General features: G+C 44.0%; 2 protein-coding genes across 4 annotated transcripts; one reads left to right on the plus strand and one right to left on the minus strand.

Moving 5' to 3' along the window:
• The first annotated feature begins 4,873 nt into the window (after positions 1–4,873).
• On the plus strand, positions 4,874–96,237 carry LOC147014919 (glutamate receptor-interacting protein 1-like). 3 transcript variants are annotated; one of them, XM_085853388.1, is made up of 24 exons: positions 4,874–5,682; positions 11,398–11,475; positions 24,422–24,557; positions 29,091–29,230; positions 30,996–31,082; positions 31,988–32,063; positions 32,462–32,607; positions 32,728–32,875; positions 40,947–41,107; positions 46,823–46,978; positions 49,073–49,262; positions 49,710–49,855; positions 54,380–54,460; positions 54,588–54,657; positions 61,092–61,237; positions 61,389–61,533; positions 67,380–67,519; positions 72,716–72,907; positions 75,935–76,100; positions 76,236–76,335; positions 76,503–76,547; positions 81,093–81,305; positions 83,790–83,936; positions 94,813–96,237. In XM_085853388.1, the coding sequence occupies exons 1-23, from the start codon at positions 5,478–5,480 to the stop codon at positions 83,901–83,903; spliced, it is 3,081 nt and encodes a 1,026-aa protein (XP_085709514.1). In that variant the 5' UTR covers positions 4,874–5,477; the 3' UTR covers positions 83,904–83,936; positions 94,813–96,237. The 3 variants fall into 3 exon arrangements, with proteins under 3 accessions (XP_085709514.1, XP_085709516.1, XP_085709515.1); XM_085853390.1 differs by having other exon boundaries at positions 94,923–96,237; XM_085853389.1 differs by having other exon boundaries at positions 4,875–5,682; positions 94,859–96,237.
• Positions 96,238–96,313: 76 nt separating this feature from the next.
• On the minus strand, positions 96,314–117,580 carry LOC147014920 (von Hippel-Lindau disease tumor suppressor-like). Its single transcript, XM_085853391.1, has 3 exons — positions 117,280–117,580; positions 102,371–102,508; positions 96,314–100,428 (listed from the first exon to the last, which is right to left on the minus strand). Exons 1-3 carry the CDS (start codon positions 117,536–117,538, stop codon positions 100,244–100,246), a joined length of 582 nt encoding a protein of 193 aa, XP_085709517.1. The 5' UTR covers positions 117,539–117,580; the 3' UTR covers positions 96,314–100,243.
• Between the last annotated feature and the right edge of the window lie 9,107 nt (positions 117,581–126,687).

A 126,687-nucleotide genomic window follows, 5' to 3' on the forward strand; every position in this document is an offset into this window, starting at 1 on the left:
ATTTCCGAATCTGTCATAGCTGTTGTCTCCAGATGGTATTTATTTCCGGACATGTCTGGGCGGTGTTTGTGCCCGGAAGATGTATATTTCCGGACGGTGTTTATCTCCGGACAGTATTTATAGTATGAACGGTAGAAAATGTATTTCAGATATTATTTTGTTTCCATCTTCACTATTATTCTATTATTTTGTTTCCAATTTTATGAAACAGTATGAATTGTAATTAATGCTCCCCCACACTTCTGCCTTCCCTTCCTCCCTTCCTCCTCGTTCTCCCACTCCTCCTCGTTCTCCCACTCCTCCTCGTTCTCCCACTCCTCCTCGTTCCCCCACTCCTCCTCGCTCCCCCACTCCTCCTCTCTTCTCCACCCCCTCTCTCCCCCACCCCTCGTTCCCTCTCTCCTCTTTTTCTCCCCCCCCCCTGGATATTTCCATCAGCGAAGTGAAGGGTGGTATTTTCAAGTACATAATAAATAGGTGACCCCCTTTTGTGAGCAAGGAATATTGTGGATTGTTTGCTGTTGACCTCCCAGCAAAATTCCTTCAAAGTGTGCAGAGATTTCCAATTGAGCTACAGCACGAGTGTGCAAAGCCTTACCTATCCTGTTCATTCCCCAGCACCCCACGGTGAGCTTGTTATCCTTCCATCAACCATCACCGGTTGCTTTCAACTGCTCCTCGGGACTAAAAAGCCCCATTTGTCAAATTATATTCACATCGGTTACACATATGGCAGCAGTAGCTCACAGATGATGAGAATTCTTCTTCAAGCTATCTTCTCGAGGTTTGATTCCCGACCAAAGTATAAACTGTCATCCTGGTGCCTCATGCGCATCAATAATGTCACCGTCTGTTGGATCGGATGTTCAGCTGCAGATGTTTGCTGGTGGACGTGAACATTCCCAAGTGTTCTTTGCAAAAGTAAACCATTGTGCGCGGCACACTGTCCGAATTTCAAAATACTGCGCCACCACCGAGTCGAACATCAGGCTTGGCCAGCTGGTTAATGAGACTTGGGCCATATTATCCCTCCATAAATGGTGGGAGTAACTGTGACTAGTCAGAGTAGTAGTAGTAATGACCCTGGTGAATTTCCAAATTCCTGCCCTAACCAGGAGCTGTGTGACCCATGCTGGTCGCATGTCACTGTGGACCCCGAAGCACTCTCAAACATCATGTCTGCTAAATGTTTCCTTCATTAGGATTATGTAATGTTGTAACTCGCCAGATGGCTACGGAGTAATTGACAATTATTATCCATTAAATTATACAGTTCTGTGTATTTGTCACTAAAAATATTTTGTTGCTTTTTGACATGTTCATACTGTTTTCATCTCAAATCTTCAAAACATGAAACAAAATATCAATTTAGTAATCCGCAAAAGCCATTTTTACAGCATCTTTCCTCACCTCATTATGGGATTTCCACAAAGGTTCCACATACAATTATGGGATTTCCACCAAGGTTCCACACATTATGGGATTTCAACCAAGGTTCCGCACATAATTATGGGATTTCCACCAAGGTTTCACACATAATTATGGGATTTCCACCAAGGTTCCACACATAATTATGGGATTTCCACCAAGGTTCCACACATAATTATTGGATTTCCACCAAGGTTCCACACACAATTATGGTATTTCCACCAAGGCGCCAAGGTTCCGCACATCATTATGGGATTTCCACCAAGGTTCCACACATTATGGGATTTCCACCAAGGTTCTGCACATAATTATGGGATTTCCACCAAGGTTCTGCACATCATTATGGGATTTCCACCAAGGTTCTGCACATAATTATGGGATTTCCACCAAGGTTCTGCACATAATTATTGGATTTTCACCAAGGTTCCGCACATCATTATGGGATTTCCACCAAGGTTCCACACACAATTATGGTATTTCCACCAAGGCGCCAAGGTTCCGCACATCATTATGGGATTTCCACCAAGGTTCCACACATTATGGGATTTCCACCAAGGTTCTGCACATAATTATGGGATTTCCACCAAGGTTCTGCACATCATTATGGGATTTCCTCCAAGGTTCCACACATGATTAAAAAATTTCCAGCAAGGTTCTGCACATCATTAAGGGATTTCCACCAAGGTTCCACACATCATTGTGGGATTTCCACCAAGGTTCCACACACAATTATGGGATTTCCACCAAGGTTCCACACATCATTATAGGATTTCCACCAAGGTTCCACATCAAAAAATGGGATTTCCACCAAGGTTGCACACACAATTATGGGATTTCCACCAAAGTTCCACACACAATTATGGGATTTCCACCAAGGTTCCACACACAATTATGGGATTTCCACCAAGGTTCCACACATCATTATGGGATTTCCACCAAGGTTCCGCACATCATTATGGGATTTCCACCAAGGTTCCACACACAATTGTGGGATTTCCACAAAGGCCCCAAGGTTCTGCACATCATTATGGGATTTCCACCAAGGTTCCACACATTATGGGATTTCCACCAACGTTCCACACATAATTATGGGATTTCCACCAAGGTTCCGCACATAATTATGGGATTTCCACCAAGGTTCCACACATCATTATCGGATTTCCACTGAGGTTCTGCACATCATTATGGGATTTCCACTGAGGTTCTGCACATCATTATGGGATTTCCACTGACGTTCTGCACATCATTATGGGATTTCCACCCAGGTTCCACACATCATTATGGGATTTCCACCAAGGTTCCACACACAATGATAGGATTTCCACCAAGGTTCCGCACATCATTATGGGATTTCCACCACGGTTCCACACGCAATTATGGGATTTCCACCAAGGTTCTGCACATCATAATGGAATTTCCACCAAGGTTCCGCACATCATTATGGGATTTCCACCCAGGTTCCACACATCATTATGGGATTTCCACCAAGGTTCCACACACAATGATAGGATTTCCACCAAGGTTCCGCACATCATTATGGGATTTCCACCAAGGTTCTGCACATCATTATGGGATTTCCACCAAGGTTCCGCACATCATTATGGGATTTCCACCCAGGTTCCACACATCATTATGGGATTTCCACCAAGGTTCTGCACATCATTATGGGATTTCCACCAAGGTTCTGCACATAATTATGGGATTTCCACCAAGGTTCTGCACATCATTATGGGATTTCCACCCAGGTTCCACACATCATTATGGGATTTCCACCAAGGTTCTGCACATCATTATGGGATTTCCACCAAGGTTCCGCACATCATTATGGGATTTCCACACATCATTATGGGATTTCCACCCAGGTTCCACACATCATTATGGGATTTCCACCAAGGTTCAACACACAATTATAGGATTTCCACTAAGGTTCCACACACAATTATGGGATTTCCACCAAGGTTCAACAAATCATTATAGGATTTCCACCAAGGCTCCACACACAATTATGGGATTTCCACCAAAGGTCCACACACAATTATGGGATTTCCACCAAGGTTTCACACATAATAATGTGATTTCCACCAAGGTTCCAGACATCATTATAGGATTTCCACCAAGGTTACACACACACAATTATGGGATTTCCACCAAGGTTCCACACAATTATGGGAACTCCACCAAGGTTCCACACACAATTATGGGAACTCCACCAAGGTTCCACACAATTATGGGAACTCCACCAAGGTTCCACACACAATTATGGGATTTCCACCTAGGTTCCACACACCATTATGGGATTTCCACCAAGGTTCCACACACCATTATAAGATTTCCACCAAGGTTCCACACACAATTATGGGATTTCCAGCAAGGTTCCACACATAATTATGGGATTTCCACCAAGGTTCCACACATAATTATGGGATTTCCACCAAGGTTCCACACATAATTATGGGATTTCCACCAAGGTTCCACACATAATTATGGGATTTCCACCAAGGTTCCACACATAATTATGGGATTTCCACCAAGGTTCCGCACATAATTATGGGACTTCCACCAAGGTTCCGCACATAATTATGGGATTTCCCCCAAGGTTCCACACAAATAAATGTCTTGATGACCACCTGAGATTTATTCAGTTAAAGTTGAGTCCTGTCTTATGAAGGACCATTTGTAAATACATTATTACAATACAATACAATGCAACAAAGCATCATTGAATTACGTTGGTAGACATTGATAATTGAACAGTAAATGGGATTTGGACCTGCGATCTCAGAACCATCATGAGATCATGATGTAAAGGTCATGATGATCAGCTTGGTAAATGCGAGTTTATACACCAATCTGTTTTAAACACCAATTTTATGTAGAATGTTGTGTGGGATTTGGTTTTCTGTCTGTCTGTCTGTCTGTCTGTCTGTCTCTTTCTCTTTCTCATTTTGTTGTTCATTCATCCCTTTCTTGTCCTTGTGTCCACCTGCTGCCCCACTGTTGATGCATCACCTGTAATCCCCCCTGTCACCTCACCTCAAACTTGTGTACAAATAAACATTTCATTGTCGTGTTATAATCTAACCATAATCTATCCACCACTCGAGTATATTGATGTTATTTTCATGTCACATGTATATTTTCAGCAGTGAGTGTGAAAACAGCCTTTTGGGATAAACGGTGACCTGCTCGCCCAACCATTGGATTATACCATTGACATTGGGGATGTGGAACGTGGCCTGAGTTTCCACCAGGAGTAAATAATGGTGTGTGTGTGTGTGTGTGTGTGTGTGTGTGTGTGTGTGTGTGTGTGTGTGTGTGTGTGTGTGTGTGTGTGTGTGTGTGTGTGTGTGTGTGTGTGTGTGTGTGTGTGTGTGAGATTGGTTCTTTCTACTGGCAGGGCTGTTTCGCAGGGTATCTGAAATGGCTTTGCCGTGCCATTTCCTTTTTAAATGCGATCCTAGAGATAGCCGGCACAGAATCGCACGTCCGGGAAGTGCCGGAGAAAACGAGTCCAAAAGATTCAGAGACGGCTTCGTGGATTTGTTCCCACATTTTCACATTTCATTTGTTGTTCTCCACGCCCTTCATCCCTGATGGAAATGATCTCCAGTTCGTGTTTCGGAGACTTCCAGATAAGAAGGAAACCTTTGTCGTCCATCTCCACAAAGGGTTCACCAAGGTGCTCATCAAAAGTGCAGCAGTGAAGGAACTGCGCATTGAAAACGGCGTCTCAGTGTTGGTGTCATCCTCCGTTGGTCCATAGTCGTGCTCACCGCTGCGGTATCTCTTGACTTGAAGTCTGTGCATGTTTTGTGCCTACCAGGGATTGCATCATCTTTCGCCCTGACACGCCAAGTCCCGGACTTGCATTGCCTTGTGGAATCTGCGGTTTGCCGGTAGTCACACCCTTTGGAGATCGGTGATATGTGGACCTTGACAGACCTGATTTGCATTTCGGATTGAATGCTCGGAAAGGGAACAAAAGCTTTCCGGACGAGCTCGGTGCTAGGGGGATGCCAGCCACGCAATGGAGTGACTCTCTTTGGTGAATGGAAACTGCCCCAGATGGAGCCAGCAGGAGCGCCAGAGGCACGTCGCTGGTGAAGGCGTTTGGGATAAGCAGCGAAAACATGGAGAGGTTCCTACAGCTGCTGAAGCACGTCAGGAGATCTGTGAAGAGGCAGCGAGCACTCAAGTACCACCAAAGAGAGGACTACCACGAGCATTGTGAGGATGCTGAGTGCGTCTACGCAGGTGAGCACCGCTAGTTCAGGGAAGTTTTGACCGTTCACCAGAATCAGGTAACTGATGGTTGATTTATCGCAGATTGAAAGACCATTCCGTCCGCAACTCAAATGCAAACATGTTGCTTGAAACATCATTCGTGATTGGTGAAATAATTATTAAACTCTTTCATCATTATATACTTATGATGTGATTTTTAAGAATATTGTGCATAATTTGACAAGAATATTGTATCTAGCAGCCGGCTTTCATGGAGACCAATCTTGGTCCGATTCCGCGAAGACTTGACGTTGTTTGGTGCAGTCCCGTGAGAGGGAGCCGTTGTCTTTTTGTATGGAGATGTAAAGCCGGCTATCCTCATCTGAACTTCGGTTTTGGACGATATGAGCACGATCTCAATGTGATGCGGTTCTGGGGCTCGGATAGGGCACAAGGTCAATGAACCGAACGAGCGATCTCTCCACCTGTGTCGAAGACTCCTTGCACCGCAATGCTTGTGTTGCATTGTCTAAGCTTATTCAACTGATCGTTACTCCAGAAAAGGAAATTCAAAGCGATGTTTGCTCAAGATGCTCATGATTGCCGGGAACACAATCACAACTCTGTGCTGCATTATGACGTCACAGGCAACCTGTCCTCATTGTCTCAGAGGCAACAGGATATTTTAACGAGGGCCATCAACACAGCACAGCACTTGTGCGAAGGTGCCAATAAACCAATTAACACGTTACGGTTCCAAGGTGTATTGGGAGTTGATGCGAGATAAAAATGGTGACGGATTTAAGGTTTTTTTTTCACACGCACCAAGCATGTGTCACATTGGTTTTACTTTTCATAAATGATGGTCCTTTGCCTTCTCTCAAGCTTGTGCAATCTCATGTAAAACGTCTAAATATTACGACATCTGCTCATTTCCAACTCGAAGTGTGCTCGGTGGAGCGCATACCTCCACCACGTAGTACCTGATCCACGAGAACATATCGGGCCCAATACATGATTCAAATATCATGCTGTACGTTTTTGGCCCAATCTCTCAATTGTGAAGAATCACTTAGAAAATTATATAACTCTCGTATCCAGATCCAGATTCGGATCTTCACCAAAATTGATCAATTCGTCCTTGTCACACATCCAACGTGTCCACCAAGATTTATCTGAATCCGTCCACAACGTTTTGAGATATCCTGTACACAAACAGACAGAAAGGGGTGAGGACATAACCTCCTTCACCTTCGGTGGTGGAGGTAACAACATCCCATCGACGCCTCAAACCTTTTTGGCTGGTTACCTGAATTGAGTTGCATGCATACAGGTGCTCTTTTTACACCTTCCCTGATATTCTGCCCCCCTCCCCCTTTCCACAGAAATCCTGGAACTCCCTCTGAACTTTTAATTGATTGTAATAATCGTTTTTAATTCGACTATGGCGGCCATTTTGCTAACACAACGAAGCTTCTCACTTGATCGCTTGCTCTGCTTGCCGATCAGCTAAGCGAGTGGTTTGCAAAGCGGTTGATACGGAACGACTGGCTTGGAAAGCGAGAACAAGCCGCTTGCTAATGGAACGCACCCCAGGATCGTGACCAAGAAGAACCAATCTTAACCTTCGTATGTAGTGACGGGTCCAGCCGTTTGGAGACGGTTGATGCTGGTAACATCAGCCCGTTTGATCCACCGGTAAAACTTGCATGCAAACTGCATCAGGTGAGATCAGTCTGCCCAGGTATGGGAAATGGTGAACGTGCAAGTTGGCTGACATCACCCTGCCAGGTGAACATGCAGTTGGCTGACATCACCCCGCCAGGTGAACATGCAGTTGGCTGACATCAACCTGCCAGGTGAACATGCAGTTGGCTGACATCACCCCGCCAGGTGAACATGCAGTTGGCTGACATCACCCCGCCGGGTGAACATGCAGTTGGCTGACATCACCCCGCCAGGTGAACATGCAGTTGGCTGACATCACCCCGCCGGGTGAACATGCAGTTGGCTGACATCACCCCGCCAGGTGAACATGCAGTTGGCTGACATCACCCCGCCAGGTGAACATGCAGTTGGCTGACATCACCCCGCCAGGTGAACATGCAGTTGACTGACATCAACCTGCCAGTTGAACATGCAGTTGGCTGACATCACCCCGCCGGGTGAAAATGCAGTTGGCTGACATCACCCGACCAGGTGAACATGCAGTTGGCTGACATCAACCTGCCAGGTGAACATGCAGTTGGCTGACATCACCCCGCTGGGTGAACATGCAGTTGACTGACATCACCCCGCCAGGTGAACATGCAGTTGGCTGACATCACCCCGCCAGGTGAACATGCAGTTGGCTGACATCACCCCGCCAGGTGAACATGCAGTTGGCTGACATCACCCCGCCAGGTGAACGTGCAGTTCGCTGACATCACCCCGCCAGGTGAACATGCAGTTGGCTGACATCACCCCACCAGGTGAACATGCAGTTGGCTGACATCACCCCGCCGGGTGAACATGCAGTTGGCTGACATCACCCCGCCAGGTGAACGTGCAGTTCGCTGACATCACCCTGCCAGGTGAACGTGCAAGATGGCTGACATCACCCCGCCGGGTGAACATGCAGTTGGCTGACATCACCCTGCCCAAGTCAGGTATGGGAATCTGAATATTCACGCAGAGTGATTTCAGGACCCCCCGGCTCAGCTGACCTTGCCCGTTGGAGGTTCCTTGCCCGTTGAAGGTTCCTTGCCCGTTGGAGGTTCCCTGCCCGTTGGAGGTTCCCTGCCCGTTGGAGGTTTATCAGGTGTTTGAGACGTGCGTGTGGACCGCATTTCTGGCTGCATGAGTGACAAAGAAACGCCCTCGGGGAGCAGATTCGTTCCTCGCCGTCTCCGCTCGGTTCAACCTGCCGCCGAGCCTGAGACGTCCTTTCGTATTTACCAGCGGAGTCTCGGGCAGACCTGGGACGATGCTGTGTCGGTTCGTGTGGGATCATGTAAACGCTGATGCAGGTAAGATAGTAATCCTTGTACCTGCTCTTCATGAAACGTATGCGAGGCACTCGTTGAGCTCAACAACGGTGTGTGTGTGTGTGTGTGTGTGTGTGTGTGTGTGTGTGTGTGTGTGTGTGTGTGTGTGTGTAGTGTCTCAATGTAATGATTAATGTTTGAATGCACCTGAAACTGAGCAAAACATCTATTAAACTCAGAAAAGGTATTACTAAATAAATATGAAGTAGACTTGACGTACTTATTCAGAGGTATCCACATTTACCTTGGATACCGATTAAGCGACACACCAACACCCTGACACCAACACACCTTCACTGATTTATTTATCTGCGCATCAATGTTGTGCGCCACGGTAAGCATTTTGTTTTCATCGGCTTCTCAGGAAATGTATAAAGTGATCCACTGCAAAGAGAAGCTGACGAACGTGACCCCCGCCCCTACCCCTTACCCCTCTCCCCACGTCCACCACCAACCAAATGGCTTTTTTTTCCATTCAGCTCACCCAGGGAGAACCTGCATGGGTTTGTCGTCCTTGTCGGCCATATTCCCAGAGGGTGTAGCATACTACTCGGGGTGAAGCCATTTAGCCTGCAGCGTGCAGATGGCAATGTTGATTGTTGACGCCTTTGTATGCCCTGGAGAGCAATGGCAATCACTTTGCCAATGAAACTCCACGGGGTTTTTGGCCTGTGAAAGCAACAGCAGAAGAGATCACATTTCCCATATTCTCAAATATGGACCATGCATGATGGACGTGTAAGATGATCTTAAAAGAGTTCCTGAGACCTAAATGTTCAAATCAAGCTGCCTCTTGCAATGTGAAGAAACCACGGTTTGAAAGTTATCTCTCAGTCCTGTTAATGGTCAACACCCCTCCTCGAGGTTATGCTTGTAAATGGTTCTGATTGTTGACCAAAGCTGGAAATAGAGATTTTTTTTTGTTTTTTTGCCGACATAGTCTAGGCTCGTGCTAGAGCACCCGTTCTATTACGAGAACGCTGAACGGATCAGGACGTGACAGGAGAAAAGGAACAGCGGAGAGGGGTTGGAGACGCCAACAATGGAGCTGAAGGCCAAGACAAGGGAAGGTGGACAAACAATGAGTATAGGGCGGAATGCGCAGGATTACATTACGGGAATTTCGAGAAAAAAAAAAAGAGAAAAAATATGACAAAATAACAAAAAGTACAAGTGGGTGTGGTGCCGCCCACAATGGGCGTGGGATGCCCATCGCGAGGAAGACAACACTAGGCATTGATATCAACATCATATTCAAGTTTCATCCAAATCGGATCACATCCCACGAAGGTGTGCTCTGGACAGACAGACAGACAGACATGCATACACACAGACACACAGACATAACGAATATAGTGGTCACTCTGGCTGGCGCTCGTGAACCAACAGACATACCATTATAACCCTGAAAGTGTAGGTCTTTCCTTTAGAGAAATTGTAAGGAAGCCAAAGTGTTAGTGAGTACAGTTTCCTACACCATCTAAAGGCATTTGGAAACTGGAGGAAACTCTGACACGAAGAGGTCTGGCAGAACCAAAGCTGCAACACAATCAGAAGACAAGTTTCTGAGAGTCAACAGCTTGCGTGATAGGCGGCTCACAGGACAGCAACTTCAAGCACAGTTTAACACTGGTCAAAGTAAGGAAGTCTCAGTTTCAACTGTGAAGAGAAGACTTCGAGCTGCAGGTTTGACAGGTCGAGTGCCAGGAAGAAAGCCATTGCTAAGATGGTAAAATAAGAAAAAGAGGCTTGTCTGGGCCATGAAGCACCACCAGTGGTCTCCTGAAAACTGGAAGAAGGTCTTATGGACCGATTAATCAAAATTTTAAATCTACGGTTCATCACGCAGGGTTTTTGTACATCATCGAGTAGGTGAAAGGATGGTTCCTCAGTGTGTGACACCAACTGTCAAACATGGAGGAGTAAACGTGATGATCTGGGGCTCTTTTGCTGGATCCAGAGTCGGCGACTTGCACAGAGTGACTGGCACCCTGAACCAAAAGCGCTCCCACAGCATTTTGCAGTGCCATGCAATACCCTCTGGTCTTCGCCGAGTTTGTCAGGGGTTCATCCTACAGAAAGATAATGACCCAAAACATACCTCCAGGCTATGTCAGAACTACCTTAGAAAAGAGCAAGACTGTAGGCTTCAAATCGTGGAATGGCCAGCACAGTCTCTAGACTTAAACCCCATCGAGCTGGTTTGGGATGAACTGGCCAGAAGGGTGGAAGCAAAGCAACCTACAAGTGCAACACATTTGTGGGAACTTCTGCAACAGTGTTGGGAAGACCTTTCCGAACAATATTTGATTTTCATTGCAGAAAGAATGTCACGAGTATGTTCGGCTGTGATATCTGCAAAAGCTGGATACTTTGACGAGTCAAAAATTTAGATTAAATTTTGTTCAACAAAACGATTCCATGATTTATTTTTTTATCTGCAATTGTTTATTTGTTCAATGCTTTAATTTCAGAGTACATTGAAACATTAAACTGCTTAAATTTCAGTAAAAACTGGAAAAATGGGGGTGTTCTAAAACTTTTGACCATTAGAGTACACTTGTACTAAAACCATTCTGTCCAACTCTAACCACCACATTCAGATATGCAGCAACTGTGCAATCATTACCATTCCTGTTTACAATCAGGTTATCTGGATAAATCTTGTGAAGCTGCCGATCAAAAAATTTTTTTTTTAAACTTACTTTGTCCCCAACAGATGATGGTCCATATGCTAAAGGAAGTCCCGCAGTGGCAGTGGAGCAGACCTTTTCCATAAAACATCAAAGTATTCCAGGTGAGTTGAACTTTGTGATAATTGATTGGATAAGAACTGTTTTGGGGATATACAGTGTCCTCCATAAGTGTTGGAACAGTGAAGTGAAATTTGTTATTATTACTATATTCTCAAGAAATTTGGATTTCAGATCAAAAGATGAATATGAGACAAGAGTACAGAAGGTCAGCTTTTATTTCTTGGTATTTCTATGCATACATTTTTACCATTGTAGAACAATAGCACTTTTTATGTCCAGTCCCCCCATTTTAGATAAACATAGGTATTGCAACAAATGACTGACTGGTGTTTTTTGTTGCTCAGTTGTTTATTATTGCATTGATTGTTCACCTAACACATAAAAGAGCTGTGAATGTCTCGTCTTGGTTTTGGCTTTTGCTTTTGCCTTGGGAGTCTGTCTTTGGAGTCAGGAGGCATAAATCAACATGAAGACAAGAGAACTGTCTATGAAAGAAAAGCAAACAATTTGGAAACTGAAAGAACAGAATAACTCAACTAAAACCATCACACAAAAATTGAGATTAGCAAATACAACAATTTGGGATTTCTTGAAAAAGAAAGAAACCTTTATTATACTTCGCAATCAATGGCCAGGTCGGCCAAGGAAAACTACATTTGATAACAGAAATATCAGAGCTGTGAAGAAAACCCAAAACAACCATCAGTGACATCACCAAGAACCTGCGGAGTGCAGGGGTGAAAGTGTCACAATACTGTTTGCAGAAGACTTCGACTGTGGAATTACAAAGGCTACACCACAAGATGCAAACTTCTCATCAGCCCCAAAAATAGAAAGGCCAGATTAAAATTTGTCAAGAAGTACCGAGGTGAGCCAGCAGAGTTCTGGAACAGTTTTATGGGCAGATGAGACCAAGATAAACCTTTACCAAACCAATGGAAAGCTGAAAGTGTAAACTACCTGTAAAGGAAGGTACTGCATATGATCTAAGGCATACTACCTCGTCTGAAGCATCGTGTCGGTAGTGTCGTGGCTTGGCTTGCATGGCTGCCTCTGGAACTGGCTCACTCATCTTTAACTAATGATGTAACTAATGATGGCAGCAGCAGAATTAATTTAGAAATGTACAGAAACATTTTGTCTGCCTCTGTACAAGAAAATGTCTCCAAGCTCATTGGGTACTCATTGGAAAAATGCTTCCAAACACTGGCCAAGTCGATCTCCTGATCCACTGAAACATGCATTTCACTTGCTGAAGAGGAGTCCAACGTCAGAACCCCCCCCCACCCTCCCCCCATCACAAAATAATAATTAAAAAATAATGGCTACAGTAAAGGTTTGGCAAAGCATCTCAAAGGAAGATACGAAGAATTTCGTGATGTCATTTGGTCACATGCTCGATGCAGTTCTTACATGCAAGGGATAAGCAATGAAATAATAACTATTATACTGCTGTACTTTAATTTACTTGAAGTTGATATGTTCCAATACTTTTGCTGAACTAAAATGGGGGCACTTAACATAAAGAGTGCTGTTATTCTACAAAGGTAAAACATATTGTTATGTTAGTGGGGTCGATGAAGGAATTTCATAAGAAAGATAGGATTGTATAGAGTTGTTTGGTCAATGGACGTGTAGGAGACATCTCGATGTAATTAAGTAGGGAGACTGCAACTGAGACCAGGTTTGCTCTCCTTTTTTGCTCAAATTAGTGGAGTCCATCTAGTTTTTTACTTTCGGTTGGAAGCGCCTTCTTCTTTAAATAAGTAAAAAAAGTATATATATATATATATATATATATATATATATATATATATATATATATATATATATATATATATATATTGTTAGGTTTGAGGGGGGGGGTATGCATTCAAAGGGTAATTAGGATGTTTAATTAGGTATGCCATGCTGTTCGAGTTTACCAGGATCTCGATGTAATAAGTAGCAATTCAGTGGTGATAAGTTGTCTAGTAAATGTTCATTTCTTCAAGGGGGAAATGATAATTGTCACGTAATTAGATAGGGACACGGGATAGGGTAAGGGTGTCTGCGTAAACCCCTTTTAGTAGTCCCTGGAGGCTGGCCGTGACGTCACAGGACAGTGCAGCGGATGGCTCCGCCCCGTGATCACGATTGGCGGAAGGCGACGGCGGTGGGCCAATAAAACGGCTCGATTGGAAGTGACGAGGTCAGGAGGATAAAAAGGTTCTGTTCGGGGTCGAAAAGGAAAAGGAAGAGGAAGATGATCGGGACAAAAAGATTGTGTTTTTTTTTGGTGTGGAAGCTGTTGCGCGGAGAGCGTCCTTGTTGTTGTGCTGATTCGATCGTGTTCTTCATCGTGTCTTGGAGCCTTGCTGAGCCTCGTGCCTCACCTTGGTTGGCTCTGGGGTTCTGCTGACTCGGAGTACGGGGTCGAACGGCGGGCGGACCTGCCTCCCTCTCCTGCTCGCAACTTGGCGCCAGAACTGGTTCCCTGGCGGCTGTGAGCGGACTTGGGCCAAGACCAGGAGGTCGACAGCACCACGGTTTCTCCTGCCCCCCTGACGAGAGCAAGGCCAGCTCGTCCGACGCCGATCCAGGGACAGTTGCGTCCACACCACGGTCCAGCCTGACCACCAGAAATAGCTACGGTGTGTGTGTGTGTGTGTGTGTGTGTGTGTGTGTGTGTGTGTGTGTGTGTGTGTGTGTGTGTGTGTGTGTGTGTGTGTGTGTGTGTGTGTGTGTGTGTGTGTGTGTGTGTGTGTGTGTGTGTGTGTGTGTGTGTGTGCGCTTGGCGCCTTAGAGGGTTTGAGATCTGTATATTCATTGGAATTGTCTGTGTTTTTCCCCACGCCCGATCCCACACCATCCCGTCGAATCGCCCTGGATCCCTTTTCTTGCCGAGTCTTGTTATTTCTGGTTAATAGTAAAAACAAATGAACATCATCAACTCATTGAAAAGTGACTCGTGCCACCTTCCTCGTCCCGTTTGCAGTAGAGCGATTAGAACCGCCATGTTTGGGTTATAAATAAATAAACTGCCTCCATCGTTTCGGCTCATTCTACGTTGGCGGGACTGTTCAAGTCCCGTGGACATCACAATATATATATATATATATATATATATATATATATATATATATATATATATATATATATATATATATATATATATATATATATCTATCTTCTTCTTCCTCTTTCGGCCTGCTCCCGTTAGGGGTCGCCACAGCGGATCAACCGTCTCCATTTCGCTCGATCCTCCACATCTTCCATTGACACTCCAACCACCCGCATGTCCGCCCTCACCGCATCCATGAACCTCTTCTTTGGCCTTCCTCTTCTCCTCCTGCCTGGTGGCTCCATCTTCAACATCCTTCTCCCGATATACTCCGCTTCCCTCCTGTGCACATGTCCAAACCATCTCAATCTCGCCTCTCTCACTTTGTCTCCAAACCGTCCTACCTGCGCTGTCCCTCTAATATACTCATTTCTTATCCTATCCATCCTCGTCACTCCCAATGAGAATCGCAGCATCTTTAACTCTGCCACCTCCAGCTCCGCTTCCTGTCTTTTTGTCAGCGCCACTGCCTCCAAACCATACAACATAGCTGGTCTCACTACCGTCTTACATACTTTCCCCTTCACTCTTGCAGCTACCCTTCTGTCACAAATCACTCCTGCAACTCTTCTCCACCCACTCCATCCTGCCTGAACTCTCTTTTTCACTTCTCTCCCACACTCTCCGTTACTTTGGACAGTTGATCCCAAGTTTTTAAACCAATCCACCTTCCCCACCACAACTCCTTGCAACCGCACCATACCACCACCCTCCCTCTCATTTACACACATGTACTCCGTCTTACTCCTACTGACTATCATTCCCCTTCTCTCCAGTGCGTACCTCCACCACTTGAGGCTCGCCTCAGCCTGCTCCCGACTCTTCCTGCAGATCATGATGTCATCCGCGAACATCATAGTCCATGGAGACTCCAGTCTGATCTCGTCCATCAACCTGTCCATCACCATTGCAAACAGGAAAGGGCTCAGAGTCGATCCTTGGTGCAATCCCACTTTTACCTTAAACCGGTCCGTCATTCCTACCGCACACCTCACCGCTGTCACACTGTCCTCATACATATCCTGCACGATCCTCACATACTTCTCCACCACTCCCGACTTCCTCATACAATGCCACAACTTCTCTCTTGGCACCTTATCATAAGCTTTCTCTAAATCCACAAACACACAATGTAACTCCTTCTGGCCTTCCCTATACTTCTCCATCAACATTCTCAAAGCAAACATCGCATCAGTGGTGCTCTTTCCTGGCATAAACCCCATATTGCTGCTCACAGATCGTCACCTCTCCTCTCAACCTAGCTTCCACTACTCTTTCCCACAACTTCATGGTGTGGCTTAACAACTTTATCCCTCTGTAATTTCCACAGCTCTGCACATCACTCTTATTCTTGAAAATCGGAACCAGTTCACTTAATCTCCACTCCTCCGGCATCCTCTCACTTTCCAAGACTTTATTAAACAATCTGGTTAACAACCCCACTGCCATCTCTCCTAAACACTTCCATGCCTCCACTGGTATACCATCTGGGCCAACCGCCTTTCCACTTTTCATCTTCTTCATAGCAGTCCTCACTTCATCCTTACTGATCCACCCCACTTCCAGATTCACTATCTCCACCTCTTCCAACCTTCTCTCTCTCATTTTCTTCATTCATCAGCTCCTCAAAGTACTCCATCCACCTTTTCAACACACTCTCCTCGCTCGTCAGCACATTCCCATTTGCGTCCTTTATCACCCGAACCTGCAGCACATCCTTCCCAGCTCGGTCCCTCTGTCTTGCCAATCGGTATAAATCCTTTTCCCCTTCTTTTGTATCCAACTTCTCATACAGCTCGTCATATGCCTTTTCCTTGGCCTTTGCCACCTCTCTTTTTTTCCTTTCGCCACCACTCCTTGTACTCCTGCCTACTTTCTTCATCTCTCTGACTATCCCTCTTCTTTTTCACCAACCCCTTCTTCCTTATACTTTCCTGTACTTCCTCATTCCACCACCAAGTCTCCTTATCTTCCTTCCTCTGTCCAGATGTCACACCAAGTACCTTCCTAGCTATCTCCCTCACAACTTCTGCTGTCATTGCCCAATCATCCCACCCATCTTTACCACCATCCAACGCCTGTCTCACCTCCTCCCTAAATTTCACGCAACAGTCTTCCTCCTTCAGCTTCCACCATCTGGTCCTTGGTTCAGACCTCACTCTCTTCCTCAACCTCACCTCTAAAGTCATCCAACAGACCACCAATCGATGCTGTCGAGCTACACTCTCCCCTGCCACAACCTTACAGTCACTAATCTCTTTCAGGTTGCATCTCCTGCTTAAGATGTAATCCACCTGTGTGCACTTTCCTCCACTCTTGTATGTCACCCTGTGTTCCTCCTTCTTCTTGAAATACGTATTTACCACTGCCATTTCCATTCTTTTTGCAAACTCTACCACCATTTGCCCTTCCAAATTTCTCTTGTTGAGACCGTACCTACCCATCACCTCCTCATCCTCTTTATTCCCTTCCCCAACATGCCCATTGAAATCTGCTCCAATCACAACTCTTTTATCCTTGGATACACTCTCCACCACTTCATCTAACTCACTCCAGAAATCTTCTTTATACTCCATCTCACACCCCATATATGGGGCATATGCACTGATGACATTCATCATCACCCCTTCAATTTCCAACTTCACACTCATCACTCGGTCAGACACTCTCCTTACCTCAAATACCCTCTTGACATAATCTTCCTTCAGGATTACCCTGACACCATTTCTCCTCCCATCCACACCATGGTAGAACAGTTTGAAACCACCTCCAATGCTCCTAGCCTTACTCCCCATCCACTTGGTTTCTTGTACACACAGTATGTCCACCTTTCTTCTCTCCATCATATCAGCCAACTCTCGCCCTTTGCCAGTTATCGTCCCAACATTCAGAGTTCCAACTCTCACCTCCACACTTCTACCCTTCCCCCTCTCCCACTGCCTCCGGACTCGCCTTCCCCGTCTCCTTCTCCTCCTTCGCCCAGCAGTAGCACAATTTCCACTGGTACCCTGCTGACCACCGGTACCGGTGGCAGTCGTTGGTAATCCGGGCCTCGACCGAACCGGTATGGAAATTCGTTTTGTTGTCCGCATAATGATTTGGCATAGGTTTTTACGCCGGATTCCCTTCCTGACGCAACCCTGGTCGCCTCTTACGACACACAGGGATATGGTACACCTATTCTCACCGGGGCATACACCTTTCGTGAAGTATATGTATATATATATATATATATATATATATATATATATATATATATATATATATATATATATATATATATATATATATATATATATGCCTGGTGTTGGCGTAGTGGTTAGGGTAGTGGCTTGGGATCCAAAAGGTCCTGAGTTCAAACCCCGTTGGCCGCTTGAATTAATACACACCAGGAGGTTGACTTAGCCTGTCATCCTTCCGTGGTTGGCGAAGTGAGTACCAGTGTACTGGGCCCGGTGTATGCCCCAGTTAAAATAGGTGTACCAGATCCCTGTGTCGTAAGAGCCGACCAGGGTTGCGTCAGGAAGGGCATCCGGCGTAAAACCTGTGCCAAATCATTATGCGGATCATACGGATGATCCGCTGTGGAGTCCCCTAACGGGAGCAGCTGAAAGAAGAAGAATATAATATATATATATATATATATATATATATATATATATATATATATATATATATATATATATATATATATATATATATATATATATATATATATATATATATATATTGTTGTGGTTGAGGAAATTCGCAAACCACCATTCAGGTCCCATAGGTGAGATATCTCTGTAAGTACATGTGTAGTTAGCCCAAACCCGTTGTTTAGAGGGAATAAATGTGATTCATTCGGGCTGCGACCCTTTAAGATAGCCGTTTTTCTGTTCTATCTTTATTTTGAACCAACCACGTCTCAACCGCCATCACACAACAACCACCAACCGCAACGCCGCTTCACAACAACCACCAACCGCAACGCCGCTTCACAACAACGCCAACAGCCACGACCTTTACCTTCACAACTTGCTCTCGCAAACATCACATCACCACCATTCCAAGCGTCGCCATGGCCGACACCGCCACAATAAACCCTCCACCACCTTCACCTCTCCTCCTTCTGCCGGCATTCCCGCACCGCTTGTGGGCACCGAGCGTCAGGCTGTCCTGGCCTCGTGCGGGACGCGCGCTGAGCCACGGGTGCAAAAAGCGGCCTTTCCGAGGAAAGGTCGGATCAGGAATGATAAACGCCCACTTCTGTTCCGTCCAATCATTAAGCACGGGGCGATTTGGCTCCGCCTCCAGGCGCATCGGAGGAGAATCGATATATGCAAATTCGAGGATCAGGGGAGGTTCACGCCCACTTTTCCTCCGTCCAATGGGCGAGCGTGGCTCCGCCCCCGAGTTCATCCTGATCCGGAAATTTGCATATGGTTTCTCCTGCCCTACTATAAAGCGCCGAGTGCTGGGCGAATTCAGTCAGTTTCTGTTTCGGGCTCGGGTGAGTTGGAGAGGTGTGGCGGCGGCGAAGTGTGGCAGCAGCAGTCAAGACGGGTCTGGAGGAGAGTCGGTCTGTCGGGGTTCGGAGTCTGTCGGGGAGCTGCAGAGAGGGGAAGCCGGGAACGCGGTCGAGGTCGCTCGTCGCGGGACCCAAGCAAGCCAGCTATCCTCTTTCCCCAGAGCATCAACAACCCCCCTGTTTCCCCCCCGCGCTGAGATAGTGCGAAAAGGGGGCCCCGTTCCCACCCCATTCCAAGCAGTGCCAACGAAACCCGCGGAGGAGCGCGGAGTCGGGGCACCGCCGCGGCATTTGCGGCTCATCACAAGACAGGTAGGCTCCACGCGGTCTCGCGCTACAGGTCTGCCCCCTTGTATTTGAGGGTGGCCCTTTTCTTTTGCTTTGGAGTATATGTGTTGTCGGCGCCGTCTGTAAAGTAAAACTGTGTAAGTGTTGCCGTGTGATCGCGTAGTCGGTAGTAGATCTGCATTGTGTTTCTTTTGTTGCAATTGCTTTTGGTGCATAATTGTTGTGTTTCGTTTACATTTGCTTTTGGTGCATAATTGTTGTAATTGTATATGTGTGCTTTCCGTTTGCCGTGGAATAAATGTGCCTTATGTTGAACTGTTTTTCCCATTTTGCTTCGTATTTTCTTTAATTGAATCTCCATCTTACTTCACGTAAAGGGTTGGTAGTGGGCTGAATACGCCCGATAATTAATCGGAACCGTCGAGGTCGACGATATAACACCGCTCGGTTATCCCGATAATACGGAACGGGTCGCTTAAAGTGGCCCGTGTCCGAAGTCGACCTGCGGCGAGGTGCGATCGCCCGGTCTACCCTCCGTGTGGGTTCTTAGGTAGGTCGAATTTGGCGAGCAACCCTATCCCACGCGGGGGGCCGATTGGCACGATCGTGGTGAGGCCGAAAGGCCCACCCGTGACTAGTTCCCGGCGTTAGTCCGAGAGGGTCACGACGGAATTGTCCGTCCGGTGGGCGACGTGCGCGATTCGAGTTACGTGGCCGCTCGCACGCCGGCGGGCGCGAATTCGCAACAATATATATATATATATATATATATATATATATATATATATATATATATATATATATATATATATATATATATATGTATATATGTATATATATATGTATATGTGTATATATATATATATATATATATATATATATATATATATATATATATATATATATATATATATATATATACATATTGTGACAAATTCCGCCGGTTCGGCACCACGCACGACTGCTTACGGCCCAACCGCAGTCGCGCATCCGCCGAAAACCGGAATTCAGTCGTAGCTTCCGGACAACTCCAGAAACCTGCTACGGATGCCTTAACGCATCATAAACTGCCAATATTCTGTCCACGCAGTACAGGGTTAATCGCCAGATGTAGATATACCTAATTATCTGCGCAGACAGAAGTACCGAGAATTTATACCTCGATGGAACTCGTACGGAAACGAGCCGCTTAGCGCGCTCATTCCGTGTGCGATGCCGAGCGGTTTTAATCGCCAAGTTCCATAGGACCAAATGACCACTTTTATTGGCTTTAACAGCCTGCTAATTTCCCGAACGCACCGTGGAAGTCAATGGGAGGAAATGACGCAACGATCAGATTGACATTCAAACAATGGGGACATTTATTTCAAATAAGCAATCAATGGGGGAAGGGGACATGACACAAGCAAAGCCTACAGCCGATATCTATTTATTATGTACAGGCACGCACTTTATCAACAATTCTACTTAAGAAGACAAGGTGCCACAGAAACAGACTTTCACACAAAAACCCAGGAAAGAAATGAGCCCATGAGCCTTTATTCGGATTCAGAGCCTGGATGACCGAAGGCTCGCAAGAGGCCAGGTAGGTTACCTGGCCGCCCCTAGTGACGACTCGAAGGCCTTCGGGTCTGCGACTCATGGTGTCTCGGCCTGGGTCTTGTGTCGCAACACGCCAGTCGCTTGAGCGGCCGGGCAGCTTAAGCAGCTATGCGAGCGGCTTGAGTGGCTGCTTGGTCCTCCTCGGTGGTCCGGCTCTCGTCGCGGCCTTTGGTCGGGCCTAGCCGGCGATGCTCTCAGAGGAATGAACGGGTACTTGCTCTTTGAGTTGATGCTCTTCGTGACCCGTCCACCACCTCAGCGACGTCGCTCGACCGTCTTCAGGGCTGTTTGCCCGGACCACCCAGCTCTGCCGCTCTCCCGGCGACCGTCGTCCCAAGCGCCTCCAACTGGCTCTCCTCGCCCGGACTCAGACGAGCTCGCTGCTTCAGCTTCGACATGCTCCCCTACTCTCCACGACTTCGTGCTCGCTTCTGCTGCCGACTCTTCTGCTGGCCGCCTCTCCACGGCTTCTCTCCACAGCTCTGACTGACTTCTCCACACTCCGGGCGAGCTCCGCCCTTTATAGCTGGGGGCGAGCTTCCCCTTGAACTCTCACCCGAGGCCGGGCTCCGCCCACTCTTCACCTCCGACCTCTCACCCCTTGAAAGCCTCGCTGGAAACCCCATGTCCGATGTCACGAGTTGGTTTCGGGGAAGCCGTCCTGTGATCCATATATGCAAATCAGCTCGCGTTGTTTGTTCACGTTTTAGGAGATGATGGTTGGCACGGAGATGGTGTTGTTCGTCGAGAAGATGGCAGTTGGTGTTGATTGTTCGCGTTTGTAGATGATGGTTGCGATGTTTATTCGCGTTGTAGGAGATGATGGTTGCGATGTTTTAAAATAAAAGATAGAGAAAGAATAATGACTACCTCAAAGATTCACAGCCTGGCACATGAACAATGCCCTTTACACATCGGTGGGGGGATCCTAACCTGAAACACATACTTATTATATCGAAATAACTGATCTTCGGGGAACCTGAATGATCTGTGAATTTCCACAACCGCAACGATTATGTGTGTATATATGTATATATGTATATATGTATATATGTATATATGTATATATGTATACATATATATATATATATATATATATATGTATATATATATGTATATATGTATATATGTATATATGTATATATGTATACATATATATATATATATATATATATATATATACATACACACACACACACACACACACTTTAATACTTCCACTTATTGTGGTGGCATGATTTTATGCTTTCAACTGGCTCTGAACAACTGTGCATCGCCACTGCTACTGAGTATGGGGACACTGCTGATCCAATTCCCCGATTACCAGTTCACTGGAACTCATTTCACTGACCTCAGAAGGATGACAAGCTGAGTTAACCCCACCTTCTGTTAATTCAGCAGCCAACAGGGCTCTAACTCTAAGCCTGCCACCCTAACCACTAAGCTCATACCAAGCTTATGATATATTTATCAAAACATGTGGAGTGTGACGAGCACTCCCCTGATCTCCACTGGACGTCGTGCTACACCAAAGTATCAGCTCCAACCCGGTGGCCTCGGCCTGGTGACTGTCAAACAGACAAAGATTACATGGTCAATATCAGTTAAACATTAAACCTTTCCAGATTTCAGGCTTGTTTACCCTCATCAGGATCGTATACTAACAAATATCTATCCAATGATGACCACATTCGTTGTTTAAACATCAGATGCACCGCCTGACTGTTATGGTGAGCATCGCACAGATTATGCCTCACACTGTAAAACCGCATAATCCGCAAAGAACAACCATCCCTCTGCCACCCAGCTGATTGTTCCCGCTAATGCAAACTGTTCAACCAGAAGGCATGTGATGTGATCGGTGGGTTCAACCATTCAAGGATCGACAAGGTTGATGGATGTCCCACTCCGACCTATCATGGCCCTCCGATGAGCACCCACGTACAATCTAGCTAAGTGTCTGTTCCGCCGACTTAAACACTTCACAACCAATTCACCACATAATGCAAATAACGCCAACGATTTATTGACCGGATCAGAAATGTTCACCTCGAGAGTGACGAAACTGTGGTCCCATTCGACGTCGTTTCATTATTCACATCAATACCCATCATTTTGGTGACGCAGATCTTCGAGCTGTACATCAACAATGCCCAAGAGCTAGCCAGCAACAGCTGCCTCAGCTCTAGTCGTCTCATGTCACTCATTCAACTTTACTCATATCAACGTACTTTGTATTTGACGGCAACATATACCATCAACATGAAGGAACCCCGATGGGCTCAACCATCTCGGGGCTCGTCGCTGAACTGGTGATGCGAAGAACTTGCACTACACGGTGAACCTTCTCCAAGGTTGTGGCTGCACTACGTTGATGATACATTCGTGATCATAAAGAATGCAGATGTCGACAATTTCCTTCCAAAGTTCAATTCAACATGGCGAGCAATGCAGTTCATGTGTGAGATAGAATAAGCTGGATCTCTGCCATTCCTGGAAGTACATCTCTCCAGGGACAGAAAGGGCAAGTTGCACTCACGGGTGTACTGTTAGTCCACCCACACGGACAAAGTTTTGAACTTCCGAAGTGGCCATCCCACTGTCAAAAAAGAAGTTGTGCTTGCAGTTCAGTTGACCGTGTAAAAACACACTGCAATGACCGTGAAGAACGCCGGATGGAGATACTGCACATCACTCAACGACTGCAAGAAAACCACTACCCTAATTCATTCATCAAATCCTGTTGCCAGAAACCCAACCACAACAGCAACGATCCGAAAAAAGCAACACAAATGGTAGCACTTCCTTACATACAACGTGCTTCTGAAACCACATACTGGTCGTCTTGTGAAAACTCCATCAACCGACGCATCGACTTACATCCCACATACAAAGCACTACACAATCGATGACAACGTCAACACAAACAGAAGTCATTAAATTGCAAGGAAGCTTTGTGATTGTCTAGGGCTTGGACCAATCCATGATGTGAGCTGTCCCCAACGGAACTTAACTGTGTGACCCACCACAGCACTCTCAACGCCTATTAGGAAGATAAGTAGTTTGTTCTTGAAACGTCAGGCTTTAAATCAAGATTTTAAATTTGAATTATTTTCTTGCTCAGTGTGCTATATCTTCCTTTTACAAATATGAATCATAATGCATGAAATCGCTCCAAGCTTCTAATTTGAAAACTATTTCACCTGCAAAAGCGACGTATTCAACGATTCGTAGGTATGAAGATCAGGCTTTTTTTAGCAAGTACTGTGATGGACCCCACTGTATCACAGGCTCGTGTTAACGAGTCAGCGCTGGCTTGTGAGAAACAGCTTTGGCTTGAACTCTCAGCTTTAGTGTGTGATGGTAACCAACTCAGGGTGTGATCGCTTTCCACATGACAAATGATAGATTAGTTGATTGACATATTTTTATGTTTCTTTAAGCTCATGATATATTCCATCTTATCTGTTCTCTGGCACAGAGGAACAGCGTGGGAACATCACTGTGGAACTCATCAGGAAGGAAGGTACCCAGCTCGGGCTGACTATCTCTGGTGGGATCGACAAAGAGACTCGGCCTTGTATGTCCAGTCTTCAGGCTGGCGGCATCGCTGCGAGGTTGGAGCAGCTGTCCCTGGCTCCTTTCCATTGCTCTGTTCACTGTTCTTCAGAGACCTGCCAGTGTTGTTAGTGCAGGTTTGACTTCAGTGGATGGCTATTTAATGATAGAAAAAGGTGTTATTTTTACCATGGCAATATCACAGAATTTCCAATGTATTTGAGATGGTTTGTTTATGGCAGATGAAGACAATTGAGCATCTTTACAGGATCTGCTCTGAAAATATATTATTTCCACGAACATTCTGCTCAAAGCAGATGCTTCCAAATGCAGTGTATGCTTGAAACAAGAACACACGTTAGGGAAATAAAAAAAAATTTGTACAGTCAAAGCACGTGGAGGAGCTAGAACATAGAACGGATCAGGACACAAGAGAACAAAACGAACACTTCAAGGAAAGGGGGAAATGCACAACAGGAGAATTGAGAGACAAAATAGCGAGACTTTGAAGATGAGGGATGTGAGGTTGAATGAGGACAATAGGAGGACTCAGACGGTGGACAAGGTGGATACAGAAGAAAACTCTGAGACAGGAAAACAGGAAAGTTGGAAAGTTCGCTGGGGCAGAGTTAGCGGGGATAGATATCGTGGTTTTTGGATGGGTGAGATGAGCTGAGATAGTGGTGAACAACTGTCCTGAAAACCTGGAGGGAAGAAAGAGATTGAAAAGAATGAAGAACTTCATTCCACAGGTGGAAGAAAAAGAGGAACGAACGAGAGGATGTGAGCAGTGGTTCTGGATTCTGGGAGTTCCACCAGAAGGGAGTTGTTGGCAGATCCCGTGCACCAAGTAGACACCTGTGGAGGGAGAGGGGGTTCGGGGATTGAGGAGAGGGGGTGGGTGGTGGTTTTCTTCTGTTTGTTTTTTTTTGTACCTTTTGCACTTTTTTTTAACCTTTTGTTTAAAAAAAAAAAAAACATTAAAAACAATTGTGCCTTGTTTATGTAATGCAGTGATGTTGGCTGATTTCCAAGGAGACCGAAGATGACTGAGGGCAAATGATACGGTGAACAGAGCAGAAAGAGGATATGCAAGAGCAGCAGAACAAGTTTTTAGGACATCGGATGCTGTCCTGTCCAGTTGCAGAATCAGAGTGGAGGGGTGCAAGAAACTTCTCTACCTGCTCAAGTGTAAAATGCATCATCCACGAGCAGCTGGGTTCAACAGGGTTGGGCGGATACAGAGAGTGAGGGGCTGGGGACACAATATTTGGAAGCAAACACATAGTTGAAGCATTCGGACTCTTCACGAGCAAAGTCGGGTGCCATTTCAAGTGAGGGAAGGGATCGGAGGGAAGCATACTCCAGACAGACTTAACAATGTGCCACCAGGTCTTAGAGGGGGGAGACAAGTTTGAAAGGTTAAACTTTAGTTTGGACAGATGTTGTTTTCCAGCTCTCCTTAGAGTGTCAGACGAGTCTCTGTTAAGTACACTTAGCAGTATCCTCGACCTCTAATGGCCCTCTCGGACTCCACTATGCCTGGTGTTGGGTTAATGGTTAGGATGGTGGGCTTGGGATCCTAGAATCCTGAGTTCACATCCTACTCAGTCGTTGAATTGATACCAGGTGGGGTTAACTCTGCCTATCATCCTCGCAATGTCGGCAAAATGAGTGCCAGCTTGCTGGTATCCTGTGTCGGAGTGGCGATCCGTCCAGGGTTGTACCCAATAGCCAAGGAGACTGCTTAGGCAGCACCAACGCTCTGCACAGAGTATCTACACGCTCTGCGCAGAGTACCCCACCATCCATCCAATGGATGGATGGATGGTGGGGTCATACCGGTATATCAATATTATTCAAAAAAATTAATTAAATTGGAATGAAAAATTGAATAAGGTACCAAAAATTCACAATGGTCCGATTGTCCATTACATTTTCAAATATGACATGCACATCATTGACACATTGTAATTTTTTCAAAGTATTCCCACACAGAGATTTCCCCCCCCCCCCTCCAATGATGAGAACGAGAACGGTTATTTTACTTCCAACTTCAACTTGTATGAAAAGTGATTTTGGTTCAAAGCGAGATCAGTATTGGTAACGGCACAATCTCAGAGTTTTACTGCTGCTCCCGAGCCTGACATTTTGATTTACTGTTGCTTGATGTTTGAAACAGTATTTTATACGTTGCATTATTCAGTGTTGAAGAAGTTGAGGCATCGCTTCCATTGGTGTTTCTTTCCATTCCTGTCGGATACTTGAGAATAAGTTTAATGTTGAAAACTTTTTGATGTACGCATGATGTGCTTTCACCCCATATTTGAAGTCGAGAAGGTCAGCATGGGTTTCTTCATCATTGTCGGCATGCGACTTCCTTCGGAATTGGATTTTCTACGAATCCATAAGATCATCTTCTTGAATTTATGAATATCTTGCAGTTGCACCGGGCACACCAACCTGTTGACCTTTACTGTATTGTTGTACTTCCTGTAATGGCTTACCCTTTTGGAATTCCACCTTGGTGTGTGGGCGTGTACAAAAATAAACCACAGGAAACATGTTATCTCGGTTCTGTACATTCACCACATAAAGCTTTTTGAGCTTTACATCTCTTGGCAAATCAATATAGAAAGAAGCTTTAATAAGGTCTGATTTCAAGATGTGTATTTCCAAGGAAATCCACTTCCTTCCCCGTTTTTGCCGATGCCCATTTCATACCTCTGAAGTTCATCAGTAATGAGACAATCTCAATTGTTACAAACCTCATTACAAACATTGCCTCATCAGTAATGAGGCAATGTACTTGAAGCTCTTATTATACAAACTGTTATTACAAACATCTTATTATTTGTCATAAGATTTTGTCATGTGTAATAATCAACAACAACAACAACAACAACTCTTATATATCATAAAAAAACAACAATAGCTCTTACACATCTTAAACAACAACAATAAATAGTTTTTTTTTTCATTTAAATGTATATATTATGATGTAGGGTACAACCAAATGTAAGTGGGAATTATTTGAGGTCACTGACCTCAATATTTAAATAAAGGTCAAACATCACATTTGAAAATAATCTGTGGATGTCTGCAGGACACAGACAAACATAAAGTCAAACATGGTGCTAAAACAACAATTTGGCCTTGTCCAAGGTCTCAAGGTCTTGAGAGGTCGAATCCAAGATTACTCACATCTGAAAAGAAATCTTCGAGTATTTTGAGACACTGTCAAGAATTTCATCCTTTAATCACAAAATGCACAATTTCATTGCTTATTAGTACTGATACAAGGATAGTAGGAGACATCAGGGTACTTCTACATGAACTCGAGAGTTCATAGAACAGGTTACCCCGTGCAGTGTTCCAGTATATACAGGAGTGCCTTGCCCTGACCCAATTGTTTAACCCCGCTGTTCGCTTTGCGTGCTTGGGGTAATTACAAACACAATGAGTAGACGATTGACAGATAAAATTTATCTTGCATTTGAACATGGGATTAGTATCATCATCCTTCGATGATCATAAGGATGATGATGGAGATGGCGCTGAATTTTGTTTGTTTATGCAGAAATCTAGGCTCATGGAGGAGCTAAAGGACAGGGTAGCAGGTTCGCAGACTAGAAGAGGAGCAAAGGGGAATTTGGCAACAAAGACATTGCACATGAGTAGATGAGTGGCAGAAAGGAAAGGGATGGGTTTTAGGAGGGTTGGTCAGTAAGAGCAGAAACCATTCGGTGAAAATCGCAGTTCTCTGGACAGGAGGAAACACAGAGTCAGTTCCACAGATGAGAGAATAGTGGGATGAAGGAATAGACGTTAGCATTCAGCTTATAATTGGGGAGGATGACCAGGTGTGGGATTCTAGAAGAACATGTGCAACCTGCATGGTCTGAGGGATGATGATGATCGATGATGGTCAGGATGTTGTTGTTGTAATTGTTGTTTAGCCCTGGACAGTTCCTTTCAAACAGGCCTGCAATATGGAGATAACTGATCGATCTTCTGGGAGTGACTCGGTGGTTTCTCATATCTAAGATGGTGTACTCTTGCTTTTGTAAAGTCATGAGAGTGGGTGAGAGAGAGAGAGTGGGAGAGTGAGCTGGTCCATGTGGACTGTAACCACACTGCCCTGACCAATTCGGGCAGCAGGGAAGAGGCAACCACCGCAAAGAGGATCCCGGATAGTTTCTGGTCCTGATGTTGTGGATGATGCTAATTTACTGGGATATGATGATCATAAGGATTGTGATGGAGATGGAAATGATTGTGATAATTTTGAAGATGCTGATGATGGAAAATGTGAGAGTAATGATGATGGAAATGGAAATGACCAGACTGATTGTGGGGATTTTTGTTTCTTTTGGAATGAAAATTCTTTGGTATTATCGATGGTGCTTAATTTTGATGGTGGGGATGATGGTGATGAGAACAGACATGACAGGGGAGTGGTGGTGATGATTGCGATAGTATTTTATGATACGATGGGAATGTTGATACGATGATTTGATATTTTATTTGATATTTTATGATACGATGGAGATGATGATTATGATCATTGCCTTTCATGCTGTGATTGTCAGGAGCGACCAGCTCAATGAGGGTGACTACATCAAGTCAGTGAATGGCATCAACCTGATCCGTCTACGACATGAAGATATCGTCACACTCCTGAAGAACGTGGGAGAGAGGATCACTCTGGACATCGAATATGAACTCCCAGGTCTGTTGAATGTGCTTTATTTTGTCCTTCACATAATCTTGTGAAATGCCAGGGTGCACTCGTTTGGAAATGCTTCATCAATTATTCACCTCATGTCCAACCAATATTACTGAAAAATTGTCCAGACTTATCCGTCACCCATTAATATCATGCTATTATTACTTAAAACCACTGTCTGGGGCCTCTGCCATATCGTGTTTCTGATGAATGTTTTCATGAGGGTTCTCAAGAGGTGTACCTATGGTGGCTTTTTCGGAGGTAACTCTTTGTTCCTGATAGCTCTCAGTGTTTAAAATGGCTGCATAATTTGAAACATTAACATAGTCGTGTTGTTTTTTTTTTCTCTTTCTTATCGTCATCATAAAATGTACTTGATGTGAAAATATGGCTGTATAGTTCACATGACTAAAATTATACTTTGTGATGGATTGTGGACCTGTGTTCGTGTTCGAAACGCTTCCCGTATCCTCATGTTGGTTAATTTGATGGAACTGTCTTCCCATGCTGGCTGAGGACAAACAATCAATAAACTTGCCGGTCTATTGCTTCAGCAAGGAAAAGTGATGCAAGTGTAATGCTAACAATCACTTAGTTAATTTGGTCTGAAGCGTATTTGAAATGACGTTGGATGGTAATGGGATGTACAAAGGTCGTGATGAGGATGCAAAGTCGCACTCGTATCTCAGCAGCCTCTTGGCGTTCCGGGGAATGTGAGGAGGGGTTCTATGTGGACGGAAGGTCCCACGTCATTGGATTCCAGGGAAAATGTGAATGGGAGGAATTGATGAACTCGACGAGGATTGTAAAGTTGTTCACGGCAGAAAAAAACTCAACAATTTACTCAATCGAAAACACCATCTTATTGTTAATGTCTCCAAAAGAATATACATACATGGGAAGACTGGTCCTTTTCAAGATGTGCTGTTGCTGACTTGCGGTTAACGAAGCAACACTTGTTCAGTGTTTCAATGCATTTGGATTCAAATATTGCACCGGTAAATGATCCGGTTCAGCAATGACTCGTAAGCAATCTTTATAAATACTCCCCAATGCTGAAATTGTCATGAGGTACACCAAGTCCACACAAACTGGTACAGAAGTCCTGGAAGTTGTTCTGTGTGCAAATTAACGACATCCGGCATTGCATGTTAAAATGGCTTGACCGAGTAAAACTTTGAAAAAGTACAACGGGATGGAATTTAATGGTCACTATGTTCAGGTATTTATAATCCTTAACGACAGTTTTATAACGACAGGAGAACAGCGAATATTTAAACTTATTTGCATCTGATGAAAACTGACGATGCACTTCTTTACTCGTTGCTCTTTTCATCCCAGTCTGCCAACATTCATCATCAGCTAAAACCAGGGTAGACGCAGCACACTTAGCTTTGAGCTCTTATTCTGTGTTCTTCTAATTACTCGACTTTCAACTGTGTCTGATCGTTGGTTCCTCGGCAGAGTGGTGGATCATAAAAATGAAACATTCCATTGCAAATCACATTGCAGATTCCTGGCCTAACCTACAGGGAGGCAACTCAGCAGCAGTACAGCCAAGCTCGGCGTTGATGCAAACAAACGGTCACGTGCTGCATCCTGTTAAATGTCTCAAACCCAGAGAACCATGCGGCTCAGAGGGGAACATGCTCGCAACTGATATGTTCGGTTGCTTCTACTATGATGACATGAATAAACGGTTAATTTGTCATTTGTAGATTAACACCACACTCGCACGACGTGAGTGTGCTTCTCCCTTGTCGTGCAGCTGTGCGCAACATCTCTGGGTTCATCAGGAAAAGCACCGAAATAACGCTGTACAAGGAAGGCAACACCTTTGGATTCGTTATTAGAGGTAAATCAATTGGTGGTTTTCTTTTGGGTGAGTGAGTGTTTTTTAATGATTCGTCGTCCCCTCGTGAGAGTGGTTAATTTGTCATGTTTCAGACACGAACATCACTTGTATATGATGCAAATTTTTAGCTCACCTGGAACGTAGTTCCGGGGAGCTTATGGGACGGCACGTCATCAGTCCGTCCGTCCACAAATACTTTCAACTTCTTCTTTGAAACTACACATACAATTTCGATGAAACTTTGCCACAACGTTCGTCACCCGTGATGTACCCAAGATTGTTCACACCATTAAAAAAATTGGGGTCGAAGTGGGTGTAAGGGGGTTGCCCCTCAAAAAGATGTATTTGCTTTTTTCTCAGAAACTACTCACAATTTTTGATGAAACTTGACCACAACCTTCATCACCCGAGATGTACCAAAGATTGTTCACGGTATTAAAAAATTGGGGTCAAAAGATGTCTTTGGGGGGTGAGGGGGGTTTCCCCCCAAAAGAGGTATTTGCTTTCTTCTCTGAAACCACTCACAATTTTTGATGAAACTCGACCACAACCTGCATCACCCGTGATGTACCAAAGTTTGTTCACGGTATTAAAAGCGACCAAGACAATTAAGAAGCACGGTTCATATGCTTATACCCTGATAGTGTATATACTCGTGGTGGGGGGAGGGACTCGGACCTGGAGTTGTAACAAATTCATATTTACTCTGACATATCCCTGGTACATGGTAATCTAATGTACTTGAAGCACACGGACCATTTTTGAGATTATATATATATATAACATATTTCACCCCCACCCCCCATTTCCATGTCACACAAAGTTGAATATCGATGAATGTAATTTTCTTACTTTTTATTTGTGACATGACGATCCATCCCTCATGCCACCACATTTGTTTGCAGGTGGAGCACATGAACAGAAACAGAAGTGTAGGCCCATCGTTGTGTCACGAATTCGAACCGGCGGGCCTGCTGACAGGTAAGCACCTACATTCCAGCCTCGATTCTTTGAAATAGTCATTCCATCAATTTATTACCTTTGATGCAGGCAGGTATTGTTCATGTATTTATGGAGCAAGGTGACGGTGCATAATGCAATGGAGAACTTCCCCGGATCCCTGGCAACTACATTTAGATGGGGAGGCTCGACTGCAAATTCAGGAGCTGGACTAGATGTTTGGAGTTCACACATTGGAGATCTCTTATTTTAACCCTTCACTGAAATATCCCAACATATTGCAATTTGTCCTTGCTAAAAGGTTAGCTGTCTGCACTATGCACCGTCATGCCAGAATAAAACCATGCAGAGCATAACACCAAAATGATAATGGGGCTAAGGACATGAATATCAAATATACTCAGTTAATGGGTGCACAGGGAAGGTAGCTTGCGGTCTGGAGACCGACTACTCAGTGTTGATGGTACGAGTCTCCATGGTGTTTCCCACGCGGATGCTCTCATCATTCTTCGGCAGTGCAGTCTCGAGGCAGGCCTGCAGATTGAGTACGACGTGTCCATCATGGGTGAGACAAAAACTGCACAATACACCCTTTGTAGTGGTTTTTTATTTTTTTGGAGATATGCATTTTACGTACTCTATGGTATATCTGAAACATGAAGGTTGGGTGCTTTACCTTATGCAGACACTGTGACCAATGCTTCTGGACCGTTGCTTGTTGAGATCGCTCAAACTGCAGGCACAAATCTGGGCATTACCCTGGCCTCCTCCACAGCTCGCAACAAAGCCATCATTGTGATCCACAAGATAAAGACAGCCAGCATTTCAGACAGGTATTACAGTCTTACGATTAAAGATATAAACATTTTGAGTAAGTTTGATCATGTGTTATGTCGAGCTCAAGACCAATATGGAGAATGCATTGTTTATACATGGAAGCAATTAAAATTATGCTTTAATATTCGGTCCTAAGAATATCTAGGGGTAGGGACCTGAAATTATTCCCAACACAATGGTATTGGATTTGTTGTTTTAGATCCCACTCCGTTTACCCACATTGTAGGGATCATTAAACCCCGTGGCTCACACACTCTCATTTAACCAACCTTCATACTTTTTCCCCTTATCTTCTTTTTTTCAATTTACATTCTCCCAATTTAGTCCCATCCCCTTTTCCCCATGCATAGGTAATAAATCGATGACTGAGTCCATGGAGTTTTAGGTGGCTTCATGTATGTAGCTGGTATATAAAATCTATCGACCTATAAACTGAACGTTTATGAACATTACTAAATCAACCAAGAATGAATCGGATGTTGTCGTCTCAGTTTAACCCTGACATTATCAGCTCACAAAGTCCGATTCAATTTGGACTATTTCGTTACATTTGATATGTCTTGGCCAAATTTTTTTTTCTTTGTATACTTTGTCGAGGCTCATATAAGAGCTCATGAAACGGAAGATCAAGAAGGAACCCAAATAAGTAAAGAGCAAAGACGGACTCATCAGGAGGAACCTGAATAGGATTCGAGTTTCAGCCGCTACTCCATCCATCTATCCATCCATCAGGACCATACTCTCTGCAGAGCGTTGGTGCTGCCTAATCGGTCTCCTTGGCTGTTGGGCACAATCCTGGACGTGTCACCACTCCAACACAGGATACCAGCATGCTGGCACTCATTTTGCCGACCTCAGAAGGACGACAAGCAGGGTCAACCCCACCTGGTATGAATTCAACAACTGAGTGGGATTTGCACTCAGGAACCGAGGATCACAAGCCCACCACCATAACCATTAAGCCAACGCCAGACATAATAGAGATGAAAGAGTAGAAAAAGCAAGAATTCAAATGAATAAATAGAATTATAAAAAATTATATTCATAAATATTAGAAAGAAATGTGAAAGGAACAAAGAACAAAGATGTCGGGAAGAACGCGGACAGATTTTCGCAGTTACTCCCCAGGCTCAAACGCAGCAACATGTACAATCTACCAGGGAGATACCAATGATCCTCAAAGCTTTGGTTTCCACAGCGTGTAGCTGAGCGAGGTGTGAGGCAGGAGCACCAGCCCAGAGGGGAGAGCAGTACTCCATCAGGCTGTGGATGAAAGCTTTGTATGTGGGAAGATGATTCCGGATCCAATGATATGGGATATCATCATCTAATGGGGGGGGGGGTCAAGCCATTCAGCTTGCTGCTGGGAATCATGTGATGGATGTGATTAGATGGCATCCAAATGTTTATATCCCTTACAATTTAAATTTATGACCGAACAAATATGTACAAACGTCTTCAACTTTTCAAGATAGGAACATTGCCAAAAATTGCACTCCAACATGTCAGTTCAGATTTTGTTCCAGATGGAACTGTTCACAGACCTAAATTTTTCTCCATCGTCTTGTTTCTGATGTAGGAAGGTTATATCTATCATTTAAAACAAGGAAAACGAGGGGAGGCCATCTTGTCAACAGAACCCAATTTTCAGGATTGGGAGCTCGTACTGTGACAGAGAAAAAAAAGAAAAATGCAAGATAACGATCATTGGATACTTTTTTTCTTCCCCAAGAAAAAGTGCAAGCACATCCTCAACCAGTCAACCCCATCACATCAGGAGACAGAGGAGGGGAAGGTGGTGGACGACCCACCATCTTCCTCCCCTACCTCCGTGTGACTCCACCTCACTCTACCGCCTCCAACCATCACCGGTGAGTACCTTGTACCCTGTTGTTTAAACCTATCTTCATTTAATACCCTGTAATTGTTATTACTTTGAAATATTTATAAAAACTTGTCGAAGAGGAGACCATATGTTTTCCAGGAACACATCCCCCACTTATAACACGTATTCTGATGTGATAATACGTTCCGATGTACTTTATTTCATTATACAACGCACTTTCCAGGAATGCATCTATACTACGAGGTATTGCGAGGACTTACTGTGTATATATTATGTATACGTATACATATTTAACTAAAGAATCATGCTATGACATGATGATGATGACCTCATGTACATAAATTACACCAACACATCACTTCCAAACTCGGAGGCAGCTGGATGATCCTCAAGCCTTTGCAGACTGAGATTAAAGCCTCTGTTCACAAATCGATGAAACCGGAGACGTCGAACAAGGTTTCGCTCTTGTTGTGGGCTCAGGAAGACAGCATTATGCGCTTTGTTTATTTGTGACCAGATTAGGCTCATTAATATAACTCAATCGAACCCCCTAACTTGATTAGGCAGCAGGACACAGATTGAGTTCCATCACAGTGATTGCTGCATGACCAATCAGCACCGAGTGTCGCCCATTGTCTATGCCCTGCTGATCACCAGTCAGGAGATTTGCAACCAGGAACATTAAATTAAACTAAAGAAGCACACTGACTCTATGACATGATGATACAGTGCCTATAGAAAAAAATTATGTATATATATATATATATATATATACATTGTCTATAGAAAGTCAACACCCACTTTCAAAATTTTCTCCTTTTGTTGCCTTATAGCCTGGAATTAATTTGCATTAAATCAGACATTTTAAACATCGTAACCCACAACTTCCAAGTGAAAAACAAATTATACAAATTTCACAAAAATTAATTAAAAATACAAAACTATAATATCTCGGTTGAATCATGTCAAGTGTCCACTCCCCTTGTAATAGCAATTGTAAATTAGCTTTGGTGTAACCAATCACCTTCAAAATCACACACAAAGTTAATTGGCCTCCACCTGTGTTAAATTGTAATGATTCTGATTATTTCAGAATGAAATCAGCTGTTCCTGTGGGTTCCCTGTGCTGGGTAGTGCATTTCACAGCAAAGACGCAACCATGAGCACGAAGGAGCTTTCAAAACACCTCTGGGATAAAGTTGTGGAAAGGCAGAGGGCAGGGGAGGGGTATAAAGTATTTAAATAGCCTTGAATATCCCTTGGAGCAGAGTCAAGACAATCATTAAGAAGTGGAAGGTGGATGGTACCACCAAGACCCTGGCTAGATCAGGCCGTCCCTCCAAACTAGATGACCAAGCAAGGAGGAGACTGATTAGAGGGGCCACCAAGAGGCCAATGACAACTTTGAAAGAACTACATGACATTATAGCAAAGACTGGTCACTGTGTGCATGTGACAACAACATCCTAAGTACTCCACAAGTCTGGCCTGTATCGTAGGGTGGCAAGAAGGAAGCCATTACTCAAAGCCCACCTTGAGTCCTATTTGAGGAGTGCAAATAAACCACTCCGGAAATTCTGAAGCCATGTGGCAAAACGTTTTGTGGTCTGACGAAACCAAGATGGAACTTTTTGGCCGAAATGCAAAACATTATGTTTGGTGCAAACCCAACACAGCACATCACCAAAGAACACCATCTCTACTGTGATGCGTGGTGGTGGCAGCACCATATTATGGAGATGTTTCTCATCAGCAGGGACTGTGGTACTTCTCAGGATAGAAAAATGGATGGAGAAAAATACAGAAGAATCCTTGAGAAAAACCTGCTGCCCTCCGCAAGAAAGCTGAAATTGGGACGGAAGTTCACCTTTCAGCATGACAACGACCAGGAGCACACAGCCAAAGCTACACTGGAGTGGCTAAGGAACAACAAGATAAATGTCCTTGAGTGGTCCGGTTAGAGCCCCGACCTAAATCCAATCGAAAATCTGTGTCGTGACTTGAAGATTGCTGTCAATCAGCACTCCCCATGCAACTTGACTGAGCTTGAACAGTTTTGTACAGAAGAATGGGTAAATATTGCACAATGAAGGTGTGAAAAGTTGGTAGAGATCTATCACAACAGACTCACAGCTGTAATTGCTGTCAAAGGTTCTTCCACAAAGTATTAACTCAGGGGGGTGCTCACTTACCCAACCAAGATATTCTAGTTTCATATTTTTAATAAAATTTCTGAAATTAGTAGAATTTGTTTTTTACATGGAAGTTATGGGTTACGATGTGTAAATAAAGGTAGAAAAAGTTTGATGGAATTTAATTTCAGGCTATAAGGCAACAAAAGGAGAAAAATTTGAAAGTGGGTGTTGACTTTCTAATCGGCAGTGTATGTGTATATGTGTGTGTACATATATATATATATATATATATATATATATATATATATATATATATATATATATATATATATATATATATATATATATATATATATATATATATATATACATATATTGTTGCGAATTCGCGCCCACCGGCGTGCGAGCAGCCACGTAACTCGAATCGCGGCACGTCGCCCACCGGACGGACAATTCAGTCGTGACCCTCTTGGAACAACGCTGGGAGCTAGTCACGGGTGGGTGTTTAAACTCACCACGATCGTGCCAATTGCCCACCCGCGCAGGATAGGGTTGCTCGCCAAATTCGATCGACCCAAGTACCTGTGCGAATGGTCGACCGGGCGATCGTACCACGCCACAGGCCGACTCCGGACACGAACCGCTTAAGCGGTCCGTTCCGTGCTACAGTGACAACCGAGCGGTGTTATCGTCGGCCTTGACGGTTCCGATTAATTACCGGGATGTTGAACCCACTACGAACCGCTTACGTGATGCAAGATGGAGATTCAATAGAGAAAAGACGAAGCGAAACGGGTACAGTTCAACAAGCAAGCATTTTATTCACACGCACACACAGTCAAGCACGGAAGACACGTATTTACAGCCATACAATTATGCACAAAAAGCAAATGTAATACAACCGACTAACGCGTACACACGGCAACACTTACACAGTTTTACTTCACAGACGGCGCCAACACACATTTACACAAAAGCAAAAGAAAGAAGCCACCCTCATAGACAAGAAGGCAGACAGGCCCATAGGCCAAATGTGCGCGGGACCTAGAGGAGCGGCTAGGTCCGCGAGATCGTGGAGGTCTTACCCGCGTCCTCGTGACGTGTTGGCGGGCAAGCCGCAAAGTGTCCGCACCTCTGTGCCCCGACTCCGGGCCCCTGGCGTGCTTGTTGGCATCAAGTTTGGGGTGGGGGAGGAATGGGGCCCCCTTTTGCACTATCTCAGCACATGTGAAGGGGAAATTGTTGATGCCCTGGGGGCGGGGAGTGGCTGGCTGAATTGGGTCCGCTGAACGACGAATGGCTGAACGACGAGACGAGCGATCCCCCACACCGCAGCCTCGTCGCCGACTGCCGTCCTCCTGGCCTCGGACCCGAGCTCCCCTGCCCCGACCAGCCGCCCACAGCTCCACCGCGCGCACTCGACTCAACTTCACCAACGCGGCGCTCCTTGTCTCCAAAAGCAACTCCTCGACGACACACTCTCCTTCCAGTTCCACACTCTCCTCCGACCTCAACTCAAGCCCCCGAATCGCCTTCCGCTCGCACCTTTATAGCTCTCAGGAGAAGCTGATATGCAAATATGCGGATCAAAACGCGATTGGAGGTGGGGCCACGCCACCCTCTGTTCAGCCATTGGTCGGGCAAAAAGGGGCGTGAACCTCCCTGGATCTGCATATTTGCAGAAACGGACTTCACCTTTGCGCGCTTGGAGGCGGGGCCACGCCCCCTCGCGTTCGCCAATTGGACGGAGGGGATGTGGGTGTGAAGCGTTTCCGATCTGAATTTTCCCCTCGGAATGGCCGCCACTCGCGCTCGCGGCCCGGTGCGCTCGGCACCAATCGCCGAACGGGCCCGAGACAGCCCGACGTTCAGCGTTCACAGGTGGTGCGGGAATGGCCGTAGAAGCGATGATGTGGGATGAAGTTGTGAAGGTAAAGGCGAAGGTGGTGGTGTGGCGTTGTTGTAGTGTGGTTGGCGCTGTGGTGGGGATGGTGTGGTTGTTGAGATGCTGTTTGAAATAAAAGATGGAGAAATAAAAACGACTAACTCAAAGCATTGCAGCCCGGATGGATCACATAAATTCCCTTTATACAACGGGTTTGGGCTAACCACACATGTACCTATGGAGATATCTCACCTGAGGGCCCTTTATGGTGTAATGCGAATTTCCACAGCTGTAACAATATATATATATATATTTTTTTTTATATATATATATATGGAGGGTTGCCAAAAGTTATGACTATTTGCTTTGTAAATTGTGCTGAAGGCAATGTACTGTTTGTTTTTCTGTTGCAGGTTAATGTTAAGGGTTCAATTCATCATGGATAAGTGGACCCTTCGGCAGGGGGCACTGTTTGTGGAGCTGTACTTCCAATACGGTTGCAGTGTTGTGTGCACAGCATGAATTCCGAAGAGCACGTGGTGTGAGAATAGCACCAACCGACAAAGCCATAAGAAGATGGGTGATAGCATTCCGACAGACCGGTTCAGTGGCAGATGCAAAAAGGTGATGTCGTCTGAGGTCATCGAGAACTGCAGCAAACATTGCGGCTGTCCAGGAAGACATTGTGCGCTCTCTGAATAAATTGTGTAAACGGCGATCCCATGAACTGCAGATTTCCAAGACTACTGTGTGTTGGATTATGAAAAACATCAAAAACCCAGGACTTTCTGGGAACTAAAGGACAACATTCATGGAGAAATCCTTAACATTCAGTTGGAAACCCTGGCATCAGTGATAGAGTTTGTTATGCAATGGGCACAGTTTTGTGTGGATGCCCGTGGGTGGTCACTTTTATAATCCCTAGTCAGTGGTACAGTCCCTTTTCAAAGAATGTGATTTTCATGAAATATATTGCTCACAAATCTCCAAAGTGCGTTCTTTCATTTCCATCTTTTATATTGATTACAACACACTTTGTATTTCAAACAGTAATGTAGGAAATAAGGTCACAACTTTTGGCGAGCCCTGAATTAAAAACGTAAATAAGCTGCGTGTGTATGAAGCATTCAAACCCATTGGTTAGAGAGCTGGTCTGACTCCAACCACAATTTGCAGCAGGAAAATCATACGTCCACCATTTTGGTGCTCTGGTAAGCCTACAACATCATTGGAAGTCTCATATTTACAATTTGAATTATACGATCTATATAACCACGATGTATTATATATGTACTTAAGCAGTAGGTATGTTTTTGCTTCACGTACATAACCCAGGTTACATTTATTTTTGGGTGTGATTGAGGCAGTGGGCTGGCCAATACACCACCAAAATAAACGGATGACAAATTTAGGTTAGAAATGAAGGTTTTTGGGGGTTTTTGTACGTAATTTTGGTTTTAGCCTGAGCTCTCGAGGCTGTATAGTGTGAAAATAGAGAAGGGTCGCCCGCCATCATCAATGAATGACCACTGCGGGCAACAATTGCAGGATCATACAAAACGGTGATGATTCCCAGCATCGCAGCACAGCTCACTGACGAGTCCTTCCTATTTGTTTAGTAATGACGTCAGTTCCCAGTCCAGCTCACATTTAGCATGAAAACAGCACCTGTGGGACCATTTATATATGCGCGCATGCACACGCACACGCACACGCACACACACGGCATTTTTACCTGTTGCTTTGCTATTGGATTTATTCAAAAGACAGCATGTTGTACTTCACAAACATTTTGCTCTCTTCACCCTATAGTTTGCATATTGTTTCCCTCTGTACGTTTTTGAGCTTTCCCCAGGTAAGATGATTTATAATACTGGCTAACACCAGGTGGCGCTAAACGTACACATTTACATATATAGAATTGGAGTGTTCCCCCACCCTGAACCCCCTCCTCCATATATGCTACCCAGACAGAAACCACACTTTGTGTATAAACCCTTAAGACAACATGCAAAATTTGGTTCGATTTAGTTTGGTATTTTGTTTTTGAAGCAAAACAAATATACAAATTAACTTTTATAGTGTAGATGTATCCCAAAACAAAAAAATGCATACAGCCGTCAATGGCTAACTTTAGGGTGTATGGGTTCCGAAATTTGCTTCAAGTCAGGAATTAATGTGGCCAACACTGCTGCATGCAGATGCGGCGCACTTCATTCAGGTGACCAGATTCTCTCCATTGATGGCACCAGCATGGACAACTGCAGCATTTTGGAAGCTGCACAACTTCTGGGCAACAGCTGTGGGACCATCAAGCTTGAGGTCCTCCCTGTCCAACATATTTGGCATGCCCCAGAGCACGGTGAGTAGTTTGTTATGTGTGACCGAAGAGCCATCCCTCTTAATAATGATTGTTTGAGCATACTATTGCACTGACTTATAAAACACTAACTTTGATTATATGTTCATATATTTATATATATTTTTTTTTTGTTTCATATATATATATATATATAGATATACATTATAGATAGATTTTCTAAAGAAGAGGAAGGCACTTCCAACCGAAACTGAAGAACTAGATAGTCTGTGCTAATTTGAGCAAAAAAGCAAGAGCAGACCCAGTCTCAATCATTCCAATCAAGATTGGAAAATGGCTTGTCAAAAGAGCAAACTAACACCTGAAGACATTGCAAGCTTGCCGGAGATGTGTCTGAACAGCACGCCCTTCATCTATGACGGTGCACACTACCGACAAATATTTAGCACAGCTATGGGTTCACCGGTCTCTGCTGTTGTAGCTAATTTGGTGATGGAGGAACTCGAATGAAGGATATTTGAAACTCATGAGAATTGGCTCCCATGTTACTGGAACAGATATGTAGATGACACCTTCGTCATTGTGCGTACGAACTTGGTAGACCACCTAGTGGGACAACTTGGCTGAGTATTCCTCTCCTCTAACTTCACAATCGAAATTGGAAAAAAAAAGCAAATTGACCTTTTTGGATGTGTAGGTTCACCGTAAACCTGACGGCTCCCTAAAGGCCTCGGTTTACAGGAAACCAACCCACACCAGCAGATTACTGGATTTTAACTCCTGCAACCCAATGTCCCACAAACAGTGTAGCACGGACCTTCTCAGCAGAGGGCATGAATGGTGTCATCTTCCAAAGCTGAGGCAATGAAAGAAATCAGATTAGTTAGAGGAGTTCTGCTCAAAAATGGGTACAACAAGGGGATACTCCCCACATTGAAAGAACCAAAACACAGAATGGAAGGAGCCAGACACACTTGGGCACTGTGTCCTGCCATACTACCCGGGCCTTTCAGAAAGGATTGGCAGGATAGTACGTGGTGCACGGATTGGCATAGCCTACAATCCTCGACGCACCACCGTCATGTCATCTCAAAACTAAAGGACCCAATATCAACTGGTGATAAATCTGGAGTAGTTCACCATTCATAATGCAAAGACTGTGACCAATTCTACATTGGTGAAACTGGAAGGATTTTAAAACGACGACTAGATGAACATGACAGAACAATTCGGCTTGAAAAATGACCGTCAGCTGGAGCACGTCATTGTCTGAAATGTGACCATAAATTTGACTTTGATGGGACCCGTGTCCTAGACACTGCGTCCAACAAATGGCACAGGTTGATTTTGGAAGTGTGGCATGTGAAGAGCCAGAAGCGTGGTCTAACTGGGGAGATGGTGGACATACCCACACAATACCCACCTCTGATGCAAATGGTGCAAACGGCTGGATAAGGTGAGCAACAAACACCTAATCCCAAACACCACATCCACATTTTCACAACATCCAATGAGAACCCCCAACACTCGCACAACCAACACCTCATCATGCCCAACCCGGACACGAAACCAGCCATGTTTGTGCCCCGGAGACACAAAAACAACAAGTGCACACACGTGCTCACCCACACATGTACAACACCAGATCACGTGAAAGTAAAAACAAAAATGAGCAGAGCACCCCTTCAATTATGTGATTTGATGTTTGTTTTTGCTTTTGCAAAATAATTTTTAAAACAAAATCACTCCTCCATTTGACCTCGAACACCATCACGTGACCAGAAATGAGCGGTCGTATCGAAATGAAAACCGGACTCGTGCCAAGGCTCGGGTTCTATCGTGCCTGGTGAAGCTGGCGAAACGTTGCCTGAGACCGGGTCTGCTCTCACTTTTTTGCTCAAATTAGCAGAGTTGATTTAGTTTTTACTTTTGGTTGGAAGCACCTTCTTCTTCTTAAAATGTGTAATCCCAACCTTCCCAATTTTATTCATATATATATATATATATATATATACATATTGTTGGGGACACACGGTCAGGGCTGAGTTGGGGACCGACAGAATATGTATATGTATATGTATATGTATATATATAAATATATATATATATATATATATAATATATATATATCATTTATTTTATGTAGATATGGTTTTGGAAAACTTCCACAGAGGGAGAGCATACTTGGAGACATAGGTGACCCGTGGATCAGTTATTTCATCCATCTTTGTTTCGATAGTCTTTAGTCCCTTGTCAAAGGGCTGCTCGTGATGGCATGCATTGGCCTTGCTGTATTTGTCCCATGTTATGTCCCCTCCCACTCCCCCTATTTTACTTTCCATCATTCCTCCTTCACACCATCGGTGCATTTCCCTACTCTGCTTTCTCAATCCATCAATTTACCTTCACATTCTCTTGCATATTTGTGTGAGGTGAGGGAGAGAAGGAAGGACTGCTTTCCTTTTCTCCATACATTACGTTATTTTATTTTCAAGCCATGGAAGCGATGGGCAACAAAATGGATGCGGGACAGGAGGACATCAAGGCAGTGGGCAATGATGTGGCATTGAAACTCCAGGCTGTGCAGGACGAGGTGAACGCATTTAGGAGGTATGTGGACGGTGTCCGGGAAGAGGCGAAAGCGGGTCAGGTCAAAATGACAGATAAAATAAATAAAATACAGATGGAGATAAAAGGACTTGAGCAAGGGAAGGAACAACTAAGAACAGGAGGTAATATGGAGGTGATAAAATAATTGAAAAAGGCCAAAAAAGAAACCAAGGGGGAACTGATCGCAATCAAGAAAAAATGTAAGGTGAGACGCAACAAGGTGACCCGGAAAATAGAGATGGGACAAACGATGGAAACAAAAGAACAACAGACAAAGGAACATATAGTAATGAGGGAACTGAAAATGAAAGCGAGTATAGAATAAACGAACGTGATTCTGGAAGAGGAACTTAAGGGAGCCAAGTGGGAGATCATAAAGATGAGAGACAAGATAGATAAAGTGAAGGAAGAACGAGAATAGACGATGGTGGGAGTAAAGCAAATTAAGGCAGACTTGATGGAATGTGTTGAAACGAGGCTTAAAGATCAAGATAACGCATTGCAGGTACAGGTGGAGAGGATACAAGGCCTCGAGGTGAACCAGGAGGAGGTGAGTCCTGGCTCGGTAAGACGGTATGAGCTGACACTGATGCATGGTGCGAATGGGTGTGTGTCGAGCTTGGGGGGGAATAAAGGACCTGGGGCTTCTTGGAGTGATGAGAGGCATGGATTGTGTGCTGAGTGTGCAGAGTGAGTTTGACAGAGTGTGCGCCAGGAACGAGTGGTGTGGTGTGAATGAGGGTGCAACAGCACGGGACATGCACCGACACAGACCGGGGTAGCCATTAGCTTGACTGACGGTCAACAGCAACAAATTTAAAATGTGGATGTGTTCTAGTCTCAAGCGTGGGAAAATTATCATGAATTTGGGATCCATGGGGGCCCCGCAAGGTTCGCTTGCACGCCACGTCCTGGAGTGTGCACGATCCGTGCCTGGCAAACCGCCCAAGCACGGACGATTGTGTGGTTTCATGACAAATGTGGAGGAGCCAGCGTGTAAACGCTCCATGACAGATAAATCACTGGAGCACGGATGGCGAAACAAAAGGAAACAATTGAAGATATTTAGGGATTTTGGGTTAAAATTTTTCCATGGGAACCAGGTGTGCAGTATGCACGGTACGCCCGGCACCAACAGTGGGTGTGGTGAGCACGGCTTAGTTCACCCTTGGAAGACCCTAATGCTCAGTGGCAAAAAAAAATCAAAAAAACAAATTGGTGGGTGAGGGACGCATTTATTATCAGGTCAGGTCAGGCCAGATTAGATCCGTGACTTACTACAGGTACCATGTAAACCTGTGCTAACCTGTTCCATGGTCGGGTTGTCGGCGACTAAACCGTCTCCCCCCCCAGGTTTCCTGGTGAGGAGGGTGTATGATATAGACACCCAGCAGGATTAAAAACAAAACCTGTCAAAGGGTGGAGGGACTCCTTGTGAGCCAACGGCCATCCATATCTTGTGCCCAACTGTTTCCGCGGACGTCCTCCTGCAGTTGGGTTACTTTTTTTTAAGAGGTTGGTGGCAGGATTTGCACTCTGGTCACCGTAACACCCTTCGCCCTGCAAAACACAAGAAAAACACAAAGAAACCTGAAAACTGTTAGTTACCATGTGAGCTGCCCAGCTCACTTTCATGTGAGGACATGATCGACAATACACCCCTTAGTGCTTCACTCCTCTGTCTATCATTCTTTCTTTTCTCATTATCCCAGAATGACCGAGGCACCTGTGTGTGTAGAATGTGTGACTAAGTTGACTGATTAAGGGGGCTTATGTGCCGGGATAAGAGATTTATTTTGTGACACTGTTTGCCTTTTATATGCGTGCCTTTTTGCTAATCTTTATAAACTGCGTTCCAAACTGCCCGATCGTCTCCTTCCATTGGTTAGACATAGTGTGTCATTGGTGACGGGGAGTTCAGCACCGTTGTAAGGTTACAAGCTTGGCCATTTTGATTGGTAGCAGTGGAGCATTAGGAAGCACAGTCCTTATCTGGGGTGATTAATTTGCTGCGAAGGTAAAGCAGGATTTGGACACCAGACCCTACCTAAATTATGCATCTCAGACGGTGTCTGTGGTGGCTTAGCAACCCGTCATGCCGTGGAGTTATCTGCGGTTTGTGGGCTTCAGGGTCGTCGCATGGGAAGTGGATCTGAGAACTCCCTTCGTAACCCCTGCCTGCCACGTAAAACGCGTAACAATATATATATATATATATATATATATATATATATATATATATATATATATATATATATATATATATATATATATATATATAATTATTTTTATACTAATGGGGTGACTGAGAGGTATGCGCATTCTCCTGTCAGCTGTCTCGCCTGGATTTGAATCCTAACCCCGATACAAACTCATGTCGGTGTTTCACAGGTAGGGTGATTCATCAATGTTTCACAGGTAGCGTGATCCCTCCGATGGACGTTTAACCGGTGTCACGTCTACCGACATTATTTGGTGGACATTAAAGTTCCCACGATGCCCTTTGCGAAGAGTGGGTGACCTATCACCGACCCTTGGTCAAATTCCAAAATCCTGCTCTTCGCTTCAGGGGGTATTGCATCATTGGCACAGCTGTACCCACAGTAAAATGATGCAACCAGCAGCTACGTGCTGCAGACGAAAGAAAAGGATTTATGGCTTGTAATGAGAATACAAGGTTCGTTCTTCGTAGGATACGTGTTAAAAGCACATTGTACGAGGACATATCCAATCCACAAAAGTAACAAGACACCTTTCATTGTGAGTCTCTTTACTGAATCATACAAATAATGTACAACAGAAGATAAAGGTATATGAGTATGTGTACACTGCTCACATCTTCTATTTTATTGCAGATTAATATTCAGCTCACCCTCTGTGTATTAAAAGTGGAAAACTATAAACGGGCCATTTTAATAACCATACATCTTCATGTGCAGTAATGGTATTGCTCGTTTGGGCTGGGAGTGAATTGAGGATATGAGATTCATTTGGAACTATCGGTGCAAACAGGACATCTTGCTCGAGTTTTTCACATTTTTATAAAACCTCAAACCATTTAACTTAATTCAAACTTTTGCAGTTACTCTTTGTTCTTCCCCTGATTTATTTATTTGTTTGTTTGTTTATTTATTTATTTTTTGGCAGCTTTGGTGTCCGCCACATTCTCACCGACCTCTTTGAGTGCTCACAGCCAGAGGCAGACTCAAGCCAACATCCCTGCCTACAACAGCCTTCCACTGAGTAGTCCATATAGAACTACGGCCCGTCGCAGGCACAAGGACCATGAATTCAGAAGCTCACGTAAGAACCCTTTCCAGTGTTGAATTTCTAATTACTTTATTAACCTCCGCCATCTTCGAAGATGGATGGAGGTTACTGTTTTCACCCCTTCCTGTTTGTTTGTTTGTTTGTTTGTGAACAGTATTACGGAAAAACTCCTCGACGGATTTCGACGAAACTTGGTGGGGGGGTTAGGTATGGTCCAAGGATCATGCCATTAAATTTTGGACTTAGTTCCCCCCCCCCCAAAAAAAAATTGTTAGAGAAAATTTTTTTTTTGCATTTCTGCATGTTTGAAGTGATTTCCAACCCCCCCCCAAAAAAAGTCACCCCCCCCAAAAAAAAATTTTTTTTTTTTTGCATTTCTACATGTTTTAAGTGATTTCCAACCCCTCCCCCCCAAAAAAAAATTTGTTAGAGAAATTATTTTTTTTGCATTTCTACATGTTTTTAGCGATTTCCAACCCCTCTAAAAAATTGTTACCCCCCCCCCAAAAAAAAATTATTAGAGAAAATTATTTTTTTTTTTTGCATTTCTTCATGTTTTAAGTGATTTCAAACCCCTCCCCCTCCCCAAAAATTTAGAGATAATTTTTTTTTTTTGCATTTCTACCTATAAGTGATTTCCAACCCCGCCCCCCCAAAAAAATTGTTATAGAAAAAAAAATTTGAAACTTTTTTTTCCAACAAAATTTCGATTTCTTTTTTTTTTTTTTGCATTTCTACGTTTGAAGTGATTTCCAACCCCCCCCAAAAAAAAAAATAAATTTGCATTTCTACATGTTTTAAGTGATTTCCAACCCCCCCCCCCAAAAAAATTGTAAGAGAAATTTTTTTGCATTTCTACATGTTTTTAGCGATTTCCAACCCCCCAAAAAATTGTTACCCACCCCCCCCCCAAAAAAAATTTAGAGAAAAAAATTTTTTCAATGCATTTCTGCATGTTTTCAGTCATTTCCAACCCCCACCCCCCAAAAAAAAATTTAGAGAAAATTTTTTTTTTTGCATTTCTGCATGTTTTCAATGATTTCCAACCCCCACCCCAAAAAAAATTGTTATAGAAAAAAAAAATTTTGAAACTTTTTTTTTTCAACAAAATTTCGATTTCTTTTTTTTGCATTTCTACATGTTTTAAGTGATTTCCAACCCCCCCCCCCCACCAAAAAAAATGTTGTAGAAAAGAACTATAACTCTGTCAGCACTGTTGACATCATATTTAATGAATAAGATATAAGGTTCACTTGAGTGACCCAGCAGTATTGGCGGCGGAGGTTTTGCACTCTCCCGAGTGCTCCCCCTCTCGTTTAATCTACACTATCATGTCAGCCAATATAACTTGACTCGACTGTTGCAGTTGCAAAGCACCCTGAAAACGACCCGGTCATGATGGCACAAACGAGTGATTATATTTTAGTGTACAATCCTTCCTAAAGACTTGCTCATCAATCCTCAAGTAGCAATGCATAGAAATGACTGCGTTCACGACAAGGTCGATCACCTTGATGATTTTCTTCATTGTACGGTTCCTAAATTGTTGCAATGGATGGATGTCAGCCTCCACTCTACACGGTGGCTTTCAAAGTCTCTTTACCCATATCAATTAAAGTATTCGTTCTTAAACTCTTTGAATATACAGGGTTATTGTGCAGTATTTGTAATAATCAGTCATTGTTTTCCTTCATTCTCCTTGCCCCGCTGAATTAATCGCCAAGCGGAGGGGAAATCCATCCACCCCAAGCCCACCTCTTTCAAATTCCCTGCTTTCCTTCCTGAAAGTCCCTGTAATGTCCATCTTGTATTCCCCATGTTCCCTGCCCCATCCCTCTCCCTTCCACAGATCTCCTAATGTCTCTGTTCCCCACTGTTTTGTCCTTCCCACTCCCGCTCCTCCTGTCTCATGCCCCCCTTGTTGTGCGTTATGCGTTAGCTCTCATACGAGCCTCGACAAGGTATACAAAAAGGAAGGACGGACGTGCGAGAAATTTAGCAGGGGTGAAGCAATTTCCAGGTCACCCAGTCCCTGCGTAGTGAAAGCACCTTCGGCCTCGGAGTCCTGTATGGCCAGCTAATCCCAGGTATGATTTTGTTGCATTTGTAATGTGTTTCCCCCACCAGTCTCTCTCTCCTCCAGCACCATTGGCCTGGGAGGGCAGGTGGTACACCCGGAGACTATCGAGCTTTCCTTACGGACCACGTCGTACCATCCTACCTTCGGTCTGAGTCTGCAGGGCAGTGACTTTCCCAGTGAGGTCTTGAGCTTCTCACCCGTCATTGCTTTCTTGGAGCCTGACAGCCCAGCCGAGCGGTGCGGTATAGTTCGATCATGCGCTGAAACGGTCAAGTCCGTGACCATGCACAGTTGTATTTTGTAACAATTTATTGTCCTATTCACATTATTTTGTATGTATAAAGTTATTATTATAAAGTTATTTTGCCAATAAGTTATTGGCAAAATGTAGCTCCACAATGGCGGCTTTGTGTTCCACGGTCCATTTGTCAATTTGTGGTTTTGATGATTGGGTTCGATTTTCGATCAAAGCTTAGTCCTTCACATCAACGGCCTGGAGAAGAAAAAAAAATCAAAACCAGATATTTATTATAAAGAGTTGTGGATTAATAAAAAAAATCTGTTCGTGAATTAATTGTCACTCTGTATTTGCACTCAATCATATTCCTACAAATATCAAAGACACCAAATGACTTTGTGAATTATTTATCTCGATCTTTTTCTTTACTCGATTCCCAATCGCAGATGTGGGTTCCTGCAATTGGGAGATAGAATTGTCTGTATTGACGGCATTTCGACGCATGACGGCACTCTGGATGAAGCTCACCAGCTGCTACGAGATGCTGCACTTGTTGGCTCTGTGCAATTGGAGGTCGAAGTAGATGTTGCAGGTGATGTCGCAACCTCCACGTGTGGATTCGTTGTTGACAGCTGTTTTAAGTCGAGTCGAAATGTCAACCTTTGTTTAGGGTGGATCAACCTTAATCCCACTGAATAATTTTTTTTTTTTTTTTTTTTTTTTTTTTTTTTTTTTTTTTTTTTTTTGTATACCTTGGTCGAGGCTCGTATGAGAGCTAACACACAACTCACAGCAAGGAGGCATGAGACAAGAGGGGCAGGAGTGGAAGGGACAAAACATTGGGGAACAGACACAGGTGAACTGTGGAAGGGAGAGGGATGGGGATGGGACGGGGAACATGGCGAGGGAAGATGGACATTAAAGGGACTTTCAGGAAGGAAAGCAGGAGAATTGAAGGAAGTGGGCTTGGGTGGATTATCGGGGGTAGAAAAGATCGAGGATTTGGATGGGGGAAGATAAGAGGTGGTGGTGAACAGCTGTTTTGAAAGCCTGGAGGGAAGAATGGGAAAGAATAGAGTGAGGAAGTTTATTCCAAAGGCGGGAAAAAGAGGAATGAAAGAGTGAAGATGAGCAGTGATTCGTGATTTTGGTAGTTTTACCAGAAGGGGGTTGTTGGCGGACCTTGAGCGCCCTGTGGAAATGTGGTTGGGACAAATCACAGAGAGAGCAGGGGGGCAAGGCTGGAGAGGAGTCGGTAGAAGACAGAAAGACCACCGACCAACCTGCGGTGATTGAGTGAGAGGCCCAAAGACTCAGCTTCATTGCGGGAGATGCCAATGATCTTAAAAGCCCTGGTTTCGACAGCGTGAAGTCGAGAAAGGTGGGAGGCAGGAGCACCAGCCCAGAGGGAGAGCAGTACTCCATCAGGCTACGGACAAAAGCTTTGTAAGTGGTCAGGAGCTCAAGAGGGCCAAGGAAGGACTTTGCACGACGGAGGATTCCCAGTCGGCGACTGGCTTTTGAGGCAAGGTTGGAAATGTGACTTTCCCAGGAAAGGTCATGGCAGATAGTGAGACCCAGAAGCTTGAAAGAAAAGACTTCTTCCAGAGGATTGTTGAGAAAGTGGATGGAGGGGTTTTGTAAACGGTCCTTTCGAAGAGACATAGTGAGAGTGTGAGATTTGTCTGGATTGAAAGACATGTTCCACGTGTTGGACCAGTTTGTGATTTTATCCAGATCTGCAGTGAGCGAAGAAGCTGCTGCTTGCCGGTCTGAGGGATGACAGATGGTACGGCAGAGGGTGGAGTCATCGGCAAAGAGAAATAGAGGATTTTCCAGAGAGTCCGAGAGATCATTGATGAAAACCAGAAAAAGAACAGGGCCCAGAACGCTACCTTGAGGAACTCCAGCCTGCACAGGAAGAGGGGATGAAAGAACTCCATTTAGGGCCACACGTTGACTGCGACAGGAGAGGAAGTCTGCGAGCCATGAGTGGAGATGGCCTTGAATACCATGGGAAGAGAGTTTGGTGAGTAGGGCAGGGTGCCAGACTGTGTCAAAAGCACGTGATATGTCCAGGGATACGGCTCGGATTTCCTGTCTGGCATTGAGGACCTCCATCCATTGATGGGAGAGCAGTAGCAGCATATCTAGGGTAGAGTGACCTGGTCTGAAACCAAATTGATGATTGGAAATCAAGCCATTGGAGAAGAGGAAGGATTTCATGTCTGAAGCGATGATGGATTCCATAACCTTGCTGATGATTGGGAGAAGGCTGATTGGTCTATAGTTACAGGGATCTGTTTTTGCACCTTTTTTATGCAGGGCAGTGATGTTAGCAGATTTCCAAGCAGATGGCAGATGACCTTGGGAAAATGAGAGGGTGAATAGAACAGAGAGGGTGAGCAAGAGCAGAAGAGCAGGCTTTGAGGACACGTGGGCTGATGCCGTCTGGACCGGTTGCAGAATCTGACTCGAGGTTTGAAAGCAAGCTCTCCACCTTGTCAGGAGAAAAGGATACAGAGTCCAGGGACAGTTGGGTGCGACTGGGTAAAGTGGGTAGAGATAGTGATGGGTTTGGGACACAAGATTTAGCTGCAAACACCGAGTTTAGACATTCAGCTTTATCACGTGTGGAATCAGCAGTGCGGCCATTTGAGGTAAGGGAGGGGATGGAGGGGGAACATACACCAGAAACAGATTTGATTAAACGCCACCAGGATTTTGAGGAGGGAGAGAGGTTTGAGAGTTCAGACTTGAGATGAGAAAGATGTTGTTTTCTGGCTCTCCTGAGGGCAGCTACACACTTGTTCCGAGCTTTGTGGAAAGAACTGAGATTGCCCTCAGTTGGGTTTGCTTTCCATGAGGCAAAGGCAAGTTGTTTCAGGACAACTGCCTCGCCACAAGCTTCAGTAAACCAAGGGCGGGAGGAAGGGTAAGACAACTGAACACGAGAGGGGATAAATCTGTGCATGAGGGAGAGCAAGTTTCTTTGAAAGAATTCCCAGGATGAGTTGATGTTTGAGAAAGTAGTGATAGGAGACCAGTCTGTAAGTTTGATGGCTGCTCGGAGACCCTGCCAGTCGGCTTGAGTGAAATGCCAGACTCGACGGCGGTGAGGTGGTTCTCTGATAACAGCCAGAGAGATGTCCACTTTAACAAGGACGTGGTCAGAAGAACCAATTGGAGCGAAGGAAGAGCAGCAGATATTGTCAGGGAAATTTGTCAAAATCAGATCCAGAAGAGATGGAGTACCATTGGTTGAGATCCGGGTCGGGAAGTTGACCGATTGAGTCAGTCCCAATGAGTCACAGAAAGCTTTTGCTGATGTCCCATGGCAGGTGAGAGAGGTACCCACACCTAGCCAACTGGCGTGATGACAATTGAAGTCGCCACATAAGAGGAAGAGAGAGTTTGGATGAGAAGATAGAAGATGGTCCATGTTTTCGGAGAGTGAGGTGTAGATGGAGTCATCACTGTTCGGTGGACGGTACAGTACACATATAAACATGAGGTGGGAGTGGAGGGGAAGCCGAAGCCAGAGGTATTCCTGGGGGTGTGGGGGAGTGAGAGCAGTGCAGGGAGAGTGAGGAATAGAGTCTTTGATGAAGAGAGCAACACCTCCACCAGGACGAGGCTCAGGTCTGTCATACCGTAAGAGGGAGTAACCAGGGAGAGATACTTGGGAGTCAGACACGTCTTGGGAGAGGAAAGTTTCTGTTAGGCAGATAATGTCTGGTTTGTCAGTGGCAACCTGCATGGAAAGATCTGAAAGGTTTGAGCGAAGGCCCCGGATATTTGAGGTCCACACTTTTAATGAAGAGGTAGGGGAGGAGGCTTTGGGTGCAGGAGGTGGAGGGGGCGGGGAGGGTAGGACGAGGGACGAGGGGGAGGTAAGGAGGGTTGCTGAAGGAGTGTGGGGAATTGCAGAATAGCGAGGGGAGGGGGCCGAATGAGGAGGAGAAAAGGCTCTGTGGTGCTGGGAGAGAGGGGGACAAGAGACAAGGAAGATGGCAGTTGAGTATTTGAGGAGGTGGAGTGAAGAGATGGAGGTGAGAGGGCAGTGGAGGGAGGCAGGTTGGTGGATGAGAGGGGGCAACTTACAGAAGGAAGAGTGAGGGGGATGAAAGGTGGGAGAAAGGTGAGGGGGGAATTTTTGAAAGAGGTGAGAGGGAGGCTTGGAGGGAGAAGAGTGGGATGGTTGCTTTGAGAGTGAGAGTGAGGGGTGAGGGGGGTGAGTTGGCACTGAAGTTGGAAAAAAAGAATGGTTGATGGAAAGCGAGCATTCATGGCAAACTGTGGTTTTTAAAAGTTTTAGGTCAGAGATGCGATTTAACACAATTCTTGATGGATGCAATGAAGGCGAATTCAGAGCATGGAGAGAAGAAGCGCTGTAATAGTTGGATTTTTTAGGCAAGGAATGAAGGAGAGGTCGAAATGAAAGCAGTCTGTTGAAATAGCAGAAGAGTAGTGCATTGTGAAACAGTAAAGAGTACCACATGTGTGAGAGAGGAAGATGAAGCATCATAAGATCGTTTTTGTTGTTAATATTAATGTATGAGAGAGTTCAACAGATTAGGTCATGGAAATGTAAAAAAAAAAAAAAAAGAAATCGAGGAAGACGAGGAGGAAGTTAAGAGGAAGAAGAAGTAGCAGAATCGGGAGAAGGTGAGCGTGTTGTTGTTGTTGTTGTTGTTGTTGTTGTTGTTGGGTATATTTTTTTTTATTTTTTTTTTTTTTTTTTTGAGATAAGAAAGAGATTAGTTGGGAGAATGGGGGATGTTTGGAAAGTGGGGAGGATGAAAATTGAAGGTAATGGGGAGGATAGAAATTGAAGGTAATGGGGAGAAAAAACAAACAAACAAAAAAAAAAAACGATCGAACACCAAGTGGAACCGGTAGGCCTCAAGCCTAGGACTAGGCCTCAAACACCAGGTAAGAACGTCGACATAAATACTCACAAAATAGCACGATTTTTGAAACAAAACCGAACTAGGAACACACATTTGAAATTTGAAAGGTAAACGCTGATGTATCATCGTAAGCTTGGTACTACAGTACGCATTTGGAGATGTATTATCAGCAAGTCTGACGACGTATTTACATCCTACTGCAGAATCGATCATCCCAAGCAGTGGAACGTTCCATGTAAAGTTGGCGAAGAGGAGAGGGATAGACCTTGGCATCGTGGTTTCTGGTAAGTTCGAAACATTCAGCCATTGAATATCATGTATTTGTGGCAAGGATTGGAAGTTGCCACAAAAGATGTGTTTTCAAAACAAAGCTTAATATAATTCCAGCACTGGTTTTTCTTTGTCTTGCAGCCCAGGTTTGGCGCAAGCTCGGTGAACCACTAATCATAGCGGATATCAGGAAAGGAAGCATTGCTCATCGGTATGTGCTTCTGAAGCAAATTTTTAAATGCAAACATTATAATCTTTGATGGACTTTTTCGCTTCTCTAACTTTTAAGATTGATATTATGGATAATGCCTGTCTGCCCCAGGCAAAAATAACATTCTTTTCCTGTAGTAATTCTCTGCAGATTACTGTAGTATGTGAGAGTACAACTCTCATATACTATAGTTCTAACTGCAGCATTTTTGCCTGGGGTGCAATACTTCCATAACTCAGTGTAAAGCACTACCCGTGCCGGATGTGCAGTCATCTCACAAATTTCTAAGTTGCAATTAGAATAGGGGTTTATGGAGACCATTTATAGCTGGGCTGGCAGGATAGGTATCTATGCACACTGCCCGGTGAGCTGTCAAACCTGAGTTTGAATCTTGACCCAGCTATAAACGGTCTCCCTTGGTTTGCAGACTGAATGAGGCAGCAATGTATCTGGCATGCATCAGGACATTATAATCCAGAGGAAGCCTCTGTCAATACGGTGGGGGGAGGTAGCGAGGGGGTAGAAAAGTTTGGGCATTGTTGAACGTTAAGGATCGCAATTGAGAGACTTCCGGTTCCGGTTTTGAGCGGCAAGAGGTCTCCTTCGGGGCTCCCTGCTGACTTTCTCAAAGTTAAGTTCCGGTTGTTATTTGTCCCGTTTTAACTGTTTAATTTTCTCACCTACATGTTAATGTGTGTTCCTAGTTCGGTTTTGTTTCAAAAATCGTGCTATTTTGTGAGTATTTATGTCGACGTTCTTACCTGGTGTTTGAGGCCTAGTCCTAGGCTTGAGGCCTACCGGTTCCACTCGGTGTTCGATCGTTTTTTTTTGTTTGTTTGTTTTTCTCCCCATTACCTTCAATTTCTATCCTCCCCATTACCTTCAATTTTCATCCTCCCCACTTTCCAAACATCCCCCATTCTCCCAACTAATCTCTTTCTTATCTCAAAAAAAAAATAAAATAAAATAAAAAAAATAAAAAATAAAAAAATATACCCAACAACAACAACAACAACACGCTCACCTTCTCCCGATTCTGCTACTTCTTCTTCCTCTTAACTTCCTCCTCGTCTTCCTCGATTTTTTTTTTTTTTTTTTTTTTTACACTTCCATGACCTAATCTGTTGAACTCTCTCATACATTAATATTACAACAAAAACGATCTTATAATGCTTCATCTTCCTCTCTCACACATGTGGTACTCTTTACTGTTTCACAATGCACTACTCTTCTGCTATTTTAACAGACTGCTCTCATTTCGACCTCTCCTTCATTCCTTGCCTAAAAAATCCAACTATTACAGCGCTTCTTCTCTCCATGCTCTGAATTCGCCTTCATTGCATCCATCAAGAATTGTGTTAAATCGCATCTCTGACCTAAAACTTTTAAAAACCACAGTTTGCCATGGATGCTCGCTTTCCATCAACCATTCTTTTTTTCCAACTTCAGTGCCAACTCACCCCCTCACCCCTCACTCTCACTCTCAAAGCAACCATCCCACTCTTCTCCCTCCAAGCCTCCCTCTCACCTCTTTCAAAAATTCCCCCTCATCTTTCTCCCACCTTTCATCCCCCTCACTCTTCCTTCTCTAAGTTGCCCCCCTCTCATCCACCAACCTGCCTCCCTCCACTGCCCTCTCACCTCCATCTCTTCACTCCACCTCCTCAAATCCTCAACTGCCATCTTCCTTGTCTCTTGTCCCCCCTCTCTCCCAGCACCACAGAGCCTTTTCTCCTCCTCATTCGGCCCCTCCCCTCGCTATTCTGCAATACCCCACACTCCTTCAGCAACCCTCCTTACCTCCCCCTCTTCCCTCGTCCTACCCTCCCCCGCCCCCTCCACCTCCTGCACCCAAAGCCTCCTCCCCTACCTCTTCATTAAAAGTGTGGACCTCAAATATCCGGGGCCTTCGCTCAAACCTTTCAGATCTTTCCATACAGGTTGCTACTGACAAACCAGACATTATCTGCCTAACAGAAACTTTCCTCTCCCAAGACGTGTCTGACTCCCAAGTATCTCTCCCTGGCTACTCCCTCTTACGGTATGACAGACCTGAGCCTCGTCCTGGTGGAGGTGTTGCTCTCTTCATCAAAGACTCTATTCCTCACTCTCCCTGCACTGCTCTCACTCCCCCACACCCCCAGGAATACCTCTGGCTTCGGCTTCCCCTCCACTCCCACCTCATGTTTATATGTGTACTGTACCGTCCACCGAACAGTGATGACTCCATCTACACCTCACTCTCCGAAAACATGGACCATCTTCTATCTTCTCATCCAAACTCTCTCTTCCTCTTATGTGGCGACTTCAATTGTCATCACGCCAGTTGGCTAGGTGTGGGTACCTCTCTCACCTGCCATGGGACATCAGCAAAAGCTTTCTGCGACTCATTGGGACTGACTCAATCGGTCAACTTCCCGACCCGGATCTCAACCAATGGTACTCCATCTCTTCTGGATCTGATTTTGACAAATTTCCCTGACAATATCTGCTGCTCTTCCTTCGCTCCAATTGGTTCTTCTGACCACGTCCTTGTTAAAGTGGACATCTCTCTGGCTGTTATCAGAGAACCACCTCACCGCCGTCGAGTCTGGCATTTCACTCAAGCCGACTGGCAGGGTCTCCGAGCAGCCATCAAACTTACAGACTGGTCTCCTATCACTACTTTCTCAAACATCAACTCATCCTGGGAATTCTTTCAAAGAAACTTGCTCTCCCTCATGCACAGATTTATCCCCTCTCGTGTTCAGTTGTCTTACCCTTCCTCCCGCCCTTGGTTTACTGAAGCTTGTGGCGAGGCAGTTGTCCTGAAACAACTTGCCTTTGCCTCATGGAAAGCAAACCCAACTGAGGGCAATCTCAGTTCTTTCCACAAAGCTCGGAACAAGTGTGTATCTACCCTGAGGAGAGCCAGAAAACAACATCTTTCTCATCTCAAGTCTGAACTCTCATACCTCTCTCCCTCCTCAAAATCCTGGTGGCGTTTAATCAAATCTGTTTCTGGTGTATGTTCCCCCTCCATCCCCTCCCTTACCTCAAATGGCCGCACTGCTGATTCCACACGTGATAAAGCTGAATGTCTAAACTCGGTGTTTGCAGCTAAATCTTGTGTCCCAAACCCATCACTATCTCTACCCACTTTACCCAGTCGCACCCAACTGTCCCTGGACTCTGTATCCTTTTCTCCTGACAAGGTGGAGAGCTTGCTTTCAAACCTCGAGTCAGATTCTGCAACCGGTCCAGACGGCATCAGCCCACGTGTCCTCAAAGCCTGCTCTTCTGCTCTTGCTCACCCTCTCTCTGTTCTATTCACCCTCTCATTTTCCCAAGGTCATCTGCCATCTGCTTGGAAATCTGCTAACATCACTGCCCTGCATAAAAAGGTGCAAAAACAGATCCCTGTAACTACAGACCAATCAGCCTTCTCCCAATCATCAGCAAGGTTATGGAATCCATCATCGCTTCAGACATGAAATCCTTCCTCTTCTCCAATGGCTTGATTTCCAATCATCAATTTGGTTTCAGACCAGGTCACTCTACCCTGGATATGCTGCTACTGCTCTCCCATCAATGGATGGAGGTCCTCAATGCCAGACAGGAAATCCGAGCCGTATCCCTGGACATATCACGTGCTTTTGACACAGTCTGGCACCCTGCCCTACTCACCAAACTCTCTTCCCATGGTATTCAAGGCCATCTCCACTCATGGCTCGCAGACTTCCTCTCCTGTCGCAGTCAACGTGTGGCCCTAAATGGAGTTCTTTCATCCCCTCTTCCTGTGCAGGCTGGAGTTCCTCAAGGTAGCGTTCTGGGCCCTGTTCTTTTTCTGGTTTTCATCAATGATCTCTCGGACTCTCTGGAAAATCCTCTATTTCTCTTTGCCGATGACTCTACCCTCTGCCGTACCATCTGTCATCCCTCAGACCGGCAAGCAGCAGCTTCTTCGCTCACTGCAGATCTGGATAAAATCACAAACTGGTCCAACACGTGGAACATGTCTTTCAATCCACACAAATCTCACACTCTCACTATGTCTCTTCGAAAGGACCGTTTACAAAACCCCCCGATCCACTTTCTCAACAATCCTCTGGAAGAAGTCTTTTCTTTCAAGCTTCTGGGTCTCACTATCTGCCATGACCTTTCCTGGGAAAGTCACATTTCCAACCTCGCCTCAAAAGCCAGTCGCCGACTGGGAATCCTCCGTCGTGCAAAGTCCTTCCTCGGCCCTCTTGAGCTCCTGACTACTTACAAAGCTTTTGTCCGTAGCCTGATGGAGTACTGCTCTCCCCTCTGGGCTGGTGCTCCTGCCTCCCACCTTTCTCGGCTTCACGCTGTCGAAACCAGGGCTTTTAAGATCATTGGCATCTCCCGCAATGAAGCTGAGTCTTTGGGCCTCTCACTCAATCACCGCAGGTTGGTCGGTGGTCTTTCTGTCTTCTACCGACTCCTCTCCAGCCTTGCCCCCCTGCTCTCTCTGCGATTTGTCCCAACCACATTTCCACAGGGCGCTCAAGGTCCGCCAACAACCCCCTTCTGGTAAAACTACCAAAATCACGAATCACTGCTCATCTTCACTCTTTCATTCCTCTTTTTCCCGCCTTTGGAATAAACTTCCTCACTCTATTCTTTCCCATTCTTCCCTCCAGGCTTTCAAAACAGCTGTTCACCACCACCTCTTATCTTCCCCCATCCAAATCCTCGATCTTTTCTACCCCCGATAATCCACCCAAGCCCACTTCCTTCAATTCTCCTGCTTTCCTTCCTGAAAGTCCCTGTAATGTCCATCTTCTCTTCGCCATGTTCCCCGTCCCATCCCCATCCCTCTCCCTTCCACAGTTCACCTGTGTCTGTTCCCCAATGTTTTGTCCCTTCCACTCCCGCCCCTCTTGTCTCATGCCTCCTTGCTGTGAGTTGTGTGTTAGCTCTCATACGAGCCTCGACCAAGGTATACAAAAAAAAAAAAAAATAAAAAAAAAAATAGCTTAACTACTTTTCGCAAAGGATACCATGGGACCGTTAAAGTCCACAAACTAATGTTGACGGATGGGACACCAGTTTAGCATCCATCTGAGCTCTGGCACACACATTGATGAATCGCTCTACCTTAGAAATACTGGGATGACAGTTTATAGCTGGATTGGGATTCGTACCCAGGCTAAACAGCTGATATTTATGTACGAGTGGATGTACCTCGATTCCATCCTGTCACCTGAACTATGAAGGGAAATTGGAACACAATGAAGGGAAAACATTTGCTTACCTGCAGCACTTATGTCGCTAGGTGGGAGATAGAAATCAAACCGTTGTGGAACATGACAATGGATTAACATCTCTTATGCAGCATTTCCATGGTAGAGCTCTATACAAAAGTCACTTCCTGTTTATCAACCAAGATTTGTCTTGTAGCATTGTGCACATCCCATTATTACCTCCACCACCGAAGGTTGGTGGAGGTTATGTTTTCAGCCCTGTGTGTTTGTTTAGGTCAAAAACTATATATATATATATATATATATATATATATATATATATATATATATATATATATATATATATATATATATATATATATATATATATATATATATATATAACATGATATCTCAATAAGTTGTGGACAGATTTGGCCGAGACTAGGTGCACAGTTTGGGTTTGTGACAAGGATGAATTGGTTAGATTTTGGTGAAGATCCGGATACGAATACAAGCATTTTAAAGTGATTCTTCACCATTACGAGATAGGGCCATAAACGATATATAACACGATATCTCAAAAAGTTGTGGACAAGGTATGACAAAACTAGGTGGATGAGTTTTTTTAGGTGACAACAACTAGCCGATTCGACTTTGGTTTAGGTCAGAATCCCCAGGTCTAGCCTATCAGTGGGATCCAAAGCATAAACTGTCCAGACTGGTGGATGTATGCACTCCACTGAGAGTGCCGTTCTAGCTGTAGACTTCAGCTGTGTGGAATCTGCTCAAATAAATGAGGTGTATTTAGGTCTATGGGCAGGTCTTTCAGCATCCCCCTCCCCATCCCGTGTTGTCAATTTCACTGCACGAGTTGCAGTAAGGTCCAGAGAGGTACTTGAAGTGCTATCATCACATGTTACAGTTTTGTGGTGTATGTAATGAACTCATATAGTGTGCTTGGAACGTGGCCCTTTTCCGATGATTTTGGTGCTGTGCTGGGCAAGCTGGATGTGCTACATTTGCACGGTTATATCATTCTGAATGATCATATTGCTATGGATTTTGTTGTGCACTGAGAATATGGTACCCAACATACAATACTATGCTCCATATATCAAGCCAAGGAAAACAATAATAAAACTTACTAATTGGTGTGATCGCCCCAGAACGTACCTATTCAAAATGTTGAGACTTTGTATGAATTGTCATGAGTCTTTTGTTTGAATGATATTCATTTTGCAGGACTGGAAGCCTAAGTCCAGGAGATCATCTGCTAGCAATCGATGAGGCACGGTTGGACCACTGCTCAACAGAAGAGGCCACCTGGTTACTTCGGAACTCTGAGGATCTCGTTCACCTTATAGTGCAGAAAAATGACGACGGTTCCGGTACTTGTTCTCAATTCAATAGAAGCCCCAATGAACAGTGCATTATTCCAGAAGAAACTTCTATTTGAATAACAAATTTGTTTTGGAATATCCATGTCGGATGGAGAATCCACTTAGTAATACAGCTTGTTATGTTTTTTTTTTTTTAAAGATGAGATGGATAGCTTGAGCTCCATTACTTACACTGTGGAACTAAGGAGGTATGGTGGACCCCTGGGCATCACCATCTCAGGGACTGAGGAGCCTTTTGACCCAATTATCGTCTCTGCTCTTACCAGAGGAGGCCTTGCTGAGAGGTAAGTAAAATGACTCAATTTCACAAGGATGACAGATTTTGCGTGTCTCATTGATGTTCTTTCAAGTCACGTAACTGTCTGAGAAAAATGTCATGTCCACGACTTGATTTCATGCATAAAGGTAGGTATAACTACTGTTTCCCAATTAGCAGCCATATCTATTTGGCAACATGGATGAAATTTAAAAAACTAAGTTGTCTTAGTTGATTTGCTTAACTTAAAACCTAAAATTAATAAACTAGGAACTTCCTCTCATCTCTACAGTTTGTTTGGCAAGAAGGCAAAAGAAAAGAGGGCTTAGTAAAACTGGTTTTTCAAATATATCTGACAACGTTCTGAACAAACTCTTAAATTCGCCAAAGCAGACGATAAATTACGACTCTCAAAGTGCATCAAAGTTTATGATTTTCTGAACTTATAAAAAAAAACATAGGAAAAAACTCGAAGGACACTCTGTAGAGCACAAACCTTCACCACACATTGCCTGATCCAGAAGAACATATGATACACAATAAATTTTTTGATAGATCATAATTTTTATCTTCTTTGGCCCAATCTCTCAATGGGCATGAAGAACCACTTTAATAATTAGAAATCCTCATATCCGCATCTGGATTCGGATCTTCACCAAAATCTAATAAAAAATTGGCCTCGTCACACACCCAACCTGCCCACCAAATTTCATCAGAATCCGTCCACAACTTTATGAGATATCCTGCACACAAACAGACAAATAAACAAACAAGAAGAAGTCATGCAGAGCACGATACTTGCAAAATCCATAAACCAATTTCATCTCAAAAATAATTAGAGGTTGAATTAAGTCACCTGGTATGCAACTCCTCTTCAAATTTCAAGTCAGTCGGATGAAAATTGACAATTTTAGAAATTCGGTCCATGTTGGCCTCAAAAATAATTGGCTTGTTGAACTCTGTGACCTGCAATATAAATACTCATCAAAAAGTCAATTGGATAAAAATTGAGGATTTTAGAAATAATACCTTAGTTGTTGACCTTTTGGTCCATGTTGATCTCAAAAATAATTGGCTGGTTGAATTCAGTGATCTGATATGCAAATCCTCTTCAAATTTCCACTTAATCAGATGAAAATTGAGGATTTTAGAAATCTCACCTAAGTTGACCTTTTGACGTCAAAAACAAGAGGCTTATTCCTTATGACAAACTCGACCATGCGGTGAAGTTTCGTGAAGATCGGTTTAAAATTGTGACCTGTAGGTGATAAACAGATAAACAGAATAACAAAATCGACGAACCAATATACTTTAAAAAATCTTCGATTTTGAAAGTACAACATCCACATCATGCTTTGCGTGATATTTGCAAAATCCACTCCCCCCCCTCCCCCCCACCCCCCCACCTCAACCTCAAAAAAAAAAGTTGCCATGGATGCATAAATTTGTCCATTTAATTAAGTTTAAAATATTGATTATCTTAATCAAGGCTCCGGTCAGTCGGATGGAAATTGGTTGATTTTTTTTTCAGATAAAATTTCATGACTTTAGAAATTTGACCTTGACTTGACCTTTTGACCTCAAATAGTTGGTTTCCCAATTCAGTGACTCAATATGAAAAACAACAGGCTTCTTCCTTTTGACAAAAACTGTACCATGTGGTAAAGTTTCGTGAAGATCGGTTTAAAATTGCGACCTGTAGGCAATTGATATACAGACAAACAGATGAAAAATCACTCATAGAGTGACACTTGGTGAAATGGAATGGCACTCGGTCGAGCGCAGTTTATCTCCGCCAGGCTGAGCAGTTTACCTTTTGTATCCCACCGAAAGGTCGGATGTGGATCCGGACCTTAACCAAAATCGAATCGGCTTGTTCTTGTCACTTAAACAACTCATCCACAACTTTTTGAGATATCATGCTATTATATACATAGTTTTTGGGCCCTTCTCAAAATGGTGAAGAATCAATTAGAAATTTAATAATTATCGTATCCAGATCTGGATTTGAATATTCACCAAAATTGAATCAACTCTTCCTCATAGCACTCCCAATCTGTCCACCGAGTTTCGTGTGAATCCATCCATAATGTTACGGTTGTGGGGGTAGATGGGGGAGTTTAATGGGGGAATTTAGGATTGAATGGAGTTGTTTGGTCAGTGGACATGTAGGAGACATCTTGATGTAATGAAGTAGGGAAATTGTAAGCTTAAGTGTTACATGTCACCACATGGGGGGTGGTGCGGCATCAATTAGTGAGGGAGTAAGAATAAGTTCCTCCAGTATGTAATTTCCCCCTGTGAGTTTTCCCTATTTTTTTATAACCAAAACCACGATGATGAACAACCAAACATGCCAAGCAGGCAGAAGCTCCACCTCCAAAGTCACGCCCCTGAGGCTGGTGTATGATGGGTGTGACGTCATAAGCTAGCCGTGCGGGCAGAGGCCCCGCCTTCCTGGGTTTCGTGCAAGCAAGCCATGCTCCGGAGAATAAAATGGTGGATCGGCGTGACGCCAGTCAGTCAGAGGAGCAACAGAGGAGAGTGGAGTTCAGGGAGAGCGCACACACGAGTCAGAGGAGAGTTCAGAGGAGGAACGGATGAATGTGGAGTGAGGAACGCACTCTGTCGAGATAGAACGTAGTTGGGAGATGGCCTGTAAGAACAGAACTTTACGGCTGACTTTCCTTCGATGCATGAAGAAGACGGCACGATTCTCGTATTCGTGCCGAGGTGAATTGACTCGTGTGGTGAAGCAAGACGTTGGCCTTTGGCTCTTGGTTGGGTCATGAGGAACGGACCCCGAGCCTCGTGTATGTCAAATAGCGGGTTGGTGAGGACGATCGACGCGCGAAGCAGCTGCCCTGGGTCTCTGAGCCTTGGTGTTGAGTGCCGCTCACAGATTGCCTGGTGTACGTTTGTCCCAGTGTGAGAGAAGCGACTTGGTGCCATTTTTCGCGTGTCTATACTTCCAAATAGAAGCGCCTTGATTCCAAATTCCACAAAGACCAGCTCTGGGCCAAGCTAAGTACATGAATAAAGGAAGGGTTTTCTTTTTATTTTGTTTCCCTTTGTCTGTATTTAGTCCGTGTGTAAAGGTGCCTCGACGTAGACTTTTATTTACTTCGTGTTATTATCATTACCTTTTGATTATTGTCCTTTGTAAATATTTCTCTATTTTCATTATATTTGTTCATTTTTTAAAGTGTGTATCCGTGTGTTTGACATGGGGTTCTAGTATAACCCCCCCACCCTCTCCCCCTCCCTCTGTGCTGTGCTCCCCCGTGCCTCCGTTCCTCCGTCATTGCGCCCTTTTCCCATGCATGCACATTAATCTCAGAGAGTTTCAGCTGTCGGCCTCCAAGGGAGAAGTTCGGCCATCCGGGGCTGGCGGTGTTAACCACCTGTCACCACAAATTGGGTCGGGGGGATTAACCTTAGCCACCAGACCCGCGACAATCTTTTGAGATATTGTGCCAAAAATCGTTTTTGGCCCCATCTCTCAATGGTGAAGAATCACTTTAACAATTCTCAGATCCGGATCTGGATTTGGATCTTCACCAAAATTTAGCGTTGCCCTCCTTGGCCAGGCTGGTCACCGACAGACACAAAAATTTCAAAACGTTTGCTTGAAAACACTGGCCAAAAATTGTCTGACAAACAGACGGCCAAATGCTACAAACCAACATACTTGGCAAAAAAAAATTCACCAAGTAAGAACAAAGTCGAGTAACCAATTTACATGAAAAATCTTCAATTTTGCAAGTAACAAACAAGAAAAAGAGCAATTGGAGATTGCAGACCCTCGCCAGGACTTGTTTTGTGTGTTGCTTGTGTTGTTTTGTGTGGTGTTTGTGTACTGGCGTGTTGCGTAATTTATAAGAGACATAACTAGATCTGCCACTTTATAGCTGCTGGCAGTGATGACCGGGTACCAAGACGTCCCGCTTTGATGCAACCTCGCTTTGATCGGACACCCGACCCTGACCCATGACGTTTATTATTATTCAATTGAATTTAGAATGGGATTAAAATAAATTCAATTCAAATCAAATGGAAGACCAAATGGGTACAGTCCTGCATTAGAGTAATCAGAAGGAACCCAAAGAAGTAAAAAGCAAAGATGGAGTCATCAGAAGGAACCTGGATAGAATTCGGGTTTCAGCTGCTTCGCCTCTCCCCTCAAACCCACCCAGGCACAGCCAAGTGAGCGTTGTTTAAAAAAAAAAAAATGAAAAAATTCTGGTTGCCAGACCATGTGTCTGATCAGGTTGAAATGTAAACATATATTCCACATCACTACTAAATGTTAATTCTGAAGATTCGCTTTGATCAATGAAGCAGTTCAAGAGAAGTATTTTTTTTTATGATCTTTGTTCATTCTAATATGACTGCCAGACCATGTGACCTATCAGTTATTTGTGAACACCCTGGTATCCCCAAGGCTTCGGGAACATGTGCGTGAAGTTCCCCTCTATCTGTCCAGCAATTCTGGAGAAGAAGATTTTTATGGGTTTAAGAGTAAATCCAATATGGCTATCAAACCATGCATCCTATAACTTCATAGGTGGGAATGTTTTGTTCCTCATGGATAAACGGTCATAGCTGTAAAGTTTCACCTCAATCTGTTCAACTGTTTCAGAGATTTTCGAAGGTTAAAAAAAAAAAATCACAACATGGCTGCCGAACCACGTGACCGATGCCATCGTCAATTTGTTTTCTGTTGACCAATTTATCCCAAGATGACTATCAGAAATTTTCATACTGATCAAATGTGGCGTTATACTAATAGTTATGACATCATAATGAGGGCACCTATGATATTGTTTAAAAAAAAAATCACACTTGTTCGACATGAGGTGTACTTGCCATGTTCCAAGTTTCAATTTTTCCCATGCTGTGGTTTCGGAGATGCAGAGGTCCAAAGTTTTTTTTTTTTCTTTTATTCCAACATGGCTGCCACACCACGTATCCTATGACATCATAATCATCATTAGTACATTCTACACGTGTAGTAGCTCCAATGGTGAACATTTTGTGTCATTCTGACAAGCGGTTGCGGAGAAAAAACGTATTCACGTTCTACACGGACAAACAAACAAACAGACAGACAAATGGACCCAAATGCAATACCCTCTCCTCTGGCGAAGGTAACAAACACACAGACAGGGTTGAAAGCATAACCTCCTTCCACCATCGGTGGCAGAGGTAATAAGCATAAGGGGGGGTTATTCATTTCTTGCATATCTAAATATGGCTGCACTTTTGACTTCCCTTCCCACCGCACCGCGTACCTACGTTTGAACATGTAACTTCCCCTTTGCTTTTGTTTGGCTCTTCCTTGAAACTTCAGTATTTGTGCTGGATTTGAGCATTCATCAAACTGGCTATGCTTCCCTGATAGGTTAGGATGTCTGACAGTGATCTTCACTATTTTTTCGAGGGGGGGCCACTTTTGCCGACGAGACATCAGTGTTAGAGCCACCACACCAGTTTTGAGCCAGCACACCACAGGACTTGGTAATGGCTTTTTTCTTCTTCTGTTGACACATTAGGCCCTGCCCCTCATGCTCTTCTTTGTTGTGTACAATGTGTGGAACCATTGGATGAATTTGATAGCATTTATGGCAGATTATTATGAGGTGTTTTCACATTTGTGGATTACCTGCGACACGTCAGGGACTGCACTTTAAGCCGCCAAGGGCTGCCAGTGGCTCGCAGGCCATGCAATGAAGAACAGATACTTAGGTTAAGCTGCAGGTTAGAGTGAGGCATGCCTGTTATTTTTGCAGTGGTTCAAGGCATCATTTCTGTAAATGTGGTTTTGTGAAGATGTATCGATCACAAATACTGGTGGTGCATGTTTCCCCACAGAACTGGAGCCATCCACATTGGAGACCAAATATTGGCCATCAATGGTCTGAGCCTCAAGAACAAGCCCCTCAGCGATGCAATTCGACTCCTGCAAAGTTCCGGCGAAACTGTCGCATTGAAGATCAGGAAAAGAAGCAAAAGTAATATCAGCAGATTAAATTGGTAATGCAAATATATTTTTGTAATCTACGAGGGCGTGCTTAAAAATAATGCCTCTTATTATTATTTTTACAGAGTCGAGGCTTGTGGAGGAGCGAGAACATAGAACAGATCAGGACACAACAGAACAAAAGAAACAGTATAAACAGATGGGGAAACACACCAACCGCAGAGATGGGGGACAATATGGAGGGAGACTTGGACAATGGGGGGGGAGGGGGAAGTGCAGGGATGGACAAGATGGATACAGAAGCAAACTTTCAGGAAGGAAAACAGGAAAGTTGGAAGGAAGTGGGCTTGGAGAGAGTTAACAGGGATGTAAAAGATCATGGTTTTGGATGGGGGTGAAGAGTTCTCTTGAAAACCTGGAGGTAAGAATGAGTTTTAAGAGAATGTGGATGTTCATTCCACAGGTGGATTTGGGATTTTTGTGTTTCACCAAAAGGGGGTTGCTGGCAGACCTGATGCATGCTGCAGTAATTTGGGGGGGGGGGTGGAGAGTAGAGGTGGAAATTGGAAATGTCAGAAGGTGCAAGACCAGAATGGAGGTGGAAGAAGACAGACAGATCACCGACCTGTTGGTGATGGTGAGTTGGTCAGCTTCATCGTGGGAGATTCCAATGATCTTGAAAGAAATGGTTTCCATGGTGTCAGGCTAAGCAAGGTGTTTTTTTTTGTTTTTTTTTTCCCAAATCATGCAAAGATATTCGAATGAAACAAAGACAGATACTAACATCAATCTATAGTCCACCATTGTGCATATTTATTTATCAACATAATCACCCCTGTGGTCCACACATTTCTAACATCCAAATGTTTTGTGATGCCATCACGATAGAACTGTGCATCCTGCTATGCTAACTCGACCAGTGCTTCACAGCGGTCCTGGCATCATCGTCTGAAGAAAATGTTTCTCCACAAATGTGGTCTTTAAGTTTGGGAAAGGGATGAAAATCTGATTTTACCAGATCAGGACTGGTGATTCTTTGATCTCTTACTATCAAGATCATAATGGTGCACCATCTCTCATCCCAATTCTCATCTCCACGCATCTCATCCTAATTCTCATCTCTTGCTGGTCACCGCAATTCTCATCTCTAGTTGGTCACCCCAATTCTCATCTCTAGTTGGTCACCCCAATTCTCATCTCCAGTCATCTCATCTCTCGTCAGTCATCGCAATTTTAATCTCCAGTACTTCACAATGCTGACAACGTCATGTTGCCCTCTACCTTATTGACTAACAGAGTACTGAAACAACTAATGTCAGAGCCATGGAACTTCACACCCAGTGGCAGGAAGAACTAATTTGTAGACTGTGCTTTGTTTCATTCAAATATCTTTTCCTGTTTTAGAGAAAAAGAAAAGGAGGCATTACTTTTCAACAAGCCCTAATTCATGCATCATTAACATTTAAATACATTTTGAGTTGTATTTCATAGATGCTTCGGTCCAGGACATGAAGAGTGTGGGACATTCCAGGACATGTAGAGCACTTACCTTGTGTAGGCCTTCTTGTGTTGCTTTATGCAGTTGCTTCAGCTTGAGGAGTGTGGGAGGTGTCAATTATTTATATAATCCTCGCCACCTGGGTTAAGTTGAGTAGGTGAGAACTGATTGGTTATTCCCTCCATTCACAGGTGAGAGATGTGGGTGGGTCTTTCTTTATTACTATATATATTGACTGCTTTTGACGTTTGCATGTGGTACATGCTTGGGGGCCTCATTGGCATGCATTGCTGTCTGCACTGTCACTGATGATTCACCATTAAGCGATGAAACTGGTCTGGCAGCTGAGGGGGCGTGGAGCTTTGGGATTCTCATGTGTGTACTATGTGTGAACATCTTTGTAGTTGTGGAGGAACTCTGGGAAGGTTTTGAAACATCAAAGTGCTTACCTTGTGTAGGTCTTCTTGGGTTGCTTTTTGCAGCTTCGTCGGCGAGAGGAGTGTGGGAGGTGTTAAATCATATATATATATATATATATATATATATATATATATATATATATATATATATATATATATATATATATATATATATATATATATATATATATATAGCCTGGTGTTGGCGCAGTGGTTCGGGCAGCGGCTTGGGATCCAAAAGGTCCTGAGTTCAAGCCCCGTTGGGCCACTGAATTAATACACCAGGGGGTTGACTCAGCCTGTCATCCTTCCGAGGTCGGCGAAATGAGTACCAGTATACTGGGCCGGTGTATACCCCAGTTAAAATAGGTGTGCCATATCCCTGTGTCGTAAGAGGCGACCAGGGTTGCGTCAGGAAGGGCATCCGGCGTAAAACATGTGCCAAATCACTATGCGGATCATATGGATGATCCGCTGTGGCGACCCCGAACGGGAGCAGCCGAAAGAAGAAGAAGAGATATATATATATATATATATATATATATATATATATATATATATATATATATATATATATATATATATATATTTGTGTATATATATATATATATATATATATATATATATATATATATATATATATATATATATATATATATACACACACACACACACACACACACACACACACACACACACACACACACACACACACACACACACACACACACACACACACACACACACCCGATAGAAAATCTAATTCCCGTTTCAAAATTTTCACATTTCATTGCTTTCCAGCCTGGAATTAAATTTTATCAAATCAGACTTTTTCCACCTTTATTTACACATCGTAACCCACAACTTACAAGTGAAAAACAAATTCTCCAAATTTCACAAAATTAATTAATAATACAAAACTCGAATATCTTGGTTGGATAAGTGTCCACCCCTGTGAGTTAATACTTTGTGGAAGAACCTTTGACAGCAATTACAGCTGTGAGTCTGTTGGGATAGATCTCTACCAACTTCGCACACCTTGATTGAGCAATATTTACCCATTCTTCTGCACAAAACTGTTCAAGCTCAGTCAAGTTGCGTGGGGAGTGCTGATGGACAGCAATCTTCAAGGCATACCACAGATTTTCGATTGGATTTAGGTCGGGGCTCTGATTGGGCCACTCAAGGACATTTATCTTTTTGTTCCTTAGCCACTCCAGTGTAGCTTTGGCTGTGTGCTTCGAGTTATTGTCATGCTGAAAGGTGAGCTTCCTTCCCAATTTCAGCTTTTTTGCAGCAGGGTTTCCTCTGATTTTTTTTTAAAGATTTTTTTTTGTATTTTGCTCCATCCATTTTCGCTTCTATCCTGACAAGTACTCCAGTTCCTGCTGTTGAGAAACATCCCTTTAACATGATTCTGCCACCACCATGCTTCATAGTCGGGATGGTGTTCTTTGGTGATGTGCTGTGTTGGGTTTGTACCAAACATAATGTTTTTCATTTCGGTCAAAAAGTTCCATCTTGGTTTCGTCAGACCACAAAACGTTTTGCCACGTGGCTTCAGTATCTCCGGAGAGGTTTTTTTTGCATTCCTCGAATAGGACTCAATGTGGGCTTTTATGGGATGGGATATTTGTGGGATATTGTTGTCACATGCACACAGTGATGAGTCTTTGCTATAAAGGTATGTACCTCTTAGAAAGTTGCCATTGGCCTGTCTGATCAATCTCCTCTTGCTTGGCCATCCAGTTTGGAGGGACGGCCTGATCTAGACAGGGTCTTGGTGGTTCCATATGCGTTCCACTTCTTAATGATTGTCTTGACTCTGTTCCAAGGGATATTCAAGGCCTTTGAAATATTTTTATATCCATCCACTGCTCTCTGCCTTTCCACAACTTTATCCCGGAGGTATTTTGAAAGCTCTTCTGGGCTCATGGTTGAGTCTTTGCTGTGAAATGCACTACCCAGCAAAGGAAACCTACAGGGTCAGCTGATTTTATTCTGAAATAATCAGAATCACTACAATTTAACACAGGTGGAGGCAAATTAACTTTGTGTGTGATATTGAAGGCGATTGGTTACACCGAAGCTAATTTGCAATTGCTATTACAAGGAGAGTTGACACTTATCCAACCAAGATTTTCTAGTTTTGTATTTTTAATTAATTTTGTGAAACTTGTATAATTTGTTTTTCACTTGGAAGTCGTTGGTTACGATGTGTAAATAAAGGTGTAAAATGTCTGATTTAATGCAAATTAATTCGAGCCGATAAGGCAACAAAAGATGAAAAATTTGAAAGGGGTTTAAACTTTCTACAGGCTCTGTATATGCAAATATATACACACACATACACACGTACAGACATACACACCCACAAAGGTGGATACTTTGAGACCTAGGATGGCTCCGTTCCACCTTCTGAAACATGGCGGCTGGAGGGAGGCGGCATGATTTTGTATATACACTCGCGCGGTATGCATACACATTGTGTAAGCATATGAATCGTGCTTCCCCGTTGTCTCAGGTTGCTCTCACCTGCATTTGATTTTTCATTTATTTATGTTTTCATTTACGGATGCTTTCTGACGGTTCTGTGATTTTTCCTGATGTATCGGCTTCAATGTCCATCGGTGCACAACATTACCCTGCGTCCCTATTGTCTCGGGTTGCTCACCTGTATTTATTTTTTTTCCATTTGTTTGTTTTCATTTATTTATATTTTAAATTACGGATACTTTCCGACGGTTCTGTTTTTTGGGGTTTTTCTTGCCGGTGTACCAGCTTCGATGTCCGTTGGCACACAAAATTACGGTGCTTCCCAAATGTCTCGAGTCGCTCACCTGCAATGTTTTTCATTTTTTTTTTTGAGACCTATTGGCCACTGAATTAACACCAGGTGGGTTTGACTCAGCCTGCCATCCTTCTGAGTTCTGCGAAATGAGTACCAGTGTACAGGTATTGGGGCTCATCATCAGCGGCATAGTCGTGCCCCAACAAAATGAGAGCTACCCGGCAGCCAAGCTGCCACACACAACAAGAAGATATATATGTGCGTGCGTGTGTGTGTGTGTATATATATATATATATATATATATATATATATATATATATATATATATATATATATATATATATATATATATATATATATATATATATATATATACACGTAATATGTAATTGAATTGATTCATATCCTGAATGCTTGCCAATCGATTTCTAACATTACATGTGAGATAGCTTCAAAACAAAACATGAAACAATTGTGTGAATGAGTTGTTAATTACTTTATCATGAATTTTGTTTCCAGCTATGGGATTGCCAATACTTGGCATGCCAGGCCATGTTTCCGAGTTCAGTGATCCGGATGAGGACGTCGATAGCCCTCGTAAGAGTGGGATGGCTTGCTCACCCTTCTCGGCTGTGACCAGTGTGGACAGCGCCATGGAGTCGTGGGACAGCTCTGGAACAGACAGTGGTTATGGAACGCAGGATCTGAGTTGTATTAGTTCACTCATTTTAGCCGTTGTTCTGTTTTGTACTTGTTGGAGGTTGGTGAGGAATTTTGTAAATGCAAAGATATATATATATATATATATATATATATATATATATTTATATATATATATATATATATATATATATATATATATATATAATATATATCATTAGATCGGAGAACCAGTGTGGACTCGTTTGATCAATCATTGACATGGCATGGCTAACTTGGACATAATCCACATTCAAGGTATAAAATCAACTTATGGTTGAATCGGGCATTTAACAATGTTATGGTTCAATTAGATATTAGATGATGTGCCTGAGACCACCGTGGTCGAGCTTCTGTAGGTCTTGCGGTGCACCTCTCATTAGTCTCATCCATGTGCTCAACTGGCATGCCGTAGATGCAGGGAATCTGTGACATCCTCACTTTTCATGGTTAAAATAGACAACTTTGTTACAACTTAGTTGTTAATAAAAGCTAGTAAGAGCTTGCAACTGCAGCTTTTCACCGGAGTATGCACTGTGTAGATTGCATTAGATATGATCATGAACTAACTATATATACATATATATATATATATATATATATATATATATATATATATATATATATATATATATATATATATATATATATTAATATACGAGGAGATATGTGTGCGGACTCACTCTGATACACGGATTGATTACAATACCTTTCCAAGATGGGCAGGGCTCACCGGCCTGATTGGTTAAGGTGGATGGTTGCATACCCGGGAGGCTTAGTTACATTATGTCAGGTAATGGTTGAGGTTTTTGTATAATAGATAAATATTACAATTACACGACTTTATGAAACATCCTTTACATGTAAGAAAATTCCTTGTGAAAACAATCCCCCAACTGATGCCCTGAATTTTGAAAATGCCACCATGGGTCGAGTATGAGATACCAAGGAAACAGTGTGAGACGTGTTTTGCTTCATTAATGTAACATGTGGTTGTATGACAGGGCAGGCAGTTCGTAACACACTGTGATGTACGCTCACTGGAAAACCCATGAACATTCGTATAAAGGACAGGATGGGGTAATTGGGTTTCAGCATTATCAATCTTGTTATCCACTGTATCTTCCTTGTCAATGACAATTATAACATAAACAAACATTCTCAAACATAATCCATTGATAACCTAATAAATAAATAAATCACAATAGGTATGCATTAGTTTTCAACCCTTTGTATTTATTTTTTTATTCTGAAAATTTGCTATGAAGAATAATCTTATTTTTGTAACGTTTTAATATGTAGAGTGTGTGATATATATACATACATATATATATATATATATATATATATATATATATATATATATATATATATATATATATACATATATATATATATATATATATATATACATATATATATATATATATACATATATATATATATATATATATATATATATATATATATATATATTCAGAAATTAGTGTAAAAGCAACTGCGAGAATAGTCGAGAAAGTTCTATCGGAATTCATTGAAACAAAAATTTAAAGTCCTGTTGTGTCCATGCTGGTTAACACCGACCTGGACGGATCGCCGAACAGTTTTACCTCGGAGGCGAACAGCCGAGATCCTGGGAGATCATGGCACACGCGGGACGGAGGGTGACGAAGGCGCGTACCATGGAGCATTTACCAGAGGCGTTCACCACAATGAATAGACGAACACAAGTAAATTGAACAAATGATGGTTTAGTGAACATAAAATCAACGAGTAATAATGAAAATAAACCAAAGGGCAAAAATGAAAAGTGAAGTAAATCCTAATTTGAGACGTCTCCACTCAGACACAAAAACAGACAAGGGGAAAGACAAAAATAAAAATAAAAATCCTCCCTTTATGCTGGCACTCAGCTTTACGTCCAGACATGACCTTTTGGAGCCTTACGGTCATCGAGTCTCGAAGCCACTGTGTGGGAAACACATAGAAAATGGCATGGAGTCGCTCTCCATGCGGGAAATGCACCGGATGGCCTGAGGATACTCTCCATGGCCACATAGGTGAGACAATTCGCGCGGGTGATCCCCAACGCCAAGAGCCCACCAGCCTTCATTAAAGTTCCTTCTGATGATCAAAATTGCCAACACCGCTCCCTCTCACAGCACCAGGTCCGCTCGCAACAAATGGCGCTACCACCTTCATTGAGCATACAACGGGATACTGCCGAGTTGTTGCTGAGAGACGTGCTCCTCTCCTCAAGCACACAATCTTCATGACCTAGCTGAACAGTCAATGGCTAGCGTCTAGCTCCAGCACGCGAACAAATTCACACAATACGAACAACAAGAATCGTGCAGCCTTCTTGACTGTCTCAAGGAGAGCAAGCGAGATCCTCTGTCTTCCGACCGCCATCTCTATGCAACCATGCTCCCTCTTGCATCACACTGACTAATCCCAAGCCTCGGGGGCATGGCCTGCTGGTTACCATTCCTAGGAGGCGGGGTTTAACCTGCCGATTGTGTTCAGACTCCGTCGGCAGTCGGGTCGGCCATTGTTGTTGTTGTAAGAACGTGGTTCCTTTTTACAGCCGGCCTTGTAAATGCAAAAACGTAGAAAAAGGTCACGGGGCAATCACACTGGGAAAAACTAGCCTTAAACCCTGCCTAGTTAACACAGCACCACACCCTGTGTGTTGACAGGTAACAATGTCAAGGTCACAGTTTTCCCGACTTAATTTACATTGAGACGTCTCCTACCCATCCACAGACCATGCTACACTATGCAATCCTATCTTTACTATGAAATTCCTCCATATACCCGACAAACATAACAGTACTATATACAAATGTCTCATAATGTCCTTTCACCTGCATGTGATATCTATACACTCCCTGAGCCTTGAAACCACTGCAGGATAGAGTGGTAGTACGTACTAGTAAAAAACAGATTTGGTCTTGCCTTAATGTGGGCTCCTGTTGATGGAGGCTTGTGAACATTTAATACTACAGAAGGTTCTGATTGCCATTCTGCCTCACACAGCTGCTTTCAGATGCCAAATGCTTCCTGGTGCCACTTTAACCACCGACTGGAGAGATACCCGACCAAGAAGTCTGCACGCAGCCGAGAGGATACCAGGCCGAGAAGGCCATGGACGGGCATGTGAAAGTGCTTTCAGTGACGATGAATGGGAAAGTCTCAAGAGCAGGTGAGTGGATTTACAACGAATGAGGTGCTCGTGATGAGCGGGGTATTATGCGATTGACCGAATTGTAAACACTCCAAATAAAATGAATACTTGTATCATGAAATGTTTCTCTTTCCCTGCTCGTTCTCTGTTTAGGTTTGAAATGCCAGAATTGGAGCACATCGACAGCTTCTGGTCCCAAGCCTTGGAAGATCTGGAGACTTGTGGACAATCTGCTCTGCTCAGAGAACTGGAGGTTTGAACAAAGACCTAAATGTGTAGTTATAAGCTGACATGCGTCAGCATGGTTTCCTTGTTGTACACAAGGCATGTCAGAAAGATTTACTGTAAACTAACCATATGATACAAACGATGTGATAAACTTCACATAAAACATGAACCTCGTTTGCCCCTGTGTTTCAGGGCAAGGTTGGTGCTTACCCGAACAAGCCAACCATGGCTTATTTGGTACTATTATCATATGATTCTTACCTTGGAAGTTAAATTATTTTTGTTTGAAGCTTATTATATATATATATATATATATATATATATATATATATATATATATATATATATATATATATATATATATATATATATATATATATACAATTTTTGTTGTTGTTTGTTTAAAATTTATTATTTGGCTTCTTGAGTTTTGTTGGATGTGACTTGCACATATTGCACCAATCATCTGTTTGCCTTACACTGTAATTCATTTCATTTCACCCAAAGCCCTTTACTAGTTTGCACTTTTCATTTGCTCGTTGAACTGGCATGACCTTCCTCTCACCAGTAAGCCATACTTGGAAGTGTCAGGTCTCCAATAAATGATGTTATTTCTGCCTTTTATCTTCAATTTGTTCACAATACAGTTGATACTTAAAGGTCACTTCATCTCCAACATTGACCTGGCCAATGCCTTGCCAAAAGCAACCAGGGTTGTGTTGCGAGTGACTGTAAAAATAGAAAAGTGGTGAGTATATAATATTTAAAAAAAATAATAATTAAACAAAGCCATGAAGGAAAGTAGAGCCTCCTATTATTTTTCTCCAAAACGGGTAAAACTATACGAATGAAACAGGCAGATACGAACATCAATCTTTATTATAACATGGTGCATATTTATTTATCAATATAATCAACCCCTGCAGTCGAAACATTTCTCCCAACAATCAAGTAGTTTTGTGATGCTGTTACGATAGGACTGTGCATTCTCCTGGCTTACACAGCACTTCACAACAGCCTTGACATCATGAGAAGAAAATTGTTCCTCTCAAGTTTGGGGAAGGGATAAAAATCTGACCGAGCCAAGTCAGGGCTGGTGATCCTTTGTGGCGGTACTCCATTGACTGTCTCATACTCTCAGATCATAGTGGTGTACCAACTGTCATCTTCATTCATGTCATCTCCAGACAGTCGTCCCAGCTCTCGTCTCCAGACAGTCGTTCCAACTCTCGTCTCCAGACAGTCGTCCCAGTTCTCGTCTCCAGACAGTCGTCCCAGCTCTCGTCTCCAGACAGTCGTCCCAGTTCTCGTCTCCAGACAGTCGTCCCAGCTCTCGTCTCCAGACAGTCGTCCCAACTCTTGTCTCCAGACAGTCGTCCCAGTTCTCGTCTCCAGACAGTCGTCCCAGTTCTCGTCTCCAGACAGTCGTCCCAGTTCTCGTCTCCAGTCAGTCGTCCCAGCTCTCGTCTCCAGTCAGTAATCCCATCTCTCGTCTCCAGTCAGTCATCCCAGCTCTCGTCTCCAGTCAGTCATCCCATCCCGTTTTCGTTGGGGTCAAATTGTTTTTATCCAAAAATAGCCCTCGACCTACCACTGAATGAAAGAGGAAGCCATGCAGAGCTTGTTCGCACTGTTTCCTGCAGGGTCTGAATGTATTGTGAAGGTTGTGGGGGTAGAGGAATTACAAAGGAAAGTTCAGATTGAATGGAATTGTTTGCTCTGTGGATGTGTGGGAGACTACTTGATGTAGTTAAGTATGGAAACTATAAGCTGAAGTGTTACGTGTCACCACACAGAGGGGTGGTGCGGTGTTAACTAGATAGGGATTAAGAATAAGTTCCCCCAGTATGTGATTGCCTATTCCTACGTTTTTGTTCCTGTAACATTCCTGTAACCTATTCCTGTAGGAATAATACCTATTCCTGTAACCTATTCCTACGTTTTTGCATTTACAAACGAGCCAAACGTGCCGAGCAGGCAGAAGCTCCTCCTTCAAGGGGGTGACAGCGGGCGAAGTCACGCCCCCGAGGCTGATGATTGATGTGTGTGACATCAGACAGAGATCTGGAGGAACGCATGAGGCCGGTGTGAGGAAGGCAGCTGTAGTGGTGGTAGGAATGTGGCTAGGACGGAGGATCTCACTTTGCTCTCCTCTCGGCCGACAAAATGGCTTTCCTTTGACGCAAGAAGATGGTGCGATTCTCGTATTCATGCTGAGGCGACTTGGCTCACTTGGTGAAGCGAGACGCTAGCCATCGACTCTTGGCTGGTCGTATGAGATGGGCCTCGAAGTCTCGTATGTCAGGGAAGGGGACAGTACCATTCCGCAAAGAGTGTATCGGTAGGCGCGATACACGAAGCAGCTTCATGGGGTCTCCGAGCCTTGGTGTTGAATACCGCTCACAAATTGCCTGACGAACGTTCTCGCTGCGAGAGAACGGCTTGGTGCCATTTTTGGTCGTGTCTGTGAAGCGTCTCAATTCCAAGTTCCATAAAGAAAATCTCGTGCTGTGCTTCGCCATGCCTCCGTCGCTCTGCCATTGCGCCCCATCCCTCCCGCACGCGTTATGATCTCCGAGGATCAACGTGTCCGCCTCCTAATAAGGAAAAACCGCTCGACCATCCGGGCTGGCGGTGTTCACCGCCCGTCACCACAAATTGGGTCGGGGGGATTAACCTGGGCTGCCAGCTCCGTGACAGTATAAACGAACCATAAATAAAATACCCACCCTCTGGATCGGTCGAGTTTGTGCATTACTTACTGAAAAAACAGTAGAGTCTGTGTTTTACAAGAAGACTGTAGATGTTTGCATGGTGTGCATGCGCTTACAAAGTTCCATCTACATGGTCTAAGAAAAAAAGGATACATTCCAATAGTGAGTGCCAAAGGGTTCAAAAGGGTCTAATCTCTCAAGTATGCAAAAGGGTCAAAAAAGAAAGGTGTAAGGAGTCTAAATGGTGTTAAAGTCTCAAGGGTCTAAAGGGACTTGAGGGGTCTAAAGGGTATGAAAAGTCTAAATGGTGAAGGGATCTAAAGATGTCAAAAGTGTTGAAAGGTTCTTCAAGGTAAAAGGGGTCTTCAGGGTCTCCAAGGGTCTTTGAGGTCTTGAAGGAAGGGTTTTAGGGCTCATGGGTTTTCAGGGTCTTAAAGGGCCTTTGGAATATTTGGGGTCTTAAAGGGTCAGGGTCTTTAAAGGCTGAGGTGGTGGATGAAAATACCCTCCGGACAATACCTGGGTCAAACTTGGTCTGTGTGCCAAATGTGGTGGTTGTTGGCCCAGTGGTCTTTGCAAAAAATGCGAACATACAGACAGACAGAAAAATTTTATTCATTAGGTTCCCACTGACATCCTTTTGTACAATGCCTGGTGTTGGATTCATGGTTCGGGTGGTGGGTTGGGGATTCTAGGATCCTGAGTTCAAATCCTGCTCAGCTGTTGAATTCATACCAGGTGGGTTTGACTCTGCCTGTCATCCTTTTGAGGTCGGCAAAATGAGTACCAGCTTGCTGTTATCCTGTCTCAGAGTGGTGACCTGTCCAGGATTGTGCCCAATAGCCCAGGAGACTGTTTGGGCAGCACCAACGATCTGCACAGAGTATGGTCCTGATGGATGGATGCTTGACTCAACCTGTCATCCTTCTGACGTCAGCAAAATGAGTACCAGCTTGCTGTTATCCTGTCTCAGAGTGGTGACCTGTCCAGGATTGTGCCCAATAGCCCAGGAGACTGTTTGGGCAGCACCAACGATCTGCACAGAGTATGGTCCCGATGGATGGATGCTTGACTCAACCTGTCATCCTTCTGACGTCAGCAAAATGAGTTCCAGCTTGCTGGGATGATTGAGCCATTTCAGTGTCCTGTGTTGGAGTGGTGACATCCAAGATTGTGCCCAATAGCCCAGGAGACTACTTTAGTAGCACCGATGCTCTGTACAGAGTCTGGTGGTCCCAATGGGTGGATGCATCCCTTTGTCCTGCTGGCTCCACCTTACCGAACACACTTATACAGGAATGCTGTGGCCTAATTTACTTTTTCTCATTTAGTTTAGTTTCATCATCTTTTCAAAGGGGCTGGCAGGATAGTCTATAGGTGCACACACTTGGCCCTCAGCTATCTCTCCTCACTTTGATTCCCTACCCAGCTTTAAACTCCTACCCTGGTGTTTCACATGCAGAGTGATGCATCGAGTGTGTCACCCCTTGGATCGACATTAAGCCAGCTGTCCCATCTGTTAGCCTCCATGGCGTTAAAGATCTCTCGCGATTCTTCGCGAAGAGTAGGCAAATTATCTTCTCCTCCTCCTCCTCCTCCTTACAAATTACAAATTCCTGCTCTAACATACAGGGGGGGGGGGCACTGCATCAGCGGCACAGCCGGTAATCCTAACAATCCTAAACCTGCAGGTGCACAGAAAATGAATAAAATAGACCGCGAGTTGAAACATCCCGATAGACAGTAAAACAGTTTCCGAATTACCAAGTGAGAAGCACCGTCATCATTTGCTGGGAAGGGAGAGGTCACTGCAGGCACAACACTGACATCAAACAATGTGTTTGTTTCTCCTTTATCATCATCCACTTGCTGACTTCTTTTATTCATTAATTGAATACCATGTTCTTGCCATCACTGCATTTTCAGATTATGTTTTTCCCCATAATGACCATCTTATGTGAGCATTTCGAGTTCAATGAAAACACATATTTTGTAGAATTGTGAGAAATGGCATCATTGGCCTATATTGGCATCACCATAACCTATAGTCTGGGCTGCCATCCCACAGGCCTCCATCATGCAGAGCAGCAGTGGAAATAGTAACACCGTGAAAGAAAAGGTGGAGAGGGAGGAAAGAGAGTTGAATACACAGTGCGGGACAGATGACGACGCTACCCCTCTCACCCCGCTGTTGGCGACCGCCATGAAGCCTTGGGAGATGAATGAGTTCCAGCAGCATCTCGAGGAGATCATGGCACCTCCTCCAGTTGACCTGCACAAGGTACTGACAGTCTGGGCAGTGGGAGGGGAATTCTCTCATGGAGGTAAGCACACCTTTATTGGTGAGTAAATAACTGCTATGCCTAATCCATCTATCTTGATGATATCATTGCCCCCACTCTGTATGTAATCGACAATGCAGCTTTCCATGTAAACTTTGTGCATCAATTTTTCAACAAGAGTGAGGCTCATTTCTCTTAATAAATAAACAAACTAAGAGTGATGGAATTTTGAAAATAAGAATGAGATCCAGACCTGTGGTCTCTGTTATGGGTCAAATAAATACATTGTTACACCAAATACTAACGAATGTTGGTTTGATACCTCCATGAGATGAACAACTTGTTATCTGTTTCAATAATTATATTAATGCTGTCTTCTTCAATTATATCTGCTGGTAAATCGTATAACACATTTAACTTTTACACCAAATTAGGATTCAGATGAGGTCACTCTACCTTTAGTCTGTTTGGTAGATGGACCCCCCCCATGCACCCCCGGAAAATTTAACGACACATTTTTATACTCCTAAGGGTGTCTACTAACCAATTTCAGATGTTCCCATCGAAGCAAACTGCACCAACAAGGATCCTACAGCAGCCATTATGGATTCTGTCGTGCGCAAACGACTAAAGCTCAGGATTTCCATAACTTTTGAACTAGACATCATAGAAAGACAAATAAACCCACTTTTCCATACAAATTTGGCATGAGAAAACGTTTGGAAGCAACATCTTTGAGATTAAAAGAAGTTTAATGGGGCAAAATAGAAAAAAATTATTAATTTATTTGGTCAAATCAAAGGAAATGACTCGTTCTCAACATCCAGGCGATCCAGCAAGTCATCATAATCATCGAGTCCATCATCATCATTCTCTTCGTCATCATCTTCACACTCAGGAGTGTTTAGAAGGTCTGCGAGTGAAGAAGGAAGGATTGACAAACGATCAAACTCAAGCAGGGCCATTTTGAAATCCAAGATTGCAGCTACAAAAGGGTTATTTCATATATGGTCCAGACCTGAGAATGGTGAACATATATTTGTCTTACATCGTGCCAGGTTTCACACTTTTATGACGAAATGCACTATTGTTTCATATACCTACCCCTGATTATTAATAGTGTGGTACTTACCTAAAGGGTATTTCTTTTCTCATCTTCCAAACACTCTATGGGACATCATACCCCCTCCACTTTCGTGTACCATGATGGTGTTATTATCCCCCATTGCACTTAGTCTGAAACGGGGGCTGATGAATTTGGTCCCGATTTTCGTGTCCGTGCGTGCGTGCATCCGCGACCATATCTCGGACATGTGTAGACTGATTTTATTCGTACTTGGCAGAAAAGGCAATACATGATGGAACGCATATGCATGACATTTTTGTTTGAGATCACATCCAAAATGGCCGACTGGCTGCCATTGTAGTTGTAAAAACCCCGATGTTGAACACGTCCTCAACCGTTTCTTAGACATGCATTTACCGATCTTGTTCACACTCAAACTTGGCACACAGATAATGAATGATGGCTTACATATGCACACCATTTTTGTTCGAGATCACATCAAAGATGGCTGACTGACGGCCATTGTAGTTGTAAAAATCCCGATGTCAAACAAGTCCTCAACCATTTATTGGACATGCATTTACCAATGTTGTTCAAACTTGACACCCAGACATAAAATGATGGCTTACATATGCATGTCATTTTTGTTTGAGATCACATCCAAGATGGCCGACTGGTGGCCATTTTGTTAATTAAATGTGTCCCCATCCATTTCTCAGCCATGCATGGTCCGATTTTGTTCAAACTTGTCACACGCACAGTACATGATGGCATACATGTGTCCCTCACTTTATTTTGCGATCTGATCAAAGAAGGCCGACTGGTAGAATGGCAGCCATTTTAGTTGTACATAAATATGGGCTCGCTGTTTAACTCCATTCAGAAAAATTACTAAAATGGGGGCTACGACATTTTGTCTTTTTTACTTGTTGCTACATATCTCGTTTCTAAATCTAAGTTCTAAAGGAACAATGTTAAAAGTAAATGGAAATGAACTCACTCTATGTACTTTGTCAATGCCTACAGTTCCATGGTACGTAACCATGATGAAGTAAAGCATAATAATGTTATATATTATTTCCGAGTTTGTGGTTTCGTGTCGCGCTATCTTCGACTTTGTTCTGCGCTCGAGTAACGTGATATTTGGCTTACATCATCTCAAAGACCATATGAGGTGCATGGGACAAAAAAAGAAAATAAAATGGTTCTGAAACAGTGAAATCTTATTCCACTTACTGCATTAAAGTAAAATTACTACTGATACTCTGCATCCGTTCCTTTCTCAAACACACCCACCCCAACATGTCGTGCAGAGCACGGGTTATGCTTGTCTCCTATAATTTTGCAGTAATTGTTTTCTAAAGTATTGGAGTTGTAGTGACAAGGTTCTCAAGTGGTGTGATGCATGTTTTTCAAGGTGACACTTTGTAAAAAGGGCCACAAAGACTTTGGATTTTCTATCTCTGATGGCCTATTGGAAAAAGGGGTGTGTATCAACTCTCTGAGACCCGGTGGCCCAGCAGACGAGTAAGGGGCTCTGCAGCCATTCGACTGGATCCTACAGGCAAGTGTGAGATGCGAGCTGGGTCAGGTTCTTTAGCTCTCCCTCCATCATTCCATTTGTATTGAGTTTCACCTTTAAATTGGGTCCTTGTGTAATGGGTGTGTGTGTGTGTGTGTGTGTGTGTGTGTGTGTGTGTGTGTGTGTGTGTGTGTGTGTGTGTGTGTGTGTGTGTGTGTGTGTGTGTGTGTGTGTGTGTGTGTGTGTGTGTAGTAATATGTATAATGTCATGTACAGTATAGAGTATCATGGTTTTTTTTTTAAACCACCACTCCTCCGAGGCAATGGCACTCAATATATAGCGATCCCAAGACAGTTATTTCATGAGTATTTGTTTAGTTAGCCCTTTCCATATGTCAAGTGGGTAAATGGGAAAGATGCGTTGCATAGGGATTTTAGTTAGGTCTTCAGTCCTCTATTCTTTCTTTGATTTCATTGCTTTACTTTACTTGATCTCATGCACAAGCCACACAAGCCACACAAGCACGCGTGCAGAAAAGTAACTGTGCCACGAATGTGAGGAAGCACAATGAGGTTCATTTGCATACGTGTGCCATTTTCCCTTCAAACTGAGTGCCAACATCCAACTGCCACCTCACCTCAGACCCTCATTATGTTCACCAGAAGGTTACAATGCTCACCATAACCACTCCACACATCTTCTAAAAATCCCCACAACAATCTACGTCCATGCTTTCACCACAAACTCCGCAACGATGATCGTCAACCCAAACCTCTTCGCCGCAACTCTACATCTACGACCACTTGTCCCAATCTCTTCACCACACATGCTCCAACACTTCTCTCATCTTCCTATAACTGCCACAACTGCCATCAACCCCTCGGATGTTGATAGGGTTCGCCACCATCTGCTTGAGCACCAGCACCCAGAGCAGTCAGGCTTTACACCAAAGAGGTCAATGTTTGACCATACCCTTGCTCTTTGGGTCCTCGCCGAACGTAGACGAGAGTTTTGGCAGGGGCTGCTTGCAACCTCTGTTGATCTTCACAAAGCGTTCGATTATGTGAATCAGGATACCATCTGGAGGATTCTCGGTCTTTGTGGGGTAAAACCAAAACTGATCAATCTGATTTCTGAACGATACTGTGGTACTTACTGAGTGCTGTGAGATGTGGTGGTTCCATCTCCGACTTATTTCCAGTTGTTACTGGAGTTTGTCAGGGGTGTATACTGGCTTCCACACTTTTGAGTGCTTGTCTAGACTGGATTTCTTCAAGAGGATATTGGAGAAATCAAATTGTGGTGCATCGGTTGGGAATGTTGAGACCACTGACCTTGATTTTGCAGATGATGCAGTCATCTTTGCGGAGATGCTGGATATCCTTGTGGGGGCCCTTGGGGTGCTGGATGGGAAGTCGGAGTCACTGGGATTATAGGTTTCCTGGGTCCATAGAATTTAGTGATGTCGATGTTGGTAGTAGTAGTAGCAGTAGTAGTAGCAGTAGCAGTTCGAGAGAATTTTGTGATGTCGATGTTAGTAGTAGTAGTAGTAGTAGTAGCAGTAGTAGTCGTTCGAGAGAATTTAGTGATGTCTATGTTGGTAGTAGTAGAAGTAGTAGTAGTAGTAGTCAGGTCAGGTATGGGAGCATGTGCCAGAACAGCGCGTCGCTGCGTCCACTTTCCGCCAGTACTCCAGGGGCCTCCGTCTGGCCATCCCCCAGGCAGATACCAGGCCCATCCCAATCTCCTTGAGATGATGGTCAACCTGCTGCAACCATGAGGCACGTGGTCGGCCCACTGGCCTCCTCCACTCATGAGACTCCCTCGCTGAGAGAATCTGGTGAGCAGGATCAGCGTCAGGAAAACGAGCCACATGTCCATACAGCCGCAACTGATGCTCACGGACTATGCAGGTAACAAATCTCATCCGAGTCTCTCTCAACAACCGCTCCTTGGACACAAAATCCGACCAGCGATAGCCAAGGATTCTCCAAGACACCTGTTACCAAAGGAATTAAGTCTCCGTCTCAGATCCTTGGTCAGAGTCCAAGTCTCACACCCATAGAGCAAGACTGGAAGCACCAAGGACCTGAAGACTCGGACTTTAGTCCTACCGCACAGGTACCGACAGTTCCACACCCCATTATCCAGTGAATCCATGACTCCCCAGGCCCGACACAGACGTCTATTGACCTCTGACTCACAGCCAGCAGAGACATGAATATCACAGTCTCACTCTATCAGAATATCACTCTCACATCCGTAGAGAAAGATTGGAAGCACCAAGGACCTGAAGACTCGGACTGACCTCCACATCCTCACCACAAACAGGTACAGACAAGATAGCAGCATGCAATATTTCATTAAAAGCCTGGATCCTAGTTTTGACCCAGGAAACCCACAATTCCAGTGTAGTCAGCCTGACAAGACCCTAGAATATGCTTTAGAAAAGTTTTGATGGCATCGCTTGTTGATTTTTGGCCAATGGGTTCAAATGTAAGACCATAACATGGGGTCTCAGAATCATCCGGTGGCCAACCCGATTTTGAACTTCAAGGTCAAAGGTCAAATGGGTGCAAAAAATTTTTTTCCCCCAAAAAAGACCAGAATAATGTATTCTATCATTTAAAAGCCTTAAAGAACCAAAGAACATAACAGTAATTTCAGTATTTTACCATTTATTGACTAAATTTATAGGAAAACGAAGAAATCTGAACCAAAAACGTCAAATATCTCCATAATGATTGAAATGACAGAAAACGCATGAAAAGTCTTTACAAACCAGTTTCAAATACAGTGCAGACCGCTTATAAGAATCACTTTGGGCCGGCCTAGTTTGATTCTTATACGCGGTCGATTCTTATAGGCGATCTAGGCGTACGCCGGTCAGAAATCATAATGCCTATGGTTGGGATTGCTGATAACGTGTGAAGGATGATGAAACCCTACGTCTTGAGTTCTAGGTCATGTGTATTGGGTAAAAGGGCCCAAGCCTCATTTTGCTCTGGGCCCCTACCCTTCCCTCCTTGACTGCACCGTTGCTGTCTTTTACTGCTGGTCGGTCAATGTACAATGCAGGGATACAGACGTCCTCCTCCTGCTCCTTTTTTTCCTTGGAGACCTGTCAGCAGATGTGTGGATGAAGAGTGGAACAAGCAAATCAACCAAACTCTACCACATAAATGCTATAGCACAGACCTTTCCTCGAAATGTGATAAGCAATATCCTCGGTTTCCATTCCCTGACTGGATGCGACACGGTGTCATCATTTGCGGGCAACGGAAAGAAGACATGTTGGCAGGTGTACGTACAGCATCCAGAACTTCTGCATGGTGTTCCGGTTACATTCCGGATCTCAACCAATGGTACTCCATCTCTTCTGGATCTGATTTTGACAAATTTCCCTGACAATATCTGCTGCTCTTCCTTCGCTCCAATTGGTTCTTCTGACCACGTCCTTGTTAAAGTGGACATCTCTCTGGCTGTTATCAGAGAACCACCTCACCACCGTCGAGTCTGGCATTTCACTCAAGCCGACTGGCAGGGTCTCCGAGCAGCCATCAAACTTACAGACTGGTCTCCTATCACTACTTTCTCAAACATCAACTCATCCTGGGAATTCTTTCAAAGAAACTTGCTCTCCCTCATGCACAGATTTATCCCCTCTCGTGTTCAGTTGTCTTACCCTTCCTCCCGCCCTTGGTTTACTGAAGCTTGTGGCGAGGCAGTTGTCCTGAAACAACTTGCCTTTGCCTCATGGAAAGCAAACCCAACTGAGGGCAATCTCAGTTCTTTCCACAAAGCTCGGAACAAGTGTGTATCTACCCTCAGGAGAGCCAGAAAACAACATCTTTCTCATCTCAAGTCTGAACTCTCATACCTCTCTCCCTCCTCAAAATCCTGGTGGCGTTTAATCAAATCTGTTTCTGGTGTATGTTCCCCCTCCATCCCCTCCCTTACCTCAAATGGCCGCACTGCTGATTCCACACGTGATAAAGCTGAATGTTTAAACTCGGTGTTTGCAGCTAAATGTTGTGTCCTAAACCCATCACTATCTCTACCCACTTTACCCAGTCGCACCCAACTGTCCCTGGACTCTGTATCCTTTTCTCCTGACAAGGTGGAGAGCTTGCTTTCAAACCTCGAGTCAGATTCTGCAACCGGTCCAGACGGCATCAGCCCACGTGTCCTCAAAGCCTGCTCTTCTGCTCTTGCTCACCCTCTCTCTGTTCTATTCACCCTCTCATTTGCCCAAGGTCATCTGCCATCTGCTTGGAAATCTGCTAACATCACTGCCCTGCACAAAAAGGTGCAAAAACAGATCCCTATAACTATAGACCAATCAGCCTTCTCCCAATCATCAGCAAGGTGATGGAATCCATCATCGCCTCAGATATGAAATCCTTCCTCTTCTCCAATGGCTTGATTTCCAATCATCAATTTGGTTTCAGACCAGGTCACTCTACCCTGGATATGCTGCTTCTGCTCTCCCATCAATGGATGGAGGTCCTCAATGCCAGACAGGAAATCCGAGCCGTATCCCTGGACATATCACGTGCTTTTGACACAGTCTGGCACCCTGCCCTACTCACCAAACTGTCTTCCCATGGTATTCAAGGCCATCTCCACTCATGGCTCGCAGACTTCCTCTCCTGTCGCAGTCAACGTGTGGCCCTAAATGGAGTTCTTTCATCCCCTCTTCCTGTGCAGGCTGGAGTTCCTCAAGGTAGCGTTCTGGGCCCTGTTCTTTTTCTGGTTTTCATCAATGATCTCTCGGACTCTCTGGAAAATCCTCTATTTCTCTTTGCCGACGACTCCACCCTCTGCCGTACCATCTGTCATCCCTCAGACCGGCAAGCAGCAGCTTCTTCACTCACTGCAGATCTGGATAAAATCACAAACTGGTCCAACACGTGGAACATGTCTTTCAATCCAGACAAATCTCACACTCTCACTATGTCTCTTCGAAAGGACCGTTTACAAAACCCCCCCATCCACTTTCTCAACAATCCTCTGGAAGAAGTCTTTTCTTTCAAGCTTCTTGGTCTCACTATCTGCCATGACCTTTCCTGGGAAAGTCACATTTCCAACCTCGCCTCAAAAGCCAGTCGCCGACTGGGAATCCTCCGTCGTGCTAAGTCCTTCCTCGGCCCTCTTGAGCTCCTGACCACTTACAAAGCTTTTGTCCGTAGCCTGATGGAGTACTGCTCTCCCCTCTGGGCTGGTGCTCCTGCCTCCCACCTTTCTTGGCTTCACGCTGTCGAAACCAGGGCATTTAAGATCATCGGCATCTCCCGCAATGAAGCTGAGTCTTTGGTCCTCTCACTCAATCACCGCAGGTTGGTCGGTGGTCTTTCTGTCTTCTACCGACTCCTCTCCAGCCTTGCCCCCCCTGCTCTCTCTGCGATTTGTCCCCACCACATTTCCACAGGGCGCTCAAGGTCCGCCAACAACCCCCTTCTGGTAAAACTACCAAAATCACGAATCACTGCTCATCTTCACTCTTTCATTCCTCTTTTTTCCCGCCTTTGGAATAAACTTCCTCACTCTATTCTTTCCCATTCTTCCCTCCAGGCTTTCAAAACAGCTGTTCACCACCACCTCTTATCTTCCCCCATCCAAATCCTTGATCTTTTCTACCCCCGATAATCCACCCAAGCCCACTTCCTTCATTTCTCCTACTTTCCTTCCTGAAAGTCCCTGAAATGTCCATCTTCTCTTCGCCATGTTCCCCGTCCCATCCCCATCCCTCTCCCTTCCACAGTTCACCTAATGTGTCTGTTCCCCACTGTTTTGTCCCTTCCACTCCCGCCCCTCTTGTCTCATGCCTCCTTGCTGTGAGTTGTGTGTTAGCTCTCATACGAGCCTCGACCAAGGTATACAAAAAAAAAAAAATGGTGTTGGGCGAGATGGAGCTATTGCTGATATTGAACAGTTTGTGTGTCGTGTCTACAAAACTCCAAGTTTTACCAAAGGATGTGACACTGCCAGGCTTGAAGTATTTCAGAAAGGCAAAAAAGCACTGGAAATGCTCCCACCAACAACAGATGCATTGGAACTTCACTTGAAAAGAGCAAATTTCCAAACAAAGGTGTGGCTTCAAGCAGACAAGACTGAGATGGAACTTCCCATGCCAGCATCTACTGGGGCGTGGAAGGAAAATGATGATGGCCAGTTACAGGTGATGTGGATAAGAAAACCCTCCGTACCTCAGTTGTCAAGCATTGATATCTTGCGGGTGTAAAAAACAGTGCCGTACATCTGCGTGTGGGTGCATGCCCGTTTGTGCATGCTATGAAAATGGATGTCTAAATCCACATTCAATATAGCTCTAATCTTCAATGTTGTAATATGTGGTTACATAAGCCAGTTTTCAGGTTTTTAATAATTCTTAATCTCATTTAAAGCTGACGCGTTAGCTTAAAATGCTTGGGCAGCTTAGATCTACCTTTGAAATTTCTCCAAATGAATACAGCCAAAACACAATTTATTCTCGTTTTTGAACATTTCTTATAAGAATTACTTACCGTACTATACCAAGAGTTACCATGGTGAGTGAAATACAGCACTAGTACTGGACTGAAATGGTATCTTTCAGCACGATGGAATGTCCGTCAATATTTCAAGATCAGATGCAAGTAGCCTAAATCTGAAAATATACTCAAATAATGCAAAATGGGTGTATGTTGATGATCAAGGAGTTTACCAACCAGAATCAGGGTATTGAAACTGGTTTGTAAAGACTTTTCATGCGTTTTCTGTCATTTCAACCATTATGGAGATATTCAACATTTTTGGTTCAGATTTCTTCATGTTTTCTTATAAATTTAGTCAATAAATGGTAAAATACTGAAATGAATGTTATGTTTTTTTTTTGATTCTTTAAGGCTTTTAAATGATAGAACACATTATTCTGGACATGTTTTTGGGGGAAATTTTTTTTGCACCCATCTGACCTTTGACCTTGAAAATTTGACCTTGAAGGTCAAAAATCGGGTTGGCCACCGGATGGTTCTGAGACCCCATGCATGGTACGGTCTTACATTTGAACCCATTGGCCAAAGATCAACGAGCGATGCCATCACTACTGTTTCCAAGGGTCTTGGCAGGCTGACGAGTGACTCCGACTTCCCACCCAGTGCCCCGAGGGCCCCCACAAGGATATCCAGCGTATCCGCAAAGATGACTGCATCTGTGAAATCAAGGTCAGAGATCTTGACATTCCCAAATGATGTACCACAGCTTGATATCTCCAACATCCTCCCCTGAATCCAGTCCATACAAGCGCTGAAATGTGTGGGGGCCAGTACACACCCCTGACAAACTCCAATAATAACTGGAAATAAGTTAGAGATGGTACCACCACATCTCACAGCACTCTCAATACCAGAGTATAGTTCAGACATCAGATTGATCAGTTTTGGTGGCACACCACGAAGACTAAGAATCCTCCAGAGAGCATCCCGATTCACTGAATTGAATGTTGCAGAGATCAACAAGAGCTGCAAGCAGTCCTGCTGAAGCTCTTGTCTGCGTTCGTTGAAGACCCGAATGGCAAGGATACGGTCAATTGTTGACCTCGTCGGTTTAAAGACTGAATGCTCTGGGTGCTGGTGCTACTCCTCTGCCCTCAAACCTATCCAGGCACAGCCAAGTGAACCTAATTTAAAAAAAAAAATCCAAAAAAAAAAGCCCATATCAAAAATTTTAATAATTCTGGCTGCCAGACCATGCATCCGATCAAGTTGAAATTTAAAACTTGTATTCCCAGTCACCACTAGATCATAAATCTGAAGTTTCACACCAATTGATTAAGTGGTTCCAGAGAAAACATTATTTAATATCTTTCTTCAATCTAATGTGGCTACCAAACCATGCGACCTAACAATTATTCCTCAACAAACTTGTACACCCATGGCTTGGGGAACATTTATGTGGTTTCCCTTCGATCTGTCCAGCAATTCGAGACGATTTTTGTAGGTTATAGGGTAAATTCAATATGGCTGCCAAACCATGTGACCTATGTCATCATATGTGTGAACCTTTTTCTTCCTCATGGATAGGCAGTCATGCATGTTAAGTTTCAACTTGATATGTTCAGCTACTTCAGAGAAGATTTTGAATGTTTTTTTTTTTTTAAACAATATGGCTGCCAAATCATGTGACCAATGGCATCAACAATTTTTTTTCCTCTGTGGACCATTTTATCCCAAGATGACCCTCAAAAATGTTCGTACTGATCAGATGGCATGTTCTACATATACAATTATGACGTCATAACGAAGGCACCTGTGATGTCATCAAACAAATCACATTTATTCCCCATGAGTACTTACCATGTGCCAAGTTTCAATTTTTTCCTTGGCACGGTTTCAGATAGAGGTCCAAAGTTTTTTTCCCGTTTTTCCAACATGGCTGCAACACCACATGACCTATGATGTCATAATTATCATCAAAACATTCTACATGAGTAGTCACACCTATAGTGAAAATTTCATCTCAATCTGACAAGTGTTGTTGGAGAAAAACAAAAAAGTTCTGTGTGGACAAACAAGCAAATGAAAAAACATCACTCATGGAGTGACAACCTGGTGAAACGGAACAGCACTCGGTAGAGCACATACCTCCGCCAGGTTGAACAGTCTACATTTTATATCCCACTGATTGGTCGGATCTGAATCCAGACATTAACCAAAATCGAATCGGCTTGTTCTTGTCACAAAACCAATTCATCCACCGAATTTTGTCATAACTCGTCCACAACTTTTTGAGATATCATGCCATACATAGTTTTTGTCCCATCTCTCAATGGTGAAGAATCACTTAAAAAACTTCTAGTGTCCGGATCAGGATTTTCACAAAAATTGAATCAATTCGTCCATGTCGCACACCTAACATGTCCACCAAGTTTCATCCGAATCTGTGCACAACTTTTTGAGATATCATGCAATCTCGTTTTTAGTCCTATCTCCCAATGGTGAAGAATCAGTTAAAAATTGAATAACACTCATAACCAGATCTGGATTCGGATCTTCATCAAAATGTAGTCTTGCTGTCGTTGGGTGCTCACCTACACACACAAAAAATTTCAGAACGATTGATTGAAAGCTGTGGCCAGAAATCGTGTGACAGACACAGAGACAGACGTTACAGACCAACAGAGCGAAAATAATTTTTCACCAAGTAACAAAGGGACTCAAACACAGTACCCTCCTGCCTCGGCAAGGGTAAATACTAAATATCGTCCATCAACTTCGTGTTCGGAGTTCTTCCATGTTATTTCGAGCGGTGAGAAGCAAAGATGACCATTTTGTGTTCTGTGCCTTGATATATTTTTGAATTGAATTTCGCACTTGAATTCCTCTTTCAAACATCTCGATTTCAAGGTAAATCTTTGTGTTTGTCGTTTTATGTAGTGTGTGTGTGTGTGTGTGTGTGTGTGTGTGTGTGTGTGTGTGTGTGTGTGTGTGTGTGTGTGTGTGTGTGTGTGTGTGTGTGTGTGTGTGTGTGTGTGTGTTTTACGCACATACATACACACACTCGTGCGGGATGATTACATATTGTGTAAGCATACGAAGCCATTGTCTCAGGTCGCTCACCTGCATTTGATTTTTCATTTATTTATTCTTCTCATTTACAGATGTTTCAGTTTCGTTTTTAATTTAAAACGGCTTGCCCAATGTAGCATACAAATCTTATTCATAGCGAGCCGACTGGAGGGTGCATGTGTCGTTGCATGAGCATTGCCTTTGCCAGGTAGATAGTGTGGCTTTTAAATGCTCCTGGTTTTATATGGAACCCAGCAGTTAAAAAAATAAAATGTTGCTGTTTGGGCAAATCGTATCGCCCTACCCTGCCCCTCACACTGCCTTCCCTACCCTGCCCCTCACGCTTACCTCCTCCAAAAACCCCTCTCCTTTCCATCCCCAATGGACATCTCTGGGCGGTCTCCATGTGCTGTGTTAACGTGCTGCTTTCACGTACAATTGTATTGTACAATATCGTACCGCCCTACCCGTACAATATTCCCACCCCTTCTCCACAAGTCCCACTACCAAAAGCAAGTCGAGAACCCCTCACCCTTCAAAATGCAAGCCCAGCACCCCTCCCCTCACACTTACCTCCTCCAAAACCCCCTCCTCCTTTCCTTTCTCCCTCCCCCACCCCTCCTCTTCGCTCCCACCTGCTCTCCATACCTTCCCACCCAACCCCCACTCACTCTTCCCCACTTCCTCAACCCCTCCTCACTCCTCCACCCTTCATCCTCTCCCCCTCCTCACTGCTCCATCTCCCCACCACCTCCTTTCTCTCTTCACCTCCCCCCCTTAATATACCCATCATCAAAGCGACGGGTTGTATTTGCGAGTGTGTGTGTGTGTGTGTGTGTGTGTGTGTGTGTGTGTGTGTGTGTGTGTGTGTGTGTGTGTGTGTGTGTGTGTGTGTGTGTGTGTGTGTGTGTGTGTGTGTGTGTGTGTGTGTGTGTGTGTGTGTGTGTGTGTGTGTGTGTGTGTGTGTGTGTGTGTGTGTGTGTGTGTGTGTGTGTGTGTGTTTTACATCATGACTGTCACTAGTATTAACACAGAATGCGAGTGCTTTTCTTCCTCATCTCAATCTTTTTGGATGTACATTTTCACTGTGAAACGTCTTCATTCGCTCATCAAGAAATTGCTAATTGACCTTATGTTTATTTACAGGAAACAATTGTTTGAAATTTACGCTGTAGAATGCACGCTTATCTGCAGGTCTTCAACTTGCTTTCTTTTCCTCGATGTCTGTCTTGAAGTACATTTGAGTGCCAAGCAAAAGTTTCCCAACCGATTGAGAGTGTCAGGGTGTGACAAATTTCGTTTTCGTTGCAAATGTTTCACCAAGTCTCCTTTTCACCTGATTGCAATGGACTTTATTCCTCCATCCCAGGAGGAGATTTTAGGCACTGAATTCAGATGGACCCTGCCCTTGCCAGGTGAATGGAGTGCAGGTGCAGAGCTTTGACTGCAATTTGCTCATTCCACTCGTCACCTCCTCAGGAGACGTGCTTCACTTGGTGGTCAGCAGAAATGCGTTTGCCAGCTGCGATCACCAAGCATCTCAGACCACATCCTGGAGTCCGCTCGACAGACGTTCATCGTTTGGAGCTAAGTGTTGTGAGAGTCGGAGCAAAGAAGCGTTTGCAATTTGATCAGGAAAAGACGACACAATGATTGGAATTGATTTGATGGGTGATCGAACGTTGACTTTGCTGGAAACAAGATTTTTGTTTTGTTTTTAAATCAAATTAAGAATTCCAAATTTGTTTTGTGACAAACAATGTGAGATACCCTGAATGTTTTTGTTTTTTTTTCATGGAGATATTACAGAATGGTGCTTAGAAAAACCACATTTGTGATTTCAGTGGACATTGTAAGCAACTCGCAAGCAATTCCGCTCAAGGTCGGGAAAAAGTAATTTCAAACACAACCTTCAAAAAGATGGATTTCTGCAACAGGACATTTCCTTCATTTCTCGATTCTCTTGAGAGGTCATCAAACCAACATCCAACACGTCTATAGAGCCGTAAAGGCTTACAAGGCACGTCACAATATCGGTTCATCCGGCACCATGCCTGTGAAACGGTACTTTCCATTTTTAGCTCGCCTGTTCGAAGAACAGAGAGCTATAGCGCTACCCCCGGCGTGAGCGTGAAAATGTTAAAGTTTTTGGTGCAAGTTATTTCCTTTCTAATGTTTTTATCTACTACACTATTTTTTACTGATAACAATATACAAATACATATATTGCTTTAAAATTATTCGGATCAGACTTCACTGCAATGCTTTATAAAAAAAATATTATTAGACGTCTTTTAAAAACGATAAATGTATAAACAGGCGAGCATTGGGTGGCTTTGACACCAACTCTCTGGTTTTAACACTTTTGGGGTTTTTACTCCATTTTTGTTTCGCCATTTGTTCTCGACTGCGATTTACAGAGCACTTTGCATTGCCACCCTTTATCAAAGTTAAACTGAAGGCTTTTTAAATCAAAGTTAAACTAAAAATATTTCATTTACGTAAACACAACTCTCGTTTTGTCAACCGTTATATCATCTCCTGTGACTGTGAAATGTTTCCGAGCCAAGTTTCTTTTTTTTTTGTTTTTTTTTTCAATGGGATTGCTCCTTTTATTCATGTTTCTTTGTGTTTCTTATGTTCTGTAATTCCTTATGTTCAAGTAATATTCCTGCCAAGTCTGACAAGCATTTATTATTTTTGACGGTAATATATTTTTGTATTTTGCCTGTGGTAACCTTATACGTGCAATGTTGCAATTATTAGCACATTAAAAGGAAAAGATTTCGACGAACTTTCTTTTCACGGCACAATCAATTTATGTGAATGAAAAACAACCGTAAACGCGTCTCATAAGTAATCATCCTCCGTGGTATTAAAGCAAGGGTTTAATGCTGGCATGGAAATCATGAAGAACAACACAATGAACAAAAACTTGAACAACAAGCAAAATAAACCTGATGAAATGAGGCAAAATCCCAAACACTTCCTCGTTTCAAACACCGACGGTATCGGAGATGACGAAGATGAACTATCCATGTGGCTTGCACTGGGATTTGAAAGAGCAACTACGGGATGGTTACGTGGGGTCTTTAAAGGAGGCGTGAAAGTAATACGCCAAATAACGTGAGATACTGCCTCATGTTAACGTAGCTGCGACGACAGTTCGAGGGCAGTATACTCAAGGCAAATCACAGGTAAAGGCCATTTTGCCTATCCTACCTGTGCAATGTTCCGATCACCGAGTACTGCAGATGGTTAAATTATCAAATTAACTCAAAGCACAGATTGATCTTTCTTCACTGACACTACACAGCTCACCTCGATCATATTTGTGTCTTCTCCTTCATTTGAACTGAAAAAACTGATACCTTCGACAACTCACAAAACCAAAGAGAAAGAGAACAGGCTGGTGGATCATCATGGCGATGCCATGTTCCTGTGTCCTATGTTCAAACCCCTTCTGGTACTCTGCACCGTTCAGAGTTGCTGTATGTACATGCAGACACACACACACTGTAAAATGGCAGATTTAAGTACTAGACAACTGACTTCATGGGTTCTATCTTCAAAACCTCTCTGACACGATGACATGAAATGACAAAAAAAAAATAGTTTATTTATTTATTTACATGAGTAACTAATTCTATCTTAAGGCCCGGTCACACCTTGACGTTTTAGCCAGTGATGGCAATGTATTAAAATGTATGTAAAACGCTGACTTACGTTGAACTTTTGATGTTTTTTTTTTAAAGATTCGGACGTATTTATAACGACTTGGTCTTATGTATAACGCATTGGTAACGGACACAGAACGTTTCGTTGTGTTATAGATAACTTATACCAACGAATGCTGAACCTGTTGTCGGCCGACACAACCGATGCCCAACGATAGTCTAACTTAGGCATAGCGCGTTGCACGCATCGCCGACGATGTCGTGACGTAGCCTATTAAAAGGCTGACGCACAACGATTCGAATCATAACTGCCGTAGAAATGGAAGTGTCAACATCGCGGTCACACCTTGGCGATCTTGCCAGCGTATGCCGACCTAAGAAAAATGTGTCTAACACGTTGGGGCACGTCAAATACGGTATGAGTAAGTTTGGTATACGTGAGTACAACGCTAAAGTACGCTATCATACGTCGTAGTAAGTAGAGTACGTCAAGAAATTTTAAACATGTTCAAAATTTTACGACGTACTCGGCGTATGACACACGTTCCGCATGCGATGGGGATAAGTTGTACACACGATATGTGGACGCTTACACACGTCCACAAACGCTACTTATAAGCTACTCATAAGTCGAAACACGTCGCGGTAATGTCTTTTTTTACGCGAAACTTATTTCTAACTTATGTTTGACGTGCTTTGAACCAATTATTTACGTAGTCCCAACACACATCGACGTATGTAGACGTATTCCAATGACGTCTTCCGGTCGACAAAAAAAAAAATGAATGTGTTTCTAGCTTACAACTGCCATATAAAGACGTGTTCCCAGCGGTTTTGGGAATTGGTATATAAAAGTGCTGCTCATAAAAGGGGAACCCAACAGTGTTTGAGTCCTTTTTGAGTCGATGTCCATGTCAGCAGTAACAGTATCAGTATCAGTATCAGTATTAGTATTAGTATTAGTAGTAGTTTGTTCATGTTTGGCAGTAGTAGGTGAGTGTGAGGGGGAGGGTGTGGGTTATGATGGATCGTCCTTGCGTTTAACGATTTAACTGATAAACTAAACGATTTAAATGGCTGCATCTCCACTATTGAAAGTAGACGCTTGCGCTCAACAATTGGATTTTTTTTTACACTCAACGACTTTTAAACGGTACCACTCAGCTATTTTCATTGTTTACAATGAACGATTTAAATTGCTGTCACTCGCCTTTGTTTTTTGACGCTGGGGTTTGGAAATTTGAAGCGTTTTTTTCTGAACGTGTTAAAACGCTCAAACTCGACTATTTTAAATAGACGCTGCCGATGGACAATTGGAATCATAGCCAAGCTAGACATCGAAGTGTGAACATCCTCGTCATGCCGAAGAAAAGTTTGAAGAATTCTGCAAATAAGTGTCCTGGCCGTGGCCGTGGACGCTGACGCAAGGACGATCCATTATACCGACGTCTTTCAGCCTATGAGTAACTTAAAAGTAACGTCTGTCGATGTGTGGCAACGATCGCGTAACGTGCCAACAACACGTTAATCATAGGTTAGAAATAAGTTTCGGGTACGCTAAACATTACCTCGGCGTGTCTCAACTTATGATTAACTTACAAGTAGCATGTGTTGACGTCTGTCAACGATCGCAGACCGTGCATACAACTTGTGGCCAGCGTAGCGGAACGTGCGAGTCATACGCCGGCATACGTCGTGAAATTTCAAGCATAAAAAAATTTGAGGACAACCAAAAAGTACAACGTTTAAAGCCAGCGTACAACGACGTATGGCTGTTTTTCAGCGTGCTCTCAATGTTATCAAAACTTACCCATAACGTATTCAACGTGTGCCAGCGTTTTAGAAAAAATCAAAAATCGGCATACGTTGGCTAAAACGTCAAGGTGTGATCGGGCCTTTAGATGACAGAATGGCTCAGATAGCATCCTCACCTTTGACCACTGTCAGGTCTGGGTTCAACTCCCACTTAAGCTATAATTTGTCAGGCTATAATTTCACAGGTAGGGTGTTAGAACAATGTCAGGTGGGCGAGGCAAAACTGGTATCGTTGGAACGATGAGATACGACAAGACTAAGTAACTACAGCAAAGGGATTGTTTTTTCCCCTGGGAGGTTGGAGGTTTAGTGGAAGGCCCAATCTCCCAGCATTTGCTGCTTGTGGATGTTAAATATCCCAAGGAGTCTTGCAAAGAAGAGGTGAGAGTACTGTGTGCTGGCATCCTGTCCAACATACAAATTCCAACCCCTAAATACAACCACTGATAATGCAATGGCAAACCATCCAGTGCATTCCCTTCCACTATTGCTTCGGCAGCATCAGTGCCATCGAAAGGACATGGTCTTTTTTACAAAAACATTTATGCAAAGCACAATTCAGGTTACTCCCAACACAGTGTCACCAAAAAACAATAACTACAAACTGCTACCCTGGTGCTTTGCAGTGCTGTCCTTTATACTAGGTTAACCAAGCTGTCCCATCCACTTGCATTCACGAGTGCACTGAAACACATGATGAGACCACTTGAAAATTTAACCGTAAGCTGGTGCCCGTGCCAAATTTCCGATCTCTGCTCTTTCACTGCAAAAACAATGGCAAGCCACCTTGTGCATTCCATCACATGAGACTGTTTCAGCAGCACCTGATTTCCAGCCCAAGAGAATGTTACATCGGAATGTACATTTTTGATTCTAGGCTTGACCTAGTGGAATAGAATCGATAGCACAAAAATCCTACGTGTCGAACAAATATCCTCATTTTGCAGCAACACATCAATATCCTATATCTAAATGTATCTGGGTTTGGACATTTTTATCCCAACTTCAATCTTTACAGATTACACTCAACAAATGAGAATACAAATGACAGGAGAAATGGTTACACCAAAGTACAAGTCGTACTTGATTGCATTTCTGTCTAAACGGTCACATTCACCGGCTGACATATATCTATATCTATCGGAAATTCGGAAAATGGCTCAGTTCTTTTGGACATCCGTATCAACAAGGTAAATTATGGGCATGTTGGTATGTACATGGCTACCAGTGCTGTTGGCCAAACCTTCTATGCCATCAAAAACATCAAGAGAGTGCAAAGTGAGGGATAAATGTTAACGCATGGACAGGTTAATATTCAAGCCTTTCTGTGGCTCTTGGTGAGGAAAGGTGTGACAGCTGAGCCAGCTCTTGGTGCAAGTCAGGTGTTTCTACGAGTTCTTCCTGCAGAGTGTGAGCGATATTCAGCTTCCCAAAATCGCGGCTTGGTACCAGCACGCGAACTACTTGCAAACACCGTTCCTTCAACGAGTACACTGGAGGAGGGGTAAAGAAAAGGATGCGGACATGAAAATCCCCTACTCACAAGTAACGATGTGAACTTTAATCAATAAATAGGCAAGCAAATAAATGCAAATGAAGCAGCTAATCACAGGCAAAGTAAAGAATTTTATTTGGCTTGAGCCATTTCTACTGAATTTTTTTTAAGATTTCCTTTTTCAAGCACCTGAGCCCAATACAATTCTTAACTAAGACACACTTCAATGTTGCCAGATATGCCTCCACCCATATTATTACATCATTATACATACTTGTACCAAGTTTGATTTATATCCCTGAAACCATATGTAAAATATTAAATAATTCTATTCCGCATGAACACGAGATCACAATTGTGACGTTTCACGACGATTAATGAAGCGGTTCAAGAGAAATTTTTTTTAGATCGTTCAATCCAATATGTTTGCCAGGCCATGTGACCTATTAATGATTCATGGACACCCAGGTATCCCCAAGGCTTGGGGAACATGTGGGTGAAGTTTCCCCTCGATCTGTCAAGCCGTTCTGGAGAAGGTTTTTTTAAGTTTTATGTTTCAAAAAAAACAGCTTCCAAACAATGTGACCGATGACATCACAGGTGGAGAACTTTTTGTTCCTCAGGGATAGGCGATCATCATCACACCTGTAAGGTTTCACCTCGATCAGTTCAACCTTTTAAGAGAAGATTTTTCAATGTTTTTATGTTAAAATTTATTTGGCTGCCAAACCACATGACCAATGACGTCAGTTTTTTTTTTTGTCCCCCGGATACAATTTAGCCTTAAGTGACCCTCAAAAATTTTCATACTGATCGGATAAAGCGTTTCATGCATGCAAGTATGACGTCATAACGAAGCCACCTGTGACGTCCAAAAAAAAAATAATACGGTAATCCCTCGTTTCTCGCGGGGGTTACGTTCCAAACCTCCCCACACTTAGTGAAAATCCGCGATGAATGGATGCCTCCCCAAAAAAGACTCGTCTGGTCTGGTCGGTTTGGGAGTGATCGGGTTTGAGGTGCCTGAGACCGACTCGTCTGGTCGGTTTGGCAGTGATTAGGTTTGAGGTGCCGGAGATCGACTCGTCTGGTCTGGTCGGTTTGGCAGTGATTGGGTTTGAGGTGCCGGAGATCGACTCGTCTGGTCTGGTCGGTTTGGCAGTGATTGGGTTTGAGGTGCCGGAGATCGACTCGTCTGGTCTGGTCGGTTTTGAGGTGCTGGGTACGAGCAGTGCTCGTCCAACGGCGGCAAACCTTTTTCCTTCCTGAAGCATATATCGAGCACCTTAACCTTCTCCTGGAGCGTCAGACCTTCCTCTGGCGCTTCGGTTCCTTGCCAGAAGCCTTAGAAGGTGCAGGGCGTTTGGGCGGCATCGTGGGGCTTGGAGAAAAAAAAAAAAACGTAGAAAATATTCGAAGTTCACAAGCGAAACTTTGTCTCGTGCGTTGTGTGACTGGTCAAGCACCACGCGTTATTTATTGCTTAAATAATTTATATTTTATATATCATTACCGCGATGTACCGGGGGAATCCGCAGAAAAAATTAGTTACGTTCCAAGGGAAAACCCGCGATGAACCGGGGGCGCGATTGGCGAATAAAGCGGGGGTTGACTGTACACTTTCCCATGGAGACTACTTTCAAAGATAGAGGTCCAAAGTTTTTCCTTTTTTCCAACATGGCTGCCACACTATGTGATTTATGACGACATGATTATCATTAAAACATTCTGCGTGAGGAGTCGCACCGCTGGTGAAAATTTCATGTCAATCGGATAAGCGGTTGCAGAGAAAAAAGAGAAAATTAGCACGGACGGACGTACATACGGAGAGACGGACAACCCAAAAACATAATGAAAACGGCGGGCCATGGCTTGAGCATCCCAGAGCAAAGAGAACGAAAAGTATTGGGATGTTTGTGGTTGCATCCGCCACAACTCACCTGGTAGGGTAATGTGGATAGGGATGTAACGGACATTGCCATCCTGCTCAACAACACCTTGCGGAGGGAAAAATACTTCCTTCCCATTTACAAGAAGCTTGTCACCCGAAACAACATCTCTGAACAACCATGGATGTCCTGCACAAACAAGAGAAACGTGCACCGATTGAAATAGAACTCTTCATCAACTAGCACTCGAATACAGAGACGTGCTTGGCCACCACATTACAGGCTCTAAGTTTATCGGACAAAGTACTTCGAGTCAAACCAATTTGATTTTCAACAAAGGCAAAGAAGCTGCATTTCAACAAACATCTGATGCAAAGTTTTGTTTTCCAACTGCAGGGAAATAAAGCAATAAATAAACACACAAAATGTCTGAACAACGATTTTAAAAATAAACAAAAGATGAAGCAACAAATAAATAAATATGCCCAATATATCATGGGTTCTCAGAGACGTTATAATACGAGCAGAACCAGTGGCAAAAATACCAAGATTTAAAAAAAAAAACAGAGAAAAAGGAATGTTTTTATGATTGTGCTGTTTAAAATAGATTAAAACTGGGAGGTTCAATACGGAATGTCTTGAGTTGTTCTCATCGATGCACCCGGCGCTTAAAGAAAAGGGGAGAGTAAAATGGATTCAACAGCTTATTAATTTATTCAAATAATTTGATTGGGTAAACGTACCATGGGTTATATGAAGATAATAGGCTTATGAACGAAGTATAGGCTGTTCACAAAGTCTTGTTCTATTTTTTATTTTATCACCACCAAACCAAAAGATCAATACAACGACAACTTTTTTTTGCATTTTGTCCCAGAATTCGTAAAGTTTGTGTTCTTCAGTTTACCTCAACATGTGCACCTTAGGGCCCTGTCACACCTTGACGTTTTAGCTAGGAATGGCAACGTATAAAAATGCACGTAAAACGTTGGCGTACGCTGAAGTTTTGAGGTTTTTTTTAAAGTTTTGGTCGTATGCATAACGTATTAGTAACGGGCACAGAACGTTTCGTTGTCTTATAGATAACTTATACCAACGAATGCTTCGCGTGTTGTCGGCGTTCACAACCTATGCCCAACGATAGTTTAACTTAGTCATAGCGCGCTGCACGTATCGCCGACGAACTCGTCGCGTTCTCTGTTAAAAACCTGCCGCACACAGATTTAAATCATAACCGCCTGAAAATTGGAAGTGTCAACATCGCAGTCACACCTTGACGATTTAGCCAGCGTATGCTGACCTGTGAAAAATGTGTCTAAAACGCTGGGACACGTCGAATACGGTCTGGGTAAGTTGTGTATACGTTAGGAGCACGATGAAAAACAATGAAATACGCTGGCATATTACGTGGTACGTCTAGTACGTCGTGAAATTTCAAGCATGCTGAAAATTTTACGACGTACTCGACGTATGGCTCACAAGTTCCGCATACGCTGGCACAAGTTCTCGGCACGCTCCACAATAGTTTACACACGTCGGCCACACGTTAATTGTAAGTTACTCATCAGTCGAAACACGTCGAGGTAATGCTAAGCATAACCGAAACTTAATTTTTAACCTACGAGTAACGTGCTTTGAACCTATGTGTAGCGTGCTTTGAACCTATGTGTAGCGTGCTTTGAACCTATGTGTAACGTATCTCAAACACACATTGGTGTATGTAGACTAATTTGATTGACGTCTTCCAGACGACCACAGAACTTACTGAACGTGTTTCTAACTTACAGCTACCGTATAATGGCGTATTGGCAGCGTTTAGGGGAATTGGTATATACAAATGGGCTTCACAAGAGGAACCCGTCAGTGTTCCAGACTCCATGTTGAGTAGATGTCAATGTCAGTAGCGGTGGCAGTAGCAGTAGTAATAGTAGTAGTAGTTCGAGAGAATTTAGTGATGTCGATGTTGGTAGTAGTAGTAGCAGTAGTAGTAGCAGTAGTAGTAGTTCGAGAGAATTTCGTGATGTCGAAGTTAGTAGTAGTAGTAGTCGTTCGAGAGAATTTAGTGATGTCGATGTTGGTAGTAGTAATAGTAGTAGTAGTAGTAGTCAGGTCAGGTATGGGAGCATGTGCCAGAACAGCGCGTCGCTGCGTCCACTTTCCGCCGGTACTCCAGGGGCCTCCGTCTGGCCATCCCCCAGGCAGATACCAGGCCCATCCCAATCTCCTTGAGATGATGGTCAACCTGCTGCAACCATGAGGCACGTGGTCGGCCCACTGGTCTCCTCCACTCATGAGACTCCCTCGCTGAGAGAATCTGGTGAGCAGGATCAGCGTCAGGAAAACGAGCCACATGTCCATACAGCCGCAACTGATGCTCACGGACTATGCAGGTAACAAATCTCATCCGAGTCTCTCTCAGCAACCGCTCGTTGGACACAAAATCCGACCAGCGATAGCCAAGGATTCTCCGAAGACACCTGGTACCAAAGGAATTAAGTCTCCGTCTCAGATCCTTGGTCAGAGTCCAAGTCTCGCACCCATAGAGCAAGACTGGAAATACCAAGGACCTGAAGACTCGGACTTTCGTCCTCCCGCACAGGTACCGGCAGCTCCACACCCCATGATCCAGTGAATCCATGACTCCCCAGGCCCGACCCAGACGTCTATTGACCTCTGACTCGCAGCCAGCACATACATGAATATCACTGCCAAGGTAAGTGAATCTCTCAATGACCTCAACATCCTCACCACAAACAGACACAGACAGGACAGCAGCATCCAAGATGTCACCAAAAGCCTGGATCTTAGTTTTGACCCAAGAAACCCGTAATCCCAGCGGCTCTGACTCCTCATTCAGCACCTCGAGGGCCCCCAAAAGGATGTCTAAAGTCTCTGCAAAGATGACTGCATCATCTGCAAAATCAAGGTCCGAGATCTTGACATTCCCAAACGATGCACCGCAACTTGATCTCTCCGACATCCTCCCTAAAATCCAGTCCATACAAGTGCTGAAAAGTGTGGGGGCAAGTACACATCCCTGACGAACTCCAGTAACAACTGGAAATAAGTCAGAGATGGTACCACCACACTTCACAGCACTCTCAGTACCAGAGTAGAGTTCAGACATCAGATTGATCAGTTTTGGTGGCACCCCACGAAGACCAAGAATCCTCCAGAGGACATCCCGATTCACTGAATCGAACGCTTTACAGAGATCAACATAGGCTGCAAGCAGCCCCTGCCGAAACTCTCATCTGCGTTCGGTGAGGACACGAAGGGCAAGGATACGGTCAATCGTTGACCTCTTTGGTGTAAAGCCTGACTGCTCTGGACGCTGGTGCTCAAGCAGATGGTGGCGAACCCGATCAAGAATTATCCGAGCAAAGACCTTGCCCGGCACTGAGAGCAGGGTCACCTCTTGGTAGTTGTTGCAGTCTTGGCGATCACCCTTCCCTTTCCAGAGAGGGACAACAAGGCCCCTCTTCCAGTCAGTTGGGATGATGCCTGTGTTCCAGGCAGAGCACAAAACTGCATGCAACGACACGAGTGCAGCATTTCCACCAGCCTTGAGAAGTTCAGCATGGATGTCACAGATCCCTGGAGCTTTGCCCCATTTCAACTGGTTCACCGCAGCCCATGTTTCCACAAGCGAAGGTGGACCACAGTTGATTCGAGGGTCAGCAACAGGGATTGTAACACCCCTGACGTCCAACTCGACAGCTGGGGGATCAGCCTGGTACAACCGCTCAAAGCAACCGGCCCAGCGGGCCTTCACTTCAGACTCCTCTGTCAAGAGCCTACCACTCTCTGCTCGAATTGCAGTGCTCCGAGGGATGGGCTTGGATGAACGTAATGCGCGAATTCCCCTGTAAGCGGGACGAGAATCACCTGTCCACAGGTGATGCTCTACCCCCTCACAGATTCCTCGCACATAGGCCTCCTTGTCCACCCTCAGTGCACGTACAGTTTTACGCCTCAGCTCCCTGAACAGCTCAGCTCTGCCATTCAGCCTGGCCCTGCGACTCTGGTCAATGGTATCCAGTGTCCCTTGAGAGACAAAATTCTTCTTTGCCCTGCGGTGAGCTCCAAGACATCCACCGGCAACATCAAGGACGGTGGTCTTGAAGGCGCTCCACAGCTCTTCAGGACCCCCCAAAGCACCCAGACCCCCCAAGTTTCCACTCAGCCTGTTCGCAAACTCCTCAGCTACTCTCTCATCCCTGAGCTTGGCAACATCCAGCCGAGGCTGGGATGGTACCATTCTCCAGGATTTAAGGAGCAGCTTTAGAGTTGCTACAACAAGCCTGTGGTCAGTATTGAGGAACTGAGCACTCCGGTAGACCCTGCAGTTCTGGATCATCCTCCAACGACTGTCAATGAGGACATGGTCAATCTCCTTTGCCACACCGCCAGCGTTGGAATACCAAGTCCAGCGATGAGCTTGTGGGCGCTGAAACCATGAACCAGCCACCCTAAGTCCATGACTTCTTGCAAAGTCAAGGAACTTAGTGCTGTTCTGGTTCATAGTTCCTGACCCATGGTTACCAACACACACCTCATAACCATCCCTATCAGTTCCAGTCGATGCATTGAAATCCCCCAAGACTAGAAGTGTATCTCGTCTGGGGCACTGATCAACCACAGACTCGAGTGTGGCGTAGAATGCATCCTTCACGGTGAGATCACTCACCTCAGTCGGCGCATAAACAGAGACCAGGGAAATGACACCTAAGGAGTGACGAATCCTTAATCTCATAATAGGCTCGTTGACCGGTGTTACCTCAATTATCATTGGGGTCAGCTTATTGGACACAGCTACAGCAACTCCTTGGGTATGGTAACCATCAGAGCGACCAGACCAATAGTAGGTGTAACCACCCACCATTATCTCGCCGCAATCCGGTCTCCGAACCTCAGAGAGAGCTGCAATCCCGATATCCAAATGCTTGAGCTCAGATGATAACAGACGACAGGTGATCATCCTCTCTTAGGGATAGGACATTCCAGGCACCCACCCGAAGGGACCGCTTAAGGTTAACCCAAGGAGACCGCCGTCTGGTGGACGACACCTCAGCACCACTCCGACACACTCTCCCGCAATCTGACCCAGGGATGTTACCCCGTGGTTTCCCTCCTATCATCAAAGATTGGGGGTCCCGAAGGCTTTGCCCCAATCCCGTCATCTGGTGAGCTGCCCTGCGAAGGGAAGCAGCACAGGAGTTACTCCCACGGATTGGGTTTTCAGATTTTTTTGCGTTTTGCGGAATGAAGGGTTTTACGGTGGCCGGAGTGCAAATCCTGCCACCAACCTCCTAATAAGAAGTAACCCAACTGCAGGAGGACGTCTGTAGACACAGTTGGGCACTAGATATGGATGGCCGTTGGCTCACAAGGAGCTCCTCCGCCCTTTGACAGGTTTTGTTTTTAATCCTGCTGGGTGTCCATATCCAAACACCCCCCTCACCAGAAAACCTGGTGGGGGAGACGGTTTAGTCGCCGACAACCCGACCATGGAACAGGTTAGTACAGGTTTACATGGTACCTGTAGCAGGTCACAGATCGAACCTGACCTGACATCAGGTAGTAGTAGTAGTCGTAGTACTTTCAAGTAACGTGTTGCAAAGTGTGAACAACGTTCGTGTAGCGTGCTTACAAAACGTTACTCATAGGTTAGAAATAAGTTTCGGGTACGCTAAACATTACCTCGACGCGTTTCGACTTATGAGTAACTTACAAGTAACGTGCTTCGACGTGTGTCAACGATCGCATAACGTGCCTTCAACTTATGGCCAGCGTAGCGGAACGTGTGAGTCATACGCCGGCATACGTCGTAAAATTTCAAGCATGAAAAAATTTGAGGAAAAACCCAAAAGTTCAACGTTGAAAGCCAGCGTACTACCACTTATGGCAGTGTTTTTCAGCGTGGTCTTAACATATACAAAACGTACCCATAACTTATTTGACGCGTGCCAGCGTTTTAGACAAATTTTTCATAGATCGGCATACGCTGGCTAAATCGTCAAGGTGTGACAGGGCCTTTAAGTGCCACATAGCACATCCATGCGATAAACCATTCAAGCCACATGTTGGCCAATATATCCCTCGTCACACTGGTGACCCATCCATCCATCGGGACCATACTCTGCGCAGAGCGTTGGTGCTGCCTAAACAGTCTCCTTGGCTATTAGGCACAATCCTGGACGGGTCGCCACTCCGACACAGTTTTCCAGCATGCTGGCACTCATTTTGCCGACCTCAGAAGGATGACGGGCAGAGCCAACCCTACCTGGTATTAATTCAACAGCTGAGTGGGATTTGAACTCAGGACCCTCAGATCCCAAGCCCACCACTCTTTGTTTTTTATATTTTCATTTCACCATATGTTTGGATTCATTTGAAGCAACCTTTACTTAGTAATTATTTTTTCTCCGAGGATTGTTTCCGTTTCATGGGGAGGATAGACAGACAACATGAGGCTATTTATATACACCATATAGAGTATGTAGTGTTAAATTCAAAAATCATCACATATCTTAACAGCAAAGGAAAATAAAGACAATAAAAAAAATATATCGGGAGCGATCGAGGCACACCAGCCTTGCAGCACACCAGGCAGTTGCTTATACATTGCGCAGGTTAAAATTTTTGTCTGATTGAAAAATTTAGAGTTTTCCTGTAGGTTTGGATTAAATTAAAGAAACTTTTACTTCATTTATTTTCTCTCCGAAGAGTGTTTCCATATTTCAGGGTGGGACAGAGAAACAGCATAAGCTTATTATAATAGACATGTATGACATTTGAAAATCGAGTTTGATGCTTCACATGGATTCTTCTAAAATGGGAACTAGCAATTCATCAGATGCAGAAATGGTGTAATATACACAATTTATTTCCTTCACATAACATGTAAACACATCATATGTGAATACATGTCCATGCACATGTGAAATAGTTTGTTTATAAATCACAGATACCTGAAATGGCTGTGTTTGGAGCAATTTAGGCAAATTGCTATTTCAGACATTGTCTTGGAAGTTGTGATATTTTCCATCGTTACCTTGATAAAGTTGTTGCATTCGAGCAGGTACGGCAAATAGTGGAGGTAATTGGACTTTCTCTTGGAGTTACAAAGTGTAAATCCATCCACTTTCCCTGTTGATTAATTTGTGAAATGTATCGCAGGATGGTACACACATGATGAAGTCATGGAACCACAATTATGCTCTTGGACAATAATATCATGTACTTCATCCGATTCAGGACGGCTGATGATGTGTGTTTGCTGAGCACACATTACGCTTCAACGTCTTTGTTGCTTAGCATTCTGTGCAAGTCTGTGTTGAAGTTCATCAGCCATCTCATTCTTTCTCTTGCTGCATCCTGTGCACATCTGTGTTGAAGTTCATCAGCCATCTCATTCTCCTTCCTCATTATTTTTGTTTCCACTTCCCATGCAAGTCCATGATGACGTTCATCAGCCGTTTCATTCTGTTCCCTCATTATTTTATTCATTTTGGAAATGACAGTGCCAAACGCAACACGCCACGTCCTCCAGTTTAACGTCCCTCCGATTGATGCCTTGCCCTGCATGCCAAACGCCAGGGTGGTAGTTTACAGCTGGGTCGGGATTCCAGCCCTGGAAAGGTAGCTCAAAGCCAACTGTGCAATCCTATGAGTCTCAGCTATCCTGGCAGGCCATAAAATAACAAATGCAATGCGATTGATCAATTATTTGAAACTAGCAGAGTACCCGCCCGACAGGCGATCTTGTTCCAAGCATGCAACATGTTCTTCTGACGCATGGTTTTATTTGGGTGGTGCATCGGCAAGTGACACCTCTGTATAGAAAAAATAAATAACCCACGAAGTTCCATGCAAGAAGCAAAAACATACCTACTGCTTGTAATTCAAAACACTTCACTGGACTGGCAAACATGGTGACAGGAATACTGTACATTGCAAATGGTAAAGACTTGTAAGACCCCCAGCTGGAGGTGATGATACATGATACACATTTACATAGAGAATTTGCGCCCCCCCCCCCCACACCCCAAGACCACCGGCAAAGATAAAAACACCCCTACACATTAACTGCGGTTATGCAGATCCTATGTAGCAAGTTTGGATGTAATTGGGCCAGAACTTTGAGAAGTAAAGCATCAAACAAGCAAACACAAACACCGGTCCATGAATTGTAGTGAGGATAATTAATACTGTTGCGAATTTGCGCCCGCCGGCGTGCTGACAGCCACGTCACTCGAATCGCGACCGCGTCGCCCACCGGACGGACAATTCAGTCGTGACCCTCTCGAACAACACCGGGAGCTAGTCACGGGTGGGGGTTTAACCTCACCACGACCATGCCAATTGCCCACCCACGCAGGATAGGGTTGATCGCCAAATTCGATCTACCTAAGTACCTGCGCGGATGGTTGACCGGGCGATCGTACCACGCCACAGGCTGACTCCGGACACGAACCGCTTAAGCGGTCCGTTCCGTGCTCCAGTGATAACCGAGCGGTGTTATCGTCGGCCTCGACGGTTCTGATTAATTACCGGGCGTCTTAAGCCCACTACGAACCCTTTACGTGAAGCAGGATGGAGGGTCAATAAAGAAAAGACGAAGCGAAACGGGAAAACAGTTCACACAAAGCACATTTATTTCCCGGCACACGGAAAACACACATATACAGCCAAACAGTCAAAATGCACATATAGCAACCAAAACAAAAGCAACAACGACGCAGAGTTACTACCGACTACGCACACACACGGCAACACTTATACAGTTCTACTTTACAGACGGCGCCAACACACATTTACTCAAAAGCAAAGGAAAGAAGCCACCCTCATAGACAAGGGGGCAGACAGGCCTGTAGGCCAATATGTGTGCGTGACCTGAAGGAGCGGCCAGGCCTGCGAGACCGGGGGGGTCCTACCCACGTCCTCGTGACGCGTTGGCGGACAAGCCGCAGATGTGGCCGCGTGGCTGTGCCCCGACCCCGTGCTGCTTGGCGGGTTTCGTTGGCACGACGTTTGGAGTGGGGTGGGAACGGGGCCCCCTTGTTGCACTATCTCAGCACGTGGGAAAGGGGGAATTGTTTATGCCCTGGGGGAGGGAGAATGGCTGGCTGGCTTGGGTCCCGCGACGAGCGATCCCACACCGCGACCTCGTCGCCGACCGCCGTCCTTCTCGCCTCGGACCTGAACTCCTTGGCCTCTTCCCACAACTCTTCTCAGCCGACTCCAGAACCCAACTCGATGACACTCCGATGACTTCGCCACCCGACTCGACTCTCTGCCACACCAATCACTTCGCCAACTGACTCGACTCTTCCTGCCACACCGATCACTTCGCCACCCGACTCGACTGACTTCATTCGCCTTGCGCTCGCCTTCTTATAGGCCGGTAGGACAGCTAATATGCAAATATCCGGATCAGGATGACCTCAGGGGCGGAGCCACACTCACCCATTGGTCGGAGGAAAGGGGGCGTGAATCTCCCCTGATCCCAGAATTTGCATATATCGATTTCACACAGACGCGCCTGGAGGCAGGGCCAAGCCGCCCTGCGCTTGCTAATTGGACGGAGGAAAAGTGGGCGTGTAGCGTTCTTGATCCGAATTTTCCCTCGGAAAGGCCGCTATTTGCGCTCTCCGCTCGGTGCGTTCGGCACCAATCGCCGAACGGGCCCGAGACAGCCCGACGCCCAGTGTTCACAGGTGGTGCGGGAATGGCCGTAGAAGGAGAGAGGTGAAGGTGGTGGAGGGTTTTCGGTGGTGGTTGATGGTTATGGTGCCGTTGGGAATGGCGGTGATGCGATGTTTGCGGAATTGAGTTGTGAAGGTAAAGGTCGTGGCTGTTGGTGTTGTTGTTGTTGTCTGAGCGTTGGAGCGTGGTTGTAGTTGGTGATGATGGCTGGTGTGGTGGTTAAGGTGGTTGTTGTGTGATGGCGGTTGAGACGTGGTTGGTTCAAAATAAAGATAGAACAGAAAAACGCCTAACTCAAAGGATCGCAGCCCGAATGAATCGCATAAATTCCCTCTATGCAACGGGTTTGGGGCTAACTACACATGTACTTAGAGATATCTCACCTACGGGCCATGAATGGTGGTTTGCGAATTTCCACAGCCGTAACAATACTTTACTTTTCGGATGCTTAAGATGTGTGACGTCATCATGGATATCATGCTGCTTCACACAGGAGCTTTATACTTGTGTGACTCTGGGATCAAAGAGTTCCTAAGATTTGCAACTTTTTTTTATTGTGACTACGTCTAGATAATGAAATATTTCATTGTGACGACGGTCAAAAGAATAAAGCTCAACTGGAAAAGTCCCTGAGAAAGTGTTGTGGGCGGTGTGTATGGGCATTACATCCTTCTGTCCGGCGAAAACCAAAATTACTCTTTTCGTTTGTGTACAACATACAAAGGACATATTTTAAATTTAAGATTTAAAATAAACTTATTTAACCCTCTAACACACTGAAGTCTCCTGAAGACTAAACACTCGTTCCGTGGACTTTTCAAATACAATATCGCGTTGATCAGAAAAGGCTTTTTATCCAACATGGCTGTGAGACCATGTGACGAACGATGTTGAAATTTTCAAACAATATTCCCCATGCTGCGTCGATCAAATTAAAAATTAATTATTGCTCTGAAACTGCTTCACCTTTCGATGCGAGACTTTGCAGTGATGATCCACTTGCTGCATACATTTGACTTTAAAATGACATCATCAGTCACGTGGTGTGGCAGCGACATTGGTTTCAAGGAATATATTAAAAAATTATATTTCGGAAACTGCTACAGCAATCGATGCGAAACTTTGCAGTTGTGATTCACTGCCCTTGCTCCATGTAACGCAACACGTTTCATAATGATCTGTTTCACAGTTTTGGAGAAAAGGGTTTTTTAATTTTCGGTTTTCAAATTAATATGGCTGTCAAACAACAGAACCAATGGCATTGAAAATTTGGACTCTGCCCAAGGTTTGGTGGAGGATCATGTGTGTGAAGTTTCGTTTTGATCGGATAAGGTTTGTTTTTCTATCCAAACATGGTTTGATGATGCTTAGTAAATTTTGCTTCGATCGGAAAAGCGGTTCCAGACAAAACATTATTTTATATTTTTCTTCAATCCAACATGGCCGCCAAACGACGTGACAGAAATTATTGTTTATGACCCCAGGTATACCCAGCTCATGGTGAACATGTCTGTGAAATTTCCACTCGATCTGTCGAGAAGATTTTTGAAGGTTTGAGGGTAAATCCAAGATAGCTGCCAGACTGTGTGACATATGACGTCATAGTTATCAAACTTTATTCAGCATGGATAGTCGATCATTTGTGTGCAGTAAAGTGGTTCTGGAGAAAAATTTTTCCTTTTTTTTTTTTTTCTCAAACATTATGGCTAACAAACCACATGACGGATGATGTCATAATTTTTTTCTGTGTTGAAAATTTTCCCTCGATCAACCTCACAAGTTTTCGTGCTGATCAAATGCAGCGTTCTTGTCAGATTTTGACCGGGATACCACCTCACCGATGACGTCATCGTCAAATCGCTCTTGTTCCACATGCAGAGTAGTTGCCGCTTGCCAAGTTTCAATTTTTTTCAATGCTGCGGTTTAGAATCTGGAAGCCATTTGCACGCAGACAGACAGGCAGTCCCTAAGCTGAGTTATTTCAATAAGTACGTGTTTATAGTTGGAATCCTTCCTTCTGTCTAATGGGAATTTTGTGTGTGTGCGCCAAGAGTTATTTTATAGTTAGAATTTATATATAAACTACAACAACAACAACAACAACAACAACAACAACAGCGGGCCGTCATCTCGCTCCACTGGTCACCATTGCCCACGTGTTTTTGGCTGAAGGTGTGGGCGGAGCCTCCATCGCCTCAGATAGGTGGGAGTTGCCCCGCCTACCGTGGGCCTGTCCAATGAGGGACGGCCAGTGGATCGCGCAATGGCCTCGTCCAATCAGGAGGCGAGTGGCGAGGAAAGAACCCTCCCACCTCGAGAAAAAAAAAAAAGAGACGAGAGGACGGCAGACAGAGTGTTTGTGGCGAGTGTGGCACGGTCTGTGGTCGTTGTTGAGCAGCCTGTAGTCTTGGTGCTGACAACGCCAAGTTCGTGGGTTCGAGTCCCACTGTGGTGGTTCGGGGACGGTGTGACCACACGAGGCGGGACAGGTACCCCAGCCCGGCTCTACCGAATAGACCCACGGGGTCCAGTTTCTTTTGTGTGTGTGTGTGTGTGTGCCCGTGGGCCCCGTCTGTAAGTAGAATTGTATGCGTTTTCCCTTCCTTGTAAATTACATTTTCTTTTATTCGTGATAACTCTGCTCTTTTTCTGCTCCCCCTCCCCGATTATTGTTATAAATAAACCCCTGTAAATGTTCCAGCTCGTTGTTCGTGCTTTCCTTCATTAGCCTAGCATGGTGCATATTCAGAATTGGTGAAGCCGTTCGTGCCGTAAATTGTTCATTTGGTCTGGCGTGGCTTTGGTAGCTTCCGCTCGGTTACGCCGGATCTGAGTCGGTGATAGCGACTCGGTTCGGACATTGTCGGCCGAGGGTGTGGTTTCCTCGGTAGGTAGACGACGTGGGTACTTAGGTATATTGAAATTAGACAATTAACCCTACCCCCACGCCATCGAAATATTGGCGACCACGGTCCGCTAAGGGACCCGTGACCTTTCGGACTTATCTGAGAGTCACGACCTAAATTCCGGGTGTTCGGTGGGAGATGACTGCACTGCTCCATCTGGTGGTCGTTTATTGCCACCAACCCCCGGCCCACAACAATATGACGTCATAATTATCATTAAAAATTCTACATGACAAGTGGCATCTGTGGTCAAAATTGTGTCAATCGGGTAAGTGGTTGCAGAGAAAACAGAAAATTTGCATGTCCGTACGGACGGACGCACGTACAACCCGAAAACACCATGTCACCGGCAACATCGTCACCGGAGGCATTAAAAAAAAGGCATAAATGTCCTGGTTGTTGGGGTGGGGAGGAAGGAGGGTGACTGACAAGCTAGACATGGTTAGAACATGGTTACAGCGTACACCTTGTGGTGCATCTTCCTACAAGTGGTAGAGACCGTACACCTTGTGGTGCATCTTCCTACAAGTGGTAGGGACCGTACACCTTGTGGTGCATCTTCCTACAAGTGGTAGGGACCATACACCTTGTGGTGCATCTTCCTATAAGTGGTAGGGACTGTACACCTTGTGGTGCATCTTCCTATAAGTGGTAGGGACCGTACACCTTGTGGTGCATCTTCATACAAGTGGTAGGGACCGTACACCTTGTGGTGCATCTTCATACAAGTGGTAGGGACCGTACACCTTGTGGTGCATCTTCCTACAAGTGGTAGGGACCGTACACCTTGTGATGCATCTTCCTACAAGTGGTAGGGACCGTACACCTTGTGATGCATCTTCCTACAAGTGGTAGGGACCGTACACCTTGTGATGCATCTTCCTACAAGTGGTAGGGACCGTACACCTTGTGATGCATCTTCCTTCAAGTGGTAGGGACCGTACACCTTGTGATGCATCTTCCTACAAGTGGTAGGGACCGTACACCTTGTGATGCATCTTCCTTCAAGTGGTAGGGACCGTACACCTTGTGGTGCATCTTCCTACCGATGAAACACCAAACTGACACCATGCACTCCGGTCAGGAATGGAACCCAGACGAGACAGTTCACAGGTAAGCAAATATGCTGCTTCCTGTCATACAACTGGCTGTTTCTGATAAACCAGAAAAATCAGGAACAAGGGTGAAGGAAAGTGTACATGTGATTTGTATGTGTGTATATGTACACACGTGTGTGATTTGTATGTGTGTATATGTACACACGTGTGTGATTTGTATGTGTGTATATGTACACACGTGTGTGATTTGTATGTGTGTATATGTACACACGTGTGTGATTTGTATGTGTGTATATGTACACACGTGTGTGATTTGTATGTGTGTATATGTGTACACGTGTGTGATTTGTATGTGTGTATATGTACACACGTGTGTGTGATTTGTGTGTGTGTATATGTACACGTGTGTGTGATTTGTATGTGTGTATATGTGTACACGTGTGTGATTTGTATGTGTGTATGTGTACACGTGTGTGATTTGTGTGTGTGTATATGTACACACGTGTGTGTGATTTGTGTGTGTGTATATGTACACACGGGTGTGTGATTTGGGTGTGTGTATATGTACACACGTGTGTGTGATTTGTGTGTGTGTGTATATGTGTACACACGTGTGTGATTTGTATGTGTGTATATGTGTACACGTGTGTGATTTGTGTGTGTGTATATGTACACACGTGTGTGTGATTTGTGTGTGTGTATATGTACACACGTGTGTGTGATTTGTGTGTGTGTATATGTACACACGTGTGTGTGATTTGTGTGTGTGTATATGTACACACGTGTGTGTGATTTGTATGTGTGTATATGTGTACACACGTGTGTGATTTGTATGTGTGTATATGTGTACACACGTGTGTGATTTGTATGTGTGTATATGTGTACACGTGTGTGTGATTTGTATGTATACACGTGTGTGTGATTTGTATGTGTGTATGTATACATACATGTGCAAGTACGTGTGTGTGCGTGTGTGTGTGTATGTATGTATCTGTGTGCATGCGCGCGCGCGCACACACACACACACACACACACACACACACACACACACACACACACACACACACACACACACACACACACACACACGCACACACGCACATGCACGTGCACGTGCGTGTATGTGTGTGTGTGTGTGTGTGTGTGTGTGTGTGTGTGTGTGTGTGTGTGTGTGTGTGTGTGTGTGTGTGTGTGTGTGTGTGTGTGTGTGTGTGTGTGTGTGTGTGTGTGTGTGTGTGTGGTGACGTTCGTTCGTTGCGGAACCACCCGAATCCAGAACACGTACCAACGTAGGTGTGCATGGCTCGGGCACGATGCGGAAGAATGTCAGGATAGCTCTGCGGCTCGCCTTTATAATTCAGCCACACGGGCCGCACTCGCCGAGACGACGCATTACAGAAAACGACAAAGGAACGAACAAGGCTCGGTCCGGATCGCAGAAGCATTGGGCCGGATCCCTGCGAAACACCAACTTCCAAGCCGCGCATAGAGGCAAACGAAATGACGTAATTTAAATTGTACAAAGCGCCTCCGAGGCAGATCATCGCCGCGTAAAGGTCACTTCAGATCGAATAACTACCTGGCGGGCATTATTATTATTATCAATGTCAGCAGAGCGGCGACGTGGGAGGAGTGACGTCAAAATCGTCATTGAGTCCTTCTGATTGGAAGTTCATAACATTTAAAAATGGAATCATTAAAAATGTCCATAACACGTCACATCCTGTCAGGGCCGAGTCCGGGACTTGGAAAATGATACTCCGACGGCGAACACCTGCACTTTGTATTTCGTCATCGATATTTAGGTTCGGACTTGTGGGTTTTACTGTAACTAGAGACTTATTATCGATATTTGGGTTCGGACGTGTGGGTTTTACTGTAATTAGAGTCTTATTATCGATATTTGGGTCAGGGCTTATGGGTTTTCCTGAAATTGGAGACTTATTATCGATATTTGGGTTCGGACGTGTGGGTTTTACTGCAATTAGAGTCTTATTATCGATATTTGGGTCAGGGCTTATGGGTTTTCCTGAAATTGGAGACTTATTATCGATATTTGGGTTCGGACGTGTGGGTTTTACTGTAATTAGAGTCTTATTATCGATATTTGGGTCAGGGCTTTTGGGTTTTCCTGAAATTGGAGACTTATTATCGATATTTGGGTTCGGACGTGTGGGTTTTACTGTAATTAGAGTCTTATTATCGATATTTGGGTCAGGGCTTTTGGGTTTTCCTGAAATTGGAGACTTATTATCGATATTTGAGTTCGGACGTGTGGGTTTTACTGTAATTAGAGTCTTATTATCGATATTTGGGTCAGGGCTTATGGGTTTTCCTGAAATTGGAGACTTATTATCGATATTTGGGTTCGGACGTGTGGGTTTTACTGTAATTAGAGTCTTATTATCGATATTTGGGTCAGGGCTTATGGGTTTTCCTGAAATTGGAGACTTATTATCGATATTTGGGTTCGGACGTGTGGGTTTTACTGTAATTCGAGTCTTATTATCGATATTTGGGTCAGGGCTTTTGGGTTTTCCTGAAATTGGAGACTTATTATCGATATTTGAGTTCGGACGTGTGGGTTTTACTGTAATTAGAGTCTTATTATCGATATTTGGGTCAGGGCTTATGGGTTTTCCTGAAATTGGAGACTTATTATCGATATTTGGGTTCGGACGTGTGGGTTTTACTGTAATTAGAGTCTTATTATCGATATTTGGGTCAGGGCTTATGGGTTTTCCTGAAATTGGAGACTTATTATCGATATTTGGGTTTGGACGTGTGGGTTTTACTGTAATTAGAGTCTTATTATCGATATTTGGGTCAGGGCTTATGGGTTTTCCTGAAATTGGAGACTTATTATCAATATTTGGGTTCGGACGTGTGGGTTTTACTGTAATTAGAGTCTTATTATCGATATTTGGGTTCGGACGTGTGGGTTTTACTGTAATTAGAGTCTTATTATCGATATTTGGGTTCGGACGTGTGGGTTTTACTGTAATTAGAGTCTTATTATCAATATTTGGGTTCGGACGTGTGGGTTTTACTGTAATTAGAGTCTTATTATCGATATTTGGGTTCGGACGTGTGGGTTTTACTGTAATTAGAGTCTTATTATCGATATTTGGGTTCGGACGTGTGGGTTTTACTGTAATTAGAGTCTTATTATCGATATTTGGGTCAGGGCTTATGGGTTTTCCTGAAATTGGAGACTTATTATCGATATTTGGGTTCGGACGTGTGGGTTTTACTGTAATTAGAGTCTTATTATCGATATTTGGGTCAGGGCTTATGGGTTTTCCTGAAATTGGAGACTTATTATCGATATTTGAGTCGGGGCTTGTGGGTTTTGCATGTGGAAAGATGCAAGACATAGCTTATGTGCCAGTCTTCACAGCGTCCTAAACTTCAAGGGATGTTCACCTCTCATGCTCTATATCGTCTACATGCAAAAGTGGTTCGACCAATCTGGATACTCGTGTATAAAACGCCAGCGTTTTACATCCATTTTGATACCTTGCCATACACTGGCTAAAACGTCAAGGTGTGACAATGGCTGAAGCAAACTATATTGTAGTACTCCAGTGTTGGTTGTACAATGGCTTTACATAATACAAGCCTCTTGTTTTCGAACAAGTGAATAAAAATATTTATCTTCTACACTAATAAGTGTGTGTCAGTGTGTCTCCTCCATTACTACAAAACCATAAAACCTAGCAGCCTGAAATCTTGCATGCATACAAGGAAACTCCAAGGAAGTTCAAGAGTGAAAAGTGTGTGTTTGGGTTGATTAAAACCCCCTTTTTTAATATAATTAACGGTCTTATTTTATTATAAACTTCATCATGCAATCTTCGGCCACCTCGCTCTCTGGGGTATTAAGGCGTTTTCTGGGTAACCTCACTGGGGTCTGAAGCCGCCATGTGTTTTTGGCCCTCTCAACCATGCCCTGACTTGAAACAGGCCGCAACAATTTCATATCGATAGTTTTTTTTCACTTTCCTCACTCATATTATCGAATGCCAGTTCATCATAACTATGAATCGCTGTATACATCACTTTTGTAAGTGCCATCGTTTTCAAATTAGGAGCTTGGAGTGATTTCATTCATTATATGAGACGATTTTCCACGATCTACTCTCGTGGTCTAATTAAAGTATATGATTAAAAGATTATTTCGGTCTTGAGGATTGGATATTGTCCAGGCTAAATACGTGTCGAAATCTGTTGTGAAATCTGATAATTTGAAGAAATAACAAGTCTTATAACTAAGCCGATATACCGATTTCCTTTAACCAAGCACGGATATGTCCCTCCTTCTCCACACATGCACAAGAAAATGTGAAATTTCCAAACCATCAAACTTATGTTGTTTTACCGTTTGGAGAATTCTATTGAGTGAACGAAAAATTTAGGAACATAACAAAATTAAAGAACTTAATTGAGCTATATGATTTAATGCATTCACTGCTTGACCTTGCTCTCTGTCCCCCAGAGGGACTGCCTATCCATGGCGTCTTCCAGATCTGTGTCTATATTTTCGGAGGGTTCAGAAGGTGCTCTCCAGGAATTCAAAGCAAATCTGGTGAAAAAAACTCTGTTTTTAAAATGAGTTATAACGTTTGTGCAGACCCCAAACTGATGTATCACGTAATGCATGCACAGACTAGCAGGCAAGATGGCGGATTATCTGTAATGTTTATTTCATGGGAAATTTAACTTTGTGATGTCTCCAGCATTGTTCTGTATTAAGCTGCAACTCTTCTGTGGATAAAGTCATTATTTGAATGAATTCATTTTATTTCATTAAATGCTGCATGCACGGTGAAAATTGGCTTTAAATTAAAGGGATTCTATATGATATGCAGCGACAGCCTGGCCGACCGTTCCTCATCAACCATTTCATTGGAGTGCTTAAGCCACTTGCCAAACGCCTTACAGTAATAGCAGTACCACACTAGGTCCTTCTGACCAAATCGTTCACTCACTGCAGATGATTTTGCCCGCCACGTCATTCAGAATGAGTGGTTCGTGCTCCGTCGCCCTGAGCCAGTGGTTCGTGCTCCGTCGCCCTGAGCCAGTGGCTCGTGCTCCGTCGCCCTGAGCCAGTGGCTCGTGCTCCGTCGCCCTGAGCCAGTGGTTCCTGCTCCGTCGCCCTGAGCCAGTGGTTCCTGCTCCGTCGCCCTGAGCCAGTGGCTCGTGCTCCATCGCCCTAAGTGACTGGTTCGTGCTCTGTCGCCCTGAGCGAGTGGTTCGTGCTCCGTCACCCTGAGTGACTGCTTTGTGCTCAGTCACCCTGAGTGACTGCTTTGTGCTCAGTCACCCTGAGTGACTGCTTTGTGCTCAGTCACCCTGAGTGACTGCTTTGTGCTCAGTCACCCTGAGTGACTGCTTTGTGCTCAGTCACCCTGAGTAAGTTGTTTGTGCTCCGTCACCCTGAGCAAGTGGTTCATGATCCGTCGCCCTGAGTGAGTGGTTCGTGCTCCGTCGCCCTGAGCCCTGAGCGAGTGGTACGTGCTCCGTCGCCCTGAGCGAGTGGTTCGTGCTCCGTCGCCCTGAGCGAGTGGTTCGTGGTTCGTGCTCCGTCGCCCTGAGCGAGTGGTTCGTGGTTCGTGCTCCGTCGCCCTGAGCGAGTGGTTCGTGGTTCGTGTTCCGTCGCCCTGAGCGAGTGGTTCGTGGTTCGTGCTCCGTCGCCCTGAGCGAGTGGTTCGTGGTTCGTGTTCCGTCGCCCTGAGCGAGTGGTTCGTGCTCCGTCGCCCTGAGCGAGTGGTTCGTGCTCCATCTCCCTGAACTCGTTGTTGTGAAATAACACCAGATTTCTGAGCTGTTTGCCATATTAACGTGTTTTATCTAAATTACCGAGCCAAATGTTTTTTCCGCCCATCACACGCAGCTGTTTATAAATATTAATGTTTGTGCACATCTCCTTGAAATGTTCATATAAATGCAACAGTGTTTTTAAAATTTATTTATTGAAATTCCCCCAAAACAAGGGTGGAAGCTACTCATGATTGTTTGGTTGGACACAGCACATACTGTAGTTGGTAAATACTGTGACTCAAATTTGCAAATTCCTGAACAAAACATTGCTAATATCGGCCAAGCGCTAATTGGGATGTGGAAGAAAAAATAATTATATTCATGCACTCTCAATTATGTAGCCTGGTGTTGGCGCAGTGGTTAGGGCAGCGGCTTGGGATTCAAAAGGTCCTGAGTTCAAGCCCCGTTGGGCCACTGAATTAATACACCAGGGGGTTAACTCAGCCTGTCATCCTTCCGAGGTCGGCGAAGTGAGTACCAGTGCACTGGGCCGGTGTATACCCCGGTTAAAATAGGTGTACCATATCCCTGTGTCGTGTGAGGCAACCAGGGTTGCATCAGGAAGGGCATCCGGCATAAAACATGTGCCAAATCACTATGCGGATCATACGGATGATCCGCTGTGGCAACCCCTAAAGGGAGCAGCTGAAAGAAGAAGAAGAAGAAGAAGAAGATGCACTCTCAATTATAATTTTTGCTGGTACTTTATAAATTTAATATTTATGCTATAGTTGAATTGGCTGTCAATTGTGTTTCCCTTTTGTTTGGGTGTTGATGGGGTGAGGGGGGGGGGGGTGTCTTACTATGAGACAGGGTGGCCTGGTTGATGGCACTGTAACTTTTGCCATGATTATGTCACTCTCTTTCACCCAGTGGACACGTATTGCAGTTTGAGTTATTTTGCCTAATGCTTATCAGACCCATGTACTCACTGCCTTTTATATACACAATTTCTTGTTTTCATTTCTCTGTAAGACCCACAACCTACGGCCTTATCCTGTACTCCTTTTGGTTGTCTGCTTTTTAGTATTTTGCCTGATTCTCACCAAGGCCAGCTGAAAGTCACCATGTTCTCCCTCCCTTTGAATCTCGCAGCCCTCTCCACTCCCACGAAAGCATATAAATGTCAGAAAATGTAAACTTAGCTTGGTGCAAATCATTGGGATGTTTACATCTCAGTGCTTTGGACTCTGTGGTACCACAAAATAAATGTTCTCTGATCGAATGTACTTTTCGTTGTGGACAGTGAATTAATTGTTTCTTACAAATTGAGTAACAGGATTTACACCAGGTCGATTAATAGAACAAATCAGAAAATTCCACAACAAATTGGTGCCATGAACTCGGATGTACTAAATCCCTGGAGACAGTCCATGGGATAGACAGACAGTTGAAAATCCCATATTTTGACAATTATTGCACGGCACATTGTTAGGCATTTACATAATATCAGTAGTAGCGTTTTCATAAAGACATTATTAATGACAAATGAGAGCATGATCAATTAATTATGAGAACAACCAAATATGTTTTAAGCAACATGGTTTTCATATATGACAACATAACAATCTAGCAAACAAGCAACCACACAGATATCTTATAGAGAACATAGCATTTGTTTTGTATAGTTTGGGTAAAGCTTCCTGTGCTCTTCCACGCACTGTAGCAATGCTTGACGTTATTTCTCATCATTGCACATATGAATATAGTCAGATACTAGCTTAATTCCTCTTTCAGCTAGATCATTTACGACACTCAAAGAATTAGCACTTTCGCAAAATTTCCTATAACTAGCGAACTTGTCCCACATAGCCACCGGAGCCCTGACCATTGGTCAGTCAAGGTTTATCTGCAAGTACACAAAGAATTAAAAATATATTTCATTCGATATACACAAAATATACGATTTTCACTGAATTTCCAAAATGGCAACCCCTTCTCAAAATGTTGGGACAAGTTGTGAATAATATTTACGGGTACTTGCTATCATACTGGTGCCGACTGAAGTACATTCGGCCATCTAAACACAGAGAAATGTATTTTTTTTAAATATTCAAAAATCAATATTATTTCCAAAATTATAGATTTTTCCTGAAATTTCAAAATGCCGGCCTGCGGTCAAAAAAGGCGGGAAAATTTTCAAACTTTGGTCGATCACCTAACTTCATTAATGCAATCGATAGGCACATAGTGCTTCATTCCAGCAACTACTTTTGCAAAAGTGGAACACCCTATTGTGTATGGTAACTGTGTTAATTACTTTCAGACTAAGCTCATTTTAAAAAAAGGATCTCATGGAGAACACTGGAGGCACAAGATTTTTGTGTTCATTGTGTCTTTTCCTCCATGACAACTCATCATGGTATTTGAACCATCATGTTTCTTTTGGTTATACTTATCAACTTTTGTTTAGAGATTACAAATTGAGAAAACTTTTATCATATAAGTCTCGTAATCCTAAGTTAAATGTATTGGGGTCTTCAAGTGGCAGTATTCTTCTATCTTTTTCCTAACATCTTCTTGAATGGATTGAAATTTGCGGAGTAATTAGAGTCCGTATCTTTAAACCAGTAACTTGGGACAGATGTGAATGATCGGTTATATCAGTGGGGTTCGCCGCTGGTTATTGATAACTTGTATTTATTGATTCATATATTGTCAATCATGGTACCCATGGACCTTGTTGATCTGTTAATTGAGGATAGGGAAAAGTTACTGAGAATTGAATCAAGATAATATATTAAGTTGAGGTACTTGCATATAGTGGAGCAACTTAGCATAACAATTGTGCATTTTGTGAGGAAAGCACCAAATTTGGCACACGAGTAGCCTATCATATTATGAACAAATTTGGATATTGGGCCATCTCAAAATTTTTGATGGCAGTGGAAAATGGCTGCCACAGCCATCAGCAGCTGAATTTGAGATGGCCCAATATCCAAATTTGTTCATAATATGATAGGCTACTAGTGTGCCAAATTTGGTGCTTTCCTCACAAAATGCACAATTGTTATGCTATATTTAGCTAAGTTGCCCCACTAATAATATTGAAGGAGGGTCTGCGTTATTAAATTGGTCAACATTACATATTAGGAAGCATAAGTTAACTGCAAGGGAAAAATCAAGATATGAGGGAAAGCAGCATGGTATTTACATAACCATAATGCAGAATGGCTGGAAGAGTGGTTAGACCAACAGCAATTATGAAATCAATTAAATGGAATTAGGAATTGAACCATGTATTGTAACTGTATTGCTCTCACTGATTAGTATCTGGTACTGGCCTGACTGTAATTTAAGTAAAATGCCTCTACAATTTGTAGAAAGATAAACAAACGATAAACCAGAATTATGCGGAGTACAGAAGGTATGACCATGTGAAATTAATGTTAAATCGGTCAGAATAAATTAATTATATTATTGAAAAGAGAGCGATGACGCCACAAGCCAATTAAAATATTACCTATTTTATCTGTCTTCTGATTAATTGGACAGGCGCGTGATTTTTGATTAAGTGGTACTTCTTGTACGGTTACTTAAGTAAGTTGAGGTATTTCTTACACTGACTTGACCATCTTTCCTCAGCACGGAAGTGCTAAGTTAGCTGGAAATAAATAAATAAATAATGGCAGTTGCTCTGGAACTGCTTGTGAATAAAACTGTGGATTGTTTTGCAGATATGAATGTTAAAACAGTAACTGTGCAAAATCGAATCGCTTTGGATTTCTTACTTGCTCGAAAAAAAGTGAACTTGTCCTCTTGTTGGGTTTGAGTGTTGTACTTATCGCTCAGACGAATTAAAATACATTGAAAAAGAAAGAAGTAGCTAACTTTCATAATTAGTGTACAGATGATGGGGTATTTTTCTTGACTAGAAGGGATTTTCTTTTTGAAGGATGGTGAAAAGAATTATTCATTGCAAATTGGAACCCTGATAAAGACTGTTGCCCTTTCTACATGGAAATAGCAAATGAGATGAATGTTTTTGAGTGTACATACAACTGAGATTTCTGTATATTTTAGCATGTCGTTTTGGTGCGGGGAAAAATAAGGAGGGGAAAGGTATAAAATATTGATATAACATATAATGCAAGTTAAATGCTTCTGTAAGAACCTTTATCAGTCTTGTTGAAATACATGAGCCCATGACGTTTATGGATTGGCATGTTTAATCGATGCTTAACCTTGATTTTGTTTGTTTCAGAGTGTTGAGAGTAGTTTAACTATGCAGTGTACAATTTCGTTTAATGAAGCTTTCGAAGAACTTCCACCGAAGATTAGATGATGGGGAGAACCCAGATTTGGGTGATTGGGCATTCAACACGTGATCATGAAACTACCCCCTTCCTGAGGAGATAAGATGAGCATGTTAAAGAGAAAAAAAACCCACTGAAGAGAAGGTTGGACAAGTCAAACCGCAGCAAGGCAAAGACTTAACGTCGCTGTTGCGTGGTGCCTGCCTGGAGGAATGTCCTCAACCACACTCACAATTTTCTTCTCTGCAAATACATCATTAACTTGCTGTGGTTGCACCATGCACAACGAAGGCCCTGAAGGTCCACATAGCAAGTCATCTGCAACATGTGTTCAATGGTGCGGGTGGGGTTCATGCAGCCATCGCCGCTGCCTCCAACGTGCACAGCTCACTTGGTGAATCAAATCTGATTGCACAAACTGCTGCTACGAGGCCCCAAACTCTGCTGGGGCTGGATCTCTGGGTCACCTCTCAAGTCCTTTTCGTCTCCTTGAACCCAGTGTTGGGCCCAAGCTCGTACCTGCCAAGATCGACCTTCTCTGCAGCTCAAGGAGTGCTTCGACTGTGTTTCCCGTTGGGTGCTGCTCTATCTACACCCTGACCTGCTTATCTTCT

This window comes from Eptatretus burgeri, chromosome 13 (genome assembly GCF_056783735.1).
Source record: "Eptatretus burgeri isolate ZD-2024b chromosome 13, Ebu_testis_v1, whole genome shotgun sequence".
NCBI classification, from domain to species: Eukaryota; Metazoa; Chordata; class Myxini; order Myxiniformes; family Myxinidae; genus Eptatretus; species Eptatretus burgeri.

Coding starts and splice junctions, on each gene's coding strand:
- LOC147014919 (XM_085853388.1), top strand. CDS start 5,478: ATGGAAACTGCCCCAGATGGAGCCAGCAGGAGCGCCAGAGGCACGTCG. Junction 11,476..24,421: donor AAAACATCAAAGTATTCCAG/GTGAGTTGAACT, acceptor TCTCTGGCACAG/AGGAACAGCGTGGGAACATC. Junction 49,856..54,379: donor GGTCGAAGTAGATGTTGCAG/GTGATGTCGCAA, acceptor ATCCTACTGCAG/AATCGATCATCCCAAGCAGT.
- LOC147014920 (XM_085853391.1), bottom strand. CDS start 117,538: ATGATCTGCCTCGGAGGCGCTTTGTACAATTTAAATTACGTCATTTCG. Junction 102,509..117,279: donor AGCCATGCACACCTACGTTG/GTACGTGTTCTG, acceptor TTGTTTGTGCAG/GACATCCATGGTTGTTCAGA. Junction 100,429..102,370: donor TATCCACATTACCCTACCAG/GTGAGTTGTGGC, acceptor CCCCTCCTCCAG/TGTACTCGTTGAAGGAACGG.